Source organism: Lonchura striata, chromosome 15, assembly GCF_046129695.1.
Source record: "Lonchura striata isolate bLonStr1 chromosome 15, bLonStr1.mat, whole genome shotgun sequence".
NCBI lineage: Eukaryota > Metazoa > Chordata > Aves > Passeriformes > Estrildidae > Lonchura > Lonchura striata.
This window is the reverse complement of record NC_134617.1, coordinates 9,552,624-9,667,993: the sequence shown is the minus strand read 5'-3', so window position 1 is coordinate 9,667,993 and position 115,370 is coordinate 9,552,624. Positions and strand designations below refer to the sequence as shown.

Here is a 115,370-nt window from a genome sequence, read left to right as displayed (position 1 = left end):
AGACCCAAAAAATCAACACACTTTTCCTTATAGTTTACGTAAAAATTGTTGTGGAAGAAATTAGTGTGATTCTGCAAATCCGCCTTCATGGATCCTTTTAATTTAGAGGCATGAGTCATTGGAGCAGGGACTCCTTGGATGATTGTGTGACCACAGGATGCAGCCCTGGAAAAGTGTTTTTGTAAACAAATAAACATGTTCCTTCCTGTTTGAAACTCAGATCTTTCAGCATTGGGCAAGCGCCTGAGAACCCGACAGTGAGAGTAATAAGAAATATTAAATGCAATGCCAGTTGCTTGGTCCAGTTCCAACAGCAAGAGGTGAACAAAACACACAGAGTGAAAAAAATATTAGTCTTTTAAAATCCTTTAATAATCTGAAGTGTTATGGGTATCAGGGACAGAGAAAATACATGTTAAGTGAAATTTGCCTGAAGAGATGGTCTTACAACCTGGCAAAATCAGAACAGAGAGTAAAAATCCAAAAATTGGTAGAGTTGATGATGGCTTGTGCCATGTTGTGCCATACACACAGGGAGTGATCCAAAGATCACAGGCTCCAAAATGGGTTTCACACTATGGCTTTTAACATCTGATGAAGTCTTTTGAGAGCGATTATCCTCTTTTCCTGGAGAAAGCAGGATGCTGGCCCCAGTCAGCAGCCTGCACTACCTTTGTTACTTGACTCCCAAAGGGCAAAAATGGAGTCTTCAGTCCTAGCAGCTGGAAGCATTTCCAGAAAAACATGTAGATATTCGAAAGCAACCTAAATATTGCAGTGTCAGGAAGTCAATTTTCCATTGGTAGTTTAAAAATAAACTTCTGGCAGCTGTCAGGGAATCCTTTAAGTACATTTGGATCAATGCATGAAGTCAAATAAACACTTAAAATCCCTCAAGATTAAGAATGAATCCAGTCAGGAAATGGCTGAGCCACTGCTTGACCCTTTTTTCTGTCTCAGACCAACCAACCTGGAGGATGCTCCAGCCCACCTCCAAATCCTGCTATAGCTGGGCCAGAGCAGCCAAGGGAAGGGGAGCACGAGCCTTGTCCCTGGCCTCGGCTGCTCGGGATGTTCCAGTTGCAAACGATAGATCTATTTAACGTATTAGAGCTTGTCTAGACTAAGGAAATGTTCCTGCTATGACTATGCTGAGGTAATTACACCAGTGTAAACCCCTTTGGGCAAAACAGAGCTTTCAGTGGCCTGATTTAGGCTGGTCACTTGCCAGGATTAGTTCAGCTGGTAGCAGCCTGTCCTCCAGGAGCTCCTGCTCCCAGCTGGAATCCCGCACAGAAGTTTTCATCCGTCTCATCTGAAACATTGGCACTGCCAATCTATCAGTCAAGCCATCCTTATGGGATGGCTGTGCAAATGTTTTTCTCCAAAAGGATGATAAATATTCTCTTCTGCTAGTGAAGAACTGATTAATAGGCTACCAAAAAAGAAAAAGAAAAAAAAAGCTGAAATAAATCTGGGTTTCAATTAAAGCATAATTGGATTTGTATATGCATATCAGGGAAATATGTTTGCCACAAAAACAATGAAATAGGAAAGCTGATGTAGGATGTTTAACCTGCCAGGGGTAGATGTGTCCTTTATCCACATTAAATGAACTTGTGTGCAAGGATAAAATGTGTCCAAAATTATCAATTCAAGTGAAACAAAAATAAAAAAATAAAAAAAAAAAAAGAGAAAAAAATCCCCTAAATTAAATAAATCCAAGGAAGACCCTCTTAAAGCACAGAAGGTGGAACCCTAGCCTAGGAGAAATCAATGGGAGCATTTACATTGACTGTAAAGGAGAGGCTTCGCTTACTTTAATGTGTAAAACCACACAGTGCTGCTGTGCATAGCACGGTACAAAATACATGTGCTGAGTTTCACACACAGCATTCAGGGAACATGTTGATAAATGCAGGATGAGGAACAGGCAGACTAACAGACAGACTTGGTTATATTTTAATCTGGTTTGCTGTTACCTGCAGGTGTTACAGTTAAAATGTTCTAAAAAGTTACTATATACCCTTAATTTAAACAGTTACTGGAAGGACAGCTAGAAACTCTAATAGTAAAGCAAACATGCTCTTTAAAAGGTTCCTTATCAAAAAAGAAATTAAAAAGGAGGGGGGAAAGTATGTCTGAAGCACAAAGATGACATCAGAAAAGTTCCTCAACTCACAGATGGCTGCACCTTTCAAAAAAAATTAAAACAGGAACCCTAGATTGATTTAATCACCCATACAAGCGAAAAAACGTAATGAAGATATTTAGTGCCAAATTGGTTTCTTGGGACCTTTTCCATGTAAATAATACAAATCAAACCTTGAAGTTCAGTGCAGATATGATCTGACAAGTAAGCCAGGCTTTTTGTTTTCCTTTGATCCAGCTCCAGAAATATTTTATCCAAGGTAAAGTTGGTTTTAAATGTTTTCCATTTCAGTTTTTAATTTTGGATATTCATCATATAGGAAACTTGCTTATAATGCTTCAAACACCAGTCAGACTGCACTGACTCATGGCACCAAACCTAAAGATTTTCTTGTATTTGCTCGTAAGAGGGGAAATATCAAGAATTCCCAATGTGCCACAGGATCAATTTCCATTGCTTGGTTATTTTTAAGGCTACAGGAAATATGGACAACCCCAGCTGAAATGTTTCCTAATATCAAGACAAGCCAACTCCAGTATTTTTTGTACTGTTCCACTTCCCCTAGGTGTGTTGGGGAATAATACCTATGAAGGTAATAAGAAGGACAGGCCTTTGCTTTCTAAGTGATTCCCCAAATTCCTCACATACTGCCATTAACTCAAGATGCCATCTGGGAGCAACAGTGCCTTCTCTTGGAAGAAAATATTCACATGTTAGGGTTTTTTTATTTGTTTTTTTTTTTGGGGGGGGGGTGGGTTGTGGGGTTTTTTTTTGTTGGTTTTTTTTTTTATATATTTTACTTCTCTCATTCTGTTAAAATTAAAAAAAAAAAAACAAACCTTTTTGTATTCCATTTTTAAACCAGGATGTAGATTCTGCAGTCCAGAAATATATATATATATAAACCTAACCTTGTCCACAGTTTTTAGTGTTGTATGCCTAAATACCAATTTAGGCACCTTGCTGTAGGCATGCAGTTTTCAAAAATTCAGCTCTTGTCAATAATGTAAAAGCCTGTGGATTCTCTTCCTTCCACAAATTGGTATGTAGTATATTTAGAATTAACAGGGCCCGTTTTCTCTTTTGACTCGAGTATGTGGTGTAAGGTTAATGAAAATAAGATGGATGTTTTATTTTGGGTCTTACATATAATATTATTAAATGTGCCCACCAGAAATGTAGGATAAAATATTTGCTCTGCTTGAAGATTATGTGATATTTGTATTCTAAGCCTCACCACAGTGGGTTTCTTTAAATAGAAGCTATATTTTACTCCTAAATTGCTTAAGGCAAAGGAAGCAGAGATGATGTTTTTATGAATGTTTAAATGCAAATGGAACTGAGAGTGAATGCTATGCTAGCTAACATCAAAGGCTCACCAAAGTCTCTGCATTAATGAGGCTCTTTGTTTCCTGGATCACAGATTACAACAGGTTTCCAACTCATTGCCAAGGCTTTATCTCCATTTGGGAGGGCTGTAAATCTCAGACGATTTTTTTCACATGCAAAACAAGAGGATCATCTGAAAGAAGAAGGAAAAAAAATCTTAAAGTAGCAAATATTTCATTCAAATGATTATTCCTCAAAGTGGCTGCATCTTGTTTTATTTTTGGGATGTTTAAAAGAATGGAAATTTGCCAACGGAGTTTCCTATGGGGCAGCTCATTCATTTGGAGGAGAAAACGAAGCAGGAAAAAAGCAAACAGCATCCTTCCCATCTCCTTCAGCCCGGCATCAACTGTGCCCCAAAATCAGAACAATAATTCTATGTCATGCAAAATCAGCAATTAGAGAAAGACAGATTTTGCTCCATTTAAATATATTCAAGTACTTTTCAAAGTGGCTCCAACTAGTTCTTCTCCTCCCCAAAAAGTAATGAGATTATATCCCTAGTAATAATACCCTAATTAACAAGAAAAATAGGGACCAAGATTTTTAGCTTCCTATTCAAGGGCTGAATGTGACAATATGTTGTATATTGGGTCATAAAAAACAATTTACATGGCGTCATTACAGTCTGTAGCAAAGTCTCCAGGACCCAGGGCTATCTTGTGCAATCTTAATTAAGGAAAATAAATATCGGTGTGTTGTTTTAAGCTACTGGAGACATGCACAGGACCTGTCGTATGTGATCAGAAGAAATGGGGAGTTTCCTTTTCCATGGGAACTGCTTAAAAAACCCTCCGACGCCGACACACAAGTGTCTAGTGCCTTCGAAATGGGCTGCGAAGATGGTAATTTCTTGTTTCCTGACCCTGGGGGCCAGGCAGGAATACTAATAATTTTCTGCCACCCCACGTCACGTCTGTGCTCCGAAGGGGCCGAGGGCGCGGTGGCGGAGCGCCGCCCGTGCCCGGGTGGCACCGCGGGTGGCCGGGGGCACCCACGTGTGGCACGGCTGTGTCTGCACCCACAGCCGGGGATGGGCAGCTGCTGTGGGCCTGTGTGTGCGTGTGCGGGGGTACACGCGTGTGCTGTGTGTGCCTGTGCTCAGACACACGTGCCCTGATGTGTCTCGGTGTGGGTGTGGGTGTGCACGTCTGTCTGCGCACACACACCAGTCCCGGCGTTGCAGTGTGTGTTTGTACACGCACCCCGACGAGTTTCAGCGCACACATGTGTGCTGAGGTGTGTCTGTGTGCGCACATACACATGTCCTGATGTCTCAGTGTGTACACACGTGTCTGCTCGTGCGTGTCTCTCTGTGCACACACACATGTCCTGATGCCTCAGTGTGTACACACGTGTCTGCTTGTGCATGTCTCTCTGTGCACACACACCCTGATGTCTCAGTGTGTACACACATGTCTGCTCGTGTGTGTCTCTCTGTGCACACATACACATCCTGATGTCTCAGTGTGTACACACGTGTCTGCTTGTGCATGTCTCTCTGTGCACACACACCCTGATGTCTCAGTGTGTACACACGTGTCTGCTCGTGTGTGTCTCTCTGTGCGCACACACACATCCTGATGTCTCAGTGTGCGCACGCACACGTGTTGGTGTGTTCTCATGTGAGCTGATGTGTCTGAGTGCACACATGTGCACTGATGTGTGCCAGCAGTACCATGTCTGGCCTTCTGTCCTCTATGTTTAGTCGTGTGCTGCTGACCTGTGCTTGTAGATTCATGGGTGCATGTGAGCATGCAGGTGTGTTTGTGTGTGTGTGGACGCCTGTGCCTGCCAGATGTGTAGCTGTGTGTGCTGATGTGTGCAGTTACGTGTTCTTTTGTGCTGATGTACCTGGCGTGTGGGGCTGTGTATGGATCCCACTGCCGTGTGCTGCTGTGTGAGTGCTCGTGTGTGGCAGATGTGCCAGATGTGCAGCTGTGCGCGTACTCAGGTGTGTGTGTAGCTGTACGCACACCCCTGCAGAGTCGTGTGCGGGGCCGTGCAGACCCCAACACGTGCTGATGTGTGTGTACATCTCATGTGTGTGAGATGTGTGCCTGCAGCTGTGTGTGTGAGGACGCACCGATGTGTGCGGGTGTGTGCCCAGCTGTGGGCATGCAGGAGTGGCTGCAGGCGAGCTTGTGCCACGCTGCGTGTGCAGGAACGTGGATGGGCACGGATGTGCGTGGGCCGTGTGCGTGTGCGCTCAGATGTGCGTGCAGGCACGTCCGTGTGTACAGGCATGTGCGCACACAGGTAGGCACAGGTGTGTGCGCAGATGCGCGAGCACAGATGCGTGTGCATACCCGTGTGTGTCACAGATGTGCACACACACCCGGGGCTGCACCGAGCGCTCGATGCTGCCCATCCGCACCCCCACAGCCGGGCAGGGAGGGGGTCACCCCGCCGTGGCGCGGTCGTGGGGACGGGCTGGCCGTGCCTTTACTGCAGGGACTTGGTGTCGGTGTGCGCGTCCGTGTGTGCCCCTGCGTGCTCGTGGGCGTGTGCGCGCCTCTGCCGGTGCCTGTGTGTGCGTGTGTCCCGCGTGTGCCCGCCCCCGGCCCCGCCCCGGCGCTGCCAATCACCCGCGGCCGCTTTGATGTCGCAGCGCTCGCCCGCCGCGCCGCCGCGCTCGCAGTCGGACCGGGCGCTCCGTGCTCCGCCAGCCGCCGGCGCCCGCTGCTCCAGCCAAACTTCCCGGGGCTCGGAGGGCGGGGGGGCGGCGGCGGCACGGGGGGGCCCGTGGAGCCCGGCATCCCGCGACGCCTGCCCGCCCGCAGCCTGCCGAGCCCCCCGCGAGCCGCCGGAGCGGGGAGGGGAGAAGGGGGGGTGGAAAAGAAAAGAGTGACGAGGGAAAAGCAATTCTAATTTTTTTTTTTCTTTTTTTAAAGGAAGGATTTAAGGGGAATTTGGAAAGGGGGAGCAAAATTAAAGGGGAAAAAAAGTTTGAAAGTTAAAAGGAAAGGAGGAAAAAACTTTAAAAAGAAAAATTCAAGAGGGAGCTATTTTTTATTTTTAATTTTTTTTTTTTTTTAAGAGGAGGGAAAAAAATAATTGAGGGAGAGAAAAAAATAATAATTGCGAAGGGCTTGATCCGGGAGAACAATACTCGCCGGGAAAGTTGCTGCGCGGCGGGGAGGGAGCGGCGGGAGGAAAATGCCGCAGCTGGGCAGCGGCGGCGGGGACGACCTGGGCGCCACGGACGAGATGCTGGCCTTCAAGGACGAGGGCGAGCAGGAGGAGAAGATCCCCGAGAACGCCTTCACCGAGCGCGACCTGGCCGACCTCAAGTCCTCGCTGGTGAACGAGTCCGAAGGCAGCGGCAGCCCGGCCGCCGCCGCCGCCGATGCCGAGGTGAGCCGGACCGGCCCCGCTCGGCGCCCCCCGCCCCGCCGCGGCCCCCGCCCCACGCCCCCGCGCTGCCCCTCTCTCTCCTCCCCGTGCAGGCCCTCCGGCGAGTGCAGGATCCGCAGAGGGTGTACCAGGAGAAGCTCCCGGACCACATGGATGATGGTTAGTCACAGCAACCTCCGCGTGTTTCCGTGTGTCCCCCTCTCCTCGTTCCCGGTTCCTGCTGGTCCTCCCCAGTGTAACCCCCCCCGGTTCCCCAGCCCATCGCCCTGACACCCCTGGGAGTGAGGGATGCTAGCCTGGTCACCACAGCCCCCAGCGGGAAAGCTACTCCTGACAGCACCGAGGTTTCCCAGCGTCCCCACACTGTGGGAGTCTGCACCCATGGGGGACCCTGGCACTCCCCAGCATCTTCTCTGAGGAGTATGGGACAAAAAGATTCCCACAAGATGCTGTAACCTCTTCGGGACCCCGACAGGCAGAGGAGTCACCTGTCATAAGACAAGTTTTGACAGGGAACATTGATTTCAGCAGGTATGAAACATCAGGACCCAGGGATGTATAAAGGATCTGCCTATTCTGGTTACCCTTTCCTGATGCTCTCAGATCCGTATCTGCCCAATGGATCTATGTCACCTCTGGTGAGTTCCTCCTCTCCTTATGGAGAAGTTTCGTGGCCTCTTTCACTGCTGAAGTATGTTGCAGGTATTGTGCAGGCACCTACACATGTTTTTTCCTGACAAATTCGAGCCCAGTTTCTGAAATAGCTGGACATTTCTGTCCAAGCCAAAAGGAAAAGCAGTGGGAAGGGAGAGGAGATGCTTGTCAGGAAGCGCCTGCTTCGCTCTGAGTTTGCTGGAGGAGCTGCTTTTCCAGTCTCCTCATCCTCTAGGTTTGGCTTTACTCTTCCAGGAGTCAAATCCTTATATCTCATGGAAAAGTGTCCCTTCATTTTTTTGGGTCATTGGCTTTGGAGGGAGCAGCTCCTGGTCTTTGTGTTTGTGTTCAGGGATATGTCCCACAGCTGAGCTTGTGTGTTAGGGCTCTGTTGTGCATGGTGGCCCAGAAAATGGATCTTAGGCTTCTAAAATGGCACTAGAGGTTTTTAGGAAAAGGTTTTGTGCTGCTGGAGGACTGTTCCCATCTTTCTCCTGGAAAGTTTTTCCCTCTCAGTTTAAATCAGCTTTAGTAATTCTGTATGTTCTCATATTTCTAAGTTTTGCTGTCTGAATGATTAAACTAAAGTCTTCTTTACAAAAGCTGGTTTTTTCCATCACCATCTAGATCAGAACTTCAGAAAATAATGCCCTGACACTGCAGCAGACAGTCGATGCTGGTGTCGCTCCTGGGAGCCAGCACTGCTGCGTTTGTTTCAGACATTGTTCCGCAGTAGCCATCAGCAAGTGAGGACAGAATGTAATTTGGTTTATTTCAGGTTTTAACCTTTAAAGGGATGAAGTTTAAAAGAATATGTAAACCTGTCCTTAGTTCCAGTTATTTGTTCACAAGAGGGGTAGGATGTCAAATTGACGTTATGAAAACTGGACGGATTGTGGAGTATGAAACTTAGAATTATTTGTGGAAATCAGTGCTGTGCCCTCACACCTGACCCAGCTGGCCTGGGTAGCAGGAGACAGGTCCCTGCCTGTACCCCCACATCTTTTCCTAGGAGATTTAGTTTTCCTGGCTGCAGACTGATGGAACTTCGCTGAAGTTTGCAGATATCAAGGATCAATCCCTAAATTTTTATGTCTTCCTTCAGTTTGCATCAAGAACAGATTTGTTTGCAGGGCAGGGCACACTTATGTTGTTGTAATCCAAAGAAGCATTTCTTCTGATGCTTCCCACCTTATCCAGGTACCATGTATCCCCCTCATTCACCAAAATATTAAGCTGCTCTCTTCCTGATAAACTTTAAATGTTTTTAAATTCCTGTTATGTAAACACACTTAACTTGCTCCCTGAGATAGAATTTGGGTAAATCCAGAGTGATATTTGTCCAGCATCTTTTTGCTATGGTGGAGTATTTATTTTAATCTTAAACTCTTCTAGATGGGCAGCAAAGTGCAATAGCCTATTTATCAGCAGCTAGGCTATAAAGTGGATTGTGGTTTTGGAATCACCTTTTCCCTTGATAACAGAATAAAATCCAAGCAGTTGCTGTCAGAGCAGCAGACAGGAGCAAATGGACTGTGCAGAACTCAAAGGGGAGAAGATACAAGCAGCAGAGAAGGAAAGATCCCATCCCCTTGAGAGCCATCAAAATCATCCAGTACCTCAAACTGCTTCCTTTAGGCCTGTTTGAATTCTGCTGTGGTTTATGAAGAGCTGATTTAATGTTTTTAGTTAAAAACCTGGCAGACAGGGGAAGATTTCTTCCTCATGGAGGCTGGACTTGCGTTTTTTTTTCAACTTACTACAATAACTATTTCAATATATTATTCTGGGCGATTTTGTCTTACATTTCTATTGACTGTGCAAGGATTATAATGATAAATTATGGATTACTCTCATATAGATTTATTGCTGCTGTGTACATTATATAAAGTGTGGGCTATAATCTGGTGGTTGCTTCCAATAATCGAGGAGGTCAGATCTGTGACCGAAGATTGCAGATAGTTAACCATCCATAAAAGTGTGTTTAATTAACACTTTAGCACAAGTAGAGTCAGGGAGGAGAGCTGTGTGAGTGAATAGGATTACGTATCACAGTCATGCGTGCACTTGATAGTGGAGATTGTATTTTGGTTAATGAGGCTTCCTGGAAACAGTTGTTTGCAAGTAGGATTAATTTTAGAATCTTAAAAAAAAAATCAATTAAAAAATTAAATCAGGAGTGCTTTGGCAAACTGTCAGGGCTTTACATTGAAAACAGTAATTTACCTGATTGAAAACAAAGTATAACTCCCTGAAAGATTCAGAGCAGCCGGCATCAAGGCTGGGGCTGAGCCCCTGCTCTGCAACGCTTTGTAAAACCACATTTTTTTCAGTGGGCTCCCCATGAACCCTGTGAGGGAGCTGCAAGTGGCTCTGGACTGGCTCCAGCACCTGCCTGGCTGGGTGTGTTGCTACCAGAAGTATCGGGGTGCTGCTTTCCTATTTTCTTTCTGATTTTGTCAGCAGCACCACTTTTGCTTTGTTTCCCTCAAGGTGTTTGTAGCCACTAACTGTTATGCTGCTCACCCGAGCATCCTGCTCAGGTCCCCACATCTCCCAACCAAAATTGCCTCTTTTTACCAAAACACACCCATCCATGTTATTCATGTGCTCTGCTGCTGCTCCAGAGTGATGCTCTGGAGGTGGCTGGGTCCCTGCCATCAGCAGCCGGGCTGAGCCCAGCTGATGCTCCCTGGAGGGCTGGCAGCAGAGAGGGTGGCAGGAGCTCCCTGCAGCAGGGTGGCCCTCCTTGGCTGAAGGTGGCAAATGCCAGTGTGGGATGATTCAGCTGGAGTGCTGCTGGTTTGGGCAGGCACAGGTTTCCTGGACTGGCAGTGGAGCTGTCGCTGGGGGCGTGGGCAGGGTGAAGGCAGTTCTGGAGCTGAGGACAAGGCAGAGGGCTGAGCCCGGGTGTCCCTTGTTCTGGGAGCTGTGAACCTCATCAGCTGCCAGGCTGGGGAGGGCACACTCAGTCAGGGGTGTTGAAGAACATCTGGCATAGCCTGTGTGTGCATCTGAAATCCTGTCACTCTGCAAGCCCCAGGAGAGCCATCTCTCACCTGGCTCTCAGGTTGTGTGAGTGGTTTTTCAAAGCTCCACTTTATCCCATCTTCTGCAAGGTCCAGCTTTTCCCCGAGTGAAATATATAGGACTTACGGGTTAAAAATCTTTAAGAAACTTCCAAAGAATATGAACAATTTGAGGAACTGTTTTTCTAAATTAAATATAAAATCATAAAACTATATCCTTTTTTAAATAGTACAAATGACTTTAAATCAAATTAAGGTACATCCTTAGTAAGAGAAGCAGCCTTTTAGGTGGTTACAAACATTAGAGGTCAGACATGGTCAAACATGTTAACACTTTGATCAGATTAAAATATTTTTCTTGCTACAGTTGTATAATTGAGTTTAGACCCGAGGGGGTTTTCTGAACATTGTTATATCTTGTACTATGTGGTAGTTAAATGGTAAAAGGAGCTCTTGTTAGTTCCTTTAAGTTCTTTCTGTAAATAGGTTTATAAAATAGGAGAATGAGCCATGCTGCCCTGTATATAGGGCACGAGGTCTCCCTGCTCCCATTGATGGGAGAGATTTGAGAGGAGCTCCTCACACCTTCGGTGTACTGTAGATGTGTTTGGTGAGTGTCTGAGGAGTGTAAAGGCAGAATTAAAATGTTCTGCATGTAAAGCTGAGGCACTGGACTTTCTGTCTGTGTGAGAAACAGAAGTTCAAGAGCCTCTTTTTCTTTGGAAAACAGACACTACCTCATTTTCTTAATTACTAAGTTGTCAAACCAGAGCTTACATGGGAGCAGAAGAATGGGGGTACCTCCCCAAGCGCTGCACAGCTGAAGTCCCCAAAGAAGACAGCAGGACTCACAAATAATGTGGCTTTTCAGAGCCTGGTCCCTGTGGTCCACTGTGCTCCTTGAGCTTGTTCAGAGGGTATGAAATGTCCCCTTGGGCAGGGCAAGATGAAAGTGCAGTTACTGCTGGCCTAGGGCCACAGGGCCCAAATGTCTAACACGAGATCAAAAAAGCATGGAGCTACAGTCTAGGGCTGCTCTTCACTGGACAGAAGCTGAAGCAGCAGCAGCTGAGGTGCAGGACACGGCTGCTTCTGCTGCATCCCCTTCCCCAAGGCTGCTCCATCCCTCTGCAGGAGGAGACTGTGGCCCCCACAGCAGGAAATCTGCAGCTCAGCTGTTTCTCTGCCTCTCTGTCCTGACTTGCACTGTCAGGGCAATAGTTTACGATTGCTTTTTCCTGTGTTGGGTTCTTGTTGAAACCAGTGGGAAAACTCCCCGGAGTCACCGTGCGATGGGGATTTGTCGCTGTGAGAGGGCTGCTGCCTCCCTCTCCAGATGCTGTGTGTGGAGGGAGGAAGGAAGGCAGCTGGGAGCCAGCAGGAGCTCTGTGTGTTCCCAGCAGTGCCTGCTGCTGTGGGAGAGCAGCATCCCAGCCAGGTTCCCTGGCAGCAGGGCTCACACTGCAGGACCTCACCAGGATGGTTCCCTGTCCCCATGAGTTGTTGCATTCCCGGCTCACAGCGTTAGGAGTGAGGTGCTGCTGATGGACCTCCTGGCAGACAGACAGATGAGTAATTTGTTTCCTCCTGACCAAAGCAAATCCACTTCTTTCAGCTCTTCTACCTAGCTTGAAATAAGAGAATATTGAAAATAATGTTTTATGTTAAAGCACAGTTTTGGATAGGTGGATGTACCAAGGCACAGGGCTTACGAGGTCATTTATTGCATGTCTGATTCAGTCTTGGTTTCCCCCAAGGAAAATTCTTGTGTTAATTTCTGAGTGCATATCACACCCTCAATTTTGAAGCAGAACTTCCCTTTGAAATAAATTAGAGCATTCTGCTTAAGAAGCAGCGACATGATACAGCACTGGATGTGTGTGGTCTAATATAACCTTATTTTTTAAATTGTTTGGAATGAAAAAAAGAGAAAGCAAAATGTCATAGGAAAACAAAAGCAAGTTTTATGTAAATCTGTGCATGTGAACAAGTGTGCACGTGATCCAGACAGTTCAACAATATCGGCTCTCCCACTGGGATTCCTTCACAGGCTACCCTGGAACTGGCTTCCCAGGCATGGGATGCTTTGTTGGCAGGGAGTTGCTATGAGCTATGTATGGTAAAGGCACTGTTACTGCAAACTTCCAACCATTGCTGTGTGTGAAATTTTATGGGCTTGACCAGTTGAGAATCTAGAGAGAAAAGCAAAAACAACATTGAGTTCCCGAAGCTCATCTATGTTAATAATTAGTGGTTTTGAAATTTTAGCTGTAAAGAACAAAGTGATTTGGGTTTGAGTGGCACATGGCATGTCCAAGATGAAAAGTGCAGAGCTGGTCTGGTATCCAAAGCTGTAATTGAGAGAAGGGGGAGCAGGAGGAGCTCTGCAATGTGCTCACTCGTGTGTTTCCTCACAGCTTGTGGTCCCTCTCATGCCATGACTCTATTTGCACCATTAAATTCCTGCACTGGGATAAAAACCCTGCTAATCCATGCAGTGGGGTGTGCTGGCATTTGCTCTGGCGAGGTACCCAGTCCAGTAACACGGCGTGTGTTCCTGTGACTAAACAGACATTGCTGGCTCCGGAGGGATGACTCTCCTGCCTATTGTCAGAGATCTTCTGCACAGGGCCAGATCCTAATCACAGGCTGAACCCTCTCTATCTGTAGCGTGATCTGCAAGGGAAGCAGGATTTTGGGATATGGGTTGGTGTGAGCTGCACACCTAAGATGGCAATCTGATGTGGACTGTGTGTGTCTGTGCGTGCATGGCATGGTGGTTATGGGCAGAGCAGAGCCTAGTGTGAGAAACATCAACAGTTTTGAGGAAGCATCTACAGCTTGCCATTAACTTCACATCTGCAGTTCTTTATCTGCCTTTTGGCCGTGATTCATCAAGACCAAATTTAGTCTTTGTTTCCTATGGGTTGGCCTTTGAGCCCCCTTGCCAATTCACCACAGAGAAGGTGAGGAAGGACCTGAGCACTTGGTGAACATCATTACTCTGGCAGGGAGGCCGAGCTGGACAGAGTGGATTTGGGTGAATAATAGTCAGACACGTGCTGCTCTTCACCTACTAAAATCTCCTACACCATGTGTAAGCCACAATTTCCTCAACAAATCCTCAAGGATTACCTTCCCTTGTCTGTTCCATTGATTTGAACAGGGACTAGGTGTCAAAACTGCCTTCTTGAAGGCATGGCCACTGTGGGAGCTTTTCTTTATCCCATCCCTCCGAGTCTTTGGCCACAGCTGCTGCAGGTCCTTTTCCTGTTTGGTGCTCATTTCATAGAAACAGAAAATCGTTTGAGTTGGAAGGGACCTTAAAGATCATCACATTCCAAACCTCAGCCACTCTTCCAGGTTGCTCACAGCCCTTGGTTTCCCATGCCTTTGCCATTCCACCTCACTGCTCGGGGAGCCAGGAGATGGCTTTTGTCAGCATCTCTGCCAGCCTGATGTACACATGCTCTTACCTCATCATTTACCAATGGTGGGTGGAGGGCACAGCAATAAGAGAGTAAGTACAAGTCGCTTCCTGAACCTTTTGCGGAGCCACTGCAGCAGGGAAAGCTTCTCAGCCTGGTCGAATCCCAGGCTGGTGCCAAGCAGGGATGTGTGAGTCCCCCCTCTAGGCTCTTTCATTGCTGCGCTTTGAATCTCTCTTTTTAAAAATCTCTCTTTAAAAAATAAAGGCTATAACAAGATACTTGCTCATTAGGCTCTGTGTCTGGAGGATGAAACAAAGGTTTGGTAGGCAAACAGGTGACTCAGAGGGTTGGATACAGGATACAGAGCTGTTCACTTCCTAGTTTCCAGCTTTAATCCAGCTGAATCAGTAAACACCAGGTGCCTGTTCTGTCTGCTGGCTTGTCCAGTGGTCTGTCCGAGAGGGCACAGCTCTCTCCAGGCCCCAGGCAGTGTGTGCATTTCATGGGGTGAATGTCCAAAGAAACTGCAAAGTCTGGACCAAACCCTCTGCGAACATCAACCATGGTCTTGTTCTTACCATGAGACTGCCAGTTCAGCACATGCTGGTGGCTTTTTCTTGGTGGGTTATCTTGGACAAAGAGCTCTTACCTTCACCTCCTTAAAGAGCAACTTAGCACTGCTCTGTCACTGGTTTTTGCCTATGAGTCTTTATAATTTAGGATCATAAAGTCATTTGTGCTGGAAAAGCCCTCTAAGGTCATTGAGTCCAGTCTTTAACCCAGCACTGACAAGGCTACCACTAAAACACGTCCCCAAGTACCACATCTACACATCTTATAAATCTCTTCAGGAATAGTGACTCCACCACTTCCTGAACAGCCTATGCCAGGGCTTGTCAGCTTCTTCAGTGAAGAAATTTTCCCTACCATCCAATTTGAATGTCCCTCTGGTGCAATTTGAGGCCATTGCCTCATCCTGTTGCCTCTTACTTGGGAGAAAAGACTGAAGCCCCTCCACACTTGGCTCTACCCTCCTTTCAGGTAGTTTTAGACAGCAAGGAGCTCCCCCCTGAGCATCCTTTTCTCCAGGCTGATCCCTTCCATGTCCCTCAGCTGTTCCTTATCAGACTTGTGCTCCAGACTTTTCATCAGCTCCATTGCCTTTCTCTGGACATCCTGTTTATGACCATTCCCAATGATAAGCTCTTCCACCACCACCTCCTCTGTGAAGTGGCTTCATGGAGAAAGTAGGACACTTGGTCAGTAAAAGGGTTACCAGAACGTGATGAAATTGGCTGTCCCCATCCAGGGCATCCTGCTGGCTGGAGGTGCTGGGCGAGAGGTCACCAAAGTGGCTTTAAACCACTGCTCCTCTCCCGTTCACCACCTCTGTGCTAAACACAGCTCAGCTGCCATGAGAAGAATCTGCTTCATTGTGTTTCACAGGGTCCCGAAATTAGTATTTTGTGAAAGAAAACAATAAACTCAACAATGCTGTGGTAAGTTTTTGAAACCAAAGTAAAACTGGATACTAGAATCTAGAGCACTTTTCCCCTCTGGTTATAACAACTTTGCATTTGATTAAATGATAGGCAAAAAAAGTCTCAACAGTATCTCCTTTGTTCCATTCAAAAATCTGGAACTGTCATATACAAAATACACGTCTGCCTTGTGGAGCTACATAGTAATCACAGACTGACCAAAATAAGACTTCTTTTTCTTTTTCTTTTTCTTTTTTTTTTTAAGTGTTTCAGCTTGTCTGCTCTGTGTTGAATTTGTTTTCTGCTGTAGTTTGCTCTGAGGAGTGGTGTAGATGAGTGTAAACTGAGGTTCTGCTCTGATGGGACCTACACAAAAGTAATATGTGAAATCTCAAGGTCATAAAATGTGTTTGACTGGCTGCAAGGGGGCTATCACTTGGGAAGAAACTTTTTGAGTCATTGGGAAGAGACTCTGCAGCAAAATGCTGAGAAAGGGTCAGAAATGTGGCATTTTTATTCTGACACTGAGGAGATGGCATGGCGGAGATTGCTTTCGTGTTTAGGAAATAAACCATTGTAAGATATACCACATGAAAATTTGTTGTTCTAGCATGGAGAAGCTGATGAGGTGATTCTTGTTACATGTTACTGCCCTGGAATTACTGGTGTGGGAGTCCGGATAGTGAGGAGGAGTTGCTGTCTTTGGATTCTCAGTGGGAGACACAGCACAACCCCTGACACCACAAAACACAGGTCAAAAGCTGGCCTTTGAGCTTTGGCTTCTTGCTATAGCTTAAAGATTGTGGCATTGCCAGATTTGGAATCTCACCATCCAAAAAAATATATGGATTTAGAAATCCAAGTGATGTTTTGCAAGATTGCATCATGCTGTGCTGAGTATTCCTTGGAGTGCTTAGATAAATTAAATAAATAGAAAAATTAAGTATGCATATTAACCCAAAATTGAAACCAGAAGCAATAACATAAAATAAGAAATAAAATTTTAGAAAAATCAAATAAACATCCAACCCTTTTTTTTTTTTACTTTCTCTGATACAAAGCAATTTCTCTGGGACTGTACACCATATGAAACACATTATAAATGCTCTTGTAAAATCCACATCATTATACCACATGAAAGGCCAGGTCCTAAAAATAGCCATTCAGAGACAATGCAGGCAAGTAGCAATTTCAGTGATCATGAAGTAGTTGTGTTGACATCTCTATGCATGCACACACACAGAAAGCTTTGACTTTTGAATATTAGCAACATTTATGCTTTATGGAATTTTACATCTCATCCATAGTCCTTTACCCAGCGGCATTTATTTCTGATTTTATTCCCATTTTTCTAATTGAAGAAATGTTTTTTTAAATTTTTTTAGATTTTATGGAAAACTCATTCCTTGCTATCAGTTTGACAGTGGTTGGCAATATCAGTTGTATTTCCCTGTCTCCCAGCAGGGAAATACATGTTTTTTTTCCTGCAATAGGCACACATATCCCTGGTGTTTTGGGGAACTAACTGTTAAAATGTAAACCTAGAGCATTAGATAACAACACTTGAAGCTTCCACATCTGTACAGCCGTTGTATCTGGTGTAGTATTCAAAAGAAAGTAAATGAAATCTGCAGTAATTACACAGTAATGTATCCATAACAAAAACTTCTTCCTTGTCCCAGCAATCAGAACTTGGCTTTTGTTTTGGAATATGAAAGGCTGCAGCCTCCTGCCTTCGGTGTGTTCACAGCAAAGCCCTGGCTGGGATCAGCTGCCGTAGCTCTGGGATAGACAACAGAGTCCTGCCAGCTGATATCGCTCGAGATCTTTTTGAAGAGCTCATCAGATTTGGTTTTATTGCTGTTGTGTTTCAGTTTTCATGTATTTGTTTGAAACATTACTATAGGGATAATTTTCTGAAAAACGTTGGAATCTTCAGCGCTGATCTCTTGTTTTGCATTTTTTCTAAGTAATATTACGGTGCTGGAGATGCACACCTTCACTTGAGGGTTCCTGAAGTCTGTGGTTTAAGCCTGTCCTGGATTTTAAGTGTGTGGCCCTCCTAAAACCACTTGGAAACAGTCTATATCCTCAAAATAAGTTTGCTTCTGGAACTGGAGCAGGATCTGTGGAGATGGCAAGTGAAATAACAGGGTGTTGAAGAAAATGACATTGCTTCTGAAATAGTTGGCATGAAAATCATGAAGTCTGAAGTTTCATTCAAATCAGATGTAGCTCTGGTTATTGTGGGGCAGGACGCAAATCACCCAGCAGTGCAGCTCCAAGGGATTTCCAGGGAGATGTTCCAGGTTGTTTTAACTGCAGGGCAGCTCTTGTCCCTTGTCCTGGGCAAGGGTCCTGTTCCAGGGCAAACAGGCTTGCCAGATTTTACCTTCTCAGTTGACTTCTTGCAGGCTGTTAACTATTCTGAAGAATCAAATGCTGTAAAGGGACGTCATGGAAGTGGGTTTGCTGTTGCTAATTTAGCTCCCTAGAACAGCTGGGCTAGGGGACATGGGAACACCTTGACAAGGCAATAGTTTTATAGTGTAAATGCATTAATTTCTACATGAAGTCATCAGCAATTGAAGGATCTCTTTCCAACTGAGGGCTGAGAAATTTTGGCTTCTTTTGGCATCCTGCTATTTATAATGCAACAGACGGTGGTGTTTAGAAAAAGCTAAAAAGTTTTTATGTTTCTGGTTTGAAGCTGGCATCATGCTTGAGCCCTTTTCTCTTTTCCATAATTAATTGGGTGGCTGAAAATGGCAACATCAGTGTTTTACTATTTTGGTGAGCTCAGGTTTTTCTGCTAGGAGCAGAATTCAGGTAAAAGCACCAAATGTTTCTGGCTGGGTCTTCTGACAGCACTTGAATACAAGAGCTGTTGTAGAGAAAATTTAATTTCTTGACTCAAGAATACAGAAAATTACCTGATATGTTAGTGCTAATTGTTTGGCTATTGCCATTTACTGAGTTAGTTATTTGCCATAACTAGTATATAAATATATGTATGTATTCAAACTTCACAAAATAGAACATTTTCAAATTGCGATACACTATTTGTACAGATCTAGTGCATGGATCTGCTTATAAACGCATAGGGATGAATGAGGCAGGCTGCAGTGAATCCCTGAAAGATCAGCTCCCATATCCAAAAGCATCACTCTTATCCAAATTTCCTGCTGAAACCAGTGGTAAATGCCTGACTGTGGGGTGGGCGCGTTGCTGTTTCCGTGGGCAGGAGCTGCCTCTGCTGCCTGCGCCCCGGGAGCTCGTTTGATATGGGAGCCGAGTGATCCTCTTACCAGAGAGCACCAGGTGCTGTGGCAGACGGTGTAAATAGCCAAATAAACAGACATGAGTAGCACCAGTTGTTTATGTGTTAACACAGGATGTTCTCAAAATCAGGTAAGAAGTGAGGCATGTTACCAAGTTTTATAGCAGAGGAACCGGATAGTCTTGTAACTGCCGTGCATGGCCACGGCAGAGGAAGCATGGTTTTATCCCAGCTTCAGCTCCCAGTCTCAGAGGAGCTTGTTTTTCTGTGACTCAGTTTCCCTCAGGAGCATTAGGAGCTTTATCATTTCATGTGTAAGCGATGTTGGAGAACACGGCAATGTCGATACTGAAACAAAACATAAAATCCCACACAGGCTGCTGCAAGAGGGGATGTTTCAGAAGAGAACTGATCAGAGAGGGACTAGCCTAAAAGAGTAAGCTGTGCTGCTTATAAGACCACTTACTTCAAAATAAAAACAACTTGCAGTTTCATAATCTTTTAGGAAGTTGCAGGTGGCCCTAAGAACACAATTTGTTCAAGGCAGCTGGCATCTTGCTTTCAAAACCAATCACCTTCTCAGCTTAAATGATAATTTCACAGAATGGCATCAGCTGGATGATAATGATGATGGCATGGTCCAACCTGTTGTCTGAAATACACATGACACACAAATCCTTGTTATTAAACCAGGAACAAATGTCATTTATTTACGCGCTTGTAATATGGTGATGAGAACAACCTCCAGGATCACACAGCGTAGCTTTTAGACACATGTACCAAACCTCTGGATGCATAATTCAAACACTTTGTCATGAAGAATCAGTCTATTTATCTTGGAACCTTTTTTACTTAAACAGTAATCTCTAGGAAATCATTTAACAGTAGTTTGCTGCCAGTTTGTCAGTTAATGGCTTGAGGCAAAATCTGAAGCAGATGAAAACTTTTCCAGGGAGATGCTGTTGTCACATGGGGTGCAGAAAGGTTTATAGCAGAAAGCAAGAGAGGAGGCGGTCAGATGAGTTCAGTCCAACTTTTAGAATCGTGAGGAAACTCAGCACAACAGGGCAAAGACGGCTTTTGCAAGCACATAATGTGTAGAATGTGAAAGCCATCAATTGCACCCATGTCAACTTCTAAGCCTAAATTTTCCTTACTGGAGGCTCCAGGTGTGAGTGTGTGGAGGGTAAAACCACATGTGTTTGTGGTGGCTGGGGCTCTGCCTCACTTCTTTGTACTCTGGGCATTTCTGCATCTCTGTATGCCAGGTATCTCTGTGTCTCTGCATCCTGGGCATCTCTGAATATGTATCCTGGGCATCTGCATCTCTGCATCCTGGTACCTCCCCATCCCAGATGCAGAGGCAGCCAGGTGGGAGAGCCGGGGTGCAGCCCCCCCTACTCAGCTGGGGTGCTGCAGGGAGTCTGCCAGGGCAGCAGAGTCCTCCAGCTCTCAGATGTTATCGCCTCTCTAAAAGTCTAGCAGCAAGTTTCAGTTAGGTAATGAGTTATCTGATTTCCCTTTAATCTGGGCAGCATCACTCCAGCGCGATAACCTCGAATCGCTGTTTATCTCACGCTCAGTGCTGCAGGAAGAAAATTGGCGAGAATGGGTGAAAATCCACTGGAAAAGGAGCTGAGAAAAGCTGCCCAGGTCTGCACCAAATTCCTCTTTTTTGCAGCAGGTGCGGGTGAGAAATATCTGCCCCGAGTCGAAATTCTCCCAAGAGGCCACAAAATCCAGCTGAAGTCAATGCCACTTCCCTGCAGCATTATCTCCCACTCAGTGCTGTCTGCCCACAGAGGATGGTAGGGTGTAGGAACTGGCAGGGGATTAATGGCAGCCTGGTTCATAAAAAACTCAGCTGCCAGAAGGACGTGGGACCCAGACAGAAGTAAAGAGGGGCTGGTTCTCTCTGCAGATGCCCCCAAGTGCTATTTGTCTGAGAGCAGATTTTCCCACAGATCTTTGGCCTTCATATTATTTGAAGAACCCCCTCTGCAGCTGCAATCCTTCCCTCCCCCGAGGGAAAAACAGGGTGGTAACTTTGTGAACTGAATGGTGTGGAGGTTTAGGAGTACTGCCATGGGAGGGGAAGATTTGGCTCATTAGCGTGGAACATTGTGTTGCCAGGAACAGAGTTTTGGGGCAGAACTAATAACATGGAAGCAGATGCAGTCAGCTTTTATTAAACTGGTTTGTAGATGACTTCAAATAGGCAACAGTTGTATCTGGGGCTTTCCTTGTAAGAGGCAGAATGGCAGACCCCAGCTGAAGCAGAATCTGGTTTACGTCCTGGATAAAAAGCACACAGGAGTTAACCAAATTTCTTGACGTTAGGAAACATTTCTAAAATATATTTTTAAAAGAAGAAAAAAATGCACAACTGAAGACTTTGTGATTGTGTTGTAATTTTTAACTTTTAGAGTACACAAATCTCACTCTGAGGAAGGGGCAAGCAGCTGTAGAGCCACAGTGTTCATTGTCTGATGGACTCAGTGTGATCCACCTCTGCTTTATCCTGATGCACCAGCTACTCTATGCCGTGGACTCCCAAGCTGCACTCAGTTACCCCATCTGAACATACATTAACTGCTTGACAGTGCATTAGAGGCAGGCATGGATAAATTAATTTCCAAGCACTTCTCCCCTGAACCACCCTTTCCGTAGCACCAATTAGCTCCATAGCACTAATCAGCATCAGCGATGGTCGGATGCCATTTCCTGACACATGGCATTCCACGGCCAGCAGTAACCATGGGTTGAACTCACTCTGTAATTGCCTTACCCAAGTACACAGGTTGAAATGACCATCAGCCAAATACAAAGTGCCCATCCCAGCCAGCTCCCAGATCTGAGTGAGACCCTTGTTGCTTCTGAAGGGTCATCCCAAAGACCATCCATCCTCGCGCAGACTCAGCAATGACAATTGCTGTGTGTCCTTACAGTGTCCTCCTGGTCCTTCACCACCTCGGTGCAGCCTGGACTGCCTGGCTTTCATGAGGGTGCTGGGAATGGTTGGTGCCCGTCAATGCAGCCAACCCTGCAGATGTCTGCAGAGGTGACTGTTGCATTTCTGACATCTCCATAGATGTCTGTCAGCTCCTTCTATGCCAACTCCAGCCACCATTTTATAGAGCAGAGAGAGCCATCCAGAAATCCGTTCCTTGCTCCACGCACCCAAGAGCAGCCTGGCATACCCATCACATCTTCCTCGCTGTGCTCTGCGCGGCCTCATCGCCCATCCCAGTCTGGTTGAATAAAACAAGAAGCCATTCGGGTGCTGTACTCCATCCTGCCTTGGTTGTGCAATGCTTTTTTTCTCAGGCAGTTTCTAATCTAGAGATTTTCTGGGATCTCTGCATGGCATTAAGAGAAGTCTCCTCATCACCTCAGGTTCTGTCTTTCGGTACCAAGTGTTTAAGACATAATTCCAGGCGTCCAGGGCTTGCTTTCTCTTTGTGTCTCCTTTGCTGTTGCTTTCATTTGCTAACATGTTGAACTTCAAAGACTCTTCTTTCTCATTCCTAATTTTTATGGAAAAAATGGTCTGAACCCCATTTGCATTTCCTCCCTGAGGATACTGGCAATCCTTAATCCTATATATTAAAGAATCTCAGTTTTCCCAGCAGCCCTTTATTCTGGGACTGCTCTTCCACTCTGTTTTCTCCTTGAAATGCTCTCCTGTGGTTCAAAATTGCTCTTCACGGTGCCCCTGACCACTGTCACTTGCTGTTATGAGCTATTTGCACGGATGTTTGATCACTTTTTAAGCCCTTTTCCCTTCCCATCCTGTCCCTTGCAGGTAATTTGTGAAGGTTTCATGCCCATGGCAGTAGATGTTTGCTCTCAGAGGTTGCAGCATGGGCCGTGTGCTCTGCAACTGGCAATAACCAGGACCTGCTGGAATAACTATTTATAAAGCCAAGAGATAGCAGGATGAAAGTAAATAGGGCACTATTTTATTCAGGCTGATTTTAATTTCACACGGATGGTCTCCATATTCCAGTTGAGTCCCAGTGACCACTGGCATTTACCTGCTTGAGAGCCAATTGCCATCTGTGCTTCCACTCCTGTGATGCAGGAGGGCACAGGGGCCCTCTGTCTCTCAGTCCATTGTCCCCGTTCCTGCTTCCACACAGGACCACAGCAATTCCCCGAGTTCCCCAGCTCCTGGGAGCTGTGGGAAGTAGGTAGAACACCGACTGCGCTGGCCGTACAGATCCAGGGATTTAGATCACGCAAACCCAGTGTTCTCTCCTCCAAGCCGTTCTCAGCAATGTGCTCAGTAATTAGCATGTTCATAAACACTTCGTAATCTTGTGATCATGGCTTGCAGATTAGCTCTTTTGCCAGCTTTGCGATTTCTTTGCCAGTTTTAGTTTTAATTGCAAATCCATTACTGCCAGCTCCCTTGCATATTGTAGCAATAGGCAAATTAAAACACTTGGACACAGTTGGGCGGGTTTCAGTTAAGAAATTAATTGTTACTGCCAACCAGTGCTTTTTAATGTGAGGGTGGCATTTGAGTTTGTTTTTGAGGGCATAATCTCCAAGACTTTCTTTTTTCCCTTCTCCTCCCCCCTCCCCAGACTGCGTTGCCCTGTCGAGCAGCTCCCCAGATGGCATGAAGCAAATGCTTGCCTCTTTGATCTCCTAGTCAAGAAATTTGGAAGTCGTTCTGAATTTATGAGAATCCTGTCTGAAATAAATCTGTCTGTGCACAGGGCCACACTAAGGCAATCTGGAGCTGCAGGCACGAATCACCTGAACCTCCCGGGGAAGCACAGGATTACATCCCACAGGAGCATCGTGTGATGCTGTAGTGATAAAGAGAAACTTCATGCATATTGTTGAACATGAAAAAGTCTAGACAATCTACAATTTACCAGTCGGGGTAATTGGCTAAAGGCTTAATCCACCCTGATAATCCAGTAATGGTATTGTTGGCAGGACATTGATGTAAATATCACTCAGCAGTGCTGGCAGCCGCTGTCTCCTGTGATTGCTGCCATTCCAGATTCCTTTTCCACAATTGTTAGGGCTGATGGGGAATTTTCAGAGTTTTGCAAACTTCTTGTCTTTTACAAAAACTGTCTGGGCTCTGTGGTTATTTTTGACTCAATTTGAATAAGTAACATTTTTCACCAGGTTAGAATTTTCACAGACCCATTCCTCAAGAACATCTTTGTTCCTTGATGTACTTTTTTCCCTCATGTATTTCTCCCATAGCTCTCTCCAGCCTCCTGATGCTGCTGTCACAGTTTGCCATCACCCTTCAACACAAACAACATCTGGTCCTGCAGTGGACCTGTGCCAGCACTGCAAGCCACATACCACACATGTGTCACCACCAAACCTGGTGGTAGTCACTGAGACTTTGGTGGCATCACCCTGCACAAGCCCTGACATGCCACCAGCATGGCTGGGGCTGCAAAAACTGGTGGGGCACTGTGGAGGTCAGTGAGCTGAGCAGGGTTCTAGAAATCCCCATTTTGCAGGGGTGCTTTTAATGCATTTCTGTGTGCCCCATGGGGACGAAAAAGGGGATTGTACTGCCACAGATGCAGGGAAGGATGGACAGGCATAGTCCAGCCTCCAGACATGAGTCTCCCACCACTCCAGTGCTTGTCCCCAAATGCTGCCTTCCATGGCCTCTTGATGTGCTAGAGCATGGCTGGCTTAAACCTTTGTTCAATTGTGCATGAAGCCAATGTCTAGAAATACCTCTCCCATTCTTGTTACTTTATTCTCTTTAATTCATTGCTTCCATTTGCCTTAGTAAACGTGGTTGTTTTCAGCTGTCTTTACAGCTGAAGCCTGCACAGTACCAAGCAAAAATGGATCCTGCCTGACTGGAGTCACAGTATCCCAGAATCACAGTATAGTTTGGGTCAGAAAGGACCTTAAAGACCTTCTCATTCCATCCTGTCGGCCATGGGGAAGGGTGTCACCCAAGAGATGAAGTTGCGCAGGGCCCCATCCAGTTGCTCTGTACAACTCTGCCTTCAGAGAGATTGGAGTTGTGTTATGGATTGGAGCTCAGCAAAGGATTCCCTGATGACCGAAACAGAGCCACCTTGGGAATTCCTTTTCTGCAGCAGCATTGACTTCATATTGCCAGCTGAAGTATTAAAAGCCCTATATGTAGTAATAGATAAGCTCATTTTGATCACTGACCCAGCTGACATGGCTGTGAATTCTTGACACCATTCTTAAGGCAGCCTTGTAATGGTTTTTTGAACATTGCTTTTTTTTTTTTCCTGCTCAGAAAACAATAGAAGCAGCGCGGTTCCGCTGCAAACAAAACCTGAACATGCTTTAACTTACATGTGAAATATCAAAGAGCACTTATTCAGTACACATCACCGCCCTTCCGTTTCACAGCAAACACCTTGTCACAGCCCAGAGACCTTGGGAAAACTATATATAGTGTATTCGGGCGAATGTCACCCTGGTAATTATCCCATAGCTCTGGCTCCACAATGTTGTGGCTAACAAATCCAGCTTTAATTGTTCATGATCTCTATCAGAGCAGACATTGGGTTTGAGTTCAGTTGGTACAGAGTCAGGAGGAATAAACACAAACCTACAGTAAGATCAAAGCAGCAGAGAGGTGCACATGTGCTAATAATAATAGCTTATGAAAGCTCATATTTTCCTTCAACAACATCCTGTCATTTATGTATCAGCTTTGAAAAGGGTAAAAAAAAAAAAAATCCAGTGTAATTTACTTCAGCAAAAAAATAGATGAGGCAGATATTTGATTGCAGCAGCTCGTGTGTGGTTTGCTGCGAGGATTGTAAATTCATCGCGTCCTCCAGTGCATGTGTGAGGGGAAGGTGCAGAGGCTGAGCTGGCTGTGACCAAAGTACCATCATTATCTGATTTTTTACATACAGCTGGTGACAATGTGATGCAGAAGGGAGGATGAGGTAAACAGTCTCAAAGCCGGTAACCGCATCCACACCTGGTGCACTCGATAAAATGTCTGTAAACAGTCTGGATAGAGTGAGGTTACAGCGAGGCTGAGGAGAGCTAACGGCTCCAGGAGATGCAGGGAGAGGTACACCGAAGTTTGGGGATGGTGTTTTGGTTGGGGTGGAATTGCCCAGGGGATTAAAATGGGGGTTTGGCCCTTTCGTGGCCGTAGGCAGCTTTGCAGGTTGGCTTTCCTGGCAGTGTGGCCGGGGTGACTGTACCCAGGAGGCTCTCGCTGAGCGGGGTCAGGCCGCCGTGATTTCACCTCCGCACAATGTGACCTACTTTGGAACGTCAGCCCTCGAAACTGGGCACAATGCTGGCCATTTCCTCTGCCCTCTTACACCAAATTTTTGCTATCATCTTTTTTAATCTAGTGGCTTAAGCTTCTGTTGGGGGTTTGTCTTGCCTGGCACGAAGATGCCTGGTGAGCTGCGGGGAGCTGGGACACGGGGGACTGCAGGAGCAGAGCTGTGGTGGGTGATGTGCCTGCTGGGAAGGAGTCCTGGTGTGTTGTGAGTCTGTCTCACACGTTGCAGGCTGTGGTTGTTGACGTTCGGTTATGCCTGTAGTTCTCTCTGCAGGCAGGAAAGGGTTTGGGGTTTTGGTGCAGGGAGGAAAGCTGACAATAAAAGGTGACAAAATGTCCCACGGAGTACTGAAGATGGGCTGGCTGAGGAAGGAGAAAGTTGTTTAGAAAGAGAACCAAGGAGAAGAGCACAAACAGGAGCAGGTACAGGAACAGTCACACTTCCTGCTCTTTCTGCACGGCCTCCTTGGGCAGAGTGACGATGGCCATGGGGTGACAGGAGCAGAGGGCAATCCTTGCACTGGGAAGGTTTTTCAGGGCTGTGAAGCTGAGCTGGAGTCTATTCAGAGTCTGCAGCAGCTGAATCACAGCAAACAGGGACTCGTTAAGAAACTGGAGCAAATAATAATGATCCATATGTTTAATGCAGCTGAAAGGCGTACTTCAAAGATTCTGTTATCCTAAAAAAGCCCAAGTATAGAGGGGAATATACTTGATCACGGCTTGGAAGTTTTGATGGTAGTGTTGTAAGTAGGTCAGCAAACGGTAATATTTAAATTAACTCCTCTTTCTGGCAACTAGATGGGAATGTAGGTCTAGAAATGGGTAAATGTAGATTCCCTTCCCAGCTGTGCCACTTTGACAAGTCACTTCATCTCCTCATGCCTAAGGGAAAAATACACCTTTGGGCTCTGCCCAGTAATCATCAGCCAAATGCTTCCCCACCTATCTATAGGGTTTTAGACTATGTGATTGAAAAGTGCAAAGTGTTATTAACATTGAATTAATGTCTGCCATTACAATATGTAATGGAGAATTTCTGCACACACCCCATTTCCTCCTGCTCAAATGTTTTGTCAGACAAGTCCAAGTGTTTACCAGCTTTCTAGCTGGCATAAAAAGAGCCAGCAAGAGCTGGAGCTGCTGGTCACTAGTGGAGCTGCTGGGCTTGTTTGATGGCAGGATAGCTGGGGTGCAGAAACTGGCAGCAGAGCTGCCAGCACACAGCCATGGACCCAGCAGGGTTGGGGTGGCCGGGGTGCCCCCTCAGCAGCCAACCCAAGGCTGTAGACACATCTCCTGTGACACCTGCATGCTGTGGCACAGTACCAGGATGGTGGGTTGCAAATGCACACTTCCTGCCAGGGATGGAGAGAGACACCCTGCCCTGAAAAGGGGGAATGTGCTACTGGAGCACCTCACTTCTCTTTTCTGGGAGCTGACAGCCTCAGCCCTCCCACCACCTGCACCAACTGATGGCAGCATCTGCACTTGGGCAGCAGTGGTTGCTTTAATTTCTACCTCCTCTAAATATATTTATTTTCTCTGTGTAAATAACAGCTGCATGTTTATTGACGCACAGTTTGTGTTTAAGGATTCCCATCCCTGGAAGTGTTCAAGGTCAGGTTGGATGGGACTTGGAGCAATCTTGTATTGTGGAAGGTGTCCCTGCCCATGTCAGGAGGGTTTGAGCAAGATTTTTAAGGTTCCTCCCAACCCAAACCGTTCTATGATATCAACCCAGATCTTTCAGAGCAGCATTGCTCCTTTTTGGTCATCTTCTCCCAGCAGAGAGAGCTTCCCTTCCCTGCCTGCCTTGGGTTTGCCCACCACTGTGCACAACCCAGCCTTGTTTCTCATTATCATGCCCTGCACAAACATTTCCCTTCTTTTCTAAAATATCGCAGCACATGGTGTGGGTTACTGTCTAGACTGCATCACTTGAACCAAATGTATTCACTAATATGATATATTATTAGAGCTCACTAAGAGTAACAAACAAAGTACATTTCTTTGTTCACTCTTTAATTGTTAGTTCATTAGCTCGCTTGCTGATTCATAAAATATGAAAAGCTCCAATAGGGTATCTAGTCACTAGTGCAAATTAGCTAGTTTCTAATGTACATAAATAAATTATAACCTTGCATTTACAATTTGCCTTTACTATAAGGGCTGTGAAGAAATGCTTTATCTCTGCACACAAAATGACAAGTAAAGGCAGAGGCTGGGAGTGCTGTATCCTACACTTGCAGAACACGCTAGTAGCAAAAATTATCTCTTTGCTGGTGGGTAATTTGTTTTCTTTAGCTCTGAAGGTGGAATATGACAATGTTGGGTAGCTACCTTTGTAGCTAGGGCTGGATGTTCAGCTGGTGAGTTGGCAGGGCCATGCTCTGTGTACTGTCAGCAGCTGGGAAAGCCCTGAAGCTTTTGTTTTCCTGGGGCTCTGCATTTTCCTCTGGTTTGTCTGATCCACTCTTGTGCTCTCTCTCCAGCAGCAGGTCTTCCTACTTTTTGTCTATTCTTGTTGCTTATGAATTATTTCCAAAAAACAGCCATGTCCTCAGATTCCTAGGAAACTTCCAGGTATTGTGCACCCATGTGCAAGACTCCCAGAGTATGTAAGATCATCTTAGGGTGTTTTTTTTTTTTTCCTATGGATTTTTGTGGTAGGGAGTGTCATTCTTGCATAAAATCAGAGAGAGAATTCTTCACTCCTTTCTGGACCATGATCAATGTGTTTATGACTAAATGAAGCATTCTCTAACAGTTGTGTAGGTTTCTACATAAAATTCTGCAGACAGATGTTTAATATCTGCATATTACATTGGTTTAATTCCTTCTCAGTTCTGTAGTTCTCTTAAATAAGGAATGCAGGCTATCAGAGTCCAAAAGAGAGAGTACCAAAGTCACAGAACCACAGAATGGTTTGGGCTGGGAGGGACCTTAAAGCTCATCTCATTCTACCCCCCTGCCATGGGCAGGGACACCTTCCTCCAGACCAGGTTGCTCCAAGCCCCATCCAACCTTGCCTTGAGCACTTCCAGGGAAGGGGCATCCACAGCTTCTCTGGGCAGCCTGTGCCAGTGCCAAACAGCACAGCAAGCTTATTAATTATTAAAAACTTGTGTCTCATCTGATTTGTATGGATACCAAGGATTTATGGCCAAAAATGCCTTGTTTTGCTAAATTCATGGTTACTGCCTCTTCCATGGGCAATGTTCCCAAAGCCTTTGCTGGGTGTTAGGCTTGGACCTGCAGATGCTCACGTAGGGAAATGATTTCACATATATGGATTTCACATATATGGTCTTGTCAAAACCAGCCTAACAATTGGTGCATAAAATTATTTGTATATATTTGTATTTGCAAGTGTTGGATTTACACATGCAAGATCAAGGACTTAATTTGTAAATTTTTTTTGTTTTGCTACATGAAAGCTTTGCTGACTGTATACCCAGAGGTCTCTGCTGCATAAATCCTGTTGAATGTCAATAAAAACCACTTGTACACCTTTCTTGAGCAGATCTAGGTACTTATAAAATTTTCAAATTTATTATAAACTGAAGGATATTTCATCAGGTCAGCTCACTGTAGGATGCCATATTTCCAATGATGTGTTTCCAGCAATCAAGGTCCAAAAATGTCTGGTTTTGACAGAATGAAATACACACTTTTTTTCTCAGCTTCTTTGAATGGCATTGATTAAAGAGAGATTAGGATGATGTGGGGTTTGTATCTTCAGTTATTTTACCTCAGTACTATACCATTGCTTTAACTGACTTTACCACAAAGCCTCTCAAGCTTCCTTTTTTTTTACTAAATTAGCTTGTGAATTCTCCACTTCCTCACACATTCAACACCTCCACCTCTGGCAGATGTGGAAAAAGCCTTTTATCATCACATATCCAAAATGTTCCCAGGCAATGACCTTGGTGCACCCCATTGCTGTGATGGGACACAGTTTTCCAGACATTGCAGACTGGCTCTTGGGAGGGGACTTCATCCACAGACAGAGTGATGAAAGCTAAATCCCAGTCCCAAAGACATTTTAGGACCTTTGTGGTATCAAGAGAGAGCATTTTTCTGGCATGCTTTGAATTTGAGAATCCTAAGGCATGATTCATGTGGTCTGGGAGCTGGCAGGGCTTGCGGTGCGTTCTCCAGATGCACCAGGAGCCTGGAATCTGCTGTGCTCTGAGTGTGGGCAGTCAGGTCGTCACACCAAGTGAAATCTTGCTTTGGAAAGTTGGGGGCATCTTTGCCCCCCACTTTGAGTCCATCTGCATTTCACATGAGGCTTTTCTTGCTTGATCACTCATGGATTTCTGTCATTTGGTCAGTATTGAGCTTCAACAATAAAAGCAAATTAGTTCTGCTTAATCAAACCCCAAATCTATAATCTCTAGTTCATGAAGGAAAAATATGGAACTGGTAAAATCTCATGTCCTGCTGTTGGAGCCAACCAGGCTGCTGCAAAGGCCTGCAAGCAGCTCTTGACTGCATAATTCAGAAAGTGTTGCATGTTCATCTTATTCTGCTTGAATTTCTTCATTTACTATTTGGGATCACTGGGTACACTTGGCTTACTACTTTTTTTTTTTTTTTTTTTTTTTTTCCCATGTGTGTAATGCTACCCATGTTTCTTTGCAGATGACCAGATTAAGTGAAGGAAAATGAGTTATGCTTATTTCTGTGTGTTAGGTGGTTTTTTCATGAGCACTGCCCTATGCAAAACAAGCAATATAATTCTTTAATGTTTTCTTTAATCCTGACTCTAATCCAGTCTCCCTAGTTCCACCTGAGTTCCATGTGAACGTAGCTTCCTTCAACCTACATTTTTTTCTTCATTGTTGAAGAAAATGTTTCTTGCTAAAGAGGTAGACAGTTCTAGATCAGCATCTCCTTTTTTAGGTTGATTACTCTATATTTTTTGAATCCGGGCCAGCCATGGTGTTAAGGACCTCAGCGCCAGCAACAAGCTGTCATTAGGGTTAGGGTTATAGTTCAGAGAGCTGCAGAGCTCACAACTCCAGGGACAATGGCACTCAAAAAGGCATTGCAAAGACACCACAGCAGGGTGCTGTCATTGCCAACTCCACACGTTTTAATCTGTGCCACTTAGGCCCAGTGCCAAGCTGCCACTGGGGTACGGGTTGGGGTTATGGTTTAGGGTTAGGGTTGAGACAGCCCAAGAGCCTTCAGCTCCAGGAGCCCTGGGGCTGGAAAAGGCCAGGGAGATCATGGCAGGGCCCCAGCATTGCTGCTGCTGCACCTTCCTGATCTGGAAAACCCATAATATTGGTTTGGGTTAGGGTTGGGGTCAGTGTTAGGGTTGGGGTTGAGGGAGCCCAAGAGCCTACAGCTCCAGGAGCACTGGGGCTGGAAAAAGCCTGCCAAGGTGATTGCAGCAGGACCACAACATTGCTGCTCCTACATCTTCCTGATCTGGACCAGCCAAGTGATGGGGACCTCAGTACCAGGACAAGCTGCCATTAGGGCTGGAGTTAGGGCTGAGAAAGCTCCTTGGACACTTGGCCTGGAAAACTCATGCCAGGAGGATCATAGCAAAGCCACAGTATTGCTGCCTCCACACCTTTCAGATTAGGACTGTGCATGGGGCTGGGCATCTCAGCCACAGCCCTAAGCTTGCTGAAAGTTTGGTGTGAAAAAAAAAAGAAAAAAAAAAGAAAATTCTGACATGAAGAGAAAACAATTAAATGGAATAAAATGAAATGAAGTGCAGCAAAATGAGCCAAAACCTAATGAAATTATTTTCATTGAAATATTGAGGTTTCATTTCCTTTCATTAAATGAAGAATTTTTATTTCATGAAAAGTAATGAAATGAGAAATTAAGTGAAATGAAAAGTCAGGAAAGGAAATACCATGAAATGTATTTCCTGTCAATTCAGTTTTCTGCCTTCCCCTTGATGTTAGGGGCAATGGTGGGGCTGAGATTCTCTGGCCAATTCTGGCCATCAGAATTTGACTCGGAAGGCCACCACACAATTCCTTGAAGAAGACAACTTCCATGCTCTGTTGCTCCTGTCTGATTTCAGAACAACAACTGTGAGGCAAAATATTTTACTGCAGATACCAAGAGTTTTAAAGTCATGAAACAAGCTTGCATTTAAAAGGAAGAGTTGCTAAATTCAACACATATAATTGATGTATAATTTGAAGTAATAGCTTTGCAGGAGTGTCTGCATAGAATCTGACCTATATATTCCTTAGAATTGGTGACCATGTGGAGGAAGGAGAGAGCTTGACCCAGCTTGACATTCAGATCCCAGAGAAGGGTTGCATGACTAATAATGAAAAAACAGACATATAATTTCAGTCTTGGAATTGCATCATGAACTCACAGGCTGACAACCATGGAACCCTATATGGGCATTTTCCAGAGTCACTTCCTGATACTCATCCACCTGAATTAAGACAAAAGATTTAATTACTTTCTTTTGGAATGCAACTCTCCTCTCAAGCACTTTGCCATGTTAAGAGCAGCCCTTCTGCAGCTGAGGAGGATTTCAGATGTACTCACACTTGCCAGGTGGTGGTGATCCAGCCTTTTCAAAATGCCTCTACATAAAATTATCCCAATCCCACAAACCACTCAGTATTACTTCATTGATGTTCTGCTGGCAAAGAGGCCTTTAAGGCTTTAGAGACTTGAATGGAGGCAGGTGCCTTTTTTATCCTCCAGCCTTCCCAGAAAATCTAGTGATGCTGTGGGATTTCCCCAGTCCTCAAAGGAATTCCCTCCTTGGGGGAAGGTAGAGGTTAGAGTGGTAGCTTGGGTATTTGTTTGAATCTTCCTGGGGCTGAGGACTGTATCTCCAGTGCATCCTCCTCCTGCATCCCTGTGCCACCTGGGTGCTGAGTCCTCATTCCCTGGGAACATCTCAGAGCCACTCTATCCTCTCCATTTTCCCATTCTTTGCTCACTGACAGCAGACATGGAGGGAGGAGGTGCAGCAGTATAGTGAGTGCCTGTGAAACAGGGAATTAATCCAGTGACCCCAGTGTCCTGGGTACCAAACTCCCAAGGGAGCCCATGAGGTTGGTGCCTCAGAACAGCAGCATCCTTGTGTGCCTTTCTGGGGCTCCATTATTCCCACAGCACTGCCTGTTGCCCTGCCTTGTAACTCAGCAAATTCTTGATCAGCTTTAAGGAAAGGACTGCTCTGTATCAACTGTGTCAATCTCTGTTTCACATGTGTGGAAATGTCCTGACTTCCATATGCAGCACAAGTGGCTGTTGGGTTCATCACTTCAGCTGTAGCATGTAGAGTGCTATTTAGGGTGACTCACCGGGGTGCACTGCTCTGCCCCTTGGGGCATTTCGTTAAGACATAGCACATTCTGGGAACATTGGATCAGGAGAGAACAGAAAAGCAGCAAATCTGCTGCTCTGATACTTTTTTTGCTACTCTGATACTTTTTTTTTTAACTCGGCTTCTTAAAGGATGATCAGAGAGCTGCTGGGTGTTGATCTCTGCTTTACTGCTCCCTTAGCAGGCTCACAGAGATTTGGATTTTCCCTTGGGACAAGGATGGGTGGAATGAGCTGAAAATGAGGGAGTCAGCTCTGCTGCCTGATGGAGGGAGCATGGGTGTCCTCAAGTGCTGGGGCCACCAGCAGCAGTGGAGATCCAAGCTGCTGCTGGGTCACCCAAAAACATGCCCAGAGAGAGAGAGGGGAGAAGTTTGAGCTGCTGGAATCACAGGTAGGAGTGGAAATGTCTGGAACTGATCCATCTGTGAGCAGTGGGCCACTCCTTGGAAAGGCTGGGAATGACTCCTGTCCCCTCGCAGCAAATGTGTGCTGATCTGGTCTTGGACAGTACTTTCTTTTCCAGTCTGGCTAATATACTCAGAACATGTTTAGAAAGAAATTTATATAAAAATCTCTCTTCATGTTTCATTTCCAAGCCACCACACATGGATTTACTTGTGAATAATGGATGAGTCAGCAGGGTATAATGCTCATTACTCAGTGAGTACGCAGGGAGGTACTTGGAGCAGTGGCGAGGGCTGGGTGAATCCCAAATTCATGCTGTCCCTGGATGCTGGGCATTGTTGCCTGGAGCTGCCATACTGCTGATGCTGCAGAAGCTGGGACGAGGAATTCTGCTCATTTTCTTCTAATTTTTTAGTTCATTTCTCTTGAGGTAAACTAAGCCTGCGACATGTCATGGAGTACAAGCCAAAGATGAAGTCTAATCTCTGCATCTTCTGCCTTCCTTTGCTGTTTGTGGAAGGGAGGTAACAAGTGACGTTGGACAGCCACAAACTTTTAAATGAGGATTACATTGTCTACAAAGAATGTAGGCAAGCAAGATTCGGTGGCGCAACTTTCCGAAGAAAAGCCTGTCAGCCAGTGCTAATGAGAGTATCTGGTCATTCACAACTGGATTAATCTTTTCCCCCAGTGAAATGCCTCTGTTTAAAGCACCTGCTAAAAAGGGAGCCATATAATGAAGAGTCTGGGTGGTAAAAAGTTTTCTTAGAGCTCTGGGTTTGCTTCCCATTCTTCTGGCAATGTATAGAGCAAAGAGAAGGCTCCCATAACATGGGAAATGAGGAAAAGGAATAAGGAATTAGGATCTGGAGAGTCTGAAATACCCAGCCTGCAGAATCTCATGCTGCTGGTTGCATGGAAAAGAAGAGTGATAATTGAAGCAGAGAGACTGAATTTAGGAACAGAGCAGAATAAATTAATGTGTAGTCCTGGAGGATGATTATCCCTGCTCCTGTGCCTGAGAACACCTGGGCTTGTCCTGTATCACAGGGAGGCACAGGGGGAGGGTGGTGAAGGATGAGCTTCTCCTTCTGCTCAGAATACAGTTTAGACCAACCCTGGCCAGACCAGAAAGGCAACATGGCATGGAAATCAAAACACAGGCTCCTATTTCTCTAATGGTGTACACAGGATACTGTGGGGCCAGCATGAGGTTTTTTTGTTTGTGGTCAAGAACTTTCTTTTTTCTAACATTAGACACTTTGGGGGTGAGGGTTTCAAATGAAACAGAATTCAGCTCATGTAGAAATTGCATGCTTGCAAATACAGTGATGTGAGTTTAAACCCTGTGTGGTTTACCATGGAAAATACAGACATGGTGTTTTTCACCTGAACTTGGCTACACACAGACCAGACGGAGGAGACCGTGTAGCTAAAGTAGTGAAGAATTTCAGATGTGAAACTAAAATTAACTTCCTCGTTGTGCACACAAATACAGATAAACGCACACACCCGCCCTGGCTGCTGTAGGGTGATGTCCTCGTGCCATTTTGGCTTGCAGAGCAGGCAGGTTGTAGTGAGCAGCTGTGTCTGTGTCAGCAGAGGCTGAGCAGAGCTCCAGCCCCCCGAGCATGGAAGGAAGATTATGTGCTGGGAAGGACGCTGTGCTGGGAGGGAGCCAGCCCTCATGGACATGACCTCAGCAATATTCCATGCATACCTGGACACGTATTCAGTGTCTGTTTAGCCCTGAGGATGCAGGCACTGGCACAGGTTGTCCAGAGAAGCTGTGGATGCCCCATCACTGGAAGTGTTCAAGGTCAGGTTGGATGGGACTTGGAATAACCTGGTTTAGGTGAAGGTATCCCTGCCCATGGCAGGGGTTGGGACTGGTTGAGCGTTAAGGTCTCTTCCAACCCAAATCTTTCTAGGATTTAAATTCTTGTAAGCACTTTCAAGTCTTTCTTTTATTTGTGTGTGAAAATCCTCCTTGCTTTTGCTCATACAAGACCCATGTGCTTCAGCGTCTCCATGGGTGACACATCTTTCCAGCTTGGAGGTGGCAGGACCTGGCCCTTCACTGGAGCTGCGGGAGATGGGAAGAATTACTTGTGCATAGAACTCATTTAGGCTGGCCCTGCTCTGCTTCCAAGCAGGCTGAGGATTAAGATGCAGGTAGCAACACCCAAAAATACAAAGAGGCTTAGGAGTCCTTTCATGCCTTGTTTCTTAGCGGCACGGTTACAACTGCTGCCTGTTTTCCAGTGACTTGTGCTTGTGAAAGAAAAGTCAGGATGTGAATCTTCATTGTTTTATTTGTTTGCTACCCAATAAGTCAGGGGGGAAAGTATACACCATATTTATAATGCATCATCGGAAATGGATCTTTTTCACCTTTGGGCTGGGGGAAAAAATGAGACCTCCCATTATGGATCTATGCAAAGGACACTTGTATGTGTTTATCATGTATTAATGGAGTGGCTGAGGGAACTCCCTTCCACATTCATAATTCCTTTTACTATTGATTTCTCCTGCAATGTTGAAAGTTTACAGCCTGTAACACAAAACATTTCACAGGTCAGTCAGCCTGCCCTGGAGGAAATAGATTTTGGGTGTAGTTTCTCATTCTCATTTACTCCTCATATTCCTCATTAGCACTAAGGCCCAGAAGGAGCTGGCTGCAGAACACCAGCTGGGAAGGGAAAGCCAAGATGTGATCATCTTTCACATGGCGACAGTTTTGTGAGGATTTGGCTTAAATGTACAGTTTATCAAAAAAGTGAAATCTGTTTTTTGAGTTGGAGTAGTATATGTGTTAGGGTGAAGGTTTGGCCTAGGAGAGACTAAAAGCTGGAAGTGAGCCTGGGAACAAGGACAGAGCAATGACCTGCTTGGGGGTTAGGGCTGTTGGGAGACACTGGATAGGAAGGGGAAATGTTGGGACTAAGATTTAGCTGAGAAAAGCCCTGAGACACTGTAGCTGCTTATGGAATCATGATCTGGACCTGATACACTGTTCAATTGGCACTTACCAACTGAGCTTTACCTCGTGCCTCGAGCCTTGGCCATCAGTGCCTTGCTGGCTGTGGTTGGAATCATGGCCCAGGGCACTCAGCAGTTCTCATGTTGTTTTAGTGATGCCTGTAGTACAATCTCAGTGGTTTCTCCTGGTTCAAGCCCTAACCCTACATTCAGTGTCAACCCAGCCCTAGAAACCTCTTCCATTTCCCAGATGAAATGAAATGGCTGCAGATGTGGCAGCAGAGTCCACCATATAATCTGCTGGATTCAAGCTCTAACCCTGACCTCAGCGTGTTCACTGCTCCAGGGACTCCTGGTGACCTCAGATTTCAAAGGAGTCACAGATTCCCTCACCATGAGCTTTCCATTTTGGTGCTGTCTCCCCAAATCCCTTTATTATCCTAGCCCATCAGTGTCTTTTGGACCTTCCAAAGTCATGCAGCCTGCACCAGTTCTGGAAGAAAGTCATCTCCAAGAGCTCCATGTCCTCTCCCCATAATTTGCTCATCTGCCTCCACTGACTCTTCTCATGACTCAAATTTATCTGTTCTTCCTGACCTGACTTATGATCCTAACACCTACTTCAGCCTCAGTGCCATTGTTTTCCCCTTGCCTAATACTAATCCTAACCAAAACTCTTGCCCTAGTCATAAAGATGGAAGATATATGCAACCTGCCTTAAATCCAGGTGGACCTCCTAGAATGCTTTTTTTTGGGTAGAAACTACACTGAGATCCAGAGTCCCATCAGCTGGGACTGGGGTTGGGGCCAAGGTTAATATTGTTCCCAAATGAATTTTAGGATTTAGTTTAGGCTCATGTTTCACAGGAGCCATGAGCTAGGAAAAAATGGGAAAGTAATGACACTTTCAGTGTCATATTTCCAGCCACTAGTGCTGGTTGCACAAGTGAGTAGGTCAGGAGTTTTCTGTCCCAGATTTTCCTGCCGGCTGTCACATGGATAAAACAAACACGGGTACTGTAGGTGCATGGTCTGACAAAAGTCTTCCTCGGAAAAAGCAGACTTCAAGGAAGAGTATCTGATGTCACCATTGAGAGATGACTGGGCTGGAACAGTTTCCTTAATTAACCTGTAAATAAAATATTTGATGGACTGCAGCTCCTTGCACAGTGGTGCAAGGATCTATGTCTGAGGAAATTTTTCTGAATTCCAAAAGAGATCAAGATACTTTGACTGAGAAGGGACTGTATCCAATAATAACTCTCAAGTTCACAAATAAGTCTTTGATCTCTTCTGTTTCATGACTCCACATTGCTTTTGAAAGACAGCTGAAACTTCAACCCCCACAGTAAAATTCCGCTTTTTTTTTTTTGTTTAATCCTGTTTACAACAAACACAGGCAGGTGGCAGGTCCTGGTGGTGTGATGAGTGTGAGGGAATGATCTTCCCTTCATTGTAGCTCAGTGACAAATGAGAGAGAGAGAGAGAAGGGAATAGAATAGAATAGAATAGAATAGAATAGAATAGAATAGAATAGAATAGAATAGAAATTTCAGTTGGAAGGAGTATGACAGCTACTCCTGTTTTACATATAATAAGAGGGCTTGGGATTTATGTAATCAACAGTTCAAAAGCTTTCAGAAGAAAAGTTCCAGGCTGTTTGCATGCTTGCTCACAACTGAATGCAAAGCAACTTGATGCCAAAGTCCATCCCAAATGCATCCCCCTGTGTTGCAGACCACCCCTGTCAAAGCTGTGGGAGGATGAACTGCTCCATTGCAGCCCCATGCTGGGTGACAGTCAGCCGGTGGCATAGGGACAGCTGGCCATCTGTGCACCTCTCCGGGGAGGAGCACACAGCTGTGAGCACATCTTTTCTCATTTGATGCATCACATGTGAAAGGAGGAGGCTGGAATTCCAAGCTGGCCCCACTGTGCTCGTGGCCACAGGGGAGCAAAGCCACATACCCGAAAGTTAGTTCAATGAAGCAGTCACAGGTTTTTCTGTTGATTTCCATTCAGACTTCCAAAGGTACTTTTTCTTTTCTCTACATTTTATAAAGCACTGCATACATCTACTTTCAGCTATAAATAAGAAATAATTGTGTGCATTTAGCGCTTATTAAAATTCTTTTTAAATTTATATGCAAACGAGGAGCAGCCACAGGCTCCTGGCAGGTTGCCGATAAAGCCCTTTGTTCTGCAAAGATTCTACACCACTGATGAGGCAGATAAATTTGTCTTCAGTGCCATAGTCTTGTCTTTGCTCTGAATCTTTTTTATAACTACTGGAAGGTGTAGGTTGAGAAATGCTGGTTTGATTAGCTGGGCTTGTGGTTGGTCCCTTTTCATGCCAAAATCATTTAAGTGTTCCAGACATGGCATACACCCATGGAATCTACAAATATATCTCTCCCCAGTGCGTCATAATTCCTGGGGTAGTAAGTGATGAATCATCAGGATCTAATGTGAAGATAAGCTAATTAGCATTAATCAGAGCTCCTGCCCGAGGTGGGAAAATGCTAGGTGAGCAGTCTGTTAGCTGCCATCTGACTTATTTAATTATTTTATTTTCATTTCTTTCAATTTTACAAATCAGACTCTTCAAAGCTTCCAGGCTCATAGACTGGTAATCTTTGGTGACATGAAAAAATTAACAGCCTTTTCATGTCCCTCAGTCTCCATCCTGCCCTGATCTCACCCATCATCTTTCTTCTTGCATTGCCTGGAAGTCCTCAGACTGTGGCTTGGTTGTGCTGTGGCATGGGATGGCTGCTGGGCTTAGAGGTTTCTCCCTGTAGCCCACTCCTGCTAAAGTCTTTAAGTGACTATCTCTAGAATTTAAATTAACTCTTTCCTTGTTTCAATATGAAGAATAGAGATCCCGTCAGGTGTAGTAAGTGGTGATGAGACGTATTTCCCTTATGTAGAGTAGTTGTGGTATCCGGCTATGTTCCCTTCTTTCTACTTGGGGCAATAACCTTTTCTTTGAAATATTTAAAATTATTTTACAGCATTTTTCTTCTAGTAATGTACCTCCTACGAAAATATCCCAAGCAGCAGGGATGACTGTAAATACATCCCAATATGTCCTTACACTGGTTGGGGCAGGGCTGTTGTAATGAGAGTTCAAGTCTGTGGTGCAGGAACACGAGGAATTCAGTCTCAGCAGAAAGATGCCATCAAACACCACCCTCCATGAGTGCTGGCCCATTTGTTTATGATTGTTTATGGCAAATTCTTTTACCTATAGGCATCTTCAGGATGCCTGTGGATTTTGAAATGCATTGGCTTTGGTGGTGTGCCTCCTCACACCTCAGGTTTGGTAGTGGAAATCCCAGTACAAAGGGAACTAGGATTCTGAATTATCCATTAGTATAAAGATAAATAGCTTTGAGTGAGACCCATGAGGAATTATTTTAAAGATATTTATTATTTTAAAGGGCACCCAATGTGCAGCATGGCACCTCAGGGAACCTGGGACTGTCCTGTGGCCCCACAGCCCTGGCAGCCCACAGCCCATCATGGTCACAGAACACAAAATTGTTTGGGCAGGAAAGGACCTTAAAAATCATCTCATTCCAACTCTCCTGCCATGGGCAAAACCACCTTCCACTAGACCAGCTTGCTCCAAGCCCCATCCCACCTGGCACTGACATGATGTGGCACAGCCTCTCCTCCATGGAACAGCTTGTGGGCTCCATGGGAAACAGCACCCAGCAGTGGCAGCCCTGCTGGGACATGGGGAATGTGTCAGCCAAGCTCCAGGGCAAGGAAAAGGGAAATATTTGCCAGTTTGTGGGCTCAGTCCTACAGTACTCCAGTCGTGTGGTCCTTTGCTGCCGTGGCCAATGCCTTTCTTTGCCACCCAGACAGAACTGAGGTTATCTTTCCTTGAAACTGCTGGAGATCTGCCATGGGAAGTGCCTTTCTTTGATCTGGATTTTGCCATGATCCCGTAACTTATAATTACACTAACTCTTCCATTCCAGTGAAACCCGCCCCTTCCTTTTTTACCCATGGCACATGGGATTTTTTGAGAAACCACTGAGACTTGCAGAGCAGCTCCATGTACTGCTGGGGGATGGGTTTTGCCTCTTGAGTTTGCTCAGATGTAGCAGAATTACTCCTTTTCACCTAAATACCGTTCCATAGCCGTGTACTGAGTTGGAGGAAAAAATTCCGTAACAAAACCAAAAGTGCAGAGGCACATAGCTGCTTCTTTTGTTGTGGTGAATAAAGTCACCTAGGCCAGCTGGGAAGGTTTGTAGCCACCAGCAGATGTCATTGCAGCCAGCACAGCGTGGTACGTGTCTGGTGAGAACTGCAGGTATTCAGGTAATACACAGTGGAGAATGAACATTAAAAAAATAAATCATGTAATTGCTGATTGCCAGGTAGCTCATTCTTAGATCACTCGTAGCTCATTTGTAGTAGATAGAGCAGACATGAGGAATTAAATCCCACACTACAATTTGTTTTCTGCTGAATAATTAAGATATATTAGTCCCAAGCACCAATTAGAGTAATTTAAAATACTAATACTTTTTTTTTGTAATGGAACATGCATGTGGATTTTGTTTAGTGGGAGTAGTTATGTCCTGATAACCTAACGAGCCTGAGGATTAATGAGGAGGACTGGTGAGGGGCTGATCCGCCCCATGCTCCAGTGCTGCCTCCCATGCTGGGCTCTCTGAGGAGAGGTTGAAGCTGGGTGAGCTTTGTGGTCCCTTCCCACCCAAACCATCCCAAGATCCTTTGATTCTGTGGTTCCTTGGTGCAGGAGGAGAGCCTTGGCATGCATGTTTGTGCACGTGTGTGCCTGGACATTCGTGTGTGTGCACGTATTTATGCCCTTGCTAACCTAAGTTTTTAATGCTCGCGGATTTCTATGCTAGTGGCTACAGAGTGGCAGACAATACTCTTGAAAGCAGTGGCAAACTTTTCTGTCATAAAGCCAAAATAATGAAAAATACTCCATTAGCCTCTGTTTCTCAGTAATTTTCCCACTCCCTTTCTTTCTCTGGTGTTAGCCAGCAAACAGCCAGAGAAAATCCCTGAGCTGCCTGTAAGACCTTGGTCAGCCACTGGTAGTTATTATTATGTCATTGCGTCAAATCTATAGAAATACTTTATATAAAATTTCCTGTTACAAACAATATTTACTGTTTGTAAAGACCACAAACAGAACTGAGTCTGGTGAGCTCCATCTTTTTCAGATTCAGGAGATAACAAGTCTCTACCCTAAAATACACTTTACAGTTAAGAAATGCAGTTTCTGTTAAACTATGGATCCAAAGATAGCCTTATACACATAAAAGACAGTCAAGCCAAGGCAGATGGATATGATGATAAGAGAGCTGGACTAAAGCAGAGTTTTTTGGCCCGTCTCCTTTCAACACAATGAACAAGTATTTATCTTGTGGGAAACTCTAGCTCTTCTACAGTCACTGATGAGGCTGGATCTCAAATTCTGTTTTGTGTTGAGTGTTGGGCCCCTCACTCCAAGACAGACATTGAGGTGCTGGAGTTTGCAGACAAGGCAGTGGAGCTGGGGAAGGGTCTAGAGCACAAGTCTGGTGAGAAGACAGGAGGCTGGAGCCAGGTAGGAATCCATCTCCTCTCCCAATAAACAAGTGATAGGACAAGAGGAAGTAGCCTCAAGTTGCAGCAGGGAAGGTTTCGATTTAATATTGGGAAAAAATATTCACCAAAATGGTTGCCAAGCCCTGGAAGAGGCTGCCCAAGGCACCCAGGGTGGAGTCACCATCCCTGGAGGGATTTAACAAACGTGTAAATGTAGCACTTGGGGACATGGTTTAGTGGTGGCCTTGCCAGTGCTGGGTTAACATTTGGACTCGATGATCTTTGGAGTCTTTTCCAACCTAAATGATTCAAGACCTGAATGAACACCTGCCAGCTCTGGAGATAATGTTGTGTTCTTGGCCTTAGATGAGATAAATCAGTGGGAAAACTTCATTGACTTTGGCACAGGTTGTATCTTATTTTCATTCCCTGAATCCAAATCGTTAATATTTTCCTAAAAGTGTTTGGAGATGTCCCAAACACTTCAGCTAAGGACATACAGAGTCACTTGTTCTGAGATGGTGTTTCCTTATAAATTCCATCAGCTGGGTCTCGGTTCAGCTTGGGGATTTATTTCTTCAGAAAGTCCCAAGTTGCTTTATGTCCTGAAATATAGGAGCGAGCCAACCAAAGAATCAAAGGGAAGATGTTATATTAAGCATGTGTTTTAAGAAAAATTTCTTTATCTGTGTAGCACCTCAGGTAAAACTGAGAGGTATAAAAAAGTGTAATTCTCTGTAATCCATAGGATTTTTACCTTTCACATTCTGAGGAGCTTAGATGATGGCCAGAAGATAGATGGGCTTATTTTTCAATTGCAGACTTCACTGGGAAGAATGTAAATTCTAACCCAAAGGCGATAGTGTTTTAATTGGTTTTTTTCAGCAAATGTACAATCCATGGGTAATGTAAAGAACTTTTACTATTGAAAATGCAATATTAATATAGGATTTAATCATGTGACAGTGTCCTGAAGCAAGGACTCTTTTGCCTTTGTATCATTGTCCTGGTGGCAAGAAAAGTTTTTCATTCCCAGATTCTTTTGAAAGCAGATGTGGGGCAAACTGACTTCCTGCTCAAGTCCTAAATAATACCTAAGCTTAAAAATGTCAATATAGGCATGTGGAGGTTGTATGCATACAGGTGTGGTAGATGTTTTGAGTTTTTTTAGTATAATCTATGTTGCCTGTAACCTCTGTTCCACTGTTCAACAAATACAGCTGTCAGTTACTGTAATAGATCAGAGACCATAAGTAAGTTAAAAAAAAACAAAACAAAACAAAACTGTGTTATAAAATGACCTGCAGTTAAATGGCTGATCTCTGGTGCTGCGTTGAGTTAGTTAATTATCTAGTTGGGAAAAAAAAATCTATGCCAGAAGCTTCATGTTATCATCCATTCTTCCTTCTTCTTGAAGTGTTTTCTTACTTTCGTCTAGATGGGTGTAAAAGCTGGGGCAGTTGTGGATCTGTTTGCATTTCATGGAAGCAGCTGGCATTTTGGTGGCACCACGGTGACAATCACTGGGGGCTGCTGGTGCAGGCAGAGCTGGCACTGTGCCCCTGTGACGTGCTGGGATGTGCTGGGACACAGCAGCTGCTTGCACATCAGCCCCCTGGTCCCTGCCTGCTGTGGCACTGACTCCAAACACGCCCTTCTGTTTGCTCAGTTCTGCTTTGTTTAACTTTTCTGGAAAACCTTTTCCATGGAGTGCCGTGTCGCGGCTGACCTCAGGGCAGGGCGAGCTCCCAGGGCAAGCTGTGTTGGAAAACAAGTCTGACCTCAGCCAGCAGAGTTGGTACTTTAGCATTTTTGCCCTTCACCACCTCTGTGAAATGGTGATATCTCGCTCTGGGGTGATGGGAACAGACACTTCCCCGGGGCTGCTTTCCCCAGTCAGGGTCAGGCCACCAGGACCCTCTCTGTGGTCAGCCAGGGCTACAGCCCAGCAGAAAATTGCTCTTGCAAATGTCACCAGAGATGAGAATCACAGCATGAAAATACAAAGAAAGCTTTGGGATGAACGTGACTTATATCTGGGTCTTCTACCTCCTGGGAAGGTCAGTGAATCCAACAGGACTCTGTCATGCACTTAAACTTCTCCCTACAGACCTGTGGTGAAGTTCGGTGCACCCTATGAAGACTTGTGGATTTTCTGAGAAAAGTAAATAATGTGGCTGAAAATTCCTGGCCCCGTGCAGTCCTGGAGCAGGTGATAAGATCCCCAGGAAGAACTGCATCATTAGAACCCTACTAAGCCCTTGCAGGTTTGCTCCTCTTGCTGCCTGTATTCCCATGAACCCCAAACTCAAAGCAAAACCAAGTTGAAAGAGAAAAGTTTCATCAATTATTTTTCTCATCAAAACCATATGAAATTTTGACTTTCTTATTTTTTCAGTGTGAAGCCTTTCATCAGTCCTGCCTTGTGAATGTATGATTAGCCAGTGTTAAAATGAAATCCAAGACTGGGAACATTTTGTGTGATCTCTGGTTTCGAAGTGACAATTTCTCATGTCTGACCTAACCAGGTTATCCCTGGGCCATTGCTGACAGTCACTTTCATAAAGGCATAGCTTGGTTCTTGGTTAAAATATGTTGAGAAGCCAGCCTAGACATAGTAGGATTCATTTATTATTTTTATTTTAGCATAAAAAATAAAGTTTGCTGCATTTATTAATAGGCCAAGTCATAATGTCCCATTATGGCACCTCCTGGCTCTGTATTTGGCTGTGTTTGGAAAATGAGACTTTCATCCAGGCCCTGAAGTTTGGAAACCAGCTCTCTCCAAGCTGCTTTCCATACTGAGACACAAAGATGAAAATAACCTCATGACCATCCACTCCTGTAGTAAAATCTTGTGCAATTAAATCTATGAATCTCAATACCTGAAAAACAGGATTTGATGACACATGACAAGAGCTGAGTTAAAATATGTATGACTTAGTACTGGCACAGTGGGTAATCTTTATCATCACGAGTGTGGAGAAGATGAAATCAAGGCATGGGGTGGGGATGCACAGCATCAGAGTTACCTCATATATTCTCACCCCTTACCTGAACTTCAATTCTGAAAATGAATCCCAGAAGTATTTCTAAAAAGACAATTTTTTAAAATGGAAAAATATCTCTAAAGGTATGGAGTCAGGGGATGCAGTGGTGCTTAGTGCATCACATCTCTCTTGGTTTGCTAACTCATTACCTGGCTTGTTGTGAGCAATTAGGAGATTGAGCAGCAAAGCTGTATGTTCCCCTTCAGTCTGAGTCCAGCTCACAGGATCAGACCTCTCCATCCTAAATTTCATCCAGGAGCCTCTTCCCCATGCTGCTGAGGCTGCCAGGATTAGCTGTTGAGCATTTAAACTGCTCCTTGTTTTACATCTCATAGGAGGTAACATTTAAGGAACTTCTAGAAGTCAAGTGGCAGGACAAGATTAATTAGGATTCCTTTCTAATCCTAATTACAATGATATTTGCTTCCCACGATAGGAGTTGTTCATTATCATAAGTTTGTTTCTTTAGTCTGTCTGCTTCCCTCTCCCCAACAAAAAAAAAAGGTTAAATAATATTTAATATGTTTTTGCAGTCATTAAAAAAAATCAACTCTTTTTAATCTGGTAAAAACATCAGATGGGCAGAGGAGAAACCCATTCAATTCCCTATTAATTTCCCTTGCTCTCTAATTATATGCAAATCCACCAAGCCCAGGTTTTAATTCAGCTGCTCGCATTAAGAGATCAGAGGAAGATTCAAAATGGGAAAGCAGAGTTTGACGTGTCATCGGGGGCTCGTATGAATTTGACTGGAAGATAAATTCCACATTTTAATTAAAATGTTTATTCCGCTCTGCACAATAATGCTTGCTTGCTTTCAGAGGAAAAAAAAGGGTATTAAGCATTAAAGGAACTAATTCCTCCTATCTAGAAAATTAGGATTTCTCTCAGGCAGACACAGGGTATCATCCAGGATTAGTGGCTGTAGCATTCTTTGTAAACATGTCACCCTTGAAAGTGAGCAACAAGGAAAGCTGCTATCGCCGTACTGCTGCAGGGTGTCCACAGAGCATCCTTTGGCTCCAGGGGGGATTATCTTCCCTCCATGGCCCCCACAGAGCCATTTATCCTGGAAACTGGGAACTGAATGGGAGTCAGATTAGGATAATGTGGGGGTGGCAGCGGGCAGCTCGCCTCTCTCCCTGCCAGGATCACCAGGGGGGGTTTGGGGGTCCCTGTGGGGAGAGATGTCCCTCACCACAGCCCTCACCCATCTAACTTCACTGGGTGGCAGCAGCAGTGCTAGGGAGGGAGTGACATCTGTCCCCAGGAGACCCTGGGGAAGGCTCAGAGCAGCATGGCTCATTCATCCTGCCCATCCATGTTGGAAATGTGCTTGGCATTTGTATAAATTTGAAGGGATTTCACCAGAGTAGAGAAATGCACACTCAAGGAGGATGATAATCTTACATATTACCATCCCTGGTTGTTTTGATTGTTACTGGATTGTGGTGGCTTGGACCCAGCCACCTTTGACATGGTGGAACACTTTCCCTTGGTGTCATCTGACCCTGTGAGTGCGTGGCCTTGGCCATCAGATGCCGTGGGAGAAAGCTCCCTCTGGACAAGTCAGCAGCATTACAGGACCATTTTTATTTTTATTTAATATTCCTGTTATTACTGCTATTTTTTCCCAGCATTGTCAGCAAGTTGGGGATTTCAGACAGTGTGAGAAACTTGGGTTTGTTGTCTGCTTCTTGAGAGGAGAGGAGAGGAGAGGAGAGGAGAGGAGAGGAGAGGAGAGGAGAGGAGAGGAGAGGAGAGGAGAGGAGAGGAGAGGAGAGGAGAGGAGAGGAGAGGAGAGGAGAGGAGAGGAGAGGAGAGGGGAGGGGAGGGGAGGGGAGGGGAGGGGAGGGGAGGGGAGGGGAGGGGAGGGGAGGGGAGGGGAGGGGAGGGGAGGGGAGGGGAGGGGAGGGGAGGGGAGGGGAGGGGAGGGGAGGGGAGGGGAGGGGAGGGGAGGGGAGGGGAGGGGAGGGGAGGGGAGGGGAGGGGAGGAAAAAGGTGAGAGGAAAAAGGTGAAAATAGGGACTGTAGTGCTTGCCAGGAAGGGCTGACAACTGTCCCTTCCCAAGCCTATAGACAAGGGGCAAATGTCCTGTGATAGGTCTCCTGTCCAGGCCCTGGTGTGACAGGGGTGGCACCAGCAGGATGGTGTCACCCATGGTGGCCTTGCATCCTGGCAATGCTGTGATGTGGAGGGGCAGGTTTCACCCCTCTGATGTTTGGTTAATCGAAACGTCTTAAATCACATCAGTGTTTTTGAGGGGTTGTGTTTTGTAAACGCCCCCACACTCTTTCAAGTACATGGGCTGGTTTTGTATTTGTTATAAATGGAAAGAAAAAACACAGCCAGCAGCCAGGACCCCTCTCCTCATGCCCAGGGATTCTGTAAGCAAACATTTGCCTCCAGAAAACTACACAACACTGGCACCTGCAGGGTTCTTGTTGCTGGCAGATGGCCCCAGAAATCTTGCAGGTTTTTCCATCTGCTGCTGCAAGCCATCCTTGGAGAGGAGGGATCTTAGAATCACAGAATGGTTTGGGCTGGAAGGGTCCTTAAAAGGCCATCTCGTTCCACCTCCACTGCCATGGGCAGGGACACCGTTCACTAGACCAGGTTGCTGCAAGCCCCATCCAACCTGGCCTGGAACATTTCTGGAGTATGGGGCAGCCACAATTTCTCTGGGAAACCGGTGCCAGTGCCTCACCACCCTCAGAGGGAAAAATTTCTTCCCAGTATCTAGGGATGTGACAGCCAGATGCCAAGCAGCTGGAGCTGGGGTTTGCAAACAGCTTCTCAAAGCAGATAAAAATTCTTGAAACAAGCAGCAACAGGGATACACATGGCTCTCACAGTGCAGACCATCACTGTTTCACCAAACCTTTGCACCCTGAGGTTTGGCTGGACCTGCTGCCAGGCACATGGAGAGTGCCATCCCTGGTCCTTTGGGAAACGATGTCTCAAGTGTGCCCACAGGGCAAGCCTTGCCTCTGTGACATGTTTTTTGTTTTGCTTTCCTCCCTTGCCCTCTTGGACACTTTTCTGATTAATTCTGGGTACCGGACCAACCACTTGCCTTTGTGAAGTGGAGTGAAATAAAGGAGGTCAGATACTATCAGCCTCCACAGGTCAAATGGGAGCCTCAAGCATTACCGGTAACTCCAGGGTTTGCAGGTTTTGATTCAAATTCTCAGAACCACAGGGCATGATGGGGACAGAGATTTTTTTTTTTTTTTCTCTGTAGCCCAGAACACCAGAGAGCCAATAACCAGGGATGGATTTTTCAGAACAAGCTGGGGGTTGATGCAGCCCCAGCATTAAATTGCCCTGGTTTTTTTGGGAGAGACTAGCAGGGGTTTGGTGCTGCAGTGGCCCCTAGGTTATAGTGCCCCAGCATTTTAGTTCCATGAAGCCAAATGTCACCACTGCCTTTAGTGGGAGTGGCACATTGGGACTGGAGGGGGGTTGCTATCCCCTCCTGAGCAGATGCTTTGAGCATCACAGCAGGAGCATTTCCCAAGCATTGCATGAGGGCACTTTCTGCAGGTTTCAGGAGGCATCTGGAGTGAAGTGGCTCTTCTGCTGAATGGAACTGTGAACATTGTGTGGTGATGTCTAAATTTCATTATTTGGGTCTTCCACCTCTCTGGTATGTGGTGTAGCTGCCTCCACACTTGTCCCCTGTGACCCTAAGAGAGCAGCCTCTGAGAGGGACTTTTCATCTTTATTTTTCCATGCCTTTATTTTTTAAATTTTCAGGAAGAACCACCTACATCTTTCTCTTAGAAGATAAATACTTGAGAAGTGAAACAGCTCTTCCTGTGCCCGTAAATGGTGAAAAACTCAGCTTATTTCCCCTGCAGAGTTTGACTGAAAAATAATAACTATTATTGCTTAAAACCAGAAACCAGCAGCAGCACTGAGAAATTTTGGAAGGTTTTTAAGTTATTTCCCTGTATTTCCCCCATCGCCGTAAGTGTTCATGGGCAGGTTGGATGGGACCCTGAGCAACATGGGGTAGTGGCTGGTATATATCTGCCCATGGCAGGGAGTTGTAACTGCATTATCTTTAAGGTCCCTTCCATCCCAAACTGTTCTGTGATTCTGTGATTAGTCCACATCGTGCCTGGAGCTTGGTCACCCCTCTGAGTGCTGGGAAAGAGAAGATGTGGAATGCCAGGGAACGTGTTCTCTGATGCACGTCCCAGTCACAGGGGAATCAGGATCAGGGGAGCTGACTTTGGCCACTAAGGCAAGCACATCCTCTGGAATGTGCAAAGAAGATCAGGGCTACCCAGGTACCTTGTCAGCATTAACAAAGAAGAGCTGGATTTTACAGAAGCTGAAAGAAATCAGGGGGAAAGGGAAGAGTTGGGGAAATTAATGCTCCATCAACCACAAAATGTAGAGTGCAGGGATAAAAACCAGAGTGAGGGCAATGTTGGTAAAAAACCTGAGCCAAGACAATATTTGCCTGTTGGTGTGATATGTCTCTTAAATCAATCATCTCCTTGTTGCAATTCATATGCAGAATTAATGCAAGAATTAATATCTGGAAATTATTCCTTTCCCCTCCATCTTTCTGCTGCTCATAAGCATGTCAATGCCAGCCAGAGGTGGGTGCACAGGGCAGTGGGACTCTTCTGGTCTTGGGGATGAGGTCTCTGCAGGAACCTGTGGTTGTGCTGAGAGTAAGAACCAGATCCAGCTCTGTGCCACAGCCACGCTTGTTGACCTGGCAGTGGCCAGGAAGATGCTGCTGTGCTGCTGCTCCTGCAGCCAAAATTTGGCTCTGCTGGAGGGGTGCAGGGCTGGATGTGGGCAGTGCCTGAGCATGGGTGGCTTTAACTTTCCCTGCTTCCTTTCCTCTGCGGCAGCGGGCTGGGGCGCTGGGCCTGCAGCAAAAGTGAGAAAAGAGAAAGAAGTGTGCTGAGATGAGAAATGAGTCAATGCTGCCTTTGCCTGCGGGCTGCCGAGGGCTCCGGCCCCGGCGTGTGCAGCCAGTGCCAGAAACGATCTGCAGTGGGTACTTGGGGTGATCTTTCATCACAGCATCTCCTGGTGTAACACCACAAGGGGTGAAGGTGTCTGCTGACACGGTTTGGGGCCCTGAGCTGGGAGGTGTTACGAGAACTTAGAGTGTGCAGAGCTGGCTTTGAGTCATGGGCTCTGGGTCCCAGTGCCCCAAGTGACAGTAATCCCCTGGAAGCCCTCCTGGCATCTGATGCTGCGGGATGTGCCTAATAATGTCCTTAATCATACCACAAAATCACAGGGTGGTTTGGGTTGGAAGGAACCTTAGAGATCATCTGGTTCTAACCCACCTGCCATGGGCAGAGACACCCTCCACTAGACCAGGTTGCCCAGGGCCTCATCCAAGCTGGACTAATGCCCCCATCCATCCCTAATCATTTGCTAATTTGCATTGATTGGAGGGTAAAGAGCAAAAGGCACAGTGCCCCCGGTCACAGGTAGCTTCCCCAGCAGCGGTGCATGCTTGGTGCAGCCTGACCTAATACCTTTCTTTCTGTGGCACAATGACTAATTTTGCAGTGAAGAGGAATTAATTCCTCATTGAATCAGCAACAGCAAACCTTGGCAGGTTTTGTTTTTCATAGCCGACACGTCGACTCATCTCACTCTCTCTGAGAAGTAATGTCAAAGCAAACACGTATGGAGCAACTCAGGGCTGGACTGCAGCCTGCAGCTCCTGTGCTGCACCCAGGCACCCACGCAGGGCAGAGGAGCACAGAGGCTGCTCAGAGCTCAGCCTTTGGGGTGCTCCCAGCAGGCAGACACACAGCACAGCCAGTGGCACAGGGCTCTGGGACTGCCACAAGCCCCTCTGCCATGGTGGTGATGGCCACCAGCCTGGCACAGCTGCCAGCCCCAGCTCCCTTCCCTTGGCCAGGCCCTTTGCTACACGCAGGCCACTGCTGGGCTGGCCCATGGCTCTTCACGTCTGTCTTTGGGGCTGGCAATGTGGGAAAATTTGAAAGTGATGTGAGTAATTTCCCCTGGCTGCGGCTGGGCTCCCCGGCGAGGCAGAAACCGCAGCGCTCGCCCCGGGCCGGCTCCCGCTGATCCTGCGGCTGCTCCCGCACACCCGGGCAGGGGCACCTGGCTGCAGGGTCACTGAGGGGCTGAGGGGCTTTCCTCTCCCTGCAGGCTCCTCTGCAGCCATGCACACACGTGACTCCCACAGCGCAGGGCTTTCCAGCAGTTTTAGCTCTTGGGATGTTGGCTGACCTTCTGGGAGCTGTGGTTTGTGCAAGGCAGGCGGCATGCTGTTATCCTCCATGGGGAGCACAGCACCCCTTGAAATCACATCCCCAAAGAAAATTTAACAGCATGAAATATAACATTTTTCATTATTGGAAGGGACAGTAGAGTTAAACGACTTTATTTTAGTTTTGAATTGTCTTCTACCAGAAAGTTAATTAAATTCATTCCCATCTATAAAAGCAGTGGTGGAGCCCAGCACTGGTGGGATGTTGGGATCCTCAGCAGTCCCCCAAGCACTGTGGTGTGACCACTGCAGCTTTTAATACCTGTGTTCAGTTGTAGCAAGGAATACTTTTCACAGGTTACAAAACATCCTCTTTTTTCTTTTTTTTTTTTTTTCATTTCTTTATTTTCCTAAACTGATCCAAGCATTTTCAGAGTTAAAAACTCAAAGTTTTACCAGCCATGGAAATTTTTTCATTTGATCATTTCACTCAAATTTTGGCTTTTGGCCTTCTGTGCTACATTTTGCTAAGGTTAGCTTTAAAGTTTAACAGAAAAATCCTCCATCATACCAGCAAAGTAAAACTACTCATTTTTAGCATGTCATGACTAAATAGATAAGTCTTTAAAAAATGAATTAAAATACTTGCTAATACAAGGTGCTTTCCAGAAAATGTTTGATTATAATCTCATACCATTCTCTAGTGAAAACCCCACATTTTGATTAAAATCATTTATATCAACCAGCAGCATCCCAGCAGCTTGTATAACCCCACTGCAACCTGTGGCCAGAGCATGTGTGATGGAAAATGGGAGCATAGGCAAAGGATGTTGAGCCTGATCAGGCACCTTGGAGCCAAAATATACTGAAATTCCAGTGGTGAGGGTGATCCTCATATGCAAGGTGCACTGGGTTTGCATGTACACAGAGGAAAGAGAGTTTTCTGTCTGGCCTTGAGGTCCCATCACAATCACACACCCAAGGCTTGAGTGGGGAGATCTAATTATGCCTTGCCAACAATTAATCTTTCTGAATAATTAATGCTACTGTCTTTTCTCTTTGCTCCTCCAGTTACCTCTAGTTATTAAAGTCACATCCTGGCTTCAAGGAGGGATCTTCCTCCCTCAGTTTGGGTTTTTCAGTCATTTTCAGGGAGGCTGGTGGGATGGTTGTTGCTGGCAGGGGGATGCAATGCAGCAGCAGGGGAGGAGGGGGCAGTGCTCACATGGGAGCTGGGCACTTAGCAGAGCTGCAATTTAGCAAATTTGAGAGGGGGAAAACGCCCTCCAGGCTTGCAAACCCCATCCTGCTGCTCCATCCCCTCTGGAAATACCATTCTGCAGTTGCTGTAAATGTCTCCTCATCTGCACACGAGGTCCTGGCTGCACAGCTCGTTCCCCAGCCCGTCCTCAAGGGGCTGTGCTGGAAGAGTGAGGCAAAGCTGTCCCCCCGTGGCTGCTGAAGGACAGGAGGTGACAAATTGGTGTCAGGGCCATGATGTTTGTCACCAGCAATGTTATTTTTGGTGGTTGGGTAGTGAATGGCTCTGTCACTGCAGTTCTGGGCTGTGTTGAAATCCAGGAGACAAAATAAGATGCTTTTCCAAACCACAGCACATCCCATGATGTCCTGACCAGCAGCACCCAGTGTCCTCCCAGGGGACCTTCTGAGGGAGCACCAAACCACTGCCCTCGTGTCAAACCAATCCTCCTGGGAGAAAACATCTACATCAGGTTAACTTTATGGCATAAAACATTGTCAGTTGCTAAACCCTGGCTTTGAAAAGCCTCTTCAAGGTTCATGTGCTGCAGCTGATTTGCAGAAATGTAATCTAGACCTTGCAAAATAGGGATTTGATCCCCATTCCCTGGCATATGGATTTCTGTAAGCCAGGTATGGTGTCATAGTGCAGCTGGGGAGGACCAGGAGCTGCAGTCATGGCCATGGGCCACAACCATTGGCAGCTGCAGTCTTTGAACCAGGATCAACATGGAATTTTCTCTATTTCAACATACTTTTGTGCAGCATTTCCTTCTTCCCTTAATTTTGGGAGATAGGTTCCTGTAATAAACTCCCTAATGGAGGAAGTGGAAAGGGGGTTAAATAGCCCCTTGCAGAAATTTTTCTTGTCTCCTTGCTGGCCATCCTTCCCCACCAGATTTTATGGCTTTAGAGAGTAGAGAAGTTTTTGAGTGGGGCAAGGGCAAATGTAGAAGGGTCATGGGGAAGGCAGCTCTTCTTACTGGTGCAGCATGTTGTTTTCCATCTGAACTGATGGAAAAACTGACTAATTGAGCTGCAAGTCTTGTTGTACCACCAGGTTACCATTTAGCTTTACTCTAACCACATGTACTCCCTGCTTTCCCCTGGGGAGGTACCCTGCAGATCAACATCAGAACAGTTCATCTGCCTTTGGAGCAGTCTGTATCTTCTGTCATTGCTCTGAAAGCTGTTCACAGTTATCAGGCAATGAGGCTGGCTGGTGAATGGTGCTGTGCTTTGGATCAGGCATGAGGCAAATGGGAAAGAAAGATCTGCCCTACTTTGAACAGAAGAAATGCTTGAGTTGAGATTTTCAAAACAGCTCAGCACTGAGCTTGTTCTGCTCCAGTGTCATGTTAGAATGGACACGTAGAACTGCATATCCCTCATTTAGGCTTTGTGGCTCTTAAATAAGCTAAACCATAGCTAATTTTAGAAATATCACTGAAAAGCTCTTCTTCATCTCATTTCATGGCTAAGAATAGAAAGAGCTCAAAGCTCCAAACATGTGTTTAACTAAGCAGGAACCAGCCCAGTGCTGCTCTCGATGGGTAAACCACATAATCCATGGCCCTGCTGCAGGACAGGAACGCGTGTACCACACCAGTTTGTGCTGGGAAGGGGGATTACATTCCCACTACCCCACTGTATGCAGTAAATCTACACCTGTTAAGCATCAGGAATTAGGGTTTTCATTCATTCTTAAATACAAACCTGCGTGCCCCTTGGTTTTTATTTGCATGAGCAAACCTTTGTGGGAAAGGCAGATGTAAAGCAGCGTCTCCATCAGTCTGCTTTCTTTTCCGCTTCATGGGTTTCCTCCTCAGAGCAGGGATGCAAAACACAGGACTTGCCCAGGGCTCTCAGTTCACTTGGAGCAGCTGGGATGGGTCCAGGACAGGTTGATCAGAGCCACTGTGTGTGTCTGTGCCTCCCTCACCAAAGCCAGCCAGAGCCTCTCATTCTGCCTGAGCAAAATCATTACCAAAGCAGAAGGCACCAGTGAATTGAGTCCAGGGGTCCTAAATGACTTGTCAAAAGTCACACAGCAAATCATCTGTAGACATCCCAGTGAGACTGATGAAAACTGCCTGGCATGGCCAGCTCCGAGCCCCTGGAGAACTGTCTGACCTGCTCTGTTCCCAGACTGACCCTGTTCTGGAGTGCTGTTAGTCCTGGTTTCTTCTGTGGATTTATCTGGGACAAATCCTAGCGTTCCATCACCAAGATGAAGTCAGTTTGGATTTAAAGGCAACCATGGGCGAAACTGGGCATGTAGGAAACAGCACGGGACGCTCGGGGCGAGGAGGCTGCGTAGATGGCAGCGTGTGTGTGTCTGTATGTCTGTGTGTCTGTGTGTCTGTGTGTGAGTCTGTGTGTCTGTGTCTGTGTGTCTGTGTTCCTTGCTGCTGTGCAGCTCTTCCATGCAGGTTCCCCTCTCTTAATGCAGGACTGCTGTGCTCACCAAAGGGCCTTTTCCAAGGTGCTGGGCTCCGACAGACATGCTGCACATAACCAGGAGCAGCTACAAGAGGAGACAGATTTTTCTTTGCTTACTTTTCCTGGATTTTTTGCATCTCCAGCATTACGTCAGCTCCCTCTGGTCCTTCTCCAGCACTGGACAGGGATTTCAGCCCAAGGGCTGACTGGTGACCGTGTCCTGTTTCCAAAGACATTACCCTCAGCGTTTAATGGTGGCCTTGGCAGTGCTGGGTTAATGGCTGGACTTGGTGATCTCTATAAAGTCTTTTCCAACGTAAATGATTCTGTGATCCTGTATCTGTCCTTGCATGACAGCCCTGATTAAGAAAGCTCAAACTTGACTTTCACAGTGAATATGAAGGATTCACTGTGAAAGTCCAGATTTAGACCCTGTGATAGTCCAGGACAGAGAACAACAGCTTTGCATTGGGTAACAGACTTGGAGCATTCATCCTGGAGTAAAAGATACTGGAAATTAATGGAAAAAAAGTTTGAAAACTTCAAGCTGGTTTAATTTGTTTTCCACTTATCCAAGAAATCACCTCCAGCTGTTTTCCCTGCTTGTTTATGGATTGGGTTTTGGGGTTTTTTTTGCAGGATGCTGCAGTGTTTGTTTAGTAATTTGTTCAGTGTTTGTGTAGTGTTTTTAGCAATTCCCAGCTTTGCTGGCAACAGCGGGACTGCAGAGGGCACTGGCTGCCCCTGCTGGTGGATCCTGATGACTTCTGAGTCCTCTCCATCGTTGTGTCTTGCAGTCCAACAAAGTTCCCGTGGTGCAGCCGTCGCACGGAGTGCACCCGCTCACCCCGCTCATCCCGTACAGCAACGACCACTTCAGCCACGGCTCCCACTCCCCCCACCTGCCCGCAGACATCAACCAGAAACAAGGTAATAATGGCAGCCTGGGCCCTGTGTGCTGGGAGGGGCACAGAGCAGGAGACCACTGGCACCTTCCTGCTGCCAAATCAATGAGAAGAATCAGGACCTTTGGTCAGCTGGGACGTTGCTTAGCAGGAGGAGGTTATTTGGTTTATTGGCAATGCTTTGTGATCTGGCCGTGAGCAGTCTGATACCAAAAGTGCCAGCCCTGCTGGTGGAGTGTGCTCAGTTCTCTGTACAAGCTGTCCTGCACCTTGAGACCACACCAAAGCCTGCACGGTAATGCACAAGAGTCAACCAGAAAATGGAAAGTAATATTTCCTTTGACTCATACCCAAACTGTTGTCAGGTTGTCATTTTGAGAAAATAAATGCTTGAAACAGGAAGTATTTTGACTAAACAGGATTGGTGTTCGATAGGTGACTGGATTGTGACATGTGTGTTCCCATAGCCACATGTTATGTGGTTGTCACCTGGTTTGGCTTTTTGTGTTCCTTTGTGAGCCCAGGCTGTGTCAATTGGCTCATGGGGCTACAGAGGAAAGTACAGTATGCTGATGTACTGTAAATACATGTATGTGTTGAGGAATTCACCCCAGTCCATCATTCCATCATTCTTAATGGCTTCCTGGCAAACTGAATGTAAAATCAAACGTTTCTCAACCTTACCTTAGTGCAGAACATCTGTTCAGATTACCCAGTTTTTTAGACAAATCTTGGCTTGATTTCATAGGAAAGCAAGCAAACTGACAGTTTTGTGTCAAATTGCATTCAGGAAAGAGGACAGTGTCCATCAGAGCCCAGAAGCCAGTGCCAAAACAGAGGCACAAAACCAACTGTTGTGATTTGGCAAAGGCCTCCACCCAGGAGTGATCCAAACTGTCCCAGAGGCATCAGCTTCACCAAGTTAACATCACTGATAAAGCAATGGGTTATTGAGGATGCTCTTGGATGATTAATCCCTGAACCTGGAGGTCACAGTCTGGACTCATCAGGGATGCTGATGAGTAGGATTTAGGTCTGGTGTAAGGGATACCCAGGCACATCCTGGTTGTCTTCCAGGCAGCACACTGCTTATGCCATCAGAGCATAATAAACTCACTAGAAAAATGGAAAGAGTTAACAAAATGAACCTACTAAAATCTCAGGTAAAGAGTTGAGTCTGAGAGAAAGTGAGCAGAAAGGCAACCCAACACACCTTCCTCACGCTGCTTTTGCTGTACCTGGCGGAGCTCTGCCCCTCCAGGAGGTGTTCACCATGAGCTGCCTCCTGGGACTCACTGTCAGCCTGGGAAGCCTTAAGTGATACAAGAGCAGCTTACCCAAGGGCAGAGCTGGTTGTATCCCGCTGTGGAGGCTACAGCTGGCACTGGAGCAGTCCCTGAGCATTCAGCTCTGCTGTGGGTCAGTCATTCTAGGACACTGTCCTTGGGCTGCCCACCTGCACCCTCAGTGCAGGCTCTGTCCAGTCTCCCCTTCCCATTTAGCCTGTAATTCTACAGACACAGCGAGTCTGTCTGTCCCAGAGACCCTCCTTGTGCTATTCAGGGAAAGGTTCAGCCCATAATGCTCAGCTGGGTTTTGCCTTTGTGGTGCAGCTGTGATCACACATGCCCATGCCTTCTACACTGCTGGGGCAGTTTTCTCCCCTGCTCATCCTGGATGTGCCCCATCTCTGTTTTCATCACTGGAACAGCTCCCATTATCACTGGTGTAAGCGCTTGAGAGGCACTCTCATACTCATTCTCCCAGCAGCCCTTTAAAGTTTCTCACAGTAGCCCAAGGACACACAGACAAGGAAATACAAGCAGGAATTCTGAGTCAGTGGCTGGTGGCCCAACCACTGGGCCAGCAAGAATAACTTGTGCTCTGACTTACGCAACTGGTACTGTTGGGGGTGCAAATCTGAGGATGTTCCACCAGCTGCCTTGTGCAGGCCTGCTTTTGTTTGACCCTTCATGGGCCACTGAGTCCCACTTGAAGGAAATGTGTACTAGGTTTATATATTCCTGTCAGGTTATATGTTTATTTTAGCTGACTCCTAATAAAATGCTTAGAACTGGTGGGTATCATTCCTAATTAATCAGGTATCATTCAAACACCTAGGAGAAGAATCCAGTTGCAACTGCTTGCAACTCATCACCAATTCAGTGCATGCATTTATCATCCAGGAGGGCCTCTCGATAATCCCTGTTCCCAGTTTTTGTCTGAGGCTCCATAGCAGCCATCACTACACCAGGCTGCTACCAGAGCTCAGCCCCAGCACCCCTCCAGTCTCCCGGTGCAGGGGTCAGCTGGAGGCTGGTTCTGCCAGCAGCACCGTGGCTGTCTGAGTCCCACCCGCAGCCCCAGGCACACAGGATGTTTTCCAGCCCAGCCAGGAACCAGCAAGGCTGTGGCTGTGTCCCCTGGCCATGCTGCCCGTGCCAGCAGCTTTGAAGATCACACAGGGATTCCCCATGTGAAGGGTGGATTCCCAGCTGGCACCATACCCACCTCCATAGTTCCTTGGCACCCACAGAGCTGCAGAACAATTGTTTTGAACTCAAATTGCTTAAAATTAAGTTGGAAATTACTGCCTGCTGGAGCATCGCCACTGCCTGCTCACGGGAGGTCCTGCAGATGACTGATGGAGAGGGAGCACAGGAATGGCTTTGACCATCCACTGAGCACCTGAGTGGGCTCTCTGGGAAAGGCAGAGGGATGCCTGCAGTCAGCCAAATCCTTACCAAAGCACAGTGCTCCTTGGCCTCAGGGTGGCATGGAGCAGCTGTGATGCTTGTGCAAGAGCGAGATGTCTCCTCCACCCCCCGTTATGTTTGTGATTTTGCAGCAGTGTGGAGGACCCGCCACATCCCCACAGAGAGAACCACAGCAAACACCATCCTGCCACTTGCAGGTGGCTATTTCATGTAGCTGTCCCCAAGTGCCCACGGATGAAGCAGCCAGGGGGGAGCGATCTGGGCCACCCAGGGAGTGCAGTGACACGTTTAACTCCTCTCCTTCTCCCTTCTTTCAGGAGTGCACCGTCCTTCCCAGACCTCAGACATCCCTGGTTTCTACCCCCTGCCCCCCGGAGGAGTGGGCCAGATCACGCCCTCGATGGGATGGTGAGTGAGGAGGGCTCGGCCCCAGCCCCAGCCCCGCTGGACAGGAGCTGGGGAAGGGTCCCTGGGCCAACCCAGCCACTGCTGCTGCTCTCCGTGACCCCACGGTGCCTTCCCCCAGCTCCTCCCCTCCTGCCTGCTGTGTGAAGAGGGAGGAGGATTTAGCTCCTCTTGGAGGTGGGAGCAGACCCATGGAGGGGCTGAAGGCTTCCTCCTGGCTGAGGCATCCCTGGAGAGGGGTTACCCCCTGCCCAATCCAAAACTGCCTCCTGCTTTACATCTGTCTGTGTGGATTAGGGAACCCGGAGAGAGCTTTCTACTCACCCCTCCTAATCACAGCAGAAGCCTCTTTTTGGAGTAGGAGGTAATTTTCTCCCTCACTGGACTTTTCAGCACAAACAGTGCTTTTCCCTTAGCACACCACCAGCATGGAGTAATCCCGTGGGATGCTCCATCTGCCAGGCCACGGTGTTTCTTGGGATCTGACACACAGGGAAAAAGTACATCATGGCTGAGACCTGCCAGGAAGCAACCCTGGTACCCACAGCCTGGCCACAGCCTGGCCAGCTGGTACCACTGCCCCAGCAGGCATGGGAAGGGAGAGACCATGAGCTGGAGCTCTCCCCAAAATGTACCCCCTGCATGGGCCAGCCCTGCAGAGCATCCTGCAAAGCACAGCCTGTTGGCAAACCTGCCCCGGGGACACAAGTTAAAAATACACCAGTGTGTTCTCTATGGTCATTGCCACTGGCTTTTGTCCCCGTGACCATGAGCACACTGAGAGAGCTGCCATGTGGGCAACATCACTCCTCAGATTAATATTTAATCCCAGTGATGATGTAGGGACATGGCAGAGGCTGGCAGGGAGACTGGTGGCTGCAGGTGGCAATTCAGGGTTGCTGGGATGAGGCAAGAGTGCAGGGCTGGTGATCACAGGGAGTGTGGCCAGATTCCCCCAGTGCCAGTGGATAGAACCCTGGCAAAGCCCAGCAGAGAGCTTCAGGTACAAGAACCTATTGCAGAGTGGGAAAGGGGAAGTTTCTTAAAGCACAAAGTAAAATGTTAGCTTTTGCTTTGTTTTGTTTATGAATTTCATGTTCCAAATATTTAACCACAAGGAAACAGAGAATGAGGCCTTTGATACAGAGTCTGGCTTCAAAGAGATTACATTTTGCCTTCTGTGCTAAATCTGCTACTCTTGGTGATGATTTAACTCCTCATATGATGTGAGTCATCCTCAGGAAAAACAAGGACTGGGGTGACTGTGGTGTAACATGACAGCAGTTGGAGCAGGGAGAAAGGAGCTTGTTTGTCAAATGGAAGGTCCACTCCTGGGTTAGGATGATGCTCTTCAGACAGCCCTGGGCTCATGAAGGGAGGCATTGAGCATACAGACTGGCTTTTTATGGAGATTTTGTGGGGCAGTTGGTGGTGGAGAGAGCTTTCACGGCTGAGAGCTGCTCCAGCATCCATGGGGTTTGGCATCCTCCTGCAGCCTCAAGAGATGTCTTCATTAATGGCTAATAGAGCAGATATGGTAAAGCAATAAATGGCCTGACATGCAGACAGCAGCACCTCGAGGCACGTGTGTCTAATAGAGCTTTTGCTCATTCTTTTTCTTGCCCAAAATGTATGGAAGAGCCCCAAACCCATTTGTGGAGCGCCAGTCCTCAGCTGAGGCTCAGCACACTGCTGTGGGTGGGTGCAGAAGCACTGGAGCCTGGCAGGTTCTTGGCAGCAGCAGGGGCTGCGTGCCAGGGATGGGTGTGCTGGGGATGGTCATGCCAGGGCTGCATCCCAGAGAAGCTGTGGCTGCCCCATCCCTGGAAGTGTTCAAGGCCAGGTTGGATGGACCTTGAGCAACCTGGTCTAGAGAAAGGTGTCCCTGCCCATAAGAGGGTCCTGGAACTGGATGATCTTCAAGGTTCCTCCCAACCCAAACCATTACAGGATTCCATGGTTGTGCTGGTGCCACCAAGGAGCTGCCAGGCCAGGGCAGCCACACATGGGAAGCAATTTTTCCTCCACAAGCTGGCAGGCAGGAGCTGGGCACAAACTGGTTTTGTTCTCACTTGGTGCTTCAGGAGGAGGAGCTGCAATCACTGTCTCTGTAATTAAGCTGGGATGACAGTCAGATAAAAGCTTCCAAGAGTCCAGTCAAGTGAGTTTTGCTTATGGGAGCCTGGCAGTAAACATTAGGCAGGAACCTGCAAATCATGTCACTCACCTGTGCCCGGGGCCGAGCGCGGTGCTGCCAGGGCATCCTCTCCTCCAGAATCCCACAGCCTTTTCCTGAGCCACCCCCATCACCAGGAGATCCTCTGGAAACAGGCAGAGAGAGCTGGGGTTGTTCAGCTTGGAAGTTTCCAGGGAGGCCTCAGAGTCCTTTTCCATACCCAAAAAGACCTTATAAAAAGGAGGGAGAGGGACTTTTTCTATGGGCAGGTAGTGACAGGACAAGGGGGAACAGTTTTGGACTAAAAGAGGAAGGTTAGATAAGATGTTAGCAGAGGGTGGTGAGGCCCTGGCACAGATTGCCCAGAGACATTGCAGCAGCCCCATTCATGGTTATGATCAGGTTGGACAGGGCTTGGAGCAGCTGGATTTAGTGAAAGGTGTCCCTGCCCATGGCAGGAGCTTGGAATGAGATGAGCTTTAAGGTCCTTTCCAACCCAGACCAGTAATTCCATTATAGGGGCTGTAATTGTGCACTCCCAACCATCAAGAATTGATTTTGCAGTTGCTTTAATTTTCATGTCAGAGGGACTTTGGATGAAGCTGCAAGTGCCTGACTCCATTCCTATCCCACTACCCTGGCCTCTGGAGTAACCCAGGTCGCTTCTGGATTCGCTCCAAGTGTTTTCTCGGCCCTGGGGCAGCCGCCTCCAACTTCAAAGGCTGTTTGAGTTTCCCGGTGTGCAGCAGCACTTGGCTGTTTGTTGGTGTGTTTATGCCCACCAACATCTGAGGGGTCTGAGAGGGCTTCTGCCAGGGTGTAAACAGCCCTGGCTGCCTTTCCTGCAGACAGACCCTGCAGATTTCAGTCAAGCCAGGAGGATTCCAGACAGCAGCAGGAACAGGAGCCTCCTTCCTGCTCAGTGCAGCTCTGGGGCCTGGCTGCTGCCCCGCTGGCATTATTCCTCTTCAGGGCAGAAACTTCTCTTTAGCCCTGAAAAATCCCAGGCATCCAGGAGTTTGAGTCCTTCACGGTGCACCGCATTTAATGATAATGGACTTTTTGTGGATTTTTTTCATCATTAGAGCTGAAAACAGCTGGTCCTGGGTTTAGGCACAGCTCTGTGCAGCCTGGCCAGAGGAATGTGAGTACCAGCCTGAATTCCAGCACCCCATTGTGCCCCATCCCTGGAAGTGTTCAAGGCTAGGTGGGATGGGGCTTGGAGCAACCTGGTCAAGTGGAAGATGTTCCTGCTCATGGCAGGGTGGATTGGAGTAACATGAGCTTTAAGGTTCCTTCCAACCTAAACCATTCTGTGATTTTAAGGTCCCTCCCAGGCTAAACCATTCTGTAATTCTATCATCTGTGTTTCCATGTGCAGTTTTAGGCTAGAAGCACCTTTTGGCAGGTTTGCAGAACAATCCAAGGTATTTTTGAGCTATTTCCATATGAAAATGTGGGGGTTCCCTTGCTGGGAACAACAAGGAACTTCCTGCATAGTTATTTTACTATCTCAAAAATAATTTCCAGCCCCAGGTCTGATACATGTCTGGTCCCCAGTATGAAACAGCTTTCAAAAAGAATGCAGGACTGAGCTTTTGGCTTCTTTAAAAGTGATGGGAGTCCTTGAAAGGGTGTGCTGAGGAAATCAGAGCATTCCTGAAGCACAAAGGCAGGGTAGCTACCTTCTCTCCAGGCTCCAGGAGTCTCCTATGACTGGGGCATCACAGCATCACAGAGCATGTAAAGCTGGAGGTGACCTCAGCAGGTCCAATGTCCCTGCTCAAGCAGAGTTGTTCCAGAGCACATGGCACAGGACTGTGTCCAGACAGTGCTGGGATATCTCCAGTGAGAGAGGCTCCACACCCTCTCTGGATAACCAGTTCCAGTGCTTGGTCACTGAACAGTAAGGTAGTTTTCCTCATATTTATCCTCCTGGTGCAGCTTCTTATACATCACAGAGAGAAACTGAGCAGGCTTTAATTTTTTATTTTTTATCACATTGTGCTCTTTTGAGCAACTTCTTCTGTGCAATAGCAACATCTCCTGATTTTTCAGCACACCTCTGCACTTTGCATTGTTACCAGGTAGACTCAAAGCTGCAGTGTTAGTCAGTACCAGGGGCAGAAGGGGGTCAGAATTGGATCCAGCTTTTGTAGGAAGTCCCAGGTTCTCTCAAAATAACATCCAAAGCCCACACTGCCCCTCAGACCTCAGGGACACCGAGTGTCTGCCCAACCAGGGGCATCAGAGCTCCGAGTCCCTCTAGCAAAGGGAATTTAGGAAATACCACGCAGCTGTGGATACTTTATAGACTCTTTCTTCCTGATCCCAGGCAGAGCCAGTCTGTCTATCCGCTCCCGTCATGTGGATTTAGACAGCCGTACTCGTCAGCGCTTTCTGCTGGGGCTTCTTTCTCCAGGTGAGTATGAGCTGTGTCAGACAGGGCAGCTCAGCTGGTCGTGCAGCTTGCAGTTTGTGCAGCAGGAGCTTGCAGCAGACCACAGCCACCCAGGGACAGCCACGCACCCTCCCCAGGGCAGCCACGGGGAGAGAAGGAGCTTTTAGGCAGTGTCTGGTCCAAAGGGTGCTCAGGGGAATATTGAGGATGAAGGATGCACAACGGTTGGGTTTTATTCAGCAGTGCTCTAAAGAGTCAAAAACTCCAGCCTTCAGCTCAGCACTGGGAAAATGGGGTGGAATCCATTGCTCAGGACTTTGCTCTGTGTCACTAATCCTGAATGTGTCCCTGCTGCCACCACCGCTTTGCTCTGCAGAGATGGATCTGGTTCACTTGGTCATAGCTGTAAAAGCAGGACAGGAGGGGGCAGTGATTTGCTGCCCTCCCATCAGAACAAGTCATTTCTGTGAGACACAAACACAGCTTCTGCCTTCGGGTGAGCAAAATGCATCCCTGTGGATGGGAATCACTGGGCCCAGCTCTTCCAGGCGTGCTGCTGGGAAAAGCCCTCCCAGCTCCATAGGGATGCCAGGGCCACACTAGCTTTTGCTTCTGCTTCATGTCGTCCTGAAGAGCTGTTAGTGGAGATTTCCCACAGGAAAACCATGCAAACCCTTGCTCAGGCGAGCCCTCAGCCACACAGAAACCTGGATCCATGCAACGCTCGATCCATACAACACTTGATCCATGCATCCCTTGATTGATGGAGCCTCTTAGCCTTGCAGAAGAGGGGAGGGAGTGCTGCCAGCCCTCCTTTCTTGCAAGGTATCACCCATGCACAGCTTCCAAAGTGAAGGCAAGAGGAGCTAACGGTTCCCTGTGGAGCCCCAGCAGCCTCCCCGAGCTCCTGCCTGCAGGATTTTGGGGCGGATTTTGCAACACTGCTGCAGCCGAGAAAGTACACCTGGTCAGATAAGGATCAGACTGTGCTGGTGGATTAAATTAAACAGCTTTTCTTTTCGTGCCAGCATATCTAATGAACAGTTCATCTCCCATGGGCAATTCTGCCATCTCAAGCTGCAGTCTTAAAGTGGCAAGCTTGGCAAAGCTGACTTTGCTGGCTTTGTCCTCCAAAACTCCGGAGAGGGCTAATGAAGCCTGAGAGCTAATGAGACCTCTTGTGATCTCAGCCCATGTTGTGGAGAGCATTGCTTAGGCAAGGTGCACCTCCTAGAGTTGCAGTAGGGTTCATGTTCAGACTTAGTCTGTTAAAAGAAAGGTGCGGGGTGGTCCTAATCTCTCCCATCCAAACCCCAGGTTGAGTTTGTTGTTCCTTTCTGCAGTGCTAATGAGATACTGCACCAACAGGGATGCGAGCAGCTGAAACTGCTGGGTGAAAGCACCCTTGATCTCGGCCAGGCTGGCTCCTGCTGCAGGCGGGTTCTCTCGCTATGGCACCGAATCCTTCCCATCCATGTGCCCAGGGCTTGACCAGCCGTGCCACAAGGGTGACCCAGGGGTGGTGGGCACTGCCTGCCCCCGCCAGCCTGGCAGCGCCGCGTGCTTTCCGTGTCCTGGCTTCCCGTCTGCTTCGCCCGTCAGAGCGCTCCGAGGGAGCCGCCCCGGCTGCCGGCCCCGCCGTGCCCGGCCTGGCGCTGCCCTCCCGGCGCGGCTCACCCGCTCTCCCTTGCAGGTTCACTCACCCGCTGATGCTGGGCTCCGGCATGCACACCACCGGCATCCCGCACCCCGCCATCGTGCCCCACTCCGGCAAGCAAGAGATGGAGCACTACGACCGAAACATGTGAGTGGGAAGTGCTGGCTCAGCAGTGCCAGCACCTCAACACCCATTTCATTTGTCACTCTCAGTGCTCAAATGGGGGCAGGATGGATGAACGCTGAGCCGTGCATCTGAGGAGCAAATCTCGGGCCCCCTACCTGCTCGTGCCGTTGGGCTGTTTTGGGGTTGAGTGTTCTGCTGGCTCTGATGCTGACAGCCCCTCCTTTTGTCCCACCAAGGAAACCTCAACCAGAACCAAAGAGAGAGAAGGAAGCCAAGAAGCCCACTATTAAGAAGCCCCTGAACGCTTTCATGTTGTATATGAAAGAGATGCGGGCGAAAGTCATCGCCGAGTGCACCCTGAAAGAGAGTGCTGCCATCAACCAGATCTTGGGAAGGAGGGTAAGAGCTCACAGGGCCCAGTGTCATCACCTAATGCCACATCCCTGTCCCTTACAGCTGCTATTAAGGACATTACAAGCATCAGCTTCAAATCCGGATGCTCTTATCCCATGGCTGGATATGTCCTGGGGTGGGGTGGCCGTGGTGGGCTGGGCTGGGAGGGGACAGCAGGGCCGTGCTTCACTGCTCTTTGTCCTTGCAGTGGCACGCACTGTCCCGAGAGGAACAGGCCAAGTACTACGAACTGGCTCGCAAGGAACGACAGCTCCACATGCAGCTCTACCCCGGCTGGTCTGCCAGAGACAACTACGTGAGTGCCACTGTGCTCAGGCCCCCACCCTATGGCATGGCTCAGAATGGCCTGGGGGGGGCTGGCTGGTGTTGACCAACACCTGGTCCTGGAAATGCCATTCCTGGCAGCACAAGAGCCATAGAAATTCACATTTCAGCAGTATTTTGAACACTCTCTTGGCTTATTGCCTGGCTAAAGGATGAATGATACAGCCCCCAGCAATCACAAGCATTTATTTGCTTATTGTCCAAGCAAATACAAATAGAAAGGAAGAGAAGCTTTTGAGTGCTGTGGATGTATTTCTGGGAATGTCATTTTATGGAAACAAATGGCTCTGTGCATCTTGGACAGCAGCTGAGGTATCTGTGAGGGTGGGGAGGCCCTGGCACAGGCTGCCCAGAGAAGCTGTGGATGCCCCATCCCTGGAAGTGTCCATGGCCAAGTTGGACAGGGATTGGAGCAACCAGGTCTACTGAAAAGTGTCCCTGCTCATGTCAGGGGGTTGGACTAAACACCCCCCAAAAACAGAGGGCAGAGATGGTGCAGAAAGCAGAGCTGACAGGAAGCCCCCAGCCCACACTTTGATGGGCACACGTCTGGAGGGCATCAGCATTGCTGGCACCATTTTCCTCCAAGGCCAAGCACATCCTCCATGGAAATCCCAGTCCTCTATCATTTTCATCTGGTTCCTTGGGGAACCAAGGGCTGGTTCCTTTCTCCAGAAGATAGATGGTGGGCTCCAAAGTGCATATTGGTCCCCCCAGCACTGTGAACCAGCTGGTTTGGGTGTTGTGGTTGTTGGAAGAGATGCTTTTCTCTCTGAATTTGAGCGGGGATGAGGAGGAGGAATGTAGGTCACTTGTGCAGCACGTGATGCAGATATCAGGCAGGAAATACAGTTGCACCCCCACTGAAGGAAAAGCTTACCACAGCTCAGAGCTTTCCACCTTCACTCAAACCACAAGAAGTCATATAAAAAGTCACAGGTCAAAGGCAGCCCTGGGAGCTGCCTGTGCCACACAGCAAGATTTGCTTCCGTGCTGCTGTGCCCTCATTAATCAGCTCATTAGGGGACAAGGGGAGGTGCTGCATCTTGTGAATCAGAGAGGCAGTTTGGGGATAAGACTTTTTTATTAGTGAAAGAAGAAAGAGAGATGGGTCCAGAACTGCAAAAGCACCAAAATAGATTACTATTACTTTAAAATAAATTTCTGTGGATTTCCTAAAACTTTCTTTCCCATTTGGAATCAGGGAATATCAAGAACCAGTTTCAGTTTTGGTATAAGGTGCCATATTAAAGCATGTTTTGGAAATAGGGAAGCTTCTAAAATAGACCAAGTGCTTTTTAGAAACATAAGGAGGAATAAGAATATAACAGGAGCATCAGCTATTGATCGTACTCTCTCCATTGCATGCAGCAAATATTGTTTAATTCTTTTACTCTGATTAGATTTATTCATTAAATTATCAGTTCGTTAATTAAAGCAATAATGGGTGGGATCCCCTGGTGAGATACATCAGAGTGGGCTGAGGAGTTCTGGTGGGAGCTGGCAGAGGTGCTGAGCAGTGCAGGCACAGGCATAGCTTTCTAACAGCTGGTTTGCATCCACTAACATTTTCCCTCACACTTTCTGACACAGCCTGCACCATAAATCTGGGTCTTAACTGCATTTGCAGCATAGCCCTGGACTCATGAGCCAGAGCATGGAGCAGTGTGTTGGGAAGAAACTGGAGCAGATGTCAGGGTAGGGGTGGGGACATGGCTGCCATCACCTCTCGAGTTTATTGCAGTTTCTAAATATGCAAAAATATCATGCAAAGTGCTGAGCCAAAATTCCTGTGGTGCTGGATCCAGGGGTATTGGAGATGAGGGTTAATCCCTGAGAAAAGGCACAAGCCCAGAATGAACTCATGCTGTGCAGAAGCCATAGCAAGTGAACAAAAACACATTTGAGTTTCACTTAGTTGAAACCCAACTCCTAAGAAGTTCCTTCTTAGGAGAGTTGGAATGGGAAGAGGGGAAAGAAAAGGGACACCCTCATAGATAAACCTGAGTAGTCCCTTTGCAGCCTTTTCCAGTTCATCTCCTCCTGGATGGACTGAGCCATCAGCACTGTGGCTCTTACTGGATCTTACCTGGGAGGCAGCAGCCATCCCCAGCAGCCAGTCCAGCCCCAAAAACCCTGCACAGCTCCCTCGGTTTTCTGGAGCACAGGTAACAGCCTTTCCTTTGATCTCCTAGGGGAAAAAGAAGAGACGAACACGGGAAAAGCAGCAAGATTCCAGCTCGGGTAAGTGCCTGCAGCCTGGCAGCTGTTCCTGCTTTCCTGCTCAGATGGGAGAATCCAAAGCAGTTCTTGTGTTTTACCATGTTTGCTTTTATTCTCCAGAGCTTAACTACAGAAATACCCATTCATTATTTTTTTCAGCCATGGAAAATTAACATTTCTGTGACTTTTTAATAGACGTGTTTGATTTAGAACATGGGTAGTGTGTGAAAACTGAAAAGATTGGATTTTGGAAAATGTATAATAACTTCATACAAACTATCACTAAACTTTGTCTATTGAAAACATCCAAGGTGAATGTCCCCATCAGACCTACAGATTATATTAACTAAAGAAAACTCCTCTCAAATGCATCCATATTGTGTGTGGGATGAAATGTAGTGGCAGGACTGCAGGCCTTTCAGGGGACTACTCCAACTTTGGTTGGCATTTCAAAGTAATGTACGGTTGAAGCAAAGTCATACCAAACCCCACCTCCCTGTACCACCCTGCCCATTAGAAAAGGCCCTTTTGTCAGATTTCAGCTGGTCACAGACACATTCCCATCATTCAAGGCTATTCATGTGCCAACTTCTGAAGTACTTCTGCCACATTAGGAATAAATATTACCTGTACCAATAAATATTAGTTTAAAAGGGAATCATTATCAAGAGATGTGTTCCAGTAATACCTTCAGTTTAATTAACACTGCTGATCTCATTCAGTGCCGAGTCTGATAAGAAGAATACAAGCTTTTAGGCGTTTATGTGGAATGCACTGTATATTTCTATATATCCATATATATGTCTTGTCTGTGTGATACAAAAAATTATAATTTTGCCTGTTACAGATTGAAAACCAACTACTGGTTGTACACAACGAGACATTGCTCGTGGTTGAAAGAGAGAGGCTGAATCCAGCACAGAAATGTGCTGTTGCAATCTCATTCACGACAGCAGAGAAAAACACTATGTTCACCCTAATGACTCCTGTAATTAGACAGTAAAACAGCAACGTTTTGGGAAAGGCGGTGGAGAGCAGCTTTTCCATTAAAACTGGAAGGGGTGTGATGGGGGGCAGAGTGGAATACCTGGGCCTAGGTCTCCTTGGTGCTAACTCTGCTTTCAGCCTGCTTCTGCAACGTTTCCTCCTCTCTTCTCCGTGTGCAGACACTGCTGGAAAGGCAGGGAGCCAGGAAGGGTGCAGATACAGGAGTCAGGCATCGCCTCCGGGATTTGGCAGCTTCTCCAGACTTAAGAAATTTGAAGAGCTGTGAATTTCCCCGTAATTGCCCACATTTCTCAAAGCTGTTTCCCAAACCACCTCCAGCTGCCGGCAGTGATCACTGATATTTGCCTAACGATCACTTTTTTCCAGGTGGTGCCAGCGCCATTCTGTAGCAGCAAATAATGGGATTGTAGTCTGTTAGTCGTGTGTCGAAGTGGCTAAAATGATGTTGCCTCTTTTCTTCCTCGTGCTCCTCTCCTCTTTGTGCCTCTGCCTTGCCCATTCTCGCCGCGCATGCTTCTGTGTTCAGATCCTGCCTCTCCTAAGAAATGCAGAGCTCGCTTTGGCCTCAACCAACAAACGGACTGGTGCGGCCCGTGCAGGTGTGTATCGGCATCTCCTCGCTGCTGGGTGCTCCTGGGACAGGGGGTTCAGCTCCAGGTGTCCTCCTGCAGCCATCCAGGTGTCCTGCAGCCATCCCGGCATCCAGGCAGGGATGGAATGTGCTCTGGGCATCCTCAGTTTTCTCAGCTGCAAGGGACAGGCTGTACTCTGGGGTTTTTAGCCCTTCTGGGGCAGTGTTGGTTTAGTGCTGTACATATTCTTCAGCTGACAGACTTGCCTGGTCTTAAAAGTTTACTTCCAGGATGGAGACCTCTGTGACGTTTACATGAGGCTTTTTTTTCCTCCATTAGTACTTTCCAATCACATTAGAGGCACCCTAGGGCCAGCAAGTGAGAATTTAATGGGGTTTTTTTCCTACTTACACTGGGCTAACCATGTGTTTCAAGATCCAGCTCTTCCTGAGCCTGAAATTTTGCATTACCTGCCATGGGTGGGTTGGGACAGCCTCAAGCAGCAAAACAGAGCAGTGCTGTGCTCCTCAGGCTCCCAAAGATGGATTTGCTCAAGAAATAGTAAAGTTCACTTCAACCAAGTGCTGCTGGGCTCAGGGGGCTGCAAAGGCAGCCAGGCAGAGAAAGCTCCTGGGAGCTTCTGGATCAAGGTGCCAGAGCACAGAGAGACTCCAGCTTAGACAGACATCTATAATTTGCAGTTTTACACCAATGCACAAGGGAAAAGGTGGAAGTAAAGTACTGCTTGATGTGTTCCCTTCAGCTTGAAGTGACTGAAATCATTTAATCGAACCAAGTCTGACCCATACCGTGCTGCACCCCAAGCTCCAGTCCCTGTGGCTGAGCCTCATGTGAGTTCCACTCCTGCACCTCAGCGTGCCACAACAGCAGAGCTCCCTGTTTGCCTTTTTTTCCCTGGGTAGTATCATCAAGCACCATTTTTTATAGATTAAGAACGCAGACAGAGCTCCCTTACTGTCTGGTTAATACTTGAACGTCCAGAGGGGGCTGCTGGAGTGCCCCCTGTTCTGTGCTGCCAGGCCAAGTGCCCTGCTCTTCCATGGACACTTCTTCTACCTTCCCTCTGCCTCCATTCCAGCTCTGAACTCAGCTTCTCTGCACGGCTTCCTGATTAACACAGGCTGCAGGAGTGCCCTTGGCATGCTCTCCCTGTGTTCCCCGTGTAACCAAGCCCTGGTCAGCCAGAGCTGCTCTGCAATTCTCTACTAACGCGCTGCTGCCACTCAGGGGCTCCTGCCCAGCGTGCTCTGCTCACCTGCAGAGAACAACTTCCCCTGGAGGATTTTCACTCCACAGGAGAGGTTAACTGGTTAAGATTGGGTGTTCCTGCTCTAGAGCTTTCACACTCCTTCCCCATACCCTGGACAAACATTCCAGGGTGCTGTAGATTCCAAAGAGAGAGGGATAAGTTCCCTTAGAGAGGGATAAACACCTTTAGCTGTGTAACATCCACCTCAGCAGAACCATTATCAGCAGTCTGTAGTATCACATCTGCATTTTTCCCCGTGTTACTTTAAATCAAATGAATCAATGGGCACATTGCTGTAGTCCTAAACTGGTCATTGCAACTCTATACTGCAGCTACTCCCTAGATGTCTCTGGGAAACACAGCTCTTCCTCGGGCTTGTCTCTGGGGAATCGCTACCCATGGAAAACACCCTCGAGTTAAATACTCAGTTCAGCTGAGCTGTGTTTCCTATTGCATTAATTGGGTCAGCATGGCTATCAATGGCACTGACAGCAGTAATAGCACTGCTCTTGTTCACATCCAGTGCAAGCCATGTTTAATACTGGACTAGTTAATACACATTCTCACAGTGTCTGGTTTTTCATTAGGAAGATCAAAGAAAGGTGTGTGCCCGCATTAGCGAGTTCTGCATTTGATCAGTTTTCCTCATCTGAGACAGCCGAGGCAGGGAGCTGGGTGGGGACCCAAGGCAGGTGACATGAGGGATCTGTCACACGGAGAGAAGGAAAAGCAGCTCAACAAACAGTGAAGACAAGGTAGTGTGAGGGACTGACTCTGGACAGCCAGATTAAAACAATCTGGGTGTACAAGGGACACCTGGAACTCAGGATAAATACTCAAAATAATTGTCACAGGACATGAAGGAATCATGGCCAAACCCAGCTACACCAAGAATTATGTGTTACTTGTATATTTGATACTCCCAAATCATAACATACAAACATGTGGGTAACCTGAGTGTTTCTTCCAGGAGGGATTAAAGAAGGCTGGTCCCCGTTCCATAAGGCAGGTGCTGCTGCGTTAGGGACCTTCCTAGTCCCAGCAGATTTCTTGGTGGAAGAGCAGGGCTGGGGAGGAGAGCTGCCCCTGATGGGTACAGTCCTGTAAAAACCCCTTTGGGCCAGTAAAGCCTTCCCCAGCTGATGAGCTCTATCACACTCCACAGAATGGAAGCAAGGAACTGAGTCTGTCAGCACTGCAGGACCATTCTGCCAATCTCTCTCCCTAGTGTCTGCCCACCTTGCATTTTGTACCTGTACTTCCACTTCCCAAGGGAGAGGTCACATCCCAAGGGGAGGTCACAGCAAGCACTTCTTCTCCAGGAACCCCATGGGCTGAAGTGTGATTGGTACCTCTGTCAGGGCTGATTTTCCTTTAGCTCAGGGGGCAGGTGAAAGGTGATCTGCCCTCCAAGGAGCAACAAGTCCTCTGAAGGCCTCAGGACTGTTCCGATTTTCAAAGCAGGACTTCAGACACCCTCAGACCATCTCCCTCCACATTTCCTTCCCTTTTCCTGAATAGTTGCTGAGCACATTTCTGTTCAGCTGTATCACTGAGTTGTCCTTGGAGGTGGGAATGAATGGGAAGTACACTCAGATTCAGAGATTACTCAGAGCAGAAGAGAAGAGCTGAGACCTAAAGCCAGGTTGGATGGTTCTTGGAGCAACCTCTGGTGTAGTGGAAGGTGTCCCTGCCCATGACAGGGAGGTTGAAACAGGAGGAGCATTAAGGTCCCTTCCAACCCGAACCAGTCCATGCTTCTAAGTAGAGGATACTGTGCACAAGGCTAGGAAAGTGCTGGGAAATAAACTCTTGGAACCTTCAGATTTTGGGATGAGGAAAGCCGAGACTGGTGTGAAGGGCAGCGTCCCAGCAGAGCACAACCTGGGGCTGCTAAGCACAGTGGTGCTGATGTGCCTTGTGACACCAGCACACACGACTGTCCCATGGCCCTGCATGGGCTGTGGCAGCTGGGGAGGGAATGCTTTAGTCCTGAACTTGTGAGAGCCAGGTACCCACACAGAATTCAAGCAATTAGGGTAGTGCCTGGTGAGGAATGACCTCATGGGTTGGATTTTTATTATTATTTTGAATTGTTTTCTTTTTAATATTTGGGGTGTTTATTATTATTTCCATTATTATTTTTAAATTGTATTGGTTCACTTTTTAATTATTATTTTAATTTGATGGCTTCGATAATTATTAATATGGGGGAGGGGGTCTTTTTTTCTTTTTTTTTTTCATGTTGATGTTTACTCTGTTCCATTCCTCCTCCTCCTCCTCCTCCGCCCGCGGCCCCGCTCCCGGCCCGCCGGCGCCGCCTGGCGGTGTCCCCGCAGCGCTGCAGCGCCGCCGCCATCCCGGCCCCGGGGGGAGAAGGGGCCGGCGGACCCGCCGGGACCCTCCCGGTACTCACAGAGACCTCTCTCTGCTGTTCCAGGAGGAAAAAGAAGTGCATTCGGTACCTACAAGGAGAAGGACGCTGTGCCAGCCCAGTTTCTTCCGATGGAAGTGCTATAGACTCCCCTCCATCCCCACCGGACGCACTCCGATGCATCCCCTCCGCCTTCCCGTCAGAGCAGCTCGCAGCCCCCGCCGACCCCGCGCACCGCGACCAGCCCGACCCCTGCCCCGTGTCCGCGCAGCTCCCGCCCGCCGCCCGCCGCTCCCCGGCGCCCCCCGCCTACAGCCGCGCCTCCTCGGGGACATAGTCCCGCGCCAGCCGCTGGCCACGCCGGGCACTCCGCTCGCCCGCCTGGTTCCGCTGCCCCCGGACGAGGACCAGAGGCCCAGCCAAATCCCCATCGCACTGTAAAACATGCAGTTTGGCCACAGGATGACTTAAGGATGATGGAAAACTCACTTGGTTGGGTTGTTTGGTTTTTTTTTTTTTTTTGGAGGGGAGGGGTGATAAAGATAGAAAAGCAATTTCAAAAAAAAAAGGTAAAAAATAAGTACTTGCCAAAATTTAAAGTGCTGATGAGTAAACAAGCCTTTTGTCCCTGCCCTGTGATGCTTTTTTGTTTGTTTTGGGTTTTGTTTTGGTTTCTTTTTTACTGCATTATCTCAAAGTGTGGCAGAGAGCAGATCCAAATCCCCAGCTTGCTGCTGTAGGTGGTAGGTGCTGTCAGTCTAACCCCGGCTTCCACTCCCTGCCCTCCGGAGCTGCTTGAAAGCGTAGTCACTCACAGATCTCCCATAGCCGTTCCACCAAGGAGCGGGAAAAGCTGGAATAGGAGAATTTTTTAAAAGCCCATATGTCTGAAAAGGAAACGAAGCAATGCTGGCGTTCTGATCTTACCAGGTAAAAGAGAAGTTGAATATTTAAACCGTTGAGATGAATTTTTTTAACTTATTGTTTGAGGAGGATGTTTGCAGGTAACAGGTGTCTGTGCAGACAGTCCCATTGCACGGTTGTACAAGGCAGAGGAAAAGGGAGCCGGGCAAAGAGCACGGACCGGCTGCTGGAAGGGCTGATGGCTGCTCAGGGCATTGCTCAGGTGCAGGGTCTGCCCTGCTGTTAGCAATTGTCCTCTGCAGATGTGGATGGTCAGAAATCCCACCAGACACACTGGCCAAAGCCTCAGAAATCGCTCCATTGCTTTTGTAGGCTCTGATCCAGCTCTGCACCTCCACAGCAGCGAGCAGGGCAGGCCATGTCGGGAGCCAGCAGCCCTGGCACGCTGGCCAGTGGCCCAGGATCACACTAGCCCAGGGCAGAGGATCACACAGCTCAGGGCAGAGGATCATGCTGGCCAGTGGCCCAGGGTCACACTAGCCCAGGGCAGAGGATCACGCTGGCCAGTGGCCCAGGATCACACTAGCTCAGGGCAGAGGATCACGCTGGCCAGTGGCCCAGGATCACACTAGCCCAGGGCAGAGGATCACGCTGGCCAGTGGCCCAGGATCACACAGCTCAGGGCAGAGGATCATGCTGGCCAGTGGCCCAGGATCACACTAGCCCAGGGCAGAGGATCACACAGCTCAGGGCAGAGGATCATGCTGGCCAGTGGCCCAGGATCACACAGCTCAGGGCAGAGGATCATGCTGGCCAGTGGCCCAGGATCACACAGCTCAGGGCAGAGGATCACACTGGCCAGTGGCCCAGGATCACACTAGCCCAGGGCAGAGGATCACGCTGGCCAGTGGCCCAGGATCACACTAGCTCAGGGCAGAGGATCACGCTGGCCAGTGGCCCAGGATCACACTAGCCCAGGGCAGAGGATCACACTGGCCAGTGGCCCAGGATCACACTAGCCCAGGGCACAGGACCACGCTGGCCAGCAGGTCCCTCGGGGGCAGTGGCAGCAGAGCAGCACTCACTGCCCTGCTCTGTCACATCTGTCTGTACATACCCTCGGCGAGATAAGAACCCTCTTTTTCATGATTCAGTAGAAATTTTTAAAAAACCTTATTCTAGCTTTTTCTAAAAGATTCTCCCTCCACCCCAATGACAATGCCAAACGTTAATGTATTCTCTCCAGCTTTAAAATGTTTACCAGTTTCTGGTTTTGTATTTATATTTTGATTGATAAACAAAAAACACTGTGGATGGATTATGATCTCAATGAACTGATGTAAATCCCAAATAATTCCAAGTTCTGGATTTACTTCAGGTTTACAGTCTTCTCAGAGACCACAGTCTAGTCCAGTGCAGACTTTTTTTCCTGTTTGAAAGAAATCTATTCCAGACTGCTGAAGAGAAAAATGACACCACACAGAGGTAGAAGGGGCACTATTTTTATCCTACTTGATAGATGGGTTTTGGAGTACTGAATACAAATCATGTAGTAATATTATTGTAGAACTGCAAGAAATTTAAGATGACCTTTATAATGTACAAACTATTTTTATATTTTTTTCTTAATGCAAAAACACAAACCATAATTTTTTACATTGGGTTAAACGTAACTTTTTAACCAAGTTTATGCCTCAAGGATTTAAAAATTTAAAAAAAAAAAAAAAAGCCAAACCTAACTAGTCTGTAGAGCAGCTTTGGGTTTAGTCCCTTTATTAAGATAGTTTTGCTTCTAGTGTAGATGTTTTATTTCTGGTTTTAGTTTTGAAAATCTAAAACTATTTCTTTATTCCTCTCCTGTATAAATGTAACTTCAGAAGCACTGACAGAAAGCTATGTGCACAAACCTGACAAGTTTGCAAAGAGTCATTGTGAAGTCTGAATTATTTTAACCCTTGGAGAAGTAGCATTACCTGATCCAATGCCAACTGTACACTGTTGTACTGACTGCACTCAGAGGGTTAATTACATAGCACTAGATCAATATGCAATCTGCTCATTTTAAATTATTTTATTAGCAAGCTTAGTCAACAGCATGTTCCGGTGTTGAACAGAGGGACTCAGTAGACTTGCCAGACTTGATGCAGTCTCTTTAATAATTTGATTTTCAAACAAACAAAAAAATACAGTTTTAAAAATGGCTGTGTCTCAGCTCATCATTTGTCACTCTGAGACCCTCTGCTGTGAGGTGCTGTGTCACCTACAGGAAACACCACAGATGACAGACCAGCCACCATAGCCTGGTGTACCCCATACTGGGTGTAAGGCTGGTGTAACTCAACACCTGACTGCTATTGTGTGGTGGGATGACAGATGGAACTTAGCAGCAAAGCAAAGGCAGGTAAAAAAGAAAAAGCAGATGTGTCTTAAGTAACACCAGGGGAAATTTCAGGCGAAGTCCTGATCAGTATTAAACTGGCCGAGGCACCAGACCAGCCCTCATTCATTTCACACCCTGGGACTTTCACCTGCTTATTTCAAGGCTCCTCTGACCCCTCCATGTCCCTGCCTCGACCAGGAAAAGGCTCATCTGCATTACAGCCTCCTCTCACCATTGTTATTCCAACTGACTCCTGCAAAAGCTCCTTAGTGGCACCTACCACCCCCTCCCCGGGAGCCCTTCCCTGTGCCCTCGGGGCACAGGAGCATTTTCAGAGCCTCAGAGCTGGAGCAGTCACACCCACAGCATTGTCTGCGTGTGCTCAGCTCTGCACATACAGGCCAGACCTTACCCTGTGCTTCCAGCTACTGCAGGATAAACTCAGAATACCCACTTGTGATACACTGCACTCAGTTTATACTGGGCTAACTGAGAAAATATTATTTTTATTCCAAAACACAGAAAAGATACTGCTTGGCTGCCCCTTTCCAAGACAAAACAGCATGACTGACTTCTGTTCCGGGGCCCCACAGCTGATAACCAATGCCAAAACGAAGTTATTAATACCAAAAAAAGTGTCTTTCAAACTGCCATATGAAGTGTTGCTATTTTGTGTTAATACGATTTTTTGTGTTAATACTCTTTTAAAGGAAGACTTTGCCCTGAAGTTTTTATCTCAACAATTTTTTTGAAGTTATTTTACAGCAGTTTTAACTCTTCCTGAAATACATATTTGAATTCCTGGAATCAGTCTGAACGTAGAAGTAATGGAAGTACCACTTCATTAAAACAAGTAAAACCACTGTATGTATGTAGCAGGGATAAATGTTTTGCAGCTGTACCTTAATTTGTCCAATGACTATCCATCATTTGTTATAATTTTTTTACTTCACTGAGTTTGTATTTTTTGGCTTTTATGTTCAAAGTATGTTTATAGCTTTATAAATAAATTGCCAGACTGGCTGTTCAAAAGAGGCCACTGGAAGTTAAAATGCTATCAAACTCTCAAGTAACTATTTCTTAGCATTCAAGATGATTCCTTGCTTTTGTTTTTTCCCTTCAGTATTTGTATGTTTGAATAGTTTTTAGAATAACTGCCAATAACCTTCAATGGTTAAGACTGAAATACTAAGCCAAGGGTACAAAGAAAACCCTTTTTTCCTACAATTCCTACTGCCACCCAGCCTTGCCTCTCCCTACCCCCACACTCAATCTCTTTATCCATGAGAAGCCTGATCCCGGATCATGCACTAACTTCAAAAACAAAACAAAACAAAAAAGTTAGGAAAAAAAAACCCAGCTTTAATACAAGTTAAACAGCAACAGAAAGTTTAAGAGTGGGAAATCAGTCTCTCCTGCTTTCTGGAATTTCAGAGTACACAGCCAGTGCCTGTTGGAGCAACAAGGAGCAGGCAGGTTCAGCTGAAGCATGGAGCACAGGCAGCAGCCACATAACAGCCCAAATGCTCAGCACCTCCCCAGTGTCTTTCTCTACAGCTGAGCACTAGTATTACTGGAGTGGGTAAGACAACTGAGAGCTTCAAAAAACCAGTCTTCCTGCTGACATCCCTGCCAGGCAGCTACAGAATTTGAATCTGGCTGAAGTCTGAGTCACTACTGCAGGGGAATTTCAATTAGAGAAAGTAAGTTGTATGCAATCCTAACTACCAAGACTAGTGAGAGTATTACAAATCTGCCAAAGCTACACAATGCCTTGAGCACACAGACCAGCCCTCCCCTACACCTGCACAGGTCCCTCAGTGCCAACAGCCAAGTGTCACAAACTGGGGCTTCAGCACAGGCTCCAGTACTGCACATCTGACCAGCACAGCTCAGGCTTTGGGCCAGCTGCTCTCACAACTACCAAGTTTTAACCCAGGAGTGGATGTGCAGGCACAGCACAGTTGGAGCAGTGCAATGAGGAAGATAAACTGTGTCTTTGTCTCTCCCTCACCCTGAAGCAGTATGAGGCATCGTGCGAGGCAGTGGCTGCTGACAAACATTGACACTGGGCTCATGACAAGCACCCAAAGGAATTTACACAGGCTGCTGCCAGCAAACAATTACAGCAGGCTTCTGAATATTAACTACAAACATAGCCACAGAAAGGACATCACATTTTCCTCTAGTAGCACTCAAACTGAGGTGCATTGTTTGCAATACAGGCTGCTGGAAAGGCTTCAGCATGTCCAAGTGTAGCAGTGGAGTATTTTGTGCCCACTGACAATGTCTAACACACCCAATATAATGCACACCAGCATAAAGGCATGCCTCAACCTCCTGAGAAACCAGATGTGAGGAGCAGTTGGTAAGCCATCAAAAAAACATCACTCAACTTTATTTCAAAGTTGCCCACTGTGTCTGACTAGTACCCTGCATTAGTAATTTTAAAAAATTTACATCTGTTTTATTTCAATTAACCACTGCCTAAGTGCTATTATTTCTACACTCAGTAATAAGTGACAGTAAAATTGTCTAGTTCCAAATAACTAGAACCATTTGCAAATAAAAGTTTAAAAGCCCTTTATTAATTCAGAAGTGAAACACCAATATTTCAAGTGAGATAAGTACGTTTATTAAGGTTCATTCTACTCTAAGGTTTATACAGAGAATGGAATGCAATACAAGCTAAGAGCACACCTCAAAGATCTACCACACAACCATCTCCTACTCCCTATAAGGGAACTGTAAAAAAAAAAAAAAAAATCAGAAAACCAGTTACTGTTTAACTAGTTGCAAGTGGCTTTGTCCAAAGAAGTTAAGCTTGATATTGCATTAGCTTTGTATGCAATAATTAAGTCTCTACAAGCTGAAGTATCACATACAGAGGCATTAAGATTTCCTGTGGACACATGAAACCATGTTTCCAAGAGCTACATCACAAGGGTCTTTAAAACTGCCTAAAAACCAGCCACTAATGGCATGCACAGGTCAATAATATTAACTTTGGTAATGTCAGTCATTTTTGGTCAAATCTGGATTCCACTTTAACCAGTAACATGTATAAAAACACACCCATCCTGTGCATAAAGCAACACACTTTATTTGCTATCACCTAGAGGCAGGTCTTCAAGACATGGCTGAAGTTTTCAAATTTAACTGTCAGGAGCTTGTTTAGTTCTAAATCACATTTTCACTAGTCTATAAGGCAAGACTAAAAGGACAAGAAAGTGGTCAAATATTTAATTATTTTTTTTTAAATGCAGGACAAGAACCATCTTGAAAATTATATAGCTTTAAGTAACACTTAACTTTTTTCCACAATGTTTGTGTAAGAAATCCAGTAACTTTTTTATATTATCTAGTTCCCCAAGACACATCCTGGTTTGTTTTTCTTTCTGAAGTTATCAATACCCTGTAAATACATGTGTTTTGCTCTTCTTGAGGAAGAAATCACAGATGTTTTTATTTACAACAGAGTCAATCCTTAGCACTATAACTGGACTCCAGTAGTTTAAAGGTGTAATGAAAATTACAACCTTAAGTGCTACCTTCCCATACAGAATCCACACTTAGTTCAGTTTTATTCGTTGCAAAGTAAAAAGACATCCAATTACACTAGTAAAAACTCAGATCTAGATCTGTACTCAAAAAAAAAAACCACTACACATGCAAAGGGAACAACATCCTGCTAACACAACTTCATTTGCTGCTGCATTTGTCTAATATTAACAATTATGAACAGGGCAGTGCAACTAGTATTTGGAACAATCCTTACAGTGTTCGAGTGTCAGGCACAATACTTCATTTCTCTTCACACCACTGGTTCTCTTTACGTACCTGGAAGAGCAGTTTAACTGTTAGTACAATGCACTGAAATTCTAAGCCTTTGGCTGTAAATACCCATAAGCATTCAGGATAATTTACTGCAGGGAGACAAACCTGGAGCAGTTTTAGTTTTTACAAAGATTTTGCAATTATAAAATCTGTCTTCCAAAGTGGCTTGTTTATCAGTGTAAGCCAGGTTTTTCATGCCTAAGATTGAAATCTGAATTTTTCCAACCAAGTAAAGCAAATGGAGTATCTGAGTCTAAGCTATTTATGACATAGCATTGAAAAAATAGCCAAATCTACAACTCACTGCCCTGTACTGAAATCAGGCATCATATTCTGCTTTTTTCTCTACTCTGCCATTTTGCAGTTGGTTTATTGGTCAACTTTTAAGATCAATAAGTTTGTTACTTAGAGAACCCAAACTTACCTTTCCAGCCACATGCAGCAATTCATCTTCAGCATTTCTATGACTGCCCCAAACCAGCAAACTAAGACTACCACAAACAATCCTACATGCTTTCTTATTAGACATGCTGGAGCTAGAAAAATCAATACATTTTGTTTGGTTTTGACCTTTTAAGGTAATGGGCTCCAAGTGTGGTAGACACCAAAAAGTCTTCTACTAGTAGACCCCCAATTATGAGGAGTTGATGCATTAGTTTACATTTATTGGTAACAAGTCTGCTGCATCACAAATTGAGTTATGAAGCACCACACAGTAATTCAGCACAAACAGCCATCTAAATTATAATTAAACCCAGACCAAGTACCTGTGCTTCTTCCTCTTCAGTGAAGTCATTCTTAATATTGAATGTCTTGCGAATTTCTTCTGGGGTTTTCCCCTTGATCATGTTTGCCACTGTCTTGCATGTGACATCCAGCAAACCTTTGATGTCCAAGTAATTTGCAGCCTGTGGAAGTTTTCAAATTTAAGGCCTCCATATCAATATTCTGTCTCTGTAGATGTACTACAGAAGTTAAGTTTACACTGAAATTTTAGAATACTGTATGCAAACATAATTTCCACTTTGAGAAGCTTCTAGCTAAAACTTTCAAGAGACAATAGCTAAAACTTGCTTGCCAAATAGAAGGTAATCATTTGTACCATGAAAAACACTCCTCCTCCTCCACCCTTTACAAATAGCTTTCAGAAGTCTGCAAACATCCAAGATCTTCAGTGTTGCAGTACTGATAACTAGCCAAGGCAGGTAATGTTGGCTCACAGATATACACAGTACAAATTTAACAGTTAAAGTCACATTTTCATTTTTATGTAGATCTCCAGAACTCTGTAACTAGTAATAAGCCCTCAACTCAGACTTGAGAGCAACAAGAATAAGACAGTGCTATTTACTATTTTGATTGATGAGTGATTATAGATTAATACCAGCGTTAGGTTAAAACACTCAAACATTCTCACCCATTTCAGTCAATACTCACCAGAACCACCTGCCCTCCCCACATCCCCCCTTTCCAATACTCACCAGAACCACCTGCCCTCCCCACATCCACCCTTTCCAATGAATAAGTAACTCAAAAAGCATAAAGGCTTTACTTCTCAAGTGCATAGTGTAACTTCACTGCACAGGCACAGCCTTTGCCCTTTTTGAGGACACTCACCAGGATAAGCTCAAAAAGTGTTCCTTGGTCTACTTTCAGAAACTCTTGATCCCACACAGGGATGTCATCTGTTCTCTTTTCTTTGTTCTCATCATCCTCAGGAGGAGGTGGATCATCCTTGTGATGGGTGCACCACTGAATCACCTAATTATGGTTTTGATATTAAAGTTTTATCAAAGTGATTCTCCCATGAAACCCCAACTATAACTTAACTTAATTTTGGAAGAAATTAGAACAATTGATCCCCAATCCCAGACTATAAAAGCTTTCAGAAATCCCAACTGATTTAGTAGCATGTTAATTACTTAATCTTAAAAGCCAGCAGCTGGTGCTATGAAGTTGTTAGTCCCTGTGCTAAAATACATGGGCTATCCAAAGAAAACCTAAACCTCATTTTGCTGTATTTAATCTGTTTGCAGAAACATACTTTGTATTAAGCAGACACTACACAGGGAAAGAGAGCAGAGTGGTAACAGCTACCAGCAGGTCACATTCACCCCAGTACAAAGTTCAGCCAGCAAGTTTGCCATTAGTGTTGGTTTGGGATTTGTTTTTGGTTTTTTTTTTTATTTGTTTGTTTTTTGTTTGGGTTTTTTTTTTGTGTTTTTTTTTAGTTTGGGAACATGCAATCTCATGACCCAGACATATAAAAGGAGTGGGGATCTACTGCAAGCAAAATCCTGTTCCATTTCCCCAACCCGAGAGACTTCACAAATTTAAGTTTATGTCTGCTCACTAGGAAACAATTCCTACCCCTCTATTCACCCCAAAACAGGCACAGTAGTTTGGTGCTTACTTTGGCACTACTTTCTACTTGAAAGCATAAAGAATCTTGGACACCACACAATTACACTTTTCTCCCTTGCCCCAGTGACCATGGTCTGTTAATGAGTTTACTACCACCAAGTGCACACAGTGTCTCTTCAGCACTGTCACTGCCACCCAGACACAGTGACTGCCACTGCCAGCCACTCTCAGCACTGCCTGTCCCTTAATTCTTTCTCCAAACATTTGCATTTCATGAACAGCCACCTCAGTTTACAGAATCCAATTAAAACCAGTGCTTTAACACCATGAAATGCCAGTGTGCAGAGATGCCCAGCATCACTTCCTTAGGAAGCCTGTCTGGCTTACAGCTACTGTTCCAGGTGACTCCTGTACATGCTCTGCCACTATCAACTCCCAGCCTCAGCCCACATGCCTGTGTTCATGCACCTTGATTTGGTTAAGTTTGTAGCACATGAAAAATATTTTCTAACTAGTAGTTCATAATATCCAACTCCAAAATAAATTTTACATTTCTTTACTGCCATAGAGCACAATAGCTTTCATCATCTTACCTTTTTTAAGATGGCTGCATTAACATTTGGAAGAGGGACTGGGTCATCATCACCTTCATCATCCATTCCCAAATCTAAAAATGGAAAGATGACTGAGCAATTGGCAGACAAAACCATTTACTGAACTGGGATACTTCATCAGTTCTTCACTATTTTGACAACACTGAGGCTGAATGATTGGTAACAAAGGACCTCTAAACTGTGAGGTAAGGAGTTTTGGAAGGCTGTGTGGAGCTATGGCTGCATTATACACCCTAGGTTGCACCAAGTTGAAGTTAAGCAACTGATAAGGTTGCTTCATCAAATGAGAGCATCTACAAACCATTAGCTAAGCTGTCACTTGCTAACTCAGTGTTCTGAATCTGAACACAGATGCTGAACAATCTGACAAACATTTGTGTATTTTTACCACTTACACAGTTTCAACCCACAGGTTCTAACTGAGGGCTCCCAGTCCATTAATGATTAAATAAGAATTCTTATCTACTGTGGTAAACAGACACAGCATCTTGTCCTCTGCATGAGCAGGAAATACGGTAGCCATAGAAGCACTGTTTTCAGGTTCTGAACCATTCGTATTGATCCTGTATCAGCTGAAGTAGTTCACATGGTAAGACAGCAGCACAAATCCTTCCATTTATAAAAATGCATTTATAAAGCACGCTTCCTACACTTCTTGTTTTAAAAGCTTGTCAGCACACTCCAGAGAGATTTGGATTTGTCTCCTTGATATGATCAAGGAATCAATGTAAAAGTTAGGAGAAAAAGATAATTGAAGTTTCAACTTGATACAAACAACAAATACCAATTAGCCATCTTTGCTTAAAGAATGTACTTTTTTTATTATCCAAATGCTAACAGTTGGATGACACCCTAGCTTGTCAAAGACATATTTGAATTAGTTATGTAACTGACTAATAATGCAGACCTTCACTCCTTACATGCACAGATGAGCCAATTCTACATCACCAAGGAACCTAATTTTTAAGAACATATGACCATGATCACACCTCAAATTTGTACATGATAAAAATCACAAACTTCTGTATTTAGACAAGGCCACTACTGTTGTTATCAGTGGGATGCTAATTAACACTACTTTATTTAAAATGACTCCACAGATTCAGAACTGAAACACTGCCATTAAAAGATACTGAAATAACTCAAGCAATATCTGAAGTTTAGTAAACTCTGCTTAACTTGTCACCAGCACTTGATCTGTTAGCAGAAAATTGACATTTCATTGGTGGTCCCGTGGTACTCAGTACAACCCCAACTTTTAGCTCCTCCCCTCTCAGCTGCAGCTGCCCAACACACAAAACATTAACTGATGCTCAGGCACCTGCACTGAAAATGCATTTGACCTGTACTAGCAGACTGGTTCTCTCCCAGGTTAGAAAAAGGCAAGTTTATGGTGCCTAGCTTACACATTTTCCATTAATAACTCCCCTCTATCTCCAGCTGAGGGTCACTAAGCACCAACACTGGCACAACTCCTGCAGGAGAAAACTGAGAATTGTGCACCCTAATGCACTCCATTTCCTGTTTGCCTTGCCAGCTATGTTCAACAGCATCTTATTAATAGAATAGAAGCATTCAATGCCTGACATAATTCAATCTTATTTTTACTGTTCTCATAAGGTGTCACAACCAAACATTTACATGCAAGAGCATAATATTAACTACATCTACAGAAATAATTGTTTCTAAGTTAATTCATGAATACATCCAAAAAGTAGAAAAAGCCACCAGTAAACAATGTGGATTTGCACTAGAGGGATTAAACAGTTTGCTCTGTATCCCAGCCATCTGGCAGATCTCCCCTCCCCCGCCACGAGTTCTTTTGTTTCAAATTTATGTCAGCAGGAGATCAGACCTAAGTATTTATCCCACATAATTTAACAGCATTCACAAGCTCACAACACAGGTTTAACTTCAGCTCTTTATTGCATTGATTTATTATCTCCCACTCCATACAAGTGATATTTACAGTCTAAGACTGGTTTGTGTGAGTAAATAAACTGAAGTTTTAAATATTATGAATGTTCTGTTTGCTTAACTCTCACAAAACTGAAGTAGACTGTAGGCAAGGCATTGGGCTGCTTGTATTTTACTGACCTCCCTGTAAGTGCTCTTAACCAGGGCTTTTTACAAGAGCACATCCACCCTACACAGTTTCAGCTACAACAGCAGGAGTTACAGCTGTTCAGGCAGGAGAAAGCTGCTCCATAGACCTGAGAATCCTTTTTCAGCACAGTACCAGCTTGTCTCAATTCCTGTCCAAGAGGCTTCCTCAGGGTCTTACACTCTTACCTTCCAGCATAGTCTTTATAGTCACAGACTGTTTTGCAATTTCCACATCAACTTCAAAGATTTCTCCATCTGAACTCTGCAGTTTAATTGACGGCATCTACAAGAGAAGGACAGTTATTTCCACACAATTCTCAGCAGATGTTACAGGTTCAGCTGACTCAAAGATGTTCAGCACCTTTACTGCTGAAATTTTCTTCACAACAGCAGGAAGCCCAATGCCACTTCAGGTGCACTCGGATTATTCATGCCTTTAATCAACAGCCCTAAAATCATTAATCCTCATGCCCAAGAAACAAGGATTGATTGAAGTCTAACACTAATTCATGAGCTTTTTATTCTTAACTTGAAAGCATAAAATACACAGATTAGTCAACAGTGCTTTTATTTCTAATATAACACTACAGCTATCTTTCTCTTGAAAAAAATTTCAACACTTCCAAACCACCACTGGCCTTCAAATCCAAACAACTACTACTACTCACTTCAACTGCTCAAACGACATCAGATCTCAAAAGTAGTTTTCAAATTATAGCCTCTGGAACAGACTCATAACATTGAGGTTGGAAGGAGTCTAGTCCAGCCCCCCTTGCTCCAAACAGAGTTAAACAGACCAGGTTACTCAGGATCAAAGGCTTTCCTCCAGTTTGGTTTTCTGAAGAGATTAGAAAGTAATAATCTCCTACAAGGAAGGTCTTCAGCACTCACAACTGCCCTTGCAAAGCAGGAAGCAAGATCAGTACTTTGTTAGCACCTGAGATAACCATGCATTTTAACAAAGTTCCTCAAACTGTAGTAAGACCTACAATAAAGAGGCAGCAGGCTTGAAAGATGTTCTTAGCAAAAACACCATCAAATTCTGCAAAAAAAAAAAAAGGCACCATTCCAGATATGTAACAACTGAAACCCAGAAGTAAAGCACATGACACAGCAGCCAGGAGATGACAGCTTCTGTCTGAAACCACACGTGCAGACTGTGGGGAGCATCAGTGCACTTGAGCCAACCAAATGTACTATAAACACAACTGTCTGGCCACATAAATTTTATAAATTTGCTCTCAATCAGCTAGTAGGATGTGTTGTAAGTTCCTTTACCACTCAAAATATTTGTAAGCAGCAAACCATTGCAACAGCTTCCTTTATTTTTTGGTCCTCGAGTTACCTGCTTCAAGATCACTGAAGCATGTTTGTACAGCCTGCAACTACTGTGAACAGCTCTGGGAACAAAGAATTCCACTTTCAATTAAATCGTGTAAGTTCTTCCCCCACCAAACTTACAAGCCTCACACACTAGTTCCTCACAGTAGCACTTGAGCTATCAACAATTAATTAACAGGACCACTAGAAGCAACTTTGCATTACCTCTTTCTGAAAACTCATCAGTGTAGTGAGGCTGAGCCTGACAGTCCTGTGCAATCCCAGGCCAGGAGAGGCTCGGCCAACGCGTGTTATTAAGCAGCTCACACCAGCCCCGAGACCTCATTGCTTTAATTTCCATTTGGCAATGAGCAGCTAGTTAATGTTTACACAGCAATGTAACCCTATATGACAGTGCTACTTCTAATTAAGATGGGTGTTCTGGAGGAACACAGTCATGACTGTTCCAAAGGTACAAGTGTGTGTGTATGTGTATATATTTATATATATATATCTATATTTGTACACACATGCACAAAAGCAGGATCTGGACTACAGCACAGTTCTGCGTTAGCACTTTGAATGATGTTCAGGAAAAGTGCTGTAGGCACACATTTTAAATTTAATGCATCTGTTCTTGCAGTGACTGCCTGGGAGTACTCCAGAACAAACCCAGCTCCATAGGCAGCCTCCCTGTGCCTGGGCTTACATAATGCTGCACAGCAGAGCCAGGCAGGGATGCTGCCTTAGCCGGGGGAGCCCCAGCAAGGATACTTCCCTCCTATCACCCAAATCTGCTTCTAACAAGACCTTCAGTTATTGCTGAGGGTCTGAAACAGGTAGAACAAAGCTAAACTGCTGCCTTATCATCGACAACACATCAAAATTTCATAGACTTTTTTTTTTTTTTACACCACTGAACTCAGTTTCCTAGAAAACAGGAAAAAAAAACAAGTCTAATTTTTAGCAAGCTGCAGTACAGCTCGGGCAGGTGACAGTCCCTGGGCAGCAGCACTACTGGGTGACTAAGCAAACCAGTTCTAAAAGCTTTATTTGACAACAGCACAACAGGCTGCCAGCCGAGCTCAAGCCAAACCTGAATTACAGCGGTAATTTACTCGTCTAAGCCTGAAACGCCGAGCTCAGCCACCTACAGCTGCGCCTCTCAGCGCCATTCCGGATGGATCCCGCTGCCTCCCCCGCGCCAGCGCCGGTATCCAGGAGCAGGAGCAGGTAACGAACGCGCACCCGAGGCGCGGCCGCTCCGGGTCACGGCGGGCAGCGGGAGGCGGAGGCACAACAGCCCGGGAGCCGCGGGGGAGGCTCGGGCTGCTCGGAGGCTGCACTCGCCACCGCCGCGGGCACCGCTCCCCACGCCGCCCCCGCGGGAGCTGCACTCCCGCACGGCCCGGGCGGGCTCGGGCCCAGCGAGCCCCGGGAGCTGCATCCCCGCACGGCCGGGAGCGCTCACCTTTCCGCCCGGCCCGGCCCCCGCGATCGCCCTGCGGCCTCCCGACCCTCCGTCCGCGGCAGGCCGCGCCCTCCACGCCCACACGGCCCGCGCCCCCCGCCCCGCTCGGGCCTCACCGTGAGGCGGCGGCGGCTCCGCGCACGGACCGTGAGGAGGCGGCGGCGGCGCTCGCGCCCGACTGCGGCGGCGCTCTTATACCGAGCGGGGGAGGGGCAAGGACCCGCCTCCCGCCGCCTCGCAACGCCCGGGCTGCCCGCCGCGAACGCCTGAGCGGAACACCCCAGCGCGGCTCCCAAACGGCAAAAACCGGGACTCGCGCCGCTTCCGCGGGGTGCGGAGCGGGAGCGGAGCCGAGTCGAGCTCGGGGGGAAGGAGCGGCTGCCGGAGAGTTCTTCAGGCAGCGATGGAGCCGCGCCAGAAGCCGCACAATAGACGGAGGCCAGGGCCCTTCCCGCGGGCTGAGGCGGCGCCGCGGGCCCGGCCCGGCCCCGTGAGGGGGAACGGGCCCGGCCCGGCCCGGGGAGCGGGGAACGGGCCCGGCCCGGCCGTTGTGAGGCCCCGTTCCCCCCTGAGGGCCGCGCGGGGCTCCCGTGGCGGCGGAGGGCGCCGGTGTCCGGGGCTGGCAGCTCGTGTGGTGAAATCGGTCACTCAGGGTAACGCGGGCTCGCCCCAGGACGCCCACCGTGCTGGTTTTGCTTCACGGGGAGAAAGGCCGAGGCTCAGGGGTAAGCGAATATCTGTGAGGCTTCCCGCAGGTAAACACGGTGAAATGCCATCAGGGGTTCCTCCAGAGGCGGAAGACATTTTAGCCGAAAAACAACATTGAACAACCGGCTAGTTTAAAATTGTTCCAACATCAGACAGCCTTCCTCCAGTGGAAATACGTGCGGGAGCTTTCATGGAGCCAGAAATGGATCCAGCTGTGAGTGGTGCTCACAGAACATCTGCCCTAGGTTCCGCCAGGAATTTCAGCAGCTCTAGCTCAGCTCTCTAAAGCATCCCTGGACACCAGCTGTGCAAAGAGCCCCCGGGCCGAGCTGGGCACCCAAACACAGCACCGCCCCACCGGAGCACTGCCCCCAGCACGGGTGACAGCGGAAAGGTCACCCGTGTGTGCTAGAAAGCGACAGGTACGGGGTTTTCAGGGAAAAAAAAGGTATGTGAAGGGTTTTGCATTGTGAGGAAGGGCAGGGTATGAGCCCTCACGTTGCTGTGAAGTGTCACACATGCTCTGCTGCTGAGCCCAGTTTTGCCTCAGCTCTCCATGGCAAAATGGGTTTCAAGTAAGCATGGCATTTACACAGTGACAACGCAGGATTCCGACAATTTGCTTTACTTCCAATCCTAAACAAAAATGTATTAGGAACCAAAAAGCATGTTTTCACACTGCTCCAATGCAGACACAGCCAGGATGCCTGTAAGCACACTGATACCTGCAAGAGCACCACACTGCAGAGTGCAGCATCATTCATAGCCTCAGGCAGCACCAGGGGAGGTTCAGGTTGGACATCAGCAAGGATTTCTTCCCTGAAAGGGTTGTCAAACACTGGCATGGTGGTGGAGTCACCATCCGTGGAGGTGTGCAAGAAACAACTTAATGAAACAATGAGTGCTCTGCTCTGGTTGACAAGGTGCTGATCAGTCAAGGGTTGGACTTGGTAATCTTGGAGATGTTTTCCAGCCTTAATGTTTCTGTGTTAAGTCACAGGTTTCCCATCTCCTGGGGTCCAAGAGAATCCCAGGCTGTGCACCCCACACATTTGGGAACAAATGACAGCCAGACCCACTGGAAAATATCTTCTAACATGAAGAATTTTCCCAGGATTCAGAATTTCTTAGTTGAGAATCTTGTTTTGCTCAGTTCAGTAGCCAAGCCAATGACTGTCAAGTATTCCTTACTCCTTCCCTCCTTTGCTCCCTTCCCTTCCATCTGAGAGTAGAATCATAGAATGTTAATGGTTGGAAGAGACCTTACAGCTCATCTGGTCCCCTTCCACTAGATCAGGTTGCTCAGGGCCCTGTCCAACCTGGCCTTGGACACTTCCAGGAGTGGGGCAGCCACAGCTTCTCTGGGCAGTGAGACTGCAATTAGATAAGTATTCAGTATTGAACACCTTGTTCATTGGGGCTGTTCTCTGAAGAGATGGAAGATTCAACAGATTCTCAGCTAGGAAGAACAGCCTAAAGCTCAGCTGGTAGCCTGGCTGCTCTCCATCAGAGCATATCACACAAACAGGCCTCTGTACAAATTCCCGAGAACCGTTGGAGGCGACTGCCTGCCTTGGGAAGCTTGTTCCATGGGCTTTAGGATGCTGAGCAGCTTGTTAGGGCAGACTGAATGCAGCTCTGATCTGACTTTGTAGGTGGATCCAGGTCACCCCTGTGGTCCCTTCCAGGCTGGATTGCTGTGTGCTTCCCTGAACTCTTCCCAACAGCTGAGGGAGCAGCCAGGGGGCAGGTGATGCTCAGCAGCAGACTTGGACACTAACAGAAGTTCCCCAGAGATCCTGGTATTGATAACCACATAAGCTCTTTGTTCACCATTGAATGGCACCTTATTTTCATTTTTAATTTATATGTATCTCATATATAGAGTGTGAAACCTCCAGACTACATCTAACATGATTTTTTGATTGTACCAGCATTGCATTTACCTCTTTCTTCCTCAATCACACCATCTCATACTCCTGTGCTGAGAACTACATTCAGTTCACTAAAAACCATTGCCTTTATTTTCCTTAAATTATTATTTTTTATTTATACTAAAACTTTTTGGTTTAGAGAATCAGACAATAACAGAAGGTGGCCAGTGGAAAACCTGTCTACAAATTCTAAAGCCCCTTTCCCAATGTTGCCGAAGACCAAGGTTTCTGATTTGGCTCATGACCAGCAAGCACAAGCTCACAGACTACAAATCAGGCTCAGCAAAGGGGGGATGGGGTTTGTGCTCAACACAAGAAAAATATAATGGACTCTAGAAACAGGCAGAAAGCTAAATTCCATGCTTAATTATAGTTGTGCATAAATTTAATTCAAAATTATACTGCTGATTATACTTGGTACAGTTCTCTACAGTTTTCCAAAGGAAAAAATTCCATCCTCAGTGAATTTTGAATCCTACTGTTGAATTAGAAGTTTGGGAAAGTTAAAACAGCAAAAACACCCCACACCCCAAAAAGAGACAGATGGCTGTCACAGATAGGCTATAATCACACGACAGCACCTCCCACTGTGCCCTACATATCACACAACAAACCTCCCCAGCCACTCCAGATGCTTCCCGTTATCAGTTGTGAAAAAGCAGCTGCTGCAGGGGCAATAGCCCAAGTGCTGTGAGTCAGGCAGTATTAATGGCACAAAACCCCTATCCCTGGCTAAAGCTGCGAGGCAAAAACAAGATTGCTTAAAAAAAGGAGTGGCCCAATTTCAATTGTTCCACACACAGGTAATGATTGCACTGCAAATAATCCTAAAGCTGAGCATTCCTCTCCTGAGTGCAGGGAATCACACCATGTGTCAGCCACGGGTAAATTACAATTAAGGGCCTTTGACCACTGAGAACATGAAGGAGGAAGGGAACAGCTTAACACCAAAGCAAATACCTGAAAAGATTTGAGCTTGATTTAATGCTTAATCAGATCCAGAAGAGCCCTGACCTACATATTCACAGCATCCCTGGGCTGCAGGTGCAGCCAGTTGAGCAGCTATGCAGCCACAGGGGAAGAGTTTAACATGCTGAATGTGAGGGAGCAGCCTCCTGGACACAGCCCTGCATCTGCTCCACAGCCTCACATTCCACTTTGACAGAGAAACAGCATTTTTTTTAGCTGCTGGTGGTGATTTAGAGACTGGAGGTAACACTGATTATTTTTCAATACAAATGTGATGTGGCATTGTAAAAGTCTAATGACAATCAGGCTTGAAAGAGCTCAGCTTTGCTTCATCAACAAGTTGGAAAAATCCACAGAACTCATCCTGAATTCATGGAACCAAGGAGAGCAAGCCAGGGAGAGAGCCTGGTATGACAATGGAATCTGAAAAAGAATCTAATTTACATGTAGGCGAGAATGAGACTTGCTGCAAAAAATCATCTTTTTTCAGGAATACAAAAGATGAGCATTTTTTTAAACAAGCAGCCACATCAAGTTTGAAAATAATTGAACTGACTGGTTCAGTGTAAAACCAGAAAACATCAGGATTATTCATGTGAGAGAGATGGTAGAAGGACACTGGCAAGCTCAAAGGCCACTGTTTTTTAAAGCAGTCTTGGAACAATGCAGCAGCAGAAGAGGAAAATTCTTGTTCTCAGTACAAGTCTGAAAAAGCTAATTATATAAAAAGCTAATTATTGCATTTCCACTTCAGAAAAATTTATATTGAAGCAGCATCCTTTAGAAGGTGTCACTCTTCATAGAAGTTGTACCCCAGCAATGCAAAATGGTGGGTGGCAGAGCCCAGCACTTGGGTGAGAGTCCAGGTCAGAGAATCAGAGAATCCTAGAATGATTCAGGTTATCAGGGACATTAAAGCTCATCCAGTTCCAACCCTCTGCTGTGGACTAGACCAGCTTGCTCAAGGTCCCATCCAACCTGGCCTTGAGCACTTCTAGGGATGGGGCAGCCACAGCTTCTCTGGACAGCCTGTGCCAGGGCCTCCCCATACTCATAAGCAAGAATTTCTTCCCAACATCCAATCTGCTCTCCTTCATTTTAAAGCAAATTTCCCTTGTCCTGTCATTCCAGACCCCTGTCCCAAGGTCCCCTTCAGTTCTTTTGTAGCCCTTTTAGGCACTGGACTGAGACTTGGCTTCTCAGGCCTGTCGGGAGCCTTGTGTTCTGCAGGTGAGCACCCCCAGCTCGGCTGCAGAGCAGAGGGGCTCCAGCCCTCAGAGCATCTCCAGGGCCTCCTCTGGTCTTGCTCCAGCAGCTGCAGGTCCTTCTGATACTGGGGATCCCAGAGCTGGACACAGCATGGCAGGTGGGGACTCTGGGAATAGAATAGACCCCAATGGACTGACAAAACCGAATAACCAAATCCTGTCAAGCAGACACCAAGTGAGATTTATTTTTTTTATCAGCTTCTATTCCTTCCTCTAACAGCACTCCCATTCCCCTTACATAACAACGGGAATTCAAGATAGTTTAAAAAACTAAAGATGAAGAGGAGGAAGACTGAAAATAGAAATACCTACCTCAGACCTATTGCAGCACCTATTTCCTAATCTCACCGGCACTCCACCTCCCCATATTTAAACAGTGATGTTTCTACCATCCTCTGAAATCATCTGGAGCGCTCTGGGGGAGCCAAGCCCGGATCCTCAGGCTGCCGAGGGTGAGGGTCACCCAGCTCCCGGCTCGTTAGAGCGGAGCGGAGCGGGTGGCGGCGCGCCGCTGCCGCAGGCGGGGCAGTGCCGCGCGGTGGCGCCGGGGCTCGCTGCGAGGCACCGGAGCCGTCAGCGAGCGCAGCCCCGCGGAGATGCGCTCCAGGGCATTCCAAGAAAATGAAAAGTGCAGACTTTCTGTAGGTGGCCTTGAGAACGACCTTCAGTGGTACCGTATCAAACTATAAAAATGCTTGATATAAACATAAGGGGAAAGGAACTGGCTTAGCTTTACAGAGCTGCCTGGCATTGGTCTCCAACACTGGAGCCGTTCAAAGTCGAAAAAAGCAGATTCTGGGCTGGTTCTGACGACACAGATGATAATGAGCAGTTGCTTTGAGGTTTCAAAGTCCATGGGAATAAATACAGTACGTTTCAGAAGTCAGCTTTTTAAAATGCATTCAAAACATTTTAAAAAGGGATTCCAGGGGAAAAAGAGACAGTCCAATAACGTTTTGAGATGGCTGAGCTAAAGCTGGATAAACAGAACCCGTCACCAGCCTTTCTCTCTCCCAGGAAGCTGTGGCACCCCCTCCCCTGGGCATTGTCCCTGCTCCAGCAGCGGCCGGCTGTGTTCCTCTTCCCTGAGGACAAACACAGTAGTGGAAAAGGAGCAGAGCTGCCTGAAAAGTGGGTCAAGCATGGAATTAAACACCCACTATAGGATACTCCCAGGCAGGGCTTCTTCAGCTGTGTGCTCCCCCACCCACCCCCCTGCATTTTCCTTAAAAAATAAAGAATAAAGAAGCAGAATAGAGCAGCCATCATTGCTGACTCCTGCACTGATGGCCACTGTTGGAACTCAAAATGTCTCTCAGACATTTTTAGAGGTTCCAGGCCTTGGTCAGGAGCATTTTAGACTCTGGCAGGCAGCTGGAAACAGCTGTGATTTTGAGTTTGAGCCATGGAATGAGTTACCAATTTTGAAGGTGGAGCAAGCAGTCACAAAGGGTTAGATAGTATAGTAAAAGTAGTTACAAAACAGAGGGGAAATTTTTTTAGTATTGTACAGGGGGCTTTTAGCACCTATACAGAGGGGTTTTTACTTTGTACATGGCAGTCAGAAGTTCTAACATTGAGGAAAGTGGGCTGATCCTGTTCTTCCTCCTTCTTCCTTGCCTCCATGTTCTTGGTGATGCTGGCATTTATGGATTGATTTAGAGTATAAAAGCATATTGTAATATAGGTAGTAGGTATTGCGGGAAAACTATAAACATGTAATACGTAATATATCATATAAAAGATAGCAGCAGCCCTGGGTGGGGAGAGAGAAGAAGACAGCAGAGAGGATGTCAGGGTGTGTGTGTGCCTCTGCCTGGGCCGCTGACCAAACCGCAGTAGCCAGAGAAGAAAATCTGTTAGATAACTAACAATAAACTGCCTTGAGACCAAACAACAGGAGGCTGCGGAGTTTTTCTTTGGAAGCACGGGTTGGAGGAGAGACTTTACCACCACACGAGACCCCAGACCAAGCCCGGGGTTCTCACAGGCCACAATAAAGCAGGTTTTTTCAGAGCAAGGTTTAGAGTTAGGTTGGATGTAAAGGAGTCTTTTCTCAAGCTCCTGAAAAAGAAAGGCAGTTGGAAGCCAGGCTAAAGCCTTTCAGCCCAATCGATCGTGCAATTATCATGGTAAACAGGACACTGCTCTTTTACAGTTCAGTACCTTTGGTTTTAAATGCATAATCTGGAAAACAGCTTATAGATTAATAGAAATTAAACAACAAAAAAAACCAAAGCAACAAAAACAAATCAAAAGAACCTAACCTCCAAAAACCCAGATGTATTGGGGGAAATCTACTGAGGAAGATATATACAGAAGTCAGGACAACCAAAAGCAAAGCTTGAGTTTAATTTATACAACCTTGTGCAATGATACGAGTAGCTGCAAAAGGAGCTCAAAATCACTTTCCTGCAAGTTCTGATGTAGGATGCTCACCCTGATCACACTGCTCCTCCTCCAATTAGCAGTCCCAGGTACTATAAGCAACTAATGTTTTATACATTATTTATACCAGCAGCAATCATTATAGTCTCTATCCCAAAGTTCTTTTCACCAGAGAGTAATTAAGAGATCAGTAGTTCAACTCATCTTAAAGACTAAAGCTTTTCAGCTCCAGCACAGGTTTAAAAGGCTAAAACTTGCAGCACTGCTTAATTTAAAACCAAAAGTGTTGTTTCAGCCGTTTTTCCCTGTCCATATGCCAAAGCACTCTGGTCCCTTGCTCAAGAGAGCAGCCTGCCTTTATTCCCATCCAAAAGGAGTAAAGCCAAATGAATTAGAGCACCAAAATAACTTTTTGTAAAACCACAGAAGGCTGACTCATGAACTGCTGACTCTGCAGGGCTTTGTTGGTGTGTTCATGAGTACTGAAAGATTTCTACACAGTCCAGTGTGATTTTTACTTAACACTTTACCTGTTTCAAACCTTCTCCCAGAACTTGCAGAACACCAATCCTCTGTGTCATGACTGCCATAGCACACACAAGGCATCCAATGCCTTCTACAAGGCTTCAAAAATCACTGCTTGCAGACATTTTGCTCCAAAAATCCAAACTCATACAAACCACGAGTACTGTTGCATAAAACATGGAACATGTAAAAAGCCGCTTTTCAGGCAAATTTGCTCTAACCTGAATGGCAACTCTTAAAATACATTAAGAGTTTCCATGAGTGCTCAGCATCCAGACAAAATAAGCAGCAATTAGAGCAATAAATGAGCGTGGAACAGGTGTGTAAGGAGATAATGAGAGTGAAGACACACTTTCACTGAATTTGGAGCAGCATTTAACTTGAAAATTCAAAATTGTGATCGCACTTGCATCTTACAACCATTTTTCCTGAATGAACAAGAGTGCTTATTCTTCAGCCCTCTCCCAAGGTCACAGCTCCTCCAAGAGCAGGAACTGCACTCCAGTATTACTGTTTATTTAACTGTAAAAAAAGAGCCAAAATAAGCCCAGCACTAGCATAGCGGTTTGGTTTTGTCTTGTACAGGAGGAAATCCTTTACCTTTAAGAGTCAGGATAAATTTTTAAATTGTCAGAGCAAAGACTTGTCCCAAGGTCCTTGAAACACAATTGATTTTTAAAAAGTACTATGCTTCTTTTTACTACTATAAAAATCAAAATAAATCCCATGGAACATGGATTGGTAGGTATTGGCACCTTTCAGCAGTTTTTCTCTTACTGGAGGAGCTTTCGACAGGAACTGGACCAAGATAGAAACAGGTGAAATGTCACAGCTTCCATTAGCAGGATGTCCCCTCACCACTTTTCACAGGGCAGAATTTGTTCTGTCACCATCCAGACACAGGGGGAAGAAGGCAACACTCTACCTGCACTCTCCCATGGATCCAGTATCTTGCCAGGGTATGATCAGAAGACCTAAATGAGGTAACATTGCCCAAGCACTTGGAGCAGGGATACTGAGTGTGTACAGCAGCATCGGCAGCTAAAGCAATCAGAAAAGAGCACCAGGTGACAGTCACACACATTGGTTACCTTGGACAAACATCCCCCTGCAGGGGCAGCTTGGGCAGCAACAGAGCAGGGACTGGGGCAGCAGCCAGCCCCAAGCTCCAGGGGTCTGTAATGGGAGGGCCATAAGTAGAGGAACAAAGCACAGGGTGGAAATAGGCAGAAGAAAGGTGCATAAAGAGGGTGAAGGGGGGAAAAAATCTGGCAAATCTATCCATCTCTGTATGTATATAATACATACTTGATTTCATGGGCCCTTAGTTCTTGAACACACCTGCAACAGTTCAGAGTGCTCACTTTGACATGAAATGGCCAGTGACTTATACAAAATGAAATTTGGAAAGCTTAAAACCCTCCCCCTTTGTCCAAAAATACTCCTGGCTCTATTCAAGTTCTGAGAAAGAAGAAAAAAAAAACAGCTCATGGAGAAGTACAGTTTCATTCCCAACTGCCTTCTGATAATCTAAACCCCAATGTCAGCCCTCCCCACTAACAACTGGGTGTGACATTTCCACTTCAACACTGAACTACCACAATATGGGAGTTCCAGCTGTGCCTCTATTTTGTACTGCATGGAATGCAGCAGGCAGAGCAGAGATGGAGGAATTGCCAATGATCTCCAAACTCTGCTCATTTCTCTGCAGCCACCAAGCTCACAGGCTGAAGCAAAGGAAGTTTGTGCAGTACCAATCAGTTACCAATAAATCAAACCCCAATTATCTATATCTTTGTTTCTTCTCTTGCATTTTCCAAACATGAGTTTAGCTGCTCAGTGCTCCATCACAGCAATGTATTTTTTTCTTCACTGAAGAAAACAATGTGGTTTTTGCACTGGAATCTTCACACAGACCATCACAACATAATTATAGAGGAAAGCACAAAAACTGGAGTGACTCCAACATTGTCCATGGACTTTACTAACAAGCACTTGGATTTGTGTACAGAAACTGAAGCAAAGAAAGGACTGCTCCCTGCCAGAGCAGATGAGTCACACCAATTAAAGCAACAAGAAAAGCAGAAAATAGGGCAAAGTCATTCCTCTTGAAGGAATGGTGTCAATGAAAGCACAAAGTCCCATCTACACAAACATAGAGAAAGACAAGTGACAGGAATGGAACATGAACTACTCTCAGCAAAGGATTGTTTTAATAGTGATCAAAGCCAAAGCTCCCACTATACTAAAAAAAGCAACTTCAGATGCACTTATTTTAGGCATGCACTTCTTCCTGTACAAGATCAAACTACAGCAGACTGAGCTCTCCAGAAGCCATTTGGAACCCAACAGGACTCAAATTCTGCTGAAGGAAAAGCAACCACTTGAGCCCTTCTGAAAGGGGATGAAGCAATGCTTGTTGAAATGCAGCATCTTCTTTTCAAGTTAAAGAATTAAGTGGTACTCCAACTTTTCAGAAAAACATGGCTAGGACTAGACCTCCAGGCGAGTTCAACACTTGCAAAATTTGTGTGTTCCCTTAGAAACAAGCAGTGTAAAAAACAAATCTCCATGTTATTACAGAATCTACACTGTGCCCAAGAAACTTAAAGTCTCAAACAATCTGAATATTAAGAGACCTTCTACTAAGTCAACAGCCAGGTACATAATTTAGATGTACCCAAGAAGTTTCACACACAAGCCTCAAGAAGGTTTAACATTTGAATTCTGGCTTTGAACCAAATCATCAAATTAGGATTCAGATTTTGAAGTTAGTAGAAAGGAAATATTTAAACAGAAGTTAACATAAACCACATACCACTGTTTTTCAGAATGGAAGCCTGGGCAAATACACGTAGCACTAAACTTCAAGTTGTTTCCTTTAATATTTACAAAATTGGTTTTATTCTTAGTTGTTCAGAAAAATTGTTTTTTAAGTATTAGCACCTACATTGTAAATTACTCAAACTTAGATTTACACTTGAAATAAAGCCACAAGCAATCAGTTAAGCGAACTTATAGTCTTCCATTTCTGAGCATTTCAGTAGAGCACCAAGAGGGAAAGAGCAACATGTGAGTAACCAGCAAGCTGTTCTCAGCTGTGAGACACAGGCCCAGGCACCTTCCTGGGACAGAATTCAGAAGGTCAGAGTTTTCCAGCACACTCCAGATTACCTCAGTTTTACTTATTTAGAAGGTGGAAATTTCTATGCAAGTTTATAAAATCCATCCAGCTACATGTTAGTTTATTAAACCACAGTTGACCTGAGATGCAATTAGAATTTTGACATTTTTCCATACTTAGTTCACAAGTTTATTATGAAAAACACTGCAGCTCTGTCCTGCAGTAACATTGTTTTACAGAAAAAAACAGTTCTGTTCAAAGTAATTCACTATCCTTGGACAATTACAAGGGACAATATGGTAGGGCAGAGTGGAAAAGGGAACTGAGTGCAGACAAAAAAAAAAATCAATACAATTAAATTAAACAGTATTCCCTGAAAATAAAACAGTTTCAGAACAAATATGAGGCCTCAGTACTTATTTTAAAAATGTTCTTTAAGCTTCAATGATTGTTTGCTGCTACCCTTATCTACAGTCATGCTGAATAAAGCTATAGCTAAATGGAAAGTTAAATGTATTCACGAGGTGTTAATGTCTACATCTTATTATTTGCAGTCTCTCAGAGAAAGCAAAAGTAACTACAAATAGCGCTATGCCAGAAACTGGTTTCTTGACCAACAATGTTGCTTCAGCATGCAATGAACTGGTTCATTCTAAAGTGGTCACAGTTGTTGATGACAAGAGGCTTTGTATTGAATATGGCACGTCTTTTGGTCCATGTGAAAACAAAGTTTGAATGTTAAATATTTTCTGACACTTTGGAGTTACTGTTGCTCTTCCCATTTTCTTTAGGTCAACATATGGTTCATGGCAATACTGTACAGGTCTAAAATCTCTTTACAGGAAGTAGTCTGGGGTGCGACGAGTAACATGCGGTTCACCTCTGCGTGGCGCCGGGTCAAACTGCAAACTGAAGAGACAGACGTCAATGAAAACAAGAGCTCAGCTTACGTTCAGGTATGCTCTAGCCCTGAATTGCAGAGACTCACTTGTGTTAAACCACTGCTCCTCTAAGTTCTATCAACCAAGTTTTAACTTTTCTAGAACATGTTCCAGCTCTTCCACTCCTCTTAGTATGTACTTTCAACCAACACATATTAAATTCCTCTTACCATGAAGGTCTGGGAAGAAATTAATTTTAGCTTTAAGACTCAAAGTGGTCGAACTTTTGTATCTATTAGAAAGTTAAAGTCTTGAGTTATTATCAAAGAGGGCAGTTTGCATGGTGCTTTTGTCTCATTTACTAGTAAAGTTGCTGCTGCAGTAGTTAATTAGAAATCTCATTTAAAGACTTGACATCCCAACACCTGAAGAATTCAAAGATTGTTCAAGTCCCCTGCCCAAGACTGGAATGCATTACCTTAGATGTCACAGACTACTCCTGCTCTCAAATCACATCCCTACACTGTAAGTCCAGGTACTTATAAAAACAACACTGAGGAGTCTCACTTTAATGTGATAAAAGATCTCAACAGCAACTGTTCCAGAGGCTTGACTCCAAGACTTTAAATGTGACTAACCCAACAATTCCACACTCGCTCCACCTCCCGAAGGCTTAGAGAGAGGAAGAAACCCCCATACTTTAACATAATTAAATGGTATCTTAAAATCACAGGCAACGCAATTCTTATTTTTAAACATACTTACAAGGAATATTTTAGAGTATCATCAAGTTCCATAATTGCAGCCTGGTTGCCACAACGGTAACAATAGTTTGGAGCACTGAAAATTGTTACTACATTCCGATCATGGCACCAGTTGTACCCCTGGAGAGGATGGAAAAAATTATTATGACAACCAAGTTACTGTGCCCCATGCAACCACCTGACTACAAACCAGCCTTTTAATGCACACAGCCCTAAGTGGCATTTGTAGGGTTACTTTAAATAAGCTTAAGGCTGTATCCTTTTTTTCTCTTCTGGAGAGAAAAAGTGTAAAAAGGAATTTTGGCCTTCATAGGTTGCTTCCTACTAGTAAATATGAGCTAGATATTAAAAAAAAAAACAAAAACAAAACAAAAAACACCTAGCAATATTTCTCCATTGCATTAGCATTAAATAGTTAAAACAGCAATTCTGAAGTACACAATCCACTCTAAACCTTCAACTGTGATCACTGAAACCAGAGTCCAGACATACATTTAAAAATCTGAACTGCTGGGAGTAACTGGAGACAAAGAACAAAAGCACACATCCAAGCTAAAAATAAAAATTACACCTTTTTTCAAGAGACACACTTTAAAAACTTTTAATCTACACAGAAATGCAATACCACATGTAGTACCAAAGCCTGGTTTGAGATATTACTGTACATTTTCAGGAAAACAAAGCCAAAAAAAGGTTATTCCACTGTCAAACTCCTTCAGCAGCACATGAATGCTGTCAATGTCAAGTTTCTGGAATATTCTTAGCTGGATCATCACCTGTCACAGTAGCATACACACATCTCTGACACATAGAGCATGGAATCAATGGACCAAGGACACAATCCAAAGTTTGTACACACAGGCTGTCCTGCTCACCTCCATTACCAACTGATGAGCTCTTGAAACCAACGTAAGGCCATTAGCATGGTTAAAGGTTTCTGAAATATCCTGTCCAAATGTATAACCTGCACCTCGAGGAGAAATTCCCCAGCCACCACGATCATCTGGATCTGACCATAGCAAGTCACACATTGGACCCTGTAAGAGATGTAGATGATGTTTCAGAGGTGAAGTGCAAAAAACCAAAACCAACAAAACCCAAAAATGCTTGCACATGCACCACCCCTGCACAACTCTTTTAAGACTTAGTATGTTTCCTTCTTTAAGCAAGGACATGCCTCTCATTTTTCCTTTTAAAAATCCAGAACAGGAAGACAGCAAGCACTTTAATATTGCTAAGCTGATTTGAATTTCATTTTCAGCCTACAAGCTTAACCCCCCAATACATGCTGAATCATCAATCTCACTGGCTTAGAAAATTACTTTTCAGTACCTCATGGGGAACTTCCTGCAAGCGATCAAGTGCTCTGATGTGATCCAGTGTATCTATAGATGGAGAGAGGCCACCATGTAGACAAAAAATCTGCAAGTTAAGAAACATGAAGTTTATTTGCATTAATCAGTGCCCTTGGAACAGTTTAGAATAAATTATGAGAAAATCTGCATGAGATTCCTTTGAAGATGAGAGCTGACAGAATGCAATGTTAAGAACTCCCTTTACAATCAAAACCATTCAAGTTTGTCAGATGTCAACATACCTGGCCATCCACCAAGGCAGTTAGAGGCAGGTAATCAAAAAGGTCTGTAAAGTACTTCCAAACATTTGCATTTCCGTATTTCCTTAAACATTCGTCATAGAAACCATAAACTTGTGTGATTTGCCTGCTTTCATGGTTCCCCCGAAGAATTGTGATACGTTCACGGTAACGGACCTAAACAGGAGAATTTATTTTAGCACATCAATGAGCAATTCTTCCCCAGAACAGAATTTGCACTCCTCAATCCCTGCCACACATCAATAAAGCAACTAAAACCAAACCATTCCGAAAATTGAAATAAATGAGTATTTTTTTCCCCTTAAAGGCTATTATTTAATCTTCAATGGCCACTTACTTCCGAGTTTAATTACATGTTGTATTTATTATTACTAGGGGACTTCATTACACCTGTGCATTAAGCTGATCTCTCCAAGCAAATTCTTAAAGATTGCTACTTAGGCAAGTAAAACAAACACTCATTTCAGATAAAGCTCAGGCTTGCACCTTAACATTTTTTTTTTTTTTTAATAAGTAAAACTAAGAAAGCTAAGAAGTCAGTTTCAGTAGCTCTAATACCAATACAGTGAAAATCATAATAGATATTAAGTGTAGTAAGGATAGTAATGATATATTTTATATAAAGCTGTAAAGCTGAGAAGCAAAGTTACCTTAAGAGCTACAAGCAATGTGACTGTTTCGACTGAATAATATCCTCTGTCAACATAGTCCCCCATAAACAAATAGTTTGTGTCTGGTGATTTGCCTCCAATTCTGAAAAGTTCCATGAGGTCGTGAAATTGTCCATGGACATCTCCACAGACTGTGACTGGACATCGCACTTCTTGTACGTTGGATTCTTTTGTCAAAATTTCTTTAGCCTATAAGCAAAAAAGCACATAAAGGGTGAGTTTGTCTAGGAAGAGCTGTTTTATCCAAAGCACACTCTACCACTTCCAACTCTGCTACCTGCTCTCTGTAGGAGCTTTTGTCCGTTCCTTCCCTCCCTGAAGCACTTGAGGGAGCAGTTTACTTAAATGCCATTTATCTTAAAACAGCATTTTACTTTATTAAACCCTGTATTAATAATTAGTAGTTGCATGGCTACTTTTCCTCCTTGAGGACGGTATCAGAAGCAAAACTTCAGACTTTCTATAAAAATGGTTCTGCAAAGCATAGAACAATGAATATAACTACTGGAACTTAAGAAGTTTTTAAGTATTTTGAAAAACTGAATCTAAAAAACTTGGCGACATCTTACTTCCAAAAGCCCAAACTCAGACACAGCCAAAACACCACCAATACCTTGGCACTCGCCTGTACAAACATCTTCAACCCACCTGCAAAGGCAGAGGGGTCCTGCATGAAGCAGAATGAGAACAAACATCCACTGGTACCAGCAATTACAGAGCAGGCCACTACTGCACAAGTTCTCTCAACAAGTTTTGTGATTAAACACAGACTAATAACATCAAATTGTGTCTTCATAAACCAGAGGTGGGTACGCTGTTTGTCATCACCATTTTTTCCCCAAAAATTGTAGATATCAAAGTTGCAGACAAAAGTAATTTGGATGAAGAAGCACAGGCTAAATATAGCACCAGAAAGGTAATTTTGAAATAATGCAAGACAGTTGTTACAGTTTGTTCTCAGAACAGTCACCAGACGCATGCCACAATGATTTGCTAAATCAAGAAGCTATTAAAAATATAAATAGTAACAAGTTTACTAGTAACCATCTACTAAGATTTCCGTGTTTTTCAAGAGTCAATGTTCCTATTAAAAAATGATCCTTTTTTACCTCATTAACTCAATTACAAGAAAATATATAAAAAATATATTCTATTCTATAACCCAAGTTGTCTATAAGAAAGTGGCTGACACTCCCACCCAAAAGTGGTGTCACTGTCCCACACATCATCCTGGCTGACCACCATGGTCACCACTTCAAACAGAAACAACACCTAAGTTTAATGATGAAAATTCATTAAATTCAATGTTTCATTGCAAAGAAATAAAAAAAAATACAGCATGGCTAAGCACCCTGCACAACATAAAGCTTTAGATGTCACTCTGCAGACATATTCACATCAAAAGTCAGTCTCATGTGACAGTTTCCACTTGCACTGTGCCCAGTACTAAAGATAGGTCATTCCTGGTTCGTGGTCAATGCTAAAAGTGCAGATGTATTTTAAGATAGCCTGACTTGAGTTAACTTTAATGACGTGACACTCACCGGATGTTTTCAAGGTGTTTGAATAGCCTTAGCCTCTTCTAATACTCCCTTACATTCTGAAGCATTAGCCAGTTTAATTCTCCTTTAGACAGAGAACATCACAGATGCTTACAGGAGTTTGATATAAAAAACCTACTCTTTAATGAGAATGTTTCTACCACTGGATTTTCTTAACCCACTTGAAGTACAGCACAAAGAATGCAGCATTCATTTTTCATCAAAGGTATGCAGTGTTTGTGCTGAGAATGGCAGTTCTTAGCAACTGCTTCCACAGATTCTGAAATATTAAATCACTCAGATACACACATGACCAACCACACAGAGAAGTCAGACAGCTACTCTGATGGAAAAAGACTGTTCCAGGTCAATTTGCAAAACAGCAACCTCTGTTTAAATCCTGCAGTGGAGGAATGCTGGTGCAGGGATTCCAACATTTCCATGTTTTCAAACCAGTTTCATGCAACACTGTGTTATGAACTGTTTGGTTCATTTATAGTCTTATGTCTCACAGTATTAGAAGTGGCACATACTCAAGTGCTTAAACACTCTACTTGGCTCTATAAAAGAGCATCAGCAGAGCTGAAACTAGAAAAAATAACATCCTGAAAGCAAGCCACCAACAAGCAGTCTGCTATATCCCAACTTTCATAATAAATCAATTCCTATAAGAAGTAAAAAGTAAAAAATAAAGGACTTTTAATACACCATAACACAATACAAACACAAGTTGGTAAGACAACACTACATTTAATACTACAATTTCACAATGGCAAGTGATCACTAATACTACTCCTGCAGTATCTATGCCCCAATCTTGTACTGGATCACACACAGCAACTCCACCTGGTTCCACTCCCTCTTTTTACTGATTCTTGAAGGTGCTGCTCAGTCAGCACATCACATAACTCCCTCCCCCTACGCATCCTCCTCTCCAACAAATGGACTTCCCATCAACAGCTCTCCTACACTTCCTCAGGGAGAAGAAGCAATAGAGCACTCTTCAGCATCCTTCAGCAGAAGGCAGAAAACTCCTTGATCCAATCATCTGACAAAGGAGAACCAAGACAGATACACACACACAAACCCCTAAACTTCAAACACCACAGGACCTATTGCCACAAAGGATAATAGGGCAACAACGCAGTATTTTGACATCAACATTTTGAAACATCCAGGCTTCACTGCCTATCATCAAGACAAACGATAAAATTCATAAACAGATTTTCTCAAGCACCTATTAGTTCTTTTGTTCTCTGCCTTTTTTTAGTTCTTAACAATTGCTACTATTAAGACAGCCCTGAACTTCTCTACACCTCTTAACACTTAATTAATCTTTTTTACATAGAAGAATACAACCACAAGTCAAACTTCTGTGGTGCAGGATACTTAAGCAAAAACTTGTTAACAACAACCTACCATATTACAGTTGTAAAATCCTGCCTCTAAATCAGTTTAATTATTTTTTCAGCACTACACTCTCAGACTTCAAAATAAAGTGCAAACACATACAGAATAAGACTGCAAAGACCACGTTACTTCAAGTTGATAAATGCTAATTTTACAGACAATTACTAATGAAGTCAAAGACGAAAAACACACAGCTGTGAGACAGTTACACAGGAAGAGTGTAAGAACCAAGTGCAATGCTGTCATAAACACTACTGCTGAGGTGGAAAGTCACATACTTGACTCAGAACAATCTCAAAGTTCAAACAACAAACAATAAGTATCAAATTTCAGCTTAGTCATAGTCACTGGAATTCATTGTGACTTGATACTGGCTTACTCAGTCATTTCTCTGTGAAAACTTGTACAATCCCAAGACTTAACAAGAATAAAACCAATATTGGTTTAAACACACAAGAAAACAACCAATTTTCACTTCACTATAAAAAGAGTAGAACTGCATAAAAACTCAACCTACCACTTAAGAATTAAACCATTCATGGCCTGCTGCACTTCTTCTAAAGACCCAGCTGAACAGTACCAAGCTGCTTTGGTGGCTCTGTTTACAAAGCACATAGGTCTGCAAGATGCTGGTCTTAAAACACAAAGATCAGTTTCATTGTTTTAAGACGGTACAAGGATTTTGAAAAGATGACTATTAAAGTCACTACCATGCGATTTTAAGATCCTCAGTTTATTTAATGAAATGCATGGGTTGTATGCATGCAGATGTATCTCTTATTTCCCTTGTACCCTCCAAATATTTTTATCCTATATGCTACAAATTAAGGCTCAGAGTTGAGTGCCATAAAAGCCATAATCCATCTATTTTACCTCCTCAACTCACTCTGTGCTGAGGATATGCAAGTTTCCCTCACAAGCAGTGTACATCATCAACCTCGTCTCACAGAAATAATTTCCAGTGGTCCATTTCTACAAAATCCTCTGAATTAATCTGTACCCAAATTCCTCTGTGTTTCCAGAATATACCAGATATTTCTTAATTACTCTGACCCCTTCTTAGGTCCCTACATTCTAGCATGAGCTCCAACAAGTAACCAATTATCTACCATGAAAAACTCTGGGGCACATAGAAGAAAATAACGAGACCCAAACCAAACAGTAAATACCACTGTCTCTGTGTAGAATTGTAAATCAATGCTTGAAGCAGCACTATGAACCAGTCATCAAAAGATTACCACTACTAACTCAGTAAAGAAAATACAACCATTATTTTAATTACACAACACAGCCCCAAAGTCATGGTTGCAGATGGTAATGTGTCATTCTTGGCAGACCAGAATTCACACCTGCAGCCCACCATGCTGCCTAGTAAAGTGTGTAATGAGAAGCATCCACTGTAACCAAGAAATAGTTATTTGTAGTTACCATACAGATATTTTGATGAGATTGAAGACTTCAACCACACCCATAATTTCCTGTCACCAAGGTGCACAGGATGTGACTAAAGGCACAATGATCAGCTAATTGAGATGAATACTGGTTTTAGCTGTTCAAACATCATGACCTGGAAAAGGTTCCAGTTCCAAGCAAAGTCATCCATTACAGTCAGCAATTCTTCTGCAGAGTCAATGCTTTTCAATTTAAAGATTTCCCTGCTCCTCACTTGGGGAGGAAAGAGAGCAGGTTCAGACAAAAGATGGACTTATTTTTTAAAGCAAAAGGTGTTCTAATTCACTGACATTTTAAACAAAACTAGATAAATTAAGCCTCCAATAATACCCTTCTGTGAAGGAGGCATGGCAGTGAGATTACACATGACCCAAATGGGAAACTGATTTACACTGAACTTCGCAATCCACTAAGGAGTTCAGCATGAATGCATAAGTAGCAACGAAATTAAAATACAAGGCTCCTCACTGACATTTAATTATTTAGTATTCCAAAGTAAAATCAGGATTTCCATCCACATAGAAATACTGAGCAGCAAAATACTCTTTTGCCAGGACAGAAGTGGATGCATCTGCTTTCTCTCTGGATTTGTGACTACACCTACACCTTCATTTCTAATCTCTTCTGTTCGGTGAAGGTGAAGAGACCAGGTTAAATAGAAGGTATTAGCCAACCAAAAGAGCAACCCCAATGCCAGGACTGCTGTAAGATTAAAGTAAGACCACCACTTTCCTTTATTGCCTGTAAATTCTAGGAGGCCTACAAGAAAGCATGCAAGCAGCAAACTTCTGCCAAATAACCCTCCCTTCCTTTGTATTACAAAAGTAGGGACCTACACCATTGGAAACCTTGATAGCCCCCTCAACATTTCCATATGAAAAGTTCAGTAGTGTCTTATACGTTCAGAGTAACTGTTAAGTGTTGTTGCCCTCAGAGGCAAATCTAGAAGGGGAAAGGCTGTTAATCAGTAGTTGACAAGAGCAGTGGGGATAGAAAGAGGGTCTTCTGAAAGATCTTATTATCATTAAATTGAAGAAAAATAATATAGGAAAAATTTCTTTAAAAAAACATAACATGTCAAATAACCAATGAACCCTTATGCCTTCCTTGCCTCATGGGAGCTCCAAGGAACACATCAATAACAGCAATGCAGGAAGATGACCACTTACAGGGATGTTTCTCAGTCCTCTCTGTAGAACAACCTGTACCCATTTTGAATCATTTATATTAAAAAAATACTACTCCCAAACTAGTTGTGCCTGACATCAACAAGTCCAGCTTCATGAAATTAACTCAGAAAGTTTCCAACCCTTTTGTTCCAGTAACTCCAACACAGCCATGCTACAGGTCAGGACACCAGTTTGAGGACAGCATGCCAAAACTCAAGAAAGAATTAGAACCAACCAGCAAATCAGAAACACCTATATTGGAAAGCATGTTCAAAATATTCAGCAGAAATATTGGAGACCTGGCTACTGAGTAACTGAGCTCTCTTATTCATTCTTTATTCATTCTTTACTTAGGAATAAACTTTTTCCAGCTTAATATATACTACCTGAAAAAATAAAAAAAGAACTTAACAACAACATTACTGAATACAGCATAATGTTTAAGGGTTCCTAAGCAAGAGTGAAAATTCAATCCCTGCTCCTGTGATTCCCCTCACACAGATCTGCTGTACAAGGCTAGACACAGCCAGACAGGTTTGGGTTTTGTGCTGGGCAAGGCAACCCAGGGAAATGGCTTAGAAGTGATCACAGAGCAGTACTGTCATCACATCTGAGGAGGCAACAGCCTCAGCACAGATAGATTTGGAAGAGGACATCAGTCCTGGAGCCTCATCCATGTCTTCAGCCTCAAACTGGCACAACTCAAGTAGGAACTTTGACTTAGGAGTGCTTCCTGCTGTTAGCTTAAACTATGCCCAAAACAACACAAGTATCTTTCACTCCTACTTGATCACAACTAATATTGCAACTAAAAAGCAAAAAAGCAAACCAAACACCGCACTGCTAGCACAACCCAATTTTTACAGAACTTACTAGAATTGAAGAAAAACCCAACCCAGAAAGCTGCTGATGGCACAATCACTGGCACATTCAAGCCTAAATTTTTATATATACATCAAGATGTTCTATGTGAATCCAGACAAGGTGAAAAGGCTGGTGAGGCTGACACTTCAAATGCCTTCTGTGGAAAGAGACAATTTCCATTTTTCATTATCAACCATAACATAAAACAAAATAAAACACACACACACACAAAAAAAAAAACAAAACAAAAAAATCCCAAAAAACCCACAAAAAAACCACGAAAAAAACCTCACAATAAATCAGAACACTGGGCATCAATTTTTTTAAAGTCTTCAAGAATAATCTAAAACACAGTCATTTAAGTGTTCCAAAAGGCTTTGTACACTACACTTGTAACTCTTCAGAGATAGAAGGTGTAACTACGTGGCCCCATCAATGACTTGATCCCTAGGTACGTTCAACAAAGGAGCCCTAAACCACCCTCTAGTCTCCCGGAGCCCCTTGAACAGCTGCTGAGGGGCCCTCCTGCCACTGGCAGCAGCACTCCCTTGTTACAGAATCCAGAAGCCAGGGCAGTGGCAAGGCACAACTGCAACACCGCACATTCCTCTTCTGCCAGGGGCAGAGGAACACAGAACCTGCCTAATGCACAGCCCACCACTCAGGGCATACTCTCACTACCTGGGAATTCTGTTAGGGCAGGTTTCTTGGCTGATTTACAGCAAGTTCAGACAGGAACATTAATTTTCACAATCACCTTAGTCTGAAGAATAGTTAGTTATACATGATGGATATGGGAATACAAAAGCTAGCTAATGGAAAAGCCTCTGCAAATGCAGCTGGAAATAGTTTAAAACATCCACTTCTGGCCAAAATAATCAGCTAAGAAAGGCAACTCCTGAACAGCATAGGAAGCAGAAGGGAACACGTGCCTCTGAAAAAAGTTGGACAGACAGCTCAGCTTAAAACACAGGAGTAGGATCCACAGAACATATAAGTTTAATGTATTACAAGAACTGAACTTTGATTGCACAGGCTTTTTTTGACCTAAAAGAAAGCTTCATCGGAAACATACTTGTCCTCTCAGAATTAAGTCACTCAACATAAGCTAAATGAGTTTGCGTAACTCACACAGCTGCAGTGGGTAACCTTTGGCTACAGAACATCTAACTTGGAAGACCAGATATTAAAATGAAAATTCTACAACAGGAAAAAAAAATAGAAAAATACACCATGAACAAGGTACACGCCAGATAACAGTACAGCCCGGAAACACATCTACGCTATAAAATTAGCAATGGCGACAAATCAAAAAGCAAATGTAACCAACATCATTGTTACAGATAAAAACTGCAGGAGTCAAACCTTGAATGCCTTTACCAGTATCAGCCCTTCACTTAGTTGAAAATATTTTGGCTAGCAGCACTATCTATTCAAAGGCATTTCACTAGCAATTCAAGAACCCTGAAACGCTTTACACAGTAATAGATGACCAAATACTCTTCCCTCTCTCCAAAAACTGGAGATGCCACACTCAAACTCCCTAAATTACAGAGTAGTGTTTTTGAGGGAGTGGCTCTGATACCTCTGCCTACACCTGCACTAGATACTTTCTGCAATAACCAAAGCAAACTCTATCCAAAAATTCACCTCAATCCTTTGTGCAATTTTAGACTGTCATCCCACCTCCCTGAGCTATGTGCCACACCCCAGTTCCTGTGATAAAGGGCATCTATACACAGAGACAACAAGACCATTTCCCTTCACTGTCACAATGTATGGGAAAGAAACTAAACCAGCATCCTTTCATTCAAAATGGCCAGTAGAAAACCTCTCACCTGGCAATAAAGGACTTCCTTTCACCTCTGCCAATAAACAATTCAGCACTAACAGGACAAACACTGCTGACATGTAACAGTAACTGGACTGGGTATATTTTGACCACTTCTTTAGAACTTGCATTTCTCAAATGCTGAAGCAAAACACACACAATCGGCTACTCAACTGATGTAACATTAAACACGCAGCACGTACTAAGCCTAGAATTATTTAACTGCCACTCAGAGGTTGATTATTTCAAATCATTTGTGAAAGTATAATGTATTATTCATGGTTACAAATTACTTCTAGACTTCAAAGATGTTTCTGCCCAGTTCCCACCACCACCATCACCCAGGTAACCAGGTTCAGTGGAAGACACACCAAGAAAGTAACTGGGATGCACAAATGGCCACAATTATTATGTTTATAAAAACCTGTTAATTTCTTCAGTTATCAATACTGAAATACGAGAGAGCCCTTAGGCTTATTCTCATTAGAGAGGCACCAGTCTGCACACAGGAAGCCCCAGCAGATCAAGAAATACTTGTCAGGGAGATCATCCAATCAAAAAGTGTTATCAGGAAAAGCCCTCTTTTTTTTATATATTGTTTATTTTAACTAGCCCCAGTTGTAATTCAATATGGTGAAGAACAACACTCTATACCTAAGTAGCGTCTTTATCTGTGCTTTGGAACAATAGCTGCATTTGACACTGTCCATAAGCTATTCATGAAAACCAGCCTTTTGATGTGATTATATGCACAAAACTACTTAAATAGCCCAAACAAAGAACAATCCAGTGAGATTTCTGAAAGTCAGTGCTGGGAACATGGAAACACATTAAAGCAAGTGCTGTCCATCAGAACAAAGGTGCCGAACTGAGCTCTCATCCCACCTCCATGAACACAGTGGAGAAAAGAAGATGGTAAACTCAGAGTTCAAGGGCCTACTTCCAACTCCTTCCATCAGCAACCATGAACAAACTTAACTACTCTTAGCATAAAGTCCAAGTAAATCCACCTGTAGTTATCAGCAACAAATCAACTTTCCCTAACATCACCAGCCCGGTGGCTGAACTCTGCACAGTGCTGACCACACACTGGGCACACAGAGAGAACTGCTACCCCACCCAGAGCTCCCCTAGAGCCAGCCCAGCCAACGTGAAGGCTGCTGCCAAAGAACATTGCGATTGGCAGATTTCTCTTCCAGTTTCATGGTCTCTCATCTCAACACACAGAAGCAGACACCAAGTTTTCTTTGCTTTTTTCCTTTACCATCATCCTGGTGATGAGCATTGCACATTTATCCATAAATGCAGCTCATTTCCATTCTTCACTGGGAAAAAATGATAATGTCATCTTGTGCAACACTGATGACTGGGACTGTATCTTCTGAAAGGAATGTCTTGTGGTATGCCTGCTTCTCACTGAACCAAACCCCCAGTACATCAAAAACTTTTTGTACATTATACATCCCTCATGGTCCTGCAAGTTACCACAGAACCCCACAAAATGGGGCCATATGCACCCACTCCTGTGGGATTCAGGACTCAGTACCCATCAGTTTATAAACGATGGTAAGTGAAATACTTGCCTCTCACAGAAAGCAATACAAGGAAGCAGCTGGACCGCCGTCATTGGAGACGCACATGGAAATAGCCAGGCGGTGACACTGCCACTCGCTTGCAACAGCCTTTAAAACACACAGCCTGGACCAAATGGAAACTGTTGAGTTGCTGGAATACAAGTGAACTAAAATCTGTACTGGAGCAAGAGCTGGTCTGGCCAAAATCACTGCAAGTTCTTTATTAAGTTCATGGACAGTGATCTCAAATCAATTTGCTTCCAAAACAACCTGGTGTAGTATGTGAAAACATGATTCCAATATTAAAATATTCTAGGTACTTTCTGTGGCATGTACATAAGCTTCTTTAGAAGCCAGTACATCCATCACTTCATATATTCCTTAATATCCAGTTCCCAAAAAATTTATAAATATACCATCTTTCAGTCTAGAAATACTTAAAATCATCAGTAATTAAAAAAAAAAAACCAAAAAAACCACCACCACCACTCCTCAACTATTACGTTACATCCAGAATCAGAATTCGACTGGAAAATGCCTCTGGATTATATCAAAACAAAATTTTCCTGCATTTCCAAAATGCAATCTGTCCTAGGTTGGCTTTACAACCTTTCTAAGCTATGAATGTCTCAATCAACACATTGCCCTGTAATATCCACGTCTCAAACCATCACCATGAAATACGAAATTATATTGGAACTCGAATGTTTATTCTGTGAATTTCGTGAAACCCAGAACCCTACTGAGGGAAACCAAAACCCCAAAGCTAATCTACCCTTCAATTAGTTATAAACGTGTCTGCGCTTATTCATATAATGAAAAATACAAGAAAAAAATCAAAGCAAGCAGCTCTTTACCGCGTGTAATTTCCAAGCGCCTACCACAAGCTTTTATTTTCATTTTACTAACTCACGCTTTTGGGGGCTGATTTAGTGCTTTAACCGGGGGGGTCTCTCGGGGGTCTCTCCCGAGGATCCATCGCGGCCGCGGCGCCATTTTAGGAGGCGCTGAGCGGGCGGGAGGCGGAGCCGAGGCTCCGGCACAGCCGAGGGGCCGCGGCTCGCCCGGCCCCGGCTCCCGGCCCGCTCCCCCCGCCGGGCCCCGGCCCCGGCCCGCCCGGCCGAGCGGCACCGGCACCGCCCCTGCCCGCAGCTCCCTGCCCGGGCCCGCCGCCTCCCCGCCGCCCCTCGCCGCTCACCTTCTCGCAGAGGCTCTTCACCTGCCCCTCGGACAGCTGCTTGCACTCGTTGAGCTGCTCCACCCACTGGTCGAGCTCCTTGGTGAAGACCTTCTCCTCCATCCCGCTCTCCCCCTCCTCCTCCTCCTCCTCCTCACCGGCTGCTGCTGCCGCACCGCCCCGCGGGCCCCTGCGATCCGCGCTCCCCACAGCGGCGGCGGCGGCCGCGACGCGTCAGGGCGGGCGGGCGGGCGCGGGGAGAGGGCGGCCCGGGGCGCTCCGGCTGCGGCAGCGCTGCCGCTCCTCGCTCCGCACCGTGTAATGGCCGCCGCTGCTGACGTCACCGCCCCGGCCCCGCCGCGGGGAGGGGGACGCCGCGGGAGCCGACGGCGCGTGCGCGGCGCCGGGCGGGGCCGCGAGTGCGCTCTGAGGGGAGGGGGCGGTGAGGGCGGTGAGCGCGCCCCGGGAGCGGCGGGAGGTTGTTCTCCGTCCCGGTTCTCCTCCGTCTCGGTTCTCGTTCTCCTTCCCGGGTTTGCTCCTGCGCCCCCGGGGGCTGGCCCTCTCCCCACGGAAGGGTCCGTTTGAGGGGCGCGGCGGGAGCCAGGGCACTGCCGTGA

The 115,370-nt window shown here is 45.5% G+C and overlaps 3 protein-coding genes across 7 annotated transcripts; 1 reads left to right on the top strand and 2 right to left on the bottom strand.

Annotated features, from left to right (window-relative positions):
• Positions 1–6,283: 6,283 nt before the first annotated feature.
• TCF7 (transcription factor 7) lies at positions 6,284–74,564 on the top strand. 5 transcript variants are annotated; one of them, XM_077786691.1, is made up of 11 exons: positions 6,284–6,898; positions 6,991–7,057; positions 7,430–7,536; positions 56,158–56,290; positions 59,300–59,390; positions 65,658–65,768; positions 65,984–66,146; positions 66,349–66,456; positions 68,681–68,729; positions 70,243–70,315; positions 73,999–74,564. In XM_077786691.1, exons 1-11 carry the CDS (start codon positions 6,701–6,703, stop codon positions 74,267–74,269), a joined length of 1,371 nt encoding a protein of 456 aa, XP_077642817.1. In that variant the 5' UTR covers positions 6,284–6,700; the 3' UTR covers positions 74,270–74,564. The 5 variants fall into 5 exon arrangements, with proteins under 5 accessions (XP_077642817.1, XP_021405198.1, XP_021405197.1 ...); XM_021549523.2 differs by lacking the exon at positions 70,243–70,315 and adding an exon at positions 63,899–63,985 and having other exon boundaries at positions 73,999–74,169; XM_021549522.2 differs by lacking the exon at positions 70,243–70,315 and adding an exon at positions 63,899–63,985 and having other exon boundaries at positions 7,427–7,536; positions 73,999–74,169.
• A 5,180-nt stretch (positions 74,565–79,744) lies between these two features.
• SKP1 (S-phase kinase associated protein 1) lies at positions 79,745–89,097 on the bottom strand. The gene is made up of 6 exons (XM_021549526.3): positions 89,005–89,097; positions 86,284–86,380; positions 83,971–84,044; positions 82,631–82,774; positions 81,781–81,921; positions 79,745–81,016 (listed from the first exon to the last, which is right to left on the bottom strand). The coding sequence occupies exons 2-6, from the start codon at positions 86,378–86,380 to the stop codon at positions 80,981–80,983; spliced, it is 492 nt and encodes a 163-aa protein (XP_021405201.1). The 5' UTR covers positions 89,005–89,097; the 3' UTR covers positions 79,745–80,980.
• A 10,798-nt stretch (positions 89,098–99,895) lies between these two features.
• Positions 99,896–114,994, bottom strand: PPP2CA (protein phosphatase 2 catalytic subunit alpha). Its single transcript, XM_021549547.3, has 7 exons — positions 114,775–114,994; positions 103,715–103,924; positions 103,047–103,220; positions 102,782–102,871; positions 102,325–102,486; positions 101,451–101,569; positions 99,896–100,713 (listed from the first exon to the last, which is right to left on the bottom strand). Exons 1-7 carry the CDS (start codon positions 114,874–114,876, stop codon positions 100,641–100,643), a joined length of 930 nt encoding a protein of 309 aa, XP_021405222.1. The 5' UTR covers positions 114,877–114,994; the 3' UTR covers positions 99,896–100,640.
• Positions 114,995–115,370: the final 376 nt, after the last annotated feature.

Coding starts and splice junctions, on each gene's coding strand:
- TCF7 (XM_077786691.1), top strand. CDS start 6,701: ATGCCGCAGCTGGGCAGCGGCGGCGGGGACGACCTGGGCGCCACGGAC. Junction 7,058..7,429: donor CCCGGACCACATGGATGATG/GTTAGTCACAGC, acceptor TGATTTCAGCAG/GTATGAAACATCAGGACCCA. Junction 70,316..73,998: donor GACTGGTGCGGCCCGTGCAG/GTGTGTATCGGC, acceptor CTGCTGTTCCAG/GAGGAAAAAGAAGTGCATTC.
- SKP1 (XM_021549526.3), bottom strand. CDS start 86,380: ATGCCGTCAATTAAACTGCAGAGTTCAGATGGAGAAATCTTTGAAGTT. Junction 81,922..82,630: donor CACTTTTTGAGCTTATCCTG/GTGAGTGTCCTC, acceptor AAACTTCCACAG/GCTGCAAATTACTTGGACAT. Junction 81,017..81,780: donor CTGAAGAGGAAGAAGCACAG/GTACTTGGTCTG, acceptor CTGCTCTTCCAG/GTACGTAAAGAGAACCAGTG.
- PPP2CA (XM_021549547.3), bottom strand. CDS start 114,876: ATGGAGGAGAAGGTCTTCACCAAGGAGCTCGACCAGTGGGTGGAGCAG. Junction 101,570..102,324: donor CTCATCAGTTGGTAATGGAG/GTGAGCAGGACA, acceptor CATCCTCTCCAG/GGGTACAACTGGTGCCATGA. Junction 100,714..101,450: donor GATACTCTAAAATATTCCTT/GTAAGTATGTTT, acceptor CTGTCTCTTCAG/TTTGCAGTTTGACCCGGCGC.